Source organism: Dryobates pubescens, chromosome 19 (genome assembly GCF_014839835.1).
Source record: "Dryobates pubescens isolate bDryPub1 chromosome 19, bDryPub1.pri, whole genome shotgun sequence".
NCBI lineage: Eukaryota > Metazoa > Chordata > Aves > Piciformes > Picidae > Dryobates > Dryobates pubescens.
In genome coordinates, this window is record NC_071630.1 from 20,003,611 (window position 1) to 20,147,789 (window position 144,179).

Here is a 144,179-nt window from a genome sequence, read left to right on the forward strand (position 1 = left end):
TGCAGTGGAGCAAATGCATTTCTAAATTGCAAATCTAATGGGCCTGATCTTCTCAGCATAAATCAGAGTAGCTCCACTGAATCAAATACCAAAGCCAACAAAATTTCACTGATTTATACCCAGGTACCTAACTTGGAACATAAATGGATTAAAGGCAGATTTACATGATTGTAAGTGATAAGATCTTGGCCTCATGTATTTTGATACATTATGGGCCAGATTGTGAAACCCTTATGTCAGTGGCACAACTTGCATGAGTAAGTGCTCACCGATGTGGCTGTGGGCTGCACAATCTGGCTCTGTATTACCCAGATGTAAACAAGTAACCAAGAGAAAGTTATTAAGTGGTTTTGATGATCTCATAAATAAACACGTCATGACACCTAAGTAGCTTTAATAGTATCAGAACTGCAAGAAATATGTACAGTCCTATATTACAGATGCCCTGTGTTGTGGTCTTTAAACGTAATGGATGAGAGTTGAATCAACTATATCATGCCTTCATTCTGGATAGTATTTGATTTGCAGAGGAAAAAAATAGCATAAAATAGGACAATGTTGCACTGTGCAATGCAAATAGAGGGGTTTGCACATTCCTCACTACTCATACTGTTGTTATCTACTGATCACTCAAAAGCTTTTTCCTTTGGCTCATAGTCTTGTTTTTCTCCTTATGTTCTTGTCTTGTTCTCCTTCATGTAATTTATGTTCCTAGCAAGACCTTCACAACTTGAGCACTACCTTTATTTGCAGTAGGTAAATTCATCCATTAAAACTGCTAGTAATTGAACACTAGAGCGTTGTATGTTTGCGTGTGTTTGTGTACACACATTTCACAGACAATAATGCACAACCCATATATGAACAAATTTTGATTCTATGTACACAAGACAGCTTAATTCACAAGAAACACAGTCATAAATTTAAGTGGTGACAGCATCCAGAGTCTTGAGGCAGATACACTGTAGCAGACCTCTCAAAATGCATGCCTGCTGCTGGAGCTACTGCTATGTTGTAGCAGGAAAATGCTTCATCACATGATGCTCTACAGCCAACTGGGACCTGTACAAATGTGCTCCCATAACACATCACTTAGTAGGTGAGAGCCCTTGTCTGCAGGTCTTAACTACTAAGTACTAGTTAAGTTATCACAGCTAAATGCACAGGTCATTCTCTACTAACAGTACCATGAATAACAAATACAGAAGAAATGGAGAAAAACAATCTTTTACTTCTAGGCAAATAGTGTTTCATTTTAGAGACGTTTCCTTTAACCCTAGGCTGTTTGGTAATGCTCAAAATTTGGCATAACACTTGAACCTTCAGTTGGGTTGGGAGGGAGGAGTTAGCTATGACACCCAAGCAACTTACCAAAGATTGCAGGAAGCAAGCTTTTTAAAAGGAAGAATCTAGAAACAAATGACAAACTAAGATATTAGCTAACAGAGCCTCCTGGAGAGGCTGTGGGGTTCAAACTCATCCCATCCCAAAGATGCTTGCTGCTTCCAATGTGGTTTTTTGTCAAGGATCAGGAATCACTCACTTCCTGAAGGGTAGAACTTCACTTGTAGCATATTTACCAGCAGTGGAGCTGAAGATAGAATAGCTGAAGATAGATAGAAGGTACATTAAGTGTCAACATTTTGTTTGAAAAATGCAATTCCATTTGGGGGAAAGCACACTCCCAACAAAGTTTAAATAATCTGAACAAACAAAATAGAAAAGGTGGAAATGTGTTGTGCACCTGCACAGCAACGCAATCTGCTCAAAAAATATTAAGAAAAAAATAATAAATGTCTTCAAAAAGTTATTTTTATTTTGTTAAACAAATTTTTCCATGTGTTAGCTTTCATACTCCTTACTATTGCCATTCCTCTCTTTCATCATATGGAATTCATGCAAATTACAAATTCCAGTTTTATAAAATACAGTTAAAATGGCAGTAAATAGTAAAAGTAGGAGCCTTCAAGGGGAGAGTCTGTACCAATAGCTGTGTTCTGACATGATATGATAAATATCGATTCACCTGGCTGTTAGGCCTTTCTACTGGATTATGCCAAGCCTGGTTTTGTTACTGTATGCAGAGACATATAGAGCTGTACTGCACAGTTAGCAAACAGCCGTGATATGGAGTCTCAGACCTGTGAGAGATGCACCAGCATCAACAGACCCATGAGTTATTTCCACCCAGCACAGCTCACGTTGCAGCTTTGCTGGGATTTGCTGCGAAAGGCTTAATGCCCAAATACATAGCACCTGGAATCATCTCATTTACTTACATCAAGTCATATATGTCAGCTGTACAGAAAAGAAGGAAGGGAAGGGTGTTAGGCAGGAGTATTTACTCAGTGGACTTTTCCCTCTAAGGACCAGGGAGAATAACAGATTATTTTAAAGGACAGTCCAGAGTAGGAGTTCTGTAACTGCCTGCTCAGCTGTATGGGCAATTGGGCACTCATCAGGCACCCCAAGTCCTCTGATACTCCTGTTCTTCATCACGCTTTCCTCAGTTTTATCGCTGCTCAAGTGAAGAAATTTGTCTTGCTAACGGCATTCAAGGAAATTTTAAAAAATAATTATATAATTCAGGTTTCTGTGTGAGAACCAGACTTCAGAAAAGCCCTTTGAACTTTGATGGGGCAGCTCTTGTAACAAGGAATAGTACCAAGAAAAAACGTTACAATGGCTAATAAATACAGCTGCAGCCTAACCACTGTCACATCTGCTGTTGGAATGGGAATTTGGAGGGCTGCAACCACTAACTTTGCTGTTGGTAGCAGGAAAAGCTGAAGAACAGGGCCCTCATGGTGATGCAGCAGCACAAGGGCTTTCTTTGCAGCATCCTCTGTGGGTACACAGAGATTCCAAGGCCTCTGACAAGACCATAAACTCTATCCCTGTCATTAAAAATGAGAGGCAAAACAGAAGCAAAGCTCCCTCTTTCCCCTCGAAGCAAAGCTTTCCTGTGAGTGGGATGATCTGTCCTGGAGTGAATAAACCAGCTTTGAAAGGAGACAGCCTGGGTGATGGTTGCTATATGCAGTCCGCTTACAGGAGTGCGAAGTAGCTGCTGTAACAGAACATATGGCACTCTGCGGTCTGTGCCTCCCGGCGCCGCTTCAGAGGCAGCCACGAGATCCTCTCTGTAAGCACTAATATAGCACAAACGGGCTGTGGGAAGTTCTTGCAGTCCCTGGCATGGACACCTCTCCCCTCCTTTCCCTGCTCTCCCCCTTTCTCAATTTGTGATATTTCCCTGATGTTTCTAACCTCTCTCTCATCGTCTCGTCTTAGACAAATGCATGTAATGGCTACATTACGCTCAGGGAGATAAGGGAAATGGTGAATCATGAAAAACAGTAATTAATGCTAAAATGCAACGTGTGGCAGTCTTTTAAAATACATTTCATGAGATTAGGGGGTTATATGGATACCTTTTCCTTTTTTTCCTTTTCTCCAGTGAAAGACTGTGCAAACTGTGAAAGGCCACTGAAGCCACAAGCTTGGTAACCATCCTCAGTAATGTAATTTCAGATCCCACAAAAATTTACTTGTTCTGGCAATCTCAAAATCTGTGGAGCAATTACCACCAGCATAATAAGGGATATCAGCACCGATGTTAATGTGAGCAAAATGGCTTCTGCAGTTTCCTTAGAGGAAAAGTAGACATATTATGGAAAAGGCCTTACATAATAACCTTTTTGTAAGGCTTGGATGGCAAGATGGTTCTGTAAGACACTGAAGTCACATGTCATTAATCAGAAATGACAGTCTTTATTCATGTATATTTGACTGAAACTGCATAATTTTAGCCTCCAATAGCCCTGGATAAATGACCCTAAGTATAGCACTTTTTCAAATTGACAGTGATTGATGATGGACTGAAAAATTATGAACACAGAAGTAAACATGAAAAATAGGCAAACCCTTTAGTATCACAAAGATTTCTTGTTTTATCTTTTCCAACTCTTTCCCTCTCTCCTTTTTTTTTTTTTTTTATCTCTATAACCTTGCTCATCATGTTTTAATCATTTTTTATGCTACTGCATTTGTTACATTTTGCCTGCAGTGCCCCCACACTAAACCCTGAGCTTGCTGAAAGATTCATTCAGATAAATGGAATTGATTTCATATTTTCCCATTCATGAAAAGAGTCTTTAAAGTTAGAAACTCTTTATGCAGTATGAAACTAAAGAAACTGATTACTTCTAGGAAGCATTTATCTACATCTCTTGACAAAACTGCAGAGCACTTATGTGAGCAGCATCTCTTACACAAGGATTTGTTAACCAGCCTCACTGCACCAGCAGCTGCCCTATAGCATCCAAGTCCCTTTTATAAAGAGACTACCTGATTGACCATGGGATAAATAATGGAAATTATGTTCTCTAAGTAATTAAAACCCCACCCTATTGATCTTTTCATAAACCACTATGTGCTCACCCTAATTGATGAAATGGTAAAGAGAAACCTGCACCTAATTAAATTTGTTATGCATAAACTAGTCCTCCTCCGTGACAGTAACTGCTGCTGGAATTAATGACTGACCCCTCCTCAGAACCAGCACAGCTCTCGACACCAGCTGATGCTCTCTGCGTGGAAAGGACGTAGGTCTGAGCCTGGAATTAAAAACATCTGATTTCTATACCTTCCTCGAGGTGTCTGCTTATGTACCAGCTTGAGTTTATGGCAAGACCTCTGTACTGGGGACAGCAGGAAGAAGCACATTGTGGTTGGTTGGGTTCATCTCTCTGCTGACAGGGCTTGTCCATCTCACTGTGACTCACCAGCATGGCACCAGCTAGGAGACTGGAGAAGGGCAAGGGCTGCCCTGCACCTATTCCTTCCACCCCCTGCAGTCAGTCCTACTGTGAGACATGGCTTCTGATTTCAGATGGGCTTTACACAGATTTCATAGCATAAGCAAAATGAGTGAGCAAGAGGAAAGCTTCCAAAATGCATAAACAATTGGCTGTATTTTGTAATTCCTCTCTTTACAAAAAGATCTGAAGATGAATTAGAAGCAGATGGTGGCCCTTTCTTCTTTTGTCTTCAAATCAATTACTGGCCAAGTGTAAGCATAGTCCAGAAATCACCATAGCCTTGCTTATATTGCTACTGAGGCTGATGGTTGAGATGATCTCACACTGATTTCCTCTTGCAGTTAGCAAGGCTGAGGTTGTGGCAGTGGTTAGTTGTGCTGACAACTGAATTGCAGTCCTGGATGCTGGTTTTTATCTCTTCCTATACAACTAAACAACTCCCTTCTCTCTGTCAGGCTTAAATGAAATGTTTTGGGGATTTTGCCTGGTTTTGTGGGTTTTTTGAAACCAAAGGATTCTTGATTTGATCAAGTATTGGCAGTTGTTATGAAGGTAAAAACCAGCCTTTAAAGTTGTTTCCATTGGTATAAACTCATTGTGTTCCAAAGCTGTGAACTGATGCCTGAAAACTAAAATTCAACATGGTTTCATTAAGAACACACTGGTGCAAGGACTGTTAGCCTGTACAAAATGAAAGGCTTTTATTGGCACTTTTCCCTACCATGAGAGTGACTTTCATATTGGATTAATAAGGCTAATATTGCCACTGCATTATCATTTTATGAAAATCTGCTAATGAGATTTGAAAATGCTTAATGAAAATACCTGAGATCTCCCAAACTCTGCCCTGCTGATCACCTGCTGAAAGCTGGACTGTGTGGCCACTGTGGAAATGGGGAGGTACAAACCTTGATTTTTCTCACATCCTGCCTCATGTAATGTCATTCCACATCAAGGTCCCCTGAGTTACACCATGTGTGAAGCCCAGTTTAGGGCTTCACACAGTTTAACAAAAGGGGACATGGTGTAATCTAAAACAATAAGCTCTAAGGAGCATGTTGCTTCATTAAGGCACTTGTGCAACAGGGCTGGGTGCTGCCGTGATTGATGCCCAGGTCTGCTGAGCCCTGCACCCTGCTTCAAGCAGGGACTCTGCACCAGTCTCCTGACAGCTGACCAAACCAGGCTGTGCCCACCTGCCCCTTAACAGGCACAGGCAGGAGTTTGTGGGGATATACCCCAGCACAGACATGCTGATTGTTCCCATATTTCAAATTAGATATTGAGGATTTATCCCAAACCCAACAGCAACAAAAGTTATTCCCTGATATTTACATCAAACAGCTTCCACTTTGGGGCTCAAAGTGAATAGTGCCTTCTTCCCCCCCACACCCCCATCCCTTCCTTTTAAGCTTAGCTTGCCCAGCTTTGCTATTCCTTGCACTGAGGAGGCAGAGTGATGGTTTGGATTCTTGCAGAACATAGCTGCCATTGTGGATGTAAAGTGGGAAGGTCTTGGGGGTATTTCCCATACCAGAGACCCTCAGGACCACTTAGGGGCTAGAAGAACAATAGTGAGAGATACGCAGACCAAGTGCACAGATTTGTGACATATCTATTAAGAGGACCAGTTCTCACTTCTTACAATAATTGTTGAAGGACATCTGACTAGTCTGTAAAGCAATAGAGCTCCATTTTTTAACTCACTTCCAGCTGTCACAATTTTCTGCTGGGCCATGAAGACTATGAGAAGGAAAGCTGGAAAAGCCTCGGACATAATTCTGCATTTCCTGGCACCTTTCTCAGCTGTGGAATTCTACAACAGAAGAATCTGTCCTTCGGTGTCTGCTTTTCTCCTGCCATAAGTCATGGCTTGTAACACTGTATTCAATACCCAATGAAACAAAGAGAGCCCCTCGCTGTAGGAAGCATTTGAGAAGCCATTAGCTGCGCAAAGGGCTCGGTGCAGGGAGCAGTGTGCTGTGCTCCAAGGAGTGCTGAATGCCAGTGTTCATCCGGCAGGAGTCCGGAGCATTTGAATTTCTCTTTTGTTTGTTTTTTTCTTCTTCTTTACTATTTTTTCATCCAAGTGAAAAGCTTATGGGGAAGAGCCACTACACAGTTTGGAAACAGATTAGTGAGCAGATGTTCATCTAAGCCAAGCACCCACCATGAACTTTTGTTTATTATTAGATCATGTTTAGACCACGAGAAAGATGAGGCTGCTACTAGCATGTGCATGGATGTGTTGCTTATCAAGGCCATCCTACTGCAGGTATTAATGTAGAGACACAGATCTTGGTGGCACAACTAAAACATTAATAGGAGGCCCTTAGGTCAGGCAGTTCTACTTTCACAATGAGTTCCTCATGCTAGCCAGATTTGCACCAACTGAGATTCATCAACACTACAGAGACATCCGATGTCCATCTGTGGGCCATTAAGACTCATTACCAAGCTCATAGCCCAGCCCATTTCAGCTTTGCTGTTTCTTTTAACTTCTCCACAGGTTGGTATTATTTCACATCATATGTGGGAAAAGTCTACACCTTGGTTTGAGCACTGTGCCAAAGACAGGTGGATCTGTTGGTTATCTCAACAATTAGTCAGTTCCCCACAGAAAAGACATCAGCAAAGTTACACGAATCAATGTTATTAAAATATTAAAACAAGAACTTCCAAACAGACTTCATATAATGATCAAACAAAGAAAACTACAGAAAAGAGCAATATCCCAGCCCTGAGCCAACTTCCAATGTGGCAACTGAGGGTCTCAGAGCACCTCATTCTCATTCACACAAAGGTTACTGAGGCATCATTCTGGCAAAATAAAGATACCTCAAAGGAGATATAAATATTCAAAACTTAAGGGCCATTTATATTACCAGAGGGGGGTAAAATGGCCTTAGGGTAAATGAAATTTAAGATATCAGATTTTAAGGCCAGAAAAGATCACTATGATTAGCTAGTCTAACCATAGAGTTTTACTCAACAATTCAGGCACTCATAAGCACATGTATTTACTGCACAGTGAGCCATAAGAATATTTTGCAATGCCTATACACAGTGCAGTGAAGCACTCTTGTGGTATCCTGACATCCCCATTGTAAGACCTGGTCCCTTGTGTTTGGCCTAGATGCCACCTGGCTGGGAGTGCTCAAGCTAAGAGTACTGCTTTGAGCACTTTGGCTGTGGTACAGCAACACAAGAGGTCAGGACAGCTATCCAGGGAAGTACTTAAGAGAAACTTGTTCTCCAATTGTTAAGGTAACTGACTTTACACATATGAAGAAGTCACAGACTCAAAGCAGGGACTGTATTTCTATTAGTCCCATCATTCTGCTGCTGGTGGTCACAGTCACTGGTGGAAAGAAACATGACTCTGGCAAAAAGTGAGGTAGAAAGACTTCAGCTTTGAGGTGGATGCAAGAGTTCCAGTTTGAAACATGAGAGAATGCAGTCCTGACCTCGGGGTTCATTTTCCATCCTACTAGGTACAGAAGTTCATATGCACAACGCTAGATCAAGCTCTTTGTGCTCCAGATGATCTACTTGTAAAAAAAAAAAAGGGTTCAAAAGTAGAAAAAACAGATGCTGCAAGTGAAGTGAACAATCTTGGGTAATTAAATTGTTCATTCATTAACTATGGTAATTGACCAAAAAGCAATAGGACACCTGCTAATTTCATTGTAACTGCCCTGATATAATTCAGGGTGCAATCTGCATGTGGAACAGGTCATTTAGACTTAACACAGCTTCAGGTTATTGTATTAACCAGCTCATAAATACCCTTACTTTTTATTTCCAATCACTGCTTTCAACTGAGTTTGACCAACGATGAGTCCTTAGCCCAGGATTTATAACAAACAGCGTGTCACCAAATTCTAAGAGTACTCTCACCTTCTTTCGCCCATTCCTCTAGGCCCTATCTGGCATGAAATGTAGTCTTCATAGATATCTCTAAGTTCAGTGGGTGTTGCCTCCTATTTCCTTTGCTATTTAAATGTGATAATGTACTGCCTGGTTTTTAGTTTTATTTATTATTTACAATGTGCCAATAGAAGGAAGTCTCTCCCTTGTAGAGTACAGTCTACCAGAGAGCTGTACTGCAGATAGAAAAGAGGATTTTTATTCTTCAGTAGAGGGCTTTGCTTTTTTAAATCCTGCACAAGAAGGACTTATTGTCTAACTGTATGGATGTCAATGCTGAGCCAATTCCATGTTCCAGACAGAGTTCTTACTGCAGTAATGTATTTACCCAAATAACAACCATATCAACAACAATTATTTGCAAGGATCCAAGCAAACTAATTTCTCCTTGTTTTAATTGAGGTAGTAATAGGTAACAAGAAAAATAAATTAGATGAATTCATATAAAGCAACAATTTCAGTGGGCTTTGTTCTGTTAAAACTACCCCAGAGCTCCTAAGTTGTGTCTTGAGAATTTTAGCTAAGCTTCTTCTTGGCTGTGCTTTGGAAGGGCTCTGCTTATTTTCAGTTTCAGCTGTACAACTTGTACAGCACACTGAATGATTTAACCAAGCAGATTTAGAGTTCAGTAGACAGTGTTCTTTGTTAGATTTTAGTCACATACCAAATTCAATAGACTTTCTGCTGCAGGCGTACATCAAAATGCCAGGAAGGCATGAGACATTGTTGAATATGTTGGAGTTTATTGTTTGGAAAAAATTAAACTTGGTCTCTCATTCAATCTTTAATTAAATAGTCATACTCTAAAGCTCAAAGGACAAAGGAAAAGAGAGAATAAAGACAGTTGTTCTGTAAAACACAACAGCTATTTCTTTATATCTGTATTGAACAAGTCAGTGCACGTCATCTTCTCTGAAAATAAATACAAGTATTTGGGGGAAATGTGTTCCAAGCATCACTACTGCTAGCTATTACCTACATAAGATCATTAACGAACAGACAGCTTTTCTGCATAAACAGAGCTGTGTTTGTTTCCTAATAAGAACTGCCATCATATTTTCTGCTGGTGAGTTTTGGAAAACAAGACTTAGATCTCCCTGTAAAGACCTCATACACAAACTGAACAGCCATATGTGATAGCTAGCTAAAAAAACAAGTCATTTCTCTGCTCCCTGTCTGCAAATTTGTCCTTAAATATGAACACTGAGCAGACTGTATGTTAGATTCGAGGTGTCAGGAATCAGCATTAAATTGCCTAAGCCCAGAGAACTGCCAGCAGCCTGCCAAGCCTCCCATTTAAAGGAATCCTTTCAAAGGCTACTATTAGTGGTCTGACCACAGACTGGCCCATCTGGTTTCAGAGTGGGAACACTTAAAAAGTTCTCAAAGTGTGGGTGACCACACCACAGAAAACTAGCAGTCCTTAACTATGTCAGCCCCCGCAATGCTGGAAGGATTTGCACTCTGCGGGGGTCACTGTGGGAAGCACACTGCTCTCCAGCAGAGTTCTTGCTTCATTTTGTTAAACCATGGAAGCAAGAATTTACTTTCACACCAACCATGAGGCATGGTACTTACCACTCTACACCACGTTTGCCCAGACATGTCATCAACCTACATGAAAAGTAAAGATGAGTTTGGGTTGCTTAGAATAGAATTAACCAGGTTGGAAAAGCCCTTCGAGATCACCAACTCATCACCCAACACCATCTAATCAACTAAACCATGGCACCAAGTGCCTCCTCCAGTCTCTTCCTAAACACCTCCAGTGATGGTGACTCCACCACCTCCCTGGGCAGCCTATTCCAATGGCCAATCACTCTTTCTGTGAAGAACTTCTTCTTTCTGGTATTAAGATAACTAACAATAGAAAAGATCTCTCTCTCTTACACTAGGAGCTGTTAAATTGTGCAACAAAAGTACTTTATTCCTGCAAATGTCGTGGCAATAGGAAGTGCTATGAATTCTAACCTGTTGAATGTCAGTCTTTAAATTGTAATCTTGTTTTCCTTCTGGCAGACCTTATTCACAGCACCTTGCAGCAGATCAATCAGTAGATCTTTAAACGGTTTCTTAATATTCATAATTATTTAATGTGGGTAGTGAAAGTTCATTATTCCTCTTCACTCCAAGTATTTCCAAATGCAAACTGAAGGTTGACAAGGTTATGACTGAACATTTGCACAATTCTCTTGTACCAAATTGTGAAAGTCAGTAAAGACATCTGATTAGTAGCGATCAAACCACAGACATGGTCTTACAGGCAGAGCCTCCATCTGTCCCCATTGAAACTGAGAGTTACTCAGCCAGGTTGGCAGAGCAGGTAAGGTCAAAGCTGAGAGTGCTCAATTTAGTAATTAATATTACTCAACTTCAGTAATATTTGAAAAATAAAATAAGTAAATACTTGTACTACACTTGGTAAAGAAAGGAAGTTATTAGTTCAGGCTTGGAAGGGACTAACAACACAATACAGCGAATTTCCCCACGTACTTCACCTCCCATTCTCACAGATTTTGCCTACAGAATTTATTCATGACCCTCAGCTTTGCCTTCCCCGTTCCAAAACATCCCAAAGCCACAGTAACCTTTGCAGGGGTTTTTTAATTAGTCCTTTGAAGAGTTAAAAATGGACAGAGAAAATGTTTACCTGGCCCGTTCTCCAGTGCCCAAAACCAGCTGCTCTGGAACGAAGGTAAGCACAAGACATGCACAACATGATATTTTCCCAGATGTGTTCCACTCTCCACCAAATTTTATCTGGGGGGCTTCCTGAACTAGAAAAGGTGGGTTTGTGTTGAACCTGGATGGATTTTCCTTGATGAGTTTGACCAGCCCATTCTCTGAACCCACATAAACTTTCAGCATCCTGCCAGGAGGCACCTGACAGTTTAATTATCTGTTCTGCAAGAGCAATAAGATAGCTGGTACAAGCGTGCAGGCTTGAATCTTTTTCATGAATGTGTTGGCACAGGTCTTTGGCTGAAAGTACAGTAGGTATGTGGCAGGATTTTGTTAAGCAGAAATTCACTTTTTTATTTAGTTGAACAAGCCTGAAGTAAATTCTACCAACTTTCATTTTCAGACTACAATAGCCAATAATCACTTACAATCCAGGGTGTGCAAGAAGCTTTTAAAATGTAAAATAACATGATTCTGTAACAAATGGAAAGGAAATCATTTTCAGTCTAAAAGCAATTGGAGAATTCATGATGTGTACTCATTAAAAGTGCTTTCAAGGTATCGAGACAGGCTTTCTCTGTAAATGCCAGATGAATAAGAATGGTAAGGAGCAGCTATGATGTACAAAACACTTCAATGAACACAGTTTGACTTGGTTTATGCTGCTGGGGGAATCTTTTTAAGCAAACCTGTATTTCTTTAAAGAGCTGTATATGGACCAAAAGTGGGAAAAGGAGTAGGGAAGAGAATATAATCTCATTGCTACACAAAGCCCAGAAAACCCTAGCAACAGCGATTTTGCTTTGTGTCCAACTATCAGGATGGTGGAGGCAGCATCTTTTTGTAATGACTAGCTGCTTAATTGCCTGGGTGTGGAAAGCGAGACACTGCATTCACAAACACATGAATCAAATCATACTTCAAGGGGAAACAATATCAACTCTTTCAGCAACAACTACATCCCCAAATTCTCCCCAAGTCCAGTACTGCAGGCAATTGTTCATGCAGGGCTGCAAAACTAACCAGGCCTGCACTGGGCTCTCAGTCAAAACAATCTTCACATCATTTACAGCAAGCATTTCAGCACAGCTCTGAGTTACAATAATTATTTTACTTAATGAATGTATTGAAGCTGCTCTGCCATGATTTGGTACAGTAGCACTGAAGCCATTGTGAGCTGTATGATTGATTTAAAGAGGGGATGGGAGTCGTGGCAGTCAGGTGAAGTCCCTGGTGAATGGAAAAAGGAAACACGACACCCATTTCTAAAAAGGGTAGAAAAGAGGTCCCTGGGAACTATCGACCTGGCAGCCTGCAAAGACCGTGGAACAGATCTTCCTAGATGACATGCTAAGGCACATGGAGGACAGGGAGTAGTGATTCAAGACAGCCAGCATGGCTTTACTAGGGGCAAATCCTACCTGACCAACCTAGTGGCTTTCTATGATAAAGTGACTACGTCAGTGGACAAGGGACAACCTATGGATGTGATCTATCCGGGCTTCTGCCTTTGACACAGTCCCCACAACATTCTGGGGGATGGAGCGATAGAAAACAGCCTACAGCAAACAATTTGGGGGTGTTGATGGCCATTGGTGGCTCTGGGAGACTTAGGTTTGATTTGGAATTTTGTTACTGTTTATAATTTTTCTGTAACTAAAACCTGTGAAATTTAAGCTGAGTTTTCCATCTAAACACATACTGAATCAGTAGCAGCCAGACATCCATCAGCCTGAACACATGCTTTTGCACTGCACAGTAGAGCTGCAATACAATCAAGCCAGCCTGCAGGGGCTAGTGCCCCATGCTCAATCCCAATCCCAACATCTGTCACAAAATCAGCCATCTGAATGTCCATTTAGTAATACTGCTCTTCTCACTCACCAAACCACAGCAGCAGGGAGGGTGGCAGTGAAGCCCTGGAACTGCTGTATTTATACAGGCATTTCCACTCCAGTATAGCAAATCCCACCTTCCTCCTCACTGCCTTGTGACCAATTATTTTTCTGTACCATACAGAGGCCACTGGACAGATCAGTGCCCCATTACAATATCTACCCTCCCAAGAGCAAACTATCCTTGACCTCAAGACATTGCAATTTGAACAGCTAAAGCTTTGTCACAGAAACAGAAAACCATCAAACAAAAGCACAGGATTACTGCCTGGAAATCATCTCTTTCCTGTCACCCCTTCTCCTCCCCAGGCTTCTCTTCTTACAGGGGACATCTAACATTTTCTGCATGTGGATTAAAGGAGTCCCTTCCAATAAATTTGTACTGGCTGTAGCTCTGGATTCTCCAGCAAAGGTGTTTGTAGCCCAAAAAAAGCTTGCAAAGGGCCTTGTCTGGGGCTCTGGGGCTGCTGGTAGTGTCTTGATTGTGCTGGTGCAGTACAACTCCACATTGAGCCCAGCTCTGCAGCCAGTATGACCAGGGCAGCAGGGACCTCCTCAGCAGCGGTTCCCTGACGGCCAACAGCAGCACTGAGCACCAGCAGAACAGAAACAGCTTTCCAGTTCTGAGTTCTGGGTGCTTGGGTTTTTTTTCCTATAATGACCTGCTCAGGTAGCAGCTACAGAACCACCTTAAATCAGCAGGGCACAGAGCTTGAAATAACCTCCCAGATAAGAGTTCAGAGGAGACTTGCAAAGTGGGTGCATCCCTAAGTGCCTGAAGAAGCAGTCAAAATGCCCTTAGCCCACAGGAGGGCTGGCATGAGCCCACATGCCCCATTTCACTGGGAAGGCTCCCTCATGTCTCAGGAAGTTTCTGTGATGGTTCTGAATGTCACTGTTGGCATCAGAGGCTAATGATATAACCTCAAGCCTGCATAAAAATGGAAGTACTGACCCAAACAAATGGAAAGTAACATTTGCCCTCAAGAACATAGATAGTGCCTGCACCCCAAAGGGCCTCTGCAAGCCTGACATGTTCTCTTTTTTTTTTGGCACTCTCAAATAACCTGAAACCTATTTTATTTATTCTTTGTATGGTTTCTTGACTTTTTCAGATTTTATTGTCTTGTGTTCTCTGTTGAGCCAGGATCATGTGAAATTATTCTAGTTTCTGAACCAGATGACACTCATGTACCCTTGCATTTCCTTGACCCCCAGATGCTGGCTGCCGATCTGTGTAACTATTAACATGCTTCCCCATACAAATGCCTATTTGGAGTCTCTGCTCCAAGTAGGACAACAACTGCTCCTTGTTAGGGTTTCTTAAAGGTCCACATTATTCCATAAGACATAGTATATGCAGTCTTTCCCAAGATACACAGATGAGAAGACACCTAGTTATTTCCTTTTCCCAAAATTACTTTCATTTCATGCCTTTGCCAGCACAAGCAGGGGCTCTGTCAGCCCCTACCCTCTCACCTGGCAGCAGCTGAAACTACCCCACAGGAAGCCATGGTCGGGCTCCCACAAGAATTGCATAACCCTCCAAAGAGGTGACCTTCTCCTGCTGCTTAGGTTTGTGTTATCGCAGTCCTGTTTGTTTGGTCCTCTTGTGCTCCTGGCTCTCTTGGAATGACCCTGGAGAACTGTGAGTTACTACCTGAGATAAAAATGATAAGGCCAGCAGTCTTGCCAGCTGGGGCTGGAAGGACATGGAATCCACCTTTCTACATGTGTATGTTAGCTAAAACTCATTCTCAGTTAGAAATACTAGAAGTATTTTGCATTATTTCACAAATAAGACACTCCATCCTGTTAACAGCTATTACCAAGTATAACTGCACTGTAGTTCTATAAAATGAAATGTAATACAATGCTTGCACTTTCCAATTACACAACAGTAATTGTGAATAATTATACAAAAATCTTAGGCTTTTTTTATGGCTATTTTATACAGTGTACACTATATAAACACCATCTGTAGAGAATGTGAGACACTACTTCTATTTGAGCACATATGTATAAAACCATATCACCAACTTTTCATTGAGCATCCACTTAAAAAGCTTTTGTCTGCATCTTCATCTAAACCACATTAATTCAGCCACTTACCCTTTTTGGACTCCCACTCCTGCTTCACTGCATCCGAGCACACCTACCTCCAGTGCTACTCTTTATTGCAAGAACATTTATGTATATACCCTCATGCCCTAATTTCACCTACACCCTATCCTCCTGGGCTCCACCTGTATCACCCCATCCTGCCTCAAACCCTCCATGCACTGGTATCATATTGCCCCAGCAGCTGACACAGAGCAGGGGCTTCCAAATTCTTGCAATGAAAAGCTTTTGAGGTGTTTCAGTAGAAGGCTGCTAGTTGTGAATACCAAAGCAGGGGCTTTCCCCTCTGCAGAGGCCCCTTCTTAACTATAAAGTACAAACAATGAAAATGAAAAGCAATAAAAAAAAACCCCACACCACAAAGCAGCAAGATCTGGGCTTTGAATGCTTCTTAGGGTCAAGCACTAAACCTTCTTTTGACAGCTACACAACCCACACTTGTTCTCCTCAAGAGAGAATTTGACCTCAAGTATGGAATTTAACAAAGTGCGTATTTTGTCTGCGGTGTTGCTCTAAAGCAACAAACAAACCTCAGATAAAATATACAGATAAGGACAGAGAAAAAACAAACCACCCTGCCAGAAACTGAAACCCCACTATAATTTATGCAAATTTAAAAGAAGAACAAAGTATTTCTGATCTCATTGACTTTGTGTTGCATGGCAAAAGGTTAATCAAACTAAAGGGTAACATTTATTCTCCGTTATTGATTAACCAAAGTCAAATAACATTATCATTTTGCTTAATGCATTTAAAGCACAACTATTTTCCCAGATGCTCTGTACAGTTACTTTGCAGATTTCCATGGAACTTGTTTACATGCTGAAGCATTGTGATAGCAACGCATACCCAACAGTTTTCTTTCTCAGTTCAGAAGGAAAACTGCTGTTCCTCCCTCTCCTTTGGATTCTCTTTCTTTCTGCAAGAATTATTCCTACATCATTTTTAAAACCCCAAACATTACAAGCATGCTCACAAGGGTTGCATTTTTGTGCCCATCTTCAGCTAAGACCTGGCCTAAAGCCTCCAGAAATCACTGGGATTGTTTCTTCTGGCTTCACAATCTCTTATTTAGCCCTGCAAAATTGATTGTAATTTTTAATGGGTTTGGTGCTCAGTGGAATTGTTTATGTGAGGAACTTGGCCTAATGGCATAGAAGTGATCTCCTGCCCCACGAAGGGACTGAAGTTGTGCAGGCAATTGCAACATTGCCAAGGTGATGCAGTGGCCCATGACTGGCTGATCTTAGTATCATAGTATCAGTCAGAGTTGGAAAGGACCACAAGCATCATCTAGTTACAACTCCCCTGCCATGGGCAGGAACACCCCACACTAGATCAGGCTGGCCAGAGCCTCGTCCAGCCTGGTCTCAAACACCCCCAGGGACGGCGCCCCAACCACCTCCCTGGACAACCCATTCCAGGGCTTCACCACTCTCATGGTGAAGAACTTCCTCCTCACTTCCAGCTCCCTTTCAAAATACAAATTATATCTTGCATTGACTTTTAACAGTAGAATGATGTAAAATGGGATGAGAACGGAGCCCATGCTTGAGGGCCTGCCGTGTCCATCAGCTGTGCCGTGGGCACTGGGCCTGGCCCAGGCTCCCAATGGCGATCTGCCTGTTGTGCAGCTGGACTGGCAGAGATGCAGGATCATGTGTCTATCAATTAATTTTTGCTGATCAGCAGCTTTGAAAATGGAAAGAAATAATCAGAACAAACTCAGCCTTGGGTTTAAAGCCAAGTACAGCTTCAGCAATGAATGTGAGAATATCACACTTTTATCACTATTTTTGTTCAAAGATGTTTAATTTGTCCAAGCCTGCTAGCAAGCTTTGGCTGATTTCTGAAGTGAAGGATAAGGATTTAATCTGCATTTGAATAAAGAGCAAGGAAAAAAATGACAAGTTGTTCATACCTTACAGAAAAACAAGTCTTTCTAAATTGATTCTTGGTGTTATGTACATTCCACCAAATATCTGCTGTAATACACTATCTGCTTGTAAATGATCAAAACATTTAAAGATTTAACTACCACAATATTTCATGGGAGAAAGTCTGTTTATATAAGGCTGATAATTATCACCAGCTTCACCTATATTCTGCCAGTGCCACAGTATGCTAAGCAGTAACCAAATCCTTCAGCAGCCCATGCTGCAGAGCACCTAGAACATTTCTCCTCAGGTATATGCCTCATGTTTCAAGGCATTTTAGACATTTTCCACACAAAATTAAACACACATCTGGACATCTCTTTTTACAAACTAATATGTAACATGTATATGATCATACACGTTACATCCTTGTGATCATCAGGATAGGTGGAACAGGAAGGGGGTCTGAAAGAGAAGCTCTTCAAGATGAACTTTCCATCCTTTTCCAGCAGGTAGGGGCAAGGTGCAAGAAACAGCATGGGGCAAGTAAATCCCAGATGCTATTGCAATTAGTAAAGCAGAGAAAAAGGAACAATAGGAAAAGTGAGAAGACGTTGGGAGAAACAGGGATTTGGTAGAACAGCGATTTGGGTGATGCCACAGTGCAGCTCTACAGCTGTCTGATCCTCATCACAGAAGTCAAGAGCAAAAAGCTCAGTACCCCTTGCTAAGGTCACATGGGAAAAAGTGCTTTTCTCTGAGGCTGGAAGACACACCGTGAGTTTACAGTCGTAAGTACACACACACACATCGTGGCAGCAGCGAGAATCCCCTGATCAACAGCTGATATGGCAGATTTTTTCAAAATAAGCTCTGAGTTTCACACATGGAATATTTAGCACTTCCAAAATTAGGAATAGGAAAGAAATTAAGCCATAGCACAGCTACTTATTTTGCAAAATATTCACGCTATATGGTCAGTTCTCAGGATGTGTGGAACACCAAAACCAGTTCAAACATGAAGCACCTAAAGCCACCAGTGAGAAACGTGTAACACGTGGGATTTATTATTCATGTCTTTATGCTAATGCAGTGTATGCGTATCATTATACTATGGTGTACAGCATTAAAAATAAACCAGCCTGTAGTAACTATACTCTTTAGGTTTACACAAATATTGCCAGTAGGCATAATGGTGCTTTGTTTGCCCACGTTGACTTCTCTGTTTTGTAAACACAAATATTTGGTCAAAGCATCTGCTCAGTCAAGAGCTGTGGCTGCTGATCCAGGCACAGGGTTTCGGACCTGTGCATGGTAGAAACCTATATAAGTGACTGGGTATACGAATCACCAGTCAGGTGGTTAATTCTTCACACGTCCATGATGATACACAACCACTGAGTCAGCACAAAGGTTAGATACCTGTACTGGAAAACCAGACCTGTGACTTGTTTAGAACAGAACTTAATACAAGAAAACACACAAAATGTGAGTTAGGTTATGTTACTTTCAGGTGCTGATTAGTCTTAGTATTGCTACTTGGAATTGTTTGGAAAACAAATAGAACATTTTGCAATTAGACCCCTGATCTATGAAAGCACTTGAGCAACTGTATAAGAGAGCATATGAGCAGTCACTTTAATGAAATTACTACTTACATACATGAATTATCCACTCATTTTAAGTGATTTGCTGGATCAAAGCCTTCCTGTTTCAATTAGAGCAGCCAAGTTAAAGTAATGTAACAACTCCAGTTTGGAGGAAATCACAGACCAAAGGTGGCTGTATCAATAAAATCATTCCCAGAGGGGAAAGAAAAGAAATGATACTGGTAGGAAGTGCCTATATAACTATGCCACATCAAGTATAATCAATCATTCCACTTTACTTACCTAGAAGATTTAAATAAATTTAATTTCGAAACTTTTAAGAAAACTCTGCACTACTTTGGTCTGTGTAGGGGCTGGAGCTCCAAGAACTTGGACAAAATCCATGATTTAAAATGCCACTTCTACCTTTTAACTGAGGTAAACAGGGTGAATTATGAATCTCCCACACAGCTTACTGAAGTGTCAGAACAGCTCATTCAGAGCCATACATTCTCTTCTGAAAGATTTCAGTATTATAATCAAAAATTCTCTCCCTCAGATGGCACCTGAGAAGCATTAACTTCTTGGTGACTCTAAGAACCAAATCCTTTAATATAAACCCAGCCTTTCCCATAGGCACTTGAAAATATTTAGCATGTTTTCAGTTGAATGCAGTTTTCGTACTAAAGTAGCTCACTCAGCTACCTGCCACCGCAGACAAAGACTCCACGTAAGCAGCTCCTGCCAAGTTAGGCAGAGCATGATCGCAACCCCCTATTACATACATAAGCAGGCTTTTAAACATCCCATTGCTGGAACAATTCAAGCAATGTATGTATTACGTGCTATTGTTACAGATTTTATTCCTTACTTATAACACATGTATTTTATACTGTAATGCTCAGACACAACTGTCACACACCCCATACCTTTCAGTCAGCCTTAGTGGAGGACAGAACAGATCATGAATTTCTGTAAGGTTTAAATTCTACCTCTACGACCAGTTTTGGGACACCAAAGCAGCCCTTTGCTACTCTAACCCAAATTTGGATGTCTGACTTTTAATTTCTGTGTTTTAGGAGCTGGTAATCAGAATTTACTTAATATAATAGCCCTTCTGATAAGAAGTAGATTGTTCCACATAAACACCCCCCCTGCTTTCTAAACAGCACCAGCTCATCACTACTGATGCTATTCCCTACTTCAGTCAACTGTTCATTTCAGTTCCACTGGCAAACCCTGCAGAGAAGTATGGGAATGAGGTATATTCTGTTATGTGCCAAAACACTCAGTCCAGTCTCTCACATCCAAACTGTTCGTATCTAGCTGTATCTCTGGCAGTTTCAATGACATAATTTTAAAGCTACAGTATATTTTGTTAAATGAAGCCCTACAATGATCCTGTTTTACTTCCATCCACTTAGCCTATTAATGCAGGCTAACACCGCATGTTCTTGTGGCAGCAAAACCTAAAGGGTACCAGACTACAGTGATAGATTACATGTACATGCTGTGTCATATCCAATTAACTCAAATTGACTGTGTACTGCATTATGCTGTTAGTGCATGGAAGATCAATAAATATGGAGAAAATCCAACGAGGCGCTCTCCATTCCCATCCAATTCTAGTAGGTCTGAGACAGATCATGCTTCTATGATGTGTGTGCTGCTGCTGAAGAGGGCAGGTGGTGCATAGACACCATTCAAACTTGGCCTATTCAATCTAAACTCCTCTAACTCGCCATTCATGCATAGCAAAACACCATCTGGTCCTATTTTGCCTCCAGCAATCACAGCTGACCAAAAACGATAATAACAGCTGTTGCAAAACAAAAGCCAAACAAAGGGGGGAGGGAAAGGTTAGAATGAAGTCCAGTGCTGCAAAATACTCCATGAAGTGAGAAATGGAAAAGGAGCCATTCAAATAGCCAATCCCCATTGAAAAGAGCCAGTGCAAGACTTCTGGTTAAACCTGAGATATTTAATCCATCTGTTCTGCAAACCACAATGGTCAGGTGATAATATAAAATTGAGATTATGTTGCATAGAGGTATTTAAAGGCTTTGTTCTCCAAGTTAGAAACTAATGACCCTGTGTCAGCTAAAAATTAAACCTCCTTATGTTCTTTCATCATGTGTCAACCTGGGTTAATGTGAAAGTAGAATGTAGTTAACCGGGGTGATAAAGCATCTGAAACCTTGGGAAAAGAAGGTAGCAGTTAAGTGCTTGTAACTGATAGGAAGAAAAACATTCTTTAAACTGCTAACAAAACGGAAATCATAGAGATACTGCATTTTTTTTTTCCCCTCTATAAAATGCATATTAAGCAATTTAAATTAACAGTTTTATTTATGACCTATGATAGCAAAGTTACTCACTCAGACTTAGGGAATACGAACACCAACTTGCACAGTTTGAAACACAAGATGTTCTGCAATATGCTGTTGTGGGTAATGTAAAATATAATTTTGTAGCAAGCAGCAGGATGCTCCAGTTTTTCAAGATTCACATTTTGATATTTAAAATGTAGAGGCCTGCTTGATGATTAATTATTTTATTCTTTTTTTTTTTTTTTTTTCAGCTGCAGTAATTAAAACTATTTTTCCTGGAATTGACCATCAGTAGTTCAGCAGCTCTTAATCAAATGTGGTAAAACCCAGGATTTATGAAACCATTTAATGAGTGTAATAACACCTGCTTCTCGCTGCAAATAGTTGAAAACAGACTTCAGTTGTAATTAACTCTTATCACTAGTGACATTTTTCCAACGATACTTCATAGGTCTTCAAAATGACAATTATAGAACTAATACACAATTACTGTCACACGCAGTTTAGCAATTATTGCTGAAGACATTTGTCTAAAGGTTTCAAAACAGCTATAAAATGGTTCCCTTTGTTATGTAACATTGGTTAAAACCGACACACACAAGAATCTGTCCCAACCAGCCTCTGCTGTGCCATTTCTAATGCAGGCAGGCTTCCTCGCACTTGGAATAAACATCCTCCATCCCAGACTAAGGCTATTAGGAGCATGGGTAGCTGTCAACTGACACCTATTATGAGAAGCTTCAATTTATACAGGATTTTTTCTGCTCCAAGAAATCTATAAATTTATAATTAGAATCTCTTGCTGTTCAATATTTGTACATAATAAACAGAGTACCTGAGGATGATGAAATATTGAAAGCTAATTCATTATTAATAAACTCACACCGTATAGTACCTCTTCCCTCAAGTCTGGCTGCAACTTTTTTGGGGATCTATATTCCATTATTTTTTGGTTGTGGTCTGAGCACGGTAGCCATGGACACCACCTCAAACAGGATTAGGACTGGGCTCAGGTTTGACACTTGCTGGGTTTAATTTTCATTTTATCATAAGCAGTTTAAGATTGTTGCCAGTGGTAATTTGCAATTTTTATCAAGACCTCTTCATTATAGCTTCTGACAGGACAGATGCTGTAATTAATCATGCAAGACAACTGGGGATAGTGGTCACACTGTACTTGAAGCACAGATATTGCAGGCAAAGAAAAGAAAGGATTTCTCCTCGCTGACCAAAGTAAAAATAAATTAATGGCACTAATATCCTGAAAACACATTGCATGTGATTATTTCCAAATCTTTCATATGAAATAACCTGCCTTCTCCATCCTCCTCTCTATCATGTCCTAGCTTCTAGCATAAACCAAAAGACAGGCAACTCAGGATCACCCCAAGTCAGAGGTGGGGGCTTATAGACAGGAAGCCCATGGCAATAGCTGCGTTTACATCCAAAACTCAAATGTACAAAGAAAGCCACAACTTGTGCTTATTTGCTTCACTGAGCAGTACTGCTGAGAGACAGGTTCACTGTCCTATTTCTGCACATAAATGTAACACAGGGTACCATGAAGGCTGTGTAAATACCACCTGCTTTCTCTCTCTGAAGTTGTAGAAACCCCAGAGAAGCTGTGTGTGAATTCAGCAGCACATCTCAATGGATACAAGAGCTGATGGCATTCACAGTTCCACTTGGCACCTCTTTACCCAGTATGTTTCATGAAAACCCAAAAATACATTTTTCCAGAAAGCACTTGCATAAGGAAACATTTCTATTTTTCTACCAAAGACTTATGGCTCATGAGTTTTACTGAAATGTGTTTATTCTATAGCAAGATAAAAGCATTTATTTTAGATAAGCAAAATACAAACAACTTAATTGCTGCTATCATAACTCATAAAAAAGTATAAAACAGCATAAAAACACAATAAGCAATGTAGCAATTAATAATTCATGTTACCAGTGTTTACATTAAAGCCTCATTTATGAAAACTTTACAACACATGATATGAAAACTTACAACTTTTAAAGAAAATATTTACATTGATTATTCGGTTGTGGAGTTTCATTTAAATATTCTACTGGTTTTACAGCGTATTAAAAACTCTTGCATTTCTCATCTTAGCTTTCTGTAATAACAGTTTTATTTAAGTGCATTTCCCTTTTAAAAATACAGTGTATTAAATCTGAAACTCATCACCTCAACACAGAATATAATATTCACATTTGTTCTGCAGTTGGAATTAACGTAAGAGGGTAAACGTCAAGATATATTTCCTTACAAACTATAGCAGGTTCACTTGGAGAAATGAAGTGAAAGGCTGGGTCAAACATTGAAGTTCAGTTACTTGCATTTGTTTTTCTGAAGACATTTAGAGGAGAGGGGAAAGAAAAACAAACAACTAAAATAAATGAAGAGCTTTGGCAAAAATCTGTGATTTACTCTATTTTTGTCATGACAAAAATTGCCATCCACTCCCGTCATACCGGCATGATTGTGTGAAATCCAATCACCGTTTTACAGGTAGTTACAACTGTGCTTTAAGGGCTTCATGAGTTCGTACTGCCTTGAAGTGCATTATTCACTTTTTAGAGCAAGAAGGGTTGTATCACAACTCTGAAAAGGCCATTTTGCAGTCATAAGGTCCGGGTATTTACTAGGCCATCTGATTCACATATTGTAGGTAAAGCTTAAATAAATTAAAAAGGCATCACATGAAAAAGAGCACAGCTTTTGTGTTTTGTTTTTTTCCTTGTTGGTTTGTTTTTTTTTTAATATTTTTAAACAAAATGATTTATAGTCAGCTAAAAGATGATACACAGCTACATTGTAGTTCTTTACTGCCTATCTAATAGACACTTTAGAGGATCATTTGATCTGTTATGCATCCCTGCATAACTACCATCAACAATTTACAGTTTTCAGCCATATATGGTTTACTCCAACCCCCTCCATCAACACAAAGCCATGTTGCAGCATCTTTTATTTTCAGAAAATACTGACCTGTGATAGTACTTGAGTCTGTGTCTGAGATTGTATTTGTGACTGGTGCTGCTGAGGTGCTGGCTGTGGGCTCCCAATGGAAGGAATGGGAGAAGTTATCTGAGAGGCTACTGGAGAATGCTGCTGAGGAGAAGGCTGTGATTGGTGTTGCATATGCTGCATTTGCTGCTGCTGCATTTGTTGAAGCTGTATCTGCTGCAGTTGCTGCTGCATTTGCTGTTGATTAATTTGCTGTTGATTAATTTGCTGCTGAAGATGCTGCTGCTGCTGCAAATGTTGTTGCATGTGGTGCTGGAAATGCTGCTGTTGCATTTGTTGTTGTATTTGCTGATGCATTTGATGCTGATGTAGTTGCTGCTGTTGCATCTGCTGCATCTGTTGCTGCTGGAGTTGCTGTATCTGGTGCTGCTGGCTTTGCATGGAGGGACTGACTTGAGACGAAGATGGCGTGGCCACCATATTTGTTCCCATAGAGCTTATCAGTGGAGCTGCAATGTTTGATGGCATGTTTGGTGCAACAGTAACAGAAGCTACAATCTGATTCATCGGCAGTCTCATGGTTAAAGGTTTTGGAGCAATTGCTCTGGGAAGGGACTGTTGAAGAGTTTGAGGAGATGCTGATACTGTTGTGTGTTGAGAAAGGGAAGTATTCAGAATGAGGGAGGAAGACAAATTTGTGGATGCCAGTGTTTGCTGAACAGAACGAATTGTCTGGGCCTCAGCAGACTCTGCAGCAGCCTGTGTTTGGAAAAGAAATTAATTGTACTTTTTTTAACAGAAAAAACACTGTTAGTGTTGACTTGGAAATAGAAGTCACAGCTACTCAGGGAGACGTTTTCATCTTTTGGTTTCTATCAGAAAAGATCAACGAGCAGTCTGAAAAAGATCACTGAGATCCACCAACCCATTGCATCACCTCTTCATCTGTTTGTGCATATAGTACCCCCCGTTCTCCCTTCAACAAAAAAATCTAACCCATGCCCCTGTTAAAACACCAGAAAGTCACAGACGCCATGGACATTGTGTGGCCGGAAGAACTAAAACCAGCCCAATGCTTTCTATATTTGTATGTTTTCCAAAACCCTCTGTTCTTCAGGAGACAAATCTGAGCAAAAGCATAGCTACCCACCACCCTGTCCAGTTACTGTGGCACAAGTGGTGTATAAACGATTAAGCTTCTTAAACAACCTTTTTAATTTGCTTGTTCTTTGCATCTAAGGCATCAAGACAGACAAAGGTCTAAGAGAACATTGCCAAGGTATCCAACAGAACACACCAAAAGGGTACAGTTGTATCAGCAGGGTGCCATGCTTAAGGAAATCTGCCTACTTCCAGTGTCCTGGAGGTTTCTAGTTTGACACACTGTCCAAAGAGGCCTACTGCAATAAATGAGCTGTTCTGCTGCCTTGGAAGTCATAGTTTTGTAAGGTATATTTAAAAATACTGTGTATGTGTAAATTAAATGCATTTAAGCACCAAGGGTAGGATTCGTTTCTCATAGTTTTACACATCTGCATTATACACAACATATAGAATTGTTGCCTAGAGTTCCTATATAAAGACAACAGAGAGAAAACATCTCTCCCAGCACAATTAATTCATATGTTTTAGATGTCTACCTTAGAATGTGTTAAATTGTGCTTCAGAGGTGCCTATTCAATCCCTACTCTCAGCAATCACCTTGGATGAAAAAGGTACAGCAAGGATAACTACACTGGAAGAGACTACATGAATATTGCACTTAGAAGCGTAATTTCCACTTGCAGTCTTCCTACAAGTTACTCAGCAGCCCAGGAGTCATGGATTTTTGGAGTAAATATGATTTCTGATGTTTTTAACAAGGGAACAGACAAAATTAATTCCCCCCAAAAGTATATACAATTCCATCTGCCATTGAACTTAGCGTTGTGACACCAAAAGCTCTGAAGTTCTAGAGACAAAACAGCTTCTCAGCGCAAGGTGAAGAAATCTGCCAAGCTAACGTGAGCATGTGTGTAATTTCTGCTGCTGTGTATTTATTCATGAATTAAAATACACAGCACCTGTGGTAGTTTTAGGCTCTGCAGTTGTACAATCAAATATTCTCAGGAGTTAGATATCATAATTTCCTTCTTTTGCTTCCTTGTGACCAAAGGTATTTTTCTAATTGACCTTTATGAAATATTATTAGAGAAATAACCACTTTGATTACTTTTCACCCATATTTTAGATGTCCATAAGCATATTTCTATCTATGGCATTCAGATGCAGTAGCAGATCTACAACCAGTATAGCACTGCTATTTAGAAAAGTAAATTCCCACGTAAGACAGCAGAGCTTTATTTTCTTCACAAGTTTTATTTTAACTCAGGGATCTGCTAAAATACTGCATGTGGCTTACTGCCAGCTAGCCCATTTGTAAGTGCTCTCCAAATTCAGAGCCATCTTCCATTTTTTTCCCCCTCACCTGAAAGAAATACTCAAGCTTTGTCACACAGTAACTGCTCTCCATCTCTACAGAGTCCATCTTTTGAGAAGCAGCACTTAAGGAAAAACCAAACTCAGCAAACAGATTGCAAATGTGAATGTCAAAAGATCAGTATATTTTTTTGAGACTGAATTTTGCTTTTGCAGTGAAGTGCATTATTTTGCCTCCATAGATAAAGGAAGATGCACTTTTACAAAGCTGTTGCTTGGAAATCATTAAGGTGGCATGAGATTATTCTTTTCATTTTATCTTTTTGCAGAGGTAGGTTTCAAGCAGCAGCAGAGTATCTTCTAGAGCTGTATTACAGAATTGTACTTTTACTTGGTGTAATACCACACCTCTACCCCCAGTATGTAAACACCGCAGCTGAGAGCTAACTTGTATTACACTGAAGGCATTACTAGGCTTACCTTAGAAACTAGGCTTGCTCTGTAGGCAGCAAGTGCCTTCAGGTATTCCTTTTTGGCAGCTTCAGTTTTTCTTTTATATACCTGTTTAAAGAGACCACAATTTCACCAACCTCAGTCAAGTTTTTTTTTGCCAGAATGCTCTCAAAATCATTTCCAAAGGGGAGAAAACAAACAAACAAACGATCAAAACCAAAACAAAACCGCACATCACAACCCTCTCAAAACACTCTACCATGTGCTTTTTCTTCCCTGATAGGTCTAAGTATTTTTGTAAGTGCTTACAGACTTTCAAGTCTACTTATTGGTCTTAGACCACAATTTATGTTGTTTTATTGTGGATAAACAAAGCTGCTAGAGCAGCCAACTGTTTGACAAGACTGCCTATACACACCTTACCTCCAAAGGAAATAATATTTTAATTACCCTAAGCAACAGAGATATTAGAACATTTAGTGTTTCAGATGTTAAAACGTACCTCCAGTAGCATAAAATAGCAAAAACCACCCCTATGCTATTATCTTATTTGTAAATAAACACTCAAAAAAGTGTTTCACAGAGCTCGGACAATTCACTTTCCCTAAAGCCAGCATGAGAGAGTCCCACTGAGTTAAACAAGAATAGTTCAGCATTTAAAAAAAACAACCAAAATTAATCTGTATTTCTAGTTATCACTGAAGTTCACCTTTAAATCATGTTCACTATCTGTGAGATCAGGCTAAAAGTTTCCAAATGTAATTCATACAAAATACCAATTCATATCTTGCCTGAAGGTGTCCCTCTCTTCCATCACAGCTTCCATTAACTGCTACTGGGAGCTGCATGGAGCATGAACAGGCAAACAGCCTCAAAAGATTATTTTTCCCCCCTTCAATCAATGTGTAGGAGTTACTCATGTATTCAAAGAAGAGGAACCCTCAAGGAAGAACAAAACATTCTGTACCAAGTTTGAGTTGGAGATAACATTTCATACATGACATTGTAATAAGGCACAGAGGATTGGCTTCAAAGGTTGGAAATCAACACACTTCGTAACAAATTCATAAGGCAGATCAAAGAAAAATGGTAAATGTGCTGTAGCTTCCCCTTTTCTCTCCTAACTTCTGATTAATAGGAAACAAGAGCTTTGAAATAGGAATCATCAAAAGATGGTCTTAACAGGACTCTAGGACAATATCACCTGAGTGTTTTTTCAAACTGCCCTTTAAAATTTAAAGACAAATACAGCCATTTATTACTACTACCTACTGGCTCTTAGAACAAATTGCTTTTTAGATGCCAGGTCTTCAGCAAGTTTGAAAACAAGTATAGCTCTACAGAATAAAGGGTCCACATCGGCAAGCAACCTAGGCCTGTCAGCGCAGATCTAGGAGGATTTTTTTAACAAGGATTAGTATTCTTTTTTCCTTGAGAGACAACCCTGCACTGATTCTTTTTTACCTGTTTTTGTTCTTCTCCTAAACTGTCCCACATCGATGCCACTATTTTTGAAACGTCTCCAAATGTAGCGTTCGGGTTCTGCCCTTTAATTGCAGCTTGTGTATCCCTGAAGAAAAGGGCATATGCTGACACCGGCTTTTGTGGCTCATTGGGATCTTTCTTTTTCTTCTTCTTTGGAGTCTTGGGCTTCTTGCCAGAATCTGGGGCAGCTCTTTTTTCTCCAGAAGCCTAAGAAACAGTCATAACAAGGACAGTCAATGTATGTATGAAATAAGTCGGATTACATCTGAAAAAATATTGACAGTAGTTAATAATATACAGTTAAAGCTACTATGTATGCAACATTTTGGGGATTTGTTTGCAAGGCTTTCTCCCACCAAATAGTACTTAGTCTCATCTTAATCTCATCAGATCTACTGGCACTTAAATGCATGAATACTTACTATTCATTATAAGCATAGCTCAGAGTGTCAAATCTTACAAGCTTGACCTGAAAAAGTACACCCCACAAGGCTAATTTGTATTTAAAAAGTTGACATTTAATCTACAGTATACTTTGAATAGGCAATCTATGTTTTTCCATTAAGATGTAATTTCAGCAGTAGAAACTCCAAAGATGAGCTTGGAGGCATTTCCTGATTCCCAGACTTGGACTGCAACTTAGACATGGGTCAGGGATTACAAAGCCCACTGTTCTGGCACAAAGCGGTAGCAGCTCTGCAGTTTCTATACACCTGCAGCGGGCACCCTCTGTGCCCACCACCTGCCTGCATGGCTGCTCACACAGGGTCAGGTGCACTGCACCATGTCCCTGTTACCTCTGGGATGGGGATTCCCAGGGCAGCACACAGAGGATTACAGGTAACTCTGGTGCCTGTGTGTGCCTTATGCCCTGTACTCTCTTCTACCAAGCTAGGCACAGATTATGGCAACAAGTCATTTTACTTAGATATTTCAGGGATCCTGGATGCTGATCTTTCCATAGGCACAATTTCCATTACCTCAATGAGAAAACTTTTCATGGAACAGTCTACATTAGGCCCTTTCAATATGCTGCTCTACTAACCTCTGTCCTTGGTTGATATTTTCCTTTTATTACAGACTTATTTACAAGTAAATGTAAGTGAACAAAACTTTCATTTAGAAGAAAGCTTAGATTCCTACTTAAATGCATCTACATTTTATATGACTCCAGAGAATATCAAAATGACAAAACTGTCCAAATCTGATGAGTTAAGACAGTCACCAGTTCTATAAAAATTGAAACAAATTATGAACATAATAAACCAAGTATGTATATTCTTACATTGAGTGTTGTGGGGGTACTGGGGAAACACCTTAAGAAGCTAAACAGCTACTGAATAACATTTGATCTGTATTGTATATGACCACATGGCAACTGAGTTGCTACTGCCACAGCCATCGAAATGCAGCAAACAAACATAAAGCTACACACTAGAGTGCATGGAATGACTTACTCTGTTTGATTCATCTGCATCTTCTTCATTTATAGAGCTGGATGGGGAAGGAGTGGCTGATTTACTTGCAGGAGGGGAGGGAGAAGTGTGTGGCAAATTAGTGCCTCCTAAATTTAGCCCCAGCTGCGCACTTAGCTGAGACTGGTTAATGGTGGTTAGCTGAGAAGGAGGCATTATTCCTGAATGAGCAGCATCAGTCATATGGACAATAGATCTCATAATCAGAGAGTGATCCTGGCGATACTGGGAAACTTGTGTGTGACTCTGATCCTGAAAGAGATTGAAACATGATTTAGTCACTAGCCATTACCACATAGCACCATCAGGTAATGTGATTTTCATGGGCTTGCAGAATTGACACTGTCACATTGCAAGTTGTTTCTTTTCAATTCATTAATTGCTTTTTAATAAATTAAATGCAGCAATGGTTACCACATTGCCTCCCAGATTCCAACTCCCCCACATTTGTGGGTGAGGCTTTGTGGTGGAATTCAAATTACATTTCCCCTTTCTAAACATTGTTTGTCTTGATGCAGTGTGCAACCCCCACATAAACAACTGGGAAACAGGCTGAGTGACGAGACAGGGAAAACACTGCAACTGAGAAGACATAAGCAGCTGTCAAACACAGAAAGTAAACAAAACTGGGGCAGGGGAATTTATACAGAGAGAAAAGCCTCTTCCTTTACTGACATTCAGTTATTCTTAGCTTTTACTAGTAGCAGTAGTAGGTATAAAACAATCCTGTCTAAGTGGGATTTTAAAGTTGTTTTAAACAAAGAACACTGCCCTGCCAGGTCTCAAGTGCAGACACTGTAGCACACTGGAGAACCGTTTGAGTAATCCTCATCACTTCTAAAAATCCTTGTTCACAAAACTACACCTTTTTATCTCTAATCCAACAATCAAACACATGTGGAAGCAGCAAGCAATGTACCAATCACTGACTATTTTTCTTGCACTTCATGTCTCAGAAACTCAAGTGGTTGCAAGGCTTTGTTTCTCCTGTTTCTTCAGGGCAAACAATGTCTTCTTCTACATCTGCACAACACTTACCACATTTGTAAATAAAAAGAAGCAAGACCCTGAAGGTAAAGTCAATTGGAATCTGCCTATGAACAACTCAGTTTTCTTATTTTCAACCACACACAGATCAATACACAATGAAGGAACATTTAAACAGAAAAGAAGATTTTTAAAACAGTAACTGAACAAAACAGCTCACAAATTGATTCAGCAACATCATTTGTGTATAGCTGTTGTATGGACAGAAACATAAGAAACAAATTAAGATTTTGAAAACTCTTATTATTGATAAACTACACTGCAATCAGTAGCAGGTGCAATGATCCTTAATGAAGTGACATGAAACAAACCAGCAATGCTCAGAGCCCAGCATACGGTCCACTGCACTTCCAGAGTGGAGTTTGACCGTCCCAGTGCTTTCCTAAATTCAGATAAGCCCAAACCAGTTTCCAAATATCTGTGTCAGCATGTAGGTAATTTAGCCCAGATGAGTTTACTCTTATTGTTAATGACTCTTCCTTCAAAAAAAAAGGCAGTGTTTCTGTGCACCTGAAAGCCTTTTCTTGGATGGGTCAAGAGCAACCATACAAGAAACTGTTAGAGAAGATGCACTCCCTGCCTCATCCATCTTACATACAAGTACTGCAGCACACTGCATCCCTATAGCAATAAATCACATTAATTCTGAATCTGTCTTTCTGCTGAAGCCTATACAGAAAAAAAGAAATCCTTCTTAGGATTAAAGTGCATGTAGTTTTGTATCTGGATCCAGTACAGATGAAGTTAAACCCACCAGCTCATGTTTCCAGATCTTGCGCACTAGGTCTCATCCTCATTTTCCCCATGCTTTCCAAGCCATTGCCAGCTTGGCTTGTCATTCATGCTGCATCACACCGCTTAACCTACTTCTTTTTCTTTAATATTATCAGCAAAGGAGTGCATCTCCTTAGAGATGAATTCATCTGCCAAAAGTGGAGTACTTGATACAGAAAGATCAAAACATCAGATTTATTGGCTGAAATACCCGTTTGATTCAGGGACCTTTCTGTGAAAATGTTTTCCTGTTAACTACAGGGTCATTTTGATTGTGACAAGCATTGGCAGTGGCATCTGGAAGTCATTCAAAGTCTTTTGTAAAAAGCAGATCACCTTCTGCATATTACTCCATTCATTTTAGTTTACAGACATTATTGTATGAAGAAAAATTCTGCTGATAAAGTGAAGGTGGAGAACATCAGAATGACCTCCTCTTACAGAAATTAACTTTCTCCATTATCTTGCAGGCAGAACTTTCTCAGAGGTGGCTCCACACCTAAAAGGCTAGCTTTTGTTCCCTCTTTATTGTCACACAGTGCAGGCCTTCCTGGTCTTTACTCTAAGGCAACAAAATGTGATGAAATGAGTTACAAACCATTTACTCCAAGTCTTGTCATTTCAGTTGCATCTATGATTTTACTGAGACTAAATTCTCTTGACTTGCACTGACCCAGAATCTAATTTTATACACAAGCCCGTGAATTCTTAACTGTCCCTTGTTCTGACACTATTTGATGCTTGCACAGATTTTTCACATCCTCTTATTTAATTCCTTTTTTTTTTACTTTTCCATGTTTCTTCCTATTTTGGTAAGATTTTAATTTTTAAAACCTTAAAAATCTTCAGTAAAAGCTAGCAGAAGAAACAACAATATTCTATAGCTGGCTATCTAGCACCAAACAGATAAGACATAATATATGAAAGGGTTTTTTTTTCCTTTCCAATTTCCAATCTTTTATCAGTACTGACAATGAAAATCATCTTAAAGAAAAACACAGGCAGATTAAAACATTGACATGTCATTCTAATCACATTACTACACAAAAACTGAGACGCTCATGTATTCAAAAGAATCCACTGACAATTTTAGAGAGTATGGTAAGATCTTTTACATAAGCTTAACCAAAAGCAAGGGTGATACACAAGTATTAGGAGCATTCAGGATTTTTCAAACACCGTACAAAAATGACAGATCAGTTCTGACCAAAATTCATTAATTTCTCAAGCAGGCAGAATCAAGTTTTGCTAGAGCCTAATCTGCTTTACAGTCCTGGATTGAAGCTGGGCAAAATTTGGTGATTTTTGTCACAAGCCAGGCAAAATTCAGACACTGATTGATTCAGCATGACAATCAAACAAGGACATAAATGTGTAAAATGGAAAACCACAAAGGAAACAATCAGTGTGATTCCTCTGCAGACTGAAACGACTGTCTCAGATCTCTCTGTTTTCCTACGTGAGTGTTACAGAAAGCCTAAGGTATAGACACGTTTACTGAGGGGAATGCCAACCACCTCTCTGGTCTCTTTAATGAATGTGTCAAATTGAAAAGAAAGACAAAATACAATCCAAAAATGTTTCCCCTTCTTAGAACAACTTTGAGGTGACTGCCTGTATCTATGCACATTGGCTTCCTGTCACCACTCTCTTGCACGCCTCCAAAAACACACATTATAAAGACTTTTCAGCATTTGAAACATAAGAAGGTCTCATCAAAGGAACCACAAGGGTATCTGTCCATGAAGCTATCCCACTCACAACTATTCTCATCTATTTAGACAGTCACGCCAAAGAAGTCACGTTTAGTCATATGGCCAAAGGACACATCTCCTGGCATGTGCCACATATATAGCTCATTTCACATGGACTTGTAAAAGTATAAGTTCTCAAAAACTGATAAAATATCAATTCCTCACCAGCCACGGGAAAGTAAACAACAGAGTAATGAGACTTTAAGAAAGGAATGTGTGAACTCCCATGCCTTAATTTATACAGTATTATCAAAGGTGTTTTTCAACACACACTGTACTGAGCCATCAAAACCAAAACATACCATTGAGACCACTGAGAAAGGGAAAACACAGTAGTATAAAATAATTTATTCTTCTGTTGTTAACTCATTAAGCATCCAATAGGTTCAAACAAGCTAATATTTATTTGGATAGACAAATACATCCAGGCATTATATCGAGGGGTACCCTAATTTCCACTTAACCCTGCATCATGAGAATCCTTTACATATATACGCAGTATTATCCTGCATTTCTACCCTGAATTAATCTCTGAGAAACAGACAACAAGGTATTAAAAAAGAACTAGGAAAATACTTTTGAGAACATTACATGAGTAATATTGAAGTCTTGATTAAAATCGATGTCTACAGCATTCAATCATTTAAATAGGCAACATCTCCAGTGAAACTCTTTCTAATCATGTCAGGACTGAGCCCTTGGAAGTGCCTACAGGAATATGTAGGGCTGGGATCTGACCCTACACTGTATGAGTGTGTTACAAGGAAAGTGAGAAATTCACCAACAAAAATAACTATGTAAAAACCCAACATTTATGGTTATGCTCACTGTGCCCTGGTTTCAGAAGTTGACTTAAAGCATCATATATTCCATTCCTCAGGAATTCGTCACTGTCAATGTAACATAAGCTGATGTAATATTTTAAAGGATGAATTTAAGTTGAAGCAAATACATTGCAGTGCAAAGAGTGAAATCCTCACTTGTCCCTGCCTGTAAATTGCTCCCTTTACTTTTGAGTAAGTCAGCATATCTCTAAAAGAAATCCTCAATATTCTTTTCTCCACAAGTAAAGTATAGATAAAAGAACCCATTAATCTAATTTTTTTTTAGAAGATTGGAATTCACTGCCAATCAAAACAAATCAAACTAGCAGGATGCTTTTCTCAGTCAGAGATTAAATCCTTACTTAATAGAATTCAAAACAGCTGAACTTGGTACTGCCACCACTGAAGAAGTGTCCTTCCTCTCCCCTCCTCAGATACTGCCAGCAGTAATAGATCTGTCAAACTGCAGTTATCAGAAGATCCACTACAAGCAGCAGCTTCTTTTCTCTGGCTGTGAGAAAACTCCCATGTTTTCTTCCCTGTCTCTGTAGAAAATGAAACCTTACCTAATTTAATTCCTAAATAAAGGCTGCAACAAACAGTAAATGTCGGCTCAGAAACAAATTGTGTCTGCAGCTGGATCTAAAAGACCATTTGGTGTCACAAGGCTTACGCACATTCTGCTGCCTGAAGAACATGGAACTTCTTGGTTTGTGTGCTCTCACAGTTCCACTACATCACAAATTACTCTTTTCTGTTCACACAGAGCACATAAACTAGAGAATGGACATGAAGAGAAATGAAAACCAAACCAGAACCAGCAAATGTAAGCGCTCACTGATCCATTCCTCAAAATGAAGCAACTATCTCCTTTTGTTCTGGCAATCTCAGATGTCCCAGAAATTAATTTCCTGCCGTAAGACGAAATTTTCTTACACAGCTTCAAGTTGGTTTCACATGTTTCATTGTAATCTTTTGGTTTTACTGTCCCTTGATTTTTCTGCAGGGTTTCTTTGCAAACACATTTGCAGTGATCCCTCCCTCATGGCTTGTGTTTTTCATACTCTCCTGTGCAGCGCAGACCTTCCTTCAGAACAGACAGCAGTAGAGGGTAGTGGGAGTGCCATGAGCCACCAAACCACAAGTTAAAACCACTTCTTCCATGGAATCACATTTAGGGATTAGGCAGTAGCAGCACACCAACACCAGGCAGTACAGCACTACCTCATATATGTGATGCCAAACAAGAAGGTGCTAAGAGATGTTCCCAACCAGTCTGGGTACTTTGCAGACCAAAACTGTTCTGGGTTCCATGACCAGGCACCTCTGCACACCAGTCTGTGGCCTTTACTGGTACCAGCTCATTCACAGCATGCTTAGCTACCTCTGTCCAAATGATGCATTACATGGTGAAGAAATACTAAAAGCTCACAGCTAGGCCAAAATCACACAACTACCAAACAAATACTTTTCTCTGAAACGCTTATAATTCACACCCAGGACATCTCACCACCCCAGCACGGCAGGTTTGCTGTTCGGGAAGGTTTTTCTTATACATTTACTTTCCTCTGATCCTATAGCTTCCACATGCAGTCCCCAAAATGGGCTGAAGGAGCAATGCTTCTGGCTTGCCTCCATTGCTATTGAATCCTTCTGTGCTGGAAAGGCTCCTGCTCTTGCAGACTGACGATTTAGTTTCACCTATTTCACAACTTTTTTTACAATTTCATTTTTTTACACCATTTTGTAGAAGCATTTAAAAACAGATTTTCCACTCTTTTCTCCCCAAACATCTACCATACTTTAAAGCACTTATTTTGTTGGACAAGCTACACAACAGCGTGATCATAATACATGTGTGACTCAGATCACAGATCTGGACTCCGATCTAACGAGTCTGTTGGCATGAGGAGCTTCTCTCCAAATTAGCAGTACAAGCTTAGGTTTGCTGTATGCAAACAGCAAATGCACATTGCAAACAAACCTCGGATAGTTGAAATTAAGTCCCATAATGTCAGATACATGCTGTAAGCAGTTTTGTTACTACTTCTGCAACTTCAGGTGCTTCAGTACCAAATCAAAGATAGACTTCAAAGGTCCTTATTATGCAGTAAGCGACATGAGGAGAGAGTGGAAAGAAGCATGACAACTAACAAATATTATCAAAGGTAACAAAAATCATGCAAGGAACTGGGGGGGAAGAGACTTGGGGGTTACATGGCATGTGTCTAAAAAGTGCTACACGTGTTGGTAGCTATGTTCTAAGGGTAGGGACTTTTATTGGGGTTTGGATGGTGTTTGGGTTTTCTTTCTTTGTTGTTTTTTAAAGCCAATTAGAAAAGTAGGTCTCATCACCTTTTATATTACCAGTCAGTATTTTTTTTTTGTAGCTACCTGACAACATAGAATGATTTAAAATACTACAGAGACTTAGAATTTCTTTACAGCTTGAGAACTTGAACTGGAAGCCGAGTACTGGATAAGCAGTCCAAGGATAAACACAGATGGCAACAGCAGAGAATAACAGGAATTTCAAAAGAAGTTTTCAGATAACCCAAGAACGAGAGCGGCTGAACACAACAAAGCCTTTGGCCAGGTACAACATATCCAGACTAGGTACAGCATCTGCCTCATTTGGCTGGCTTAAGGAAGCAGCACCTGATTTTCAGAGTTTAAACTCAGGAGACAATAGTTTAAAGCCGTGGCCCAGGCTTAACGTACAGCTGGTGTCCTTGGTCGAACATATTCACGTTCCTTCTGAGCTCTGTTCTCAGGAATATCAGAGATCCAGCTTCCACTCCAAATCCTGACAGCTTTCCCAGTGGGGTGTATCATTTCCCACATACTCATATGGCCCCTCACAATATTTTCTGGAGCTGACGGATCTGAGCTAGACATTATTAATATAGACTAATCAGCATAATTTTTTTCCCCAGGATGTTCTGCCCATCTGACTGTGTTTCTCCTCTTTGATGCAGAAGCCCCTCATGCTTCCTAACAGGCAGTAAGCTAGTTGCATAATTTTTTAATTATTTTTTTTAGCAGCATCAGTACCTGCTATTCTGTCACTGGCAACTGCTGCCACTTTGTGTCCTATGGACAAGTCCTTCCTTGCAGCTACTATGAGTTGTCTGTTTTTGAACAGAACACCAGAATATGTTTTCCTTCTCCAACTATAACAGCTCATTAACAGATGGCCCATTGTGTCTGTATCGATGAGAAAGGAGGGAAGAGCATGTCTCTCAGAAAAATGACTAGATTATCCAAGCTCAGTATTACAATGTCACTGAGGACATGAAAATCTACACACTATTAACACCCTATTATTTAGTACATCATCAGCCTAGCACTGTCTTCATATCATGTTAAAAGCTGTAGCATGTAACTCCTGAGCAGAAGCCACTGCTGTCTGTTGTCTCCAGGGTTTTCAGTCCATTGTCTTCCTCCCCCCAAGGCCCCATGAGCTGTGCACACATGCTCTGAAAGGTAACTAAAAAATGTGCAGCTACATTAGGCATAAAAAACCCCAACATTTATACAGTTATAAAAAAAGAAATAATAATAACTCTGTAAAGACTTGAAAGTTCATCAGCAAAGACAACGGTCCAGATCTGCAGGCAGAAACCAGAGTGTACTGTGCTGAGCTGACAGTGAGCACCCAAGCTGCAAAATCTCAACTGAGTCCTAAAGGTCTAGCTTGACAAAGCTTTTTCCACCATTGGAACAGTTCAGTATGTGGCCAAATGTCACTGATCTGAGCCACCAGAACACTGCTGAATTTGGTGCTACTTAATTTTGAGATTAATTTTTCTTAGTACCACAAATTATTAAAACTAGTGGTGCTCACAGCCACCACTTCTGCTGGGAGAGACCAACACAAACAGGTCAACACTTGCTTTAAAACTTGAGTTTGGTAATCCTCCTTAGCAATCAAATCAAAACTAGAAATAAGAAAACTCTGAATATAATCTCTCTTTCTAGTAAGAGTAGTTGCTGTTCCTATAAATGAACAATTACAGCTGTCAATTAGTTGTATGTTTTGTATTAAAGATGACAATAAACATGTTCATAACAATAACAAGGGCTTGTTTTAATAGACCGTTCCAGGCATTAAACACATTAATGACCCATGAAGTAACTGCTTCATCTGCAACACATTAAACAACGTTGTTATAACATTGTATTAATTGAAAACCTACTCCATTCTCTCCAGATAGGAGATTGCAGGCTGAGCATTAAGAGAGATTTATAAATAAGTTTCTTCTTACAAGAAAATTAAAGATATAAATTAGAAGCATGCAGTCAGGTGAGTAACAAAATAACTGTCTTTTCCTAATTTTAAAGCAATTTTTCTTCAGCTTTCATTCTTGGAATTGTCTGTTCATCTATTAATTTTAAATTAATTAGCAATTTGGGCATTTAAATTACTAAAAAATACTTAGACCTTTAAGTAAAAGGCACCACTGCTCCAAAACATTCATGGCATTTCTGTTGTGTGCAGCCTTGTAGAAGCTCAAATTTTCAACTCAGCTCTATAAAGCCACATCATTGAGCTGTTTATTTTTAAAATCTCTTCTTGAAATAAAAGCAACAGTCACCATCATGCCTTTGATTTAAGCACAGTGCCACTCCTAAGTAGTAATGTAATTAAAGACGAGTGTATTCCGCTATGAATTAGCCTTACCCGTGCAGAATCCTGAATGCACTGACAGCTCTGCAACAATTATAAAATAAAAACAGGCTCAAATCTTCATCAAATAGGAAACACATTTTCCCTAGCAGCATAAGTAATATGGGGAGCAATAGATGTAAAATTATCAGTCTGGGTTTGTAATATCTGTACTTTCTTAAATAAAAGAAAAAAGACTGAAGAGAGACAATTATTTTACTGTCTGTTTCTTAGATATCAGAAAGAGAATTTTGAAATTCATCAAAGCTAACCTTCTGTTATGTACAACAGGCTAAGCTGAAAAGAATGTTAACAAGTTCAATTTTCATTCAATCAGCACTACTGCTCTCTGAAATGTTTCATTGCAGGAAAGAAATAAAAATAATCTATATGGTAATTATGAGGATGAATCCCCCAGTAACTTTCAGCTACATGAAAGGTCAGTTCTATTCAAGATATTTTATCAGTCCCCTGCACATACTCCTGTCCTGTCATTTTAAATCTGAACAGCATTTTATTTTCCCATTTACAGCTACCTGCAGAATTAAGTACTTAAGCCAAATAAGAAAAAAAAAAAAAAAAAGTGGAAAAAAAAAAAAGAAATGTTGAATGCTGGCAAAGGCTATAATAGCATAGAGATAAATCGTTCAGCTGCTCTCTCTCAAGCCTCTGGGGCTGCAGATTTTTCTTCTCCTGGTGCACTGTGGGTATTCAAAACTTGTTCAACATGATTTCATTTCATTTCAGGCACTGCCTGAGAAAACTAAATTACAGAATCAATCATACAGAAGGTCAGAGTGAGACTTCATTACAAGTATTGCATGCTTGCATGAATATCTTTCATTTATGACTGACCCAATATGTCACAATAGCTGTCTAGTAAAAATAATCCACTTTCTGAAATTGATGTACTACTGATGTCAATGCTACTCAGCAGGCTGGGCAGATTATAGAGAGGTGTTAAAAAAAGGAACCCTCAGGAGCACAAGTTGTAGTTTTATAGAATTGCCACAGTTTGCAGATTAAAATAATTTTTCTATGGGCAGCTCAGCAAAACCCCAAAATATTAATATAAAATACTGGGTGTTGGTTTTTAACGAGGATATTGCTATTGATTCCCACTCATTTATATTCAAGTATTTATAGGGATAATATTTGCATCATGGAAATCCATGTGTCCTTTGAAGTTAAATGTACATCAACACTCCATTTATCAGTGACTCATTTTTGAGCATCAGGGGTTTATTTGCATGTTATTTAAATATTAAAATAACTCCAACTGCATCCATTTCATCTCCTTTTTTTTTTTTTGGTGGCCTTTGTCTGTGTGCAAACGCAGAAGGATGATGTTTAGTTATATAAATGCATTGTGTTTATTGCCCATAATAATGTTCACCAGCACGGTGACAAATTATCACTCTTTCCATAGGATATAGACCTCAATAGTATTAACACTTAACTCATCACTACAATCTTTTAAGAATTGCTAGGTCACATTTACGCTGAGAATAAATATCTTCACGGCACTGTGAATCATTTTTTCAATACAACAACACACACAAAAAATATGCTGGGAGAATTTTTTATGGCTTTTTTTGGTCTCCCTGTGAGAAATATGTGAGATACTCGCAAAAGTATTACAAGGTAGCCAGTCAACTCCATACACCCTAAGGGAGACATAGGAAAACCTTGACATAACCTATTTTTAACCATGCCTCTGGCGATTCTGCATTCAAGTTTATAGGTGAACATGTCAGGTAGTACATAGAAAAAAAGCCAAAAGACACACAGTATTAATCATAATTCTGTCCAAGCCCATTTTATTTTTTTTTCAACATTTGTGCTTTAAAATCTCGTGACATTTCTTCAAGGTGAAATCCTTCCACTGGACTTTTCAACAGGCTAGTAGTGCATTTATCTAAATTAAATATTGCCTATAGCAAAGCCTTCTAATGCTTCACAACATAACCAATAAACTCAATGCAGTTCATATTAAAGTAATTTAAGTTTGCATTCAGCTAAAGAAGCTTTAGTGACTAGCAATACACCATTAATACACCTTTTAAATAAGACTATCCCAGTATCGCTGGCTAGGAACATTGTTCTGTAAGTGTATACGAACGTCGTAATTATTTTACAACCCCATCTTTAGTTCTTTCAGATATAGTAAATTCAATTGACCATGAAATGAAATTTCATAGTCAAAATGCCTCCTTTACATTTTTTTATTACTGCCATAAAGTTTTTATAGCTCCAAGGCAAGGTAATTCATGAAATGTCTAATTTAAAGAGGAATTCTAATATTATTAATAAATATTTACCAGTTTAATAAAGTACACATTTTTCACATAAAATATGATATAATGTTTTCATTTTCTATTTTTGAAATACAGATTAACTGCTGGAAAATCTAAGTACTCAAGAGAGCTATGCAAGTTCAGGGGAAACCTAGGCAAGGACCCTCTGTTAATGCTTTTAAACTTCCTGAAGCTACCCCAGCATTTATGAGCAAAAGAGAAAAAGACTATTGACTAAAATACAATGGCAGGGGCCACTCCATCTCACAGGATAAGACAGATCAGGCAGTTGTGAGGAAGTATCTGACACACAAACCTCCCTATGTGACTCATCCATATCAAATCACAAAATTCTTCATCAACTCTCTGCAGCAAAACCACACTCAAGTTCCCAAACCACAGCACTGGCAATCAGCCTTAAAAATACTGGGCTACAGGGGATATGAAGGCATGGGCTTCTCTAGATCTTCTCTTTGACCTATATGGAAACAAATGCTTACCACTGAAATCAATATAAACTATGCTATTAATTTCCACTTTGCATAGCCTTGGAAAAAAACCCCAAAACACATGGAAAAAGAAAAACAAACAAACAAAACAAAACAAAACAACTTCTCATCCAGGGCAAGAAGAGGTGAGAGAAGAGATTTCTAATGAGGAGGCTTCTTCTCATGGGAAATGTTAAGGCAGCCACATTTACTCACAGAAGAATCACACTCAGTGAAAAGACGTAAAACCACATCCTGATAACATTGAGGGGATCCCCCCACACAATATAACACTGACCTAGTCCATGATATTTATTACTTATTTCTGAGCAAATTCCATTGTATTCTGTGTAGACATGCTACATTACCTTAGATTTCAGGCATAACATTCCCAACTCTCAGGTTTTATTCAGCTGATCATTTTTTTAGCAGTCACCCAACATGTCTAGTGTGTACAAAATTCCATTCAAAATGAGATCTGAAAGTAAGTATCATATCCTTCAAGGTCTGTTTCTGTCCCTGCTTTGTTTATATGCAATTACTGAATGCTGTACCTCCTAAACAGTGAACAGTTTGTGCATAATTCTGTATTAATGTTAGCTACTCTTTGTGACCTCCAAGGAAATATTAACATTTGCAATGAAGCCAGCAGCCTGCAAAATTCCAGAGAAATGTTTGCTGTGTGTTGATTTGTAAATCTTTATTTAAATTTTGCTTGCCAGAATAATAAACAAGCAGAAAAGATTTACATGAAATCATAATATGACAACACAATGACCTTTTAACACAGCCCAGCAGTAAACCTGTATTTTCTTTACACTAAGTTTCTAGCAAAAGGTCCTCTCTTCAATATGCAGTGTAGAAAGGAATTCTAATTGTAACCACTGAGTTTAAAATGCTTACCATGACCATGATAAACTGATTTATAGCTGTGTCTCATCACTGCAAGTACAAACGTTACTGCACAAGGCTTAGAGAAATCCAAGCTGGGAGATCCCCCAAAGCTGAAGGGAAATGCCATAAGGAAGTGGAAACTGCCCTACGTACCCTTCTACTGAGACAACAGCCAAACAGTGGGGGTATAGATTCTGGAGATGAATCCATACAGCCTTGGTTTTGATTGTTCTAATTACCAGGATGATGACTGGAATTAGACTAGCAGTCCTGTCACACAGCCTTTCCCCACCCCTAGATTATCCCTCCCCATTCAAAGGCCTTGGAAACAGCCCAAGAACAGGAGAACAGGCCCATCTTGCCTTTGTCTTTATGGTCAAGAGCACTGGACAGAACAAAGATTTTTTTATGGCCCTACATTTCTAAGTATGACCAAGGTTCACTGTTATGGTTTAAAATAAGACAACCCCCCCCAAGCCTTATGGTGATTTAGCCAATGAAGCATATAGAATATAGGGAAATACATAGGGTTTTACTGCTGCCCAGCTCTCTTTCTGAACTACTCTCAATACTGCACTTTCACAGTATCCTGATGGTTATCAGATGTGGGTCCAATGCTTGAAATACAGACACGTAACTCCTTCTAAGAGCTGTAGCTCAACCTGGCCAACACTGGTCTTCCAGCTCTTGATGCCAGTGTCAACTGTAGAACAATTTTTTGTAACTTTCAAAAGCACTTGGGATGCACATGATGGCTATGGATATGGGCTTCCAAGTCCATTATCAAAATCCTGGATTTATAAACCCTGTTTCTTTACAAGAGATCTACGCGCACAGTATAGAAATGCACTGCGCTTTAACAACCGTGTTTATCCTCCCAAATTCTGTAATATTAAGCTGTTAACTATTTGCCAACTGCCTTAGGGAACTGAATAACAACATATTTGCTATTTGCTGTGTAACACTGACAGCACGTGTCACCATTCATACAGAATTTGCATGCCCATGATACACAACATTGGCAAATGCTTGGTCAGGCTACAGTAACAACAAACCATGCAGATCATCTAGGAGGTCAGACTTGAATCTACATCACTATACTTAGGCAATAGTAGACAAAGGAAACAGAGCGAACCAGACCTACCATGTGCAGTCCATTGCTGTGGATGACGCCATCTTGCTCCACAAGATTTCGGGATATTGTAATAGAGGGAAGATCCAAGCTCTGCGGGGGAAACTGAGGCGTAAATTCATTTCCTTGTGCAGGCAGCTGGTCACCAAGACCCTGAAAGGGCAGCAGTATATCTGCCATCCCTAGGGCAGGGTCTGACTCGGGTGGCGGGGTAATGGGTGGGATTTCGAACTCCTCATCCCCAAGACTCGGCGTATGGAAGGTCTGCTAGAAAATGACAGGACACGGTAAACCACGTTAGGGCACGCTTCTCTCAGCAAACACCTCCAGAACCTGCAGCCTAAATCCGGTTTTGTTGTCAAATGCACACGCTATACACAACAAAATTTTCCAGTTTCGTACACTGAAGAGGCTTGTGGATCATTGTGATTAAAAATTTAAGTCTCATTATCATATGGCTTTAATGGAGTATCAGTATTAACAGTTTTTTAATGCGGACTTAATTAGCAACATCTGTCTTTGTTGTTAGTCTGAATATCAGCTACATTGGATTTGGCTGTACAACAAATTGCCACTTTATTGATATGTTAGTAAAATAGCACAAACAGCTTACATCACTCTCATGCTTCATAAAATACTGACAATTTTGTGGCACGCACCCCACATGAACTCAGCACTGACCATTTCACATCTTTTGTTGCCTTTTAATGCACTAACATGAAATGTTATCATTCTGGTCTTTATTTCTTTTCCATCCCCAAAACACAATGCACCCTTTTAAACACGGGTTGTAATTTGAAGGAGAGACACGTATAAAAGCTTCCAATGCTTTCTGAAGCAAGCCAGCTTTGTTTGAACAGTAGGTTTGTTACGAGCTGAACACCTGTTAAGATGCCTTGAGCAAAACATTTACTGCCAGTTATCTTCAGGGTTTGTGCGTGTTTGTACGTGTGCATGTGTCTGTCAAAGATAATCTTTATTCAAGTAGAGTCTGCATCTGGCTTCAACATTGCTGACTTTTATTTGGGAAACAAATGAGCTATGCTTATTCAAATTTCTTGTGAGTTAAATGAACTTTCATATATTATTTCAGGTCCAGTGCTACTTAATAATAGAAATTCAGTGCTTGAAATTAGGCCATTTTAAATGTACCCAAATCAGGACTGTCTTGATCAAATTGGGCAGTTGGCAATCCTAAAATAGGCACTTTTGTCTTGTTCTGGACATGCAAGGCTGCTCTGGGATTTGTTTGTTTGCATTAGTTCAGGATTTGAGTGGGGGAGGTGGGAATTGTTTTATGTATTATTTACATTGTTTGAAAGAGTGACTTAATGCCAGTTAATTTAAAAATGATATGTTCAGTGAAGGATCTCATTAACTGCTGCAAATTGTCATCCTTCAAACTGTTAATGATGATATAAATTAATAACCGCTTGAGAGAAGATGAAAACTGAAACACAAGAAAAACCTTTGCTTGCATATAGAACCTGTCAGCTGTCATTATTGGTCTCACACCAGAAATGATGAGGTCCCAGATTGCTGCAGTCTGCAGTACCGTCAGAGTCTGTTCAGACCCTGCCCATCTTGCTTGAACTGCAGGACTGCAACTTAATTCTGGACGTGAAAGCTGGGCCTGCATTAGGAAGACGTTTGACTTCCCTGCTGCTGTATTACAAAAGGTGTGAATTTTTCTTCCTGTGGACCCCATAGTTCAGAAACACAAAGGATGGATTGGCCAGAAGTGGTTGGCTAATGAACATAACCCTATGGCTGCATTTGCAGTTATTTTGGCACTAATGTGGTCTAGTAACAGATGCAACTGTAATTTGTGACTCATTTGCTACCCCATTACTGCTTAATGAAATCTAACATATCACATTAACAATACGGATAAACACTCATTCTTGATATGTGGCATTTGGCTGTTTTCATTACCACTGTAATTAACACTTGAAATATTATTTCAATAAATATTTAAGGTGCTTTAGAATGGGTTTTGGTAATCATGACATAGAGACAGAAAACATAAAGCAAATGTGTGGCTTCTAAGCCTGAATGTGTTCTAGGATTACACTCTTAAGGCATTATTTACAGGAATAAAATGGGCTTCTAGCTCAGCAGTGCTCAGGCTCAAATTCATAGCGAGAACGCTACCTTCATGCTAATGTAAAAACACTATAATTAAATATATTGTAATGCAGTAATTGCCAAGTTAGGTTCATGTTTTAATGTGAACACTAAAACTTAATCATATTCCTTGTTCAAGCAAGAGGGTTCAGTGCAATCAGTATTATTATAGTACATTCGAACCTCTCTTTACTTGGCATATTTATGAGATAGTAGTAATCATAATAACTGGATCTTTTCTTCCCCATCTAACAGAATAACTCTAGGACAGATGTATAAATAGATAATACAGCTAGATAATAATACAGTATTTTACTTAGAAAAGTAGCATTCATCTTTATACTTGTAGCTCACTACAAATGGGAGAGTAAATTGTTGGATGCCTTAACATTTTTAAAAGTTAATTTAATTCTCGGAATAAAATTTGTCCAAACATGTATATAGCTTTTTTGAGAAATACATACAATGGACCTGAGATTGAGGATAAGACAGAAAGTCCCTTAGTGAAACAGTCTTAAATTCAAATTACTAGGCTATTCAATCTGTAAAAAGAGGCTGAACAGCAGACAATTTGGGGTTGCTGAAAGGTGCTGTTATGACCAAAAGATGGTATATCATTTGTGGGATTTACCTTACCAATCACATTTTTTGAAGTTATTAACTTTCCAAATATTTATATCTTACACATAGAAAAATAAAAATAAAAATATGTGCATGGTTAAATGCCATCTGCACTGAAATGTTCAAAACATTTGTTCCTTTTGATAAAAATGCAAATCTGGAGAACTGTTGTATCAACATATAACAGCCAATGTCTGACACGGTGAATTATCACAGCTGGAATTAAATTGTCTCTGAACAGCTGCTGGCAGCAGAGCTTTCATCAATGTTTGATTCAAATGTAGGAAAGAAATTCTACAGAAAGAAACATCATGTTGTCATTACAGATGGGGTTTGTGTTCATTATCACAAATAACACTGGAGCTAGTGCCAAACAATATTCCCTTATCTAAGCAGTCTTGCTGGGTAAAAAGAGATGGTGACCATTGTATAAATGATTCATAAAATACAACGCTTCCTTCTAACCTTCATATTTATTGTTACACCTTCCAGCTTGTTTTCTCCAAGACTGCTTTTTCAGAAGAGCACAAGGACACCTGCGACCAAATAACCACTGACACTGCGTAAAATCAAGGCTTCCCGGTTACTGAACACTTCCTCATGTTGGGAAGATCACTTATGGCATGCACCGTATAGCAATACTTAGATCTTGCTCTCCATACTGATACGAATGGTACTAGATGGTGCATCTTGTACTTTCCATCCTTCCCTTTGGAGTAAGAGCTGTTGGGTCTCAGTGACAAGCAAAAGGTGTTCCTGTCTGGAGCTGAGGTCAGTATTAGCACGTAGATAGTCTGTTAGCTGGCTGCAAGGCAGCCTCACAGTAGCAAATACATGAAGACTGTAACTGCCACACCTTTCTCCTCTTTCTGTTCTCAAAGGCAGTGATCAAATACAACACCTCACCCAGCCAGCCTCCACCAGCCCAGTCCCTGGGTTTGCTCTTGATCCTGGTCAGAAGTTTCCTTCACGCAGCACATATGATTCAGGCAACAAAGGTGATTTTGCTTTTCTAACTTGTATGAGTGCTAAAAACCCAAATTAAATTATTTGTATCTATAAAAGAAATTAGTATATGAGCTAGTAACAGTTATTACTAAGCTTGCTTTTGAAGTGTACACATGTTCTGCTTTTTATTTGTTTCCTTCTGTTTATAATTTTTTTTCATACATAAAGCAGATCTGTTTCTATTGACATGCTATGTGAGTAACAGCCTTATGGACAGCTAAATTGACTAGTAATGGAGAGCTGTCAGGTTATTTTCTTTCTCATTAAAATCTTTATTTTGTGCTCCATAAAACACACAGAAATTCAGCACTTAACTTTTCATCCATTCAAAGTCTGTTAAATTATCACAGCAACAGCAGAATATGAGCATAGATAAAAAAGGAAAAACATCTACCTCATTTGCAGCAAGAAATGCATTGTTTGCCTCTGCCATGTTCATGTAGCTGTTATTGTTTCCAAACTGAAACAAAAATAAATATTTGGATTTTAATGCATGCCACGATAAACTTTTCTTTACCCCCATCACTAGCATAGAAAACATTGAAAGAACAACAAAAATCAAAACAACGTACAGATAAAATGTAATTTTGCAGATGATCTTTGAAGTCAGAACTACATTGGATTCAACACTGTGATTACATACGGTGCATCCCCAGATCTGTACATGGAAGACATCCATGTGCACATCTCTTCAACCTTCTTTGCCACTGTAGCAAAGCCACCCCACAAACCTAGAACTGATTTTGGAAATGAAGGCATCATTAGAAAGAATTCTCCAGAAAAGACATTTAAACTCTATTGCATCATCATTTGGTTAACTGATACTTGGTGTGCCTTATACTCTTAAATGGCACTTCTTGTAGTATTTCTACATGGGATCCTGGAGCAGGCTGGCATCTAGAGACCTCCCTTCAAGGAGCAACAGCACACCTGTTTTGCAGCCACCACTAAAACACTAAATCACAGACCTTCCTATTTTCACATTTCTATTACCAGCCACACTGCACACTGTAGGGATCAAATGAGAGAAAACTCTGTGCTGTCCGTACAACACCCTGACAACATCACTGCTGCTAAAGCCACACATTTTACCTGTAACTCGCATTTTTGAGTTCTCTACAAGCACATTTGTTCAGGGAGGCTTTATCTTGCCAGATCTTGGTGGACCAGTTCCCCCCAAAAGGGCAACAGCAAATACCACCAGCAGCAGCAGCATAAGCTCTGCAACAAGTGCCTGAAGACTGGTAACCATACACTTGCACAGACTGTTCTTCCCAAGTCATAAACCTTTGCGATTTAAGACCAGCCAGCTGAACCTCTCCTGAAAGGAAAACCACTTTGTTCCAACTTGATTCCCTACTGACGTATCACAGTATCACCAAGGTTGGAAGAGACCTCAAAGATCATCAAGTCCAACCTGTCACCACAGACCTCATGACTAGACCATGGCACCAAGTGCCACATCCAATCCCCCCTTGAACACCTCCAGGGATGGTGACTCCACCACCTCCCTGGGCAGCACATTCCAATGACGAATGACTCTCTCGGTGAACAACTTTCTCCTCACCTCGAGCCTAAACTTCCCCTGGTGCAGCTTGAGACTGTGTCCTCTTGTTCTGGTGCTGGTTGCCTGGGAGAAGAGACCAACCCCTTCCTGGCTACAACCACCTTTCAGGCAGTTGTAGATAGCAATGAGGTCACCCCTGAGCCTCCTCTTCTCCAGGCTGAACAATCCCAGCTCCCTCAGCCTCTTCTCATAGGGCTTGTGCTCAAGGTCTCTCCCCAGCCTCGTTGCCCTTCTCTGGACATGTTCAAGTGTCTCGATGTCCTTCTTAAACTGAGGGGCCCAGAACTGGACACAATACTCAATGTATTTGGTGCCTGAGTGTTTCTGACCTCCAGAAATCTTCTGAGCAGTTCCTCCAGCACCCTAGAGCAGTGGCAGGGCCAGAGTGATCCTTTCAAGAAAAGCTCATTCCCTAAAAACTCCAGAATCCACTTCTGAAAATAAGACTGAAAGTTAAAAGAAGCTAAAAAAAAAAAACCTAAATGAAAAAAGAAAAAGAAAAAAAAAAAAGAGGAGGAAACTGTAAGGCAAGATGATGACAAAAAGGAAGATGAATACAACAAAATGAAGCTTCATGTACCTAACACTCTTATTGATAAAACAGGACCAAGAAAATCAGAAGACAATCAGGATATGCAATGAGATTTCTCATCCTGAAGTGTGAAATTCCATTTGAGTATTTAACATGCTGAATCTCTCAAGCTACAACACGTTAAGTAACAGAGGCCTTAACACAATATGTAGGCTGCCTCATAGCTATTAAAACTCTGTTATCCCCAGCTATGCAGATACTCAAGCAATGTCATCCATTTTTTAAAAGCCCAGATGTCACCCATTTTTTCAGATTTAAAAATTCAAACAAAATTGCACATTCAAATTACTGTTTTGGCACATAAGGATGTGTGTGTGTGGATCTGTTGCACACAACCACAGTACTTCAGCTCAATAGTGAGATCGACAGGATAGATTTTCTTTTTTTCTTGTCAGTCAGTGGTTAACTAAGGACTTAGATGAAAAGCTCAAATGGCTCCAACAGAGATGTCTTTTCTATTGTAACAAGGAAAAAAGAAACAAAACCCAACAAAAACCAACCCCCAAACCTCCAACACTGGATACGTAAGTAGGAACAAACCTATTTTAATGAGCTTGGCATCCTAGAGGCTGCAGTGCCTCAAAATCGAAATGTAGCTGACTTGAAGAGTAAAATTCTACACGGTTTTGACCTGCATGTATTACTCACACCACAGTTACTGCTGTTCTGATTGCCAAGTGTTTTTTATCTCTTTTTTTGTTTCTTTGTTTTATTAAAGTAATACAAAGGGGAAAGTGACATTAGAGCTTTTCAATTTAAGACTGTGGAAGGAAGTGACGTAACGAGGAATGTCAAAGCTAAAAGTTACAAGTGCACATCCTCAGATTCATTCTGTTCTTGGGCTACAATATTTAGGACCCCATTGTGTAGGACTCAGGCACAGATTTCAGAACCTGGCATATTTACTTTTGTGAGTATGGTTCATAATTAACATTATTAAAACATTTTTTGTCTCTGAATTAGCAATCCATTCAAGGCTCACAACAATTATCAGTCAGTATTTCTAAGATTAAACTTCCTTATTATCTAATAGTACCTATAACAACAAAAGAAAATAAAACGGTTATTATCTTAAGGACCTAAACAATTCAAAAAACAAATTAAGCTTGGAGTGAAATAAGAACTGGGTTAGAAATCCTCTTCTGAACAGTTAGTCTGCGAATGTAATTACTGAAGAAACTACAGCTAATCAGCTGTGAATTGTATCCATTAATTAGTATTTGCCCTGGAGAAATGAGAAAAATCAGTAACAATGTTAACACTGCAATGCACTGATGAGTACTGAAACACAGGGCCCTCAGCATTTAGTCAAGCAGGTGGCTCCAATGGTCCAAGTAATTTAAAAAGCTCTCACCTGAAGTGTGGAGCTGGAATTACAAAGCACTTCTTGCATATCTTTGTATCTATATAAGGCTATAATTAATGGCTTTTAATTTAGTAACAGTTTGTGATCAGCTGGGAACAGTTATAAATCATACTAAATAGAACAAGGGGTTCTTGCCTATTTTAGTCAAATAATTTGGAAAAGATGTTTTTTTGTGAAGTGAGTCTTGTTGCAGTCAACACTCTTCTCCATATATTTTCTAAAGGATTTCTTTCTCAGACCCCTCGCAAATGCCTCAGAGCATTGATATAGTTGACAGCAAGCATTCACATGAAAGGCAGAAGCAGCAATTTGGTCTGCCCAGGCATACTCCTGCAGGGTCACACCTATTGGGGTTCACTGGGACAGAACAGGAGTCCACCAATCTTTTTGGGTTTTGTTGGTATTCAAGATGCTTTGCAAATTGCTTACCCGTGGCAACTAGCTGGGTTTTGCATAAGCTTTTGCATTCAAAGATCTCAAGGCACACTACATACAAGGAAATAAAATCCTACCAGCCTCTTTTAGCAACATACCATTGCATTACAAACTACAATTTGTTTCCTTTGATTTCAGGAGTTCAATAAACTCTGTCTTAAGTTTTGATAAATATATTAAGCATAAGTACCACAATTTGCTGCCATGGCTTTTCTCTTAGCTATGAGTACCAACCCTGATGCCCAACATCTAGCTTTATTCATATGTTCTAGAAAATCTGTGTACTTGTAATGCTAAGGAAAAATTCATGCACTCTATTCCTTCCCCAATACGTGCCCTACTGAAGAACAAATCAAGTCCTGCCCAGGAGTGGGGATACAAAACCTGTATCACTGTACAAACAGCATGTTTTCATAGATCAAACCTCCTAAGCCAGACACTATGATACCTGTTAGCACATCAAGGGAATCAGTACAGCACAACGCTGCTTGGGTTTTCAAGCTACCCTTTGCAGTCATCACAGCTTAAAAATTGGTTGGTTATGAAAGCTGAGACCAATGAGCAGCTGTTTTAAGAAAAAAAGTCTGAATGTCACAGAAAGCCTTGACAGTCTGTGATAAAAATCAGTGATTAAATGTTCAGAGTCTGAATTCCTACCAAAAAAAATCCTCAGAAAATCTCAAAAGGTTAAGTAGTGTACTACTGTCTGGGTTCTTCTTTAGCAGCAAGACATGAAACAAACAAAAGAGAAGTTTACACCACAAAACCATATGATTAAAAAAAGCCAAACAACATGAGAAGCAAGTAACTAGTTCCAAAGTTGTTACAGACACACAAAATTTGATCACCTGGAAGTTAATGGAAACTTTGCTACCGATTTTGATGGAGAAATTCTTTTCCTTACAACATTCAGTAGTATTTGTTACAACCTTCTACATTGCTGTGTTTACATCAGCTTAGTTGTGATGCAATTCTAACATGAAAAACATCAGAACTCACACCCACACTGCCTTTCCTAAAAGGTGCAAATACAGAATACATAAATAAATTAAAAGCAGACATAGAGGAGCCTGGAATTTTATCTGAGCATCTCAATGGAATAAAAATTAACTTAAAAAAAAAAAACCACACTAGTATTTTTATGTACAACAGTAAAATTAGGTTTCTCAGGAAAACATACTGGATCTTTTTGCTGCTTAACTCAATGGTGTAACCAAAGGAAGAAGAAACCACTGGAAGGGTTATTGTTCCAGCAGAGAACCAAGGAATCTGAGAAGATGTCTCACATTAAAAAGTCAAACAAAATATATCCAGGATGCGAATGAAACACATTTTACCTTCTCATATCTAATCCAGAGACTTGTAGTTTGCTTAAATGGAATAATTGCAATTCTTTACTCAAAGACTATAGATCATAAATCTGAGACTGTTTATTTATTTAAGATTAAAGAAATCCCTATCCCAACCTTTACTGCAAAACAGAACTCAGGCTTACTTATGACACTAACAGTCCCTTTATAATTATTAATTAATATTTAGTCAAAATACATAAGATTTTCTTGGGATAGTATCCCTAGACAAAATTCTTGCTGGCCTGGTGCTGAACTGCAGAAGTAGCTCTAAACTAGTTCTGCCACAGCTCTACTTATCTGCTTGTGTATGTATTTTAGATAGTTACACACCCAAACTCCCATAATTTCTGCAGCCAGCTTATTGTTTCTTGAAAATGGCAGCCTCAGCTGAGCACACTTTCAGTATCTCTGCAATAACATTAGAACCCCTATTTTAAAAAACCTGGCCACTAATAGAATTATTTTATGGTGTGAGCATGTTCATACTTTTATATAGAATAATATCTACTTATATATACTATGACAAGGATCTCAGTTCTATCTTCATATTTGGCAAATTAATTCCTCTGAGGTTACACTATCCTTATGAGTAAAAAAAGATAACGATCCCAAAAGATGTAATTACACACCAAAACTAAATTACTTTGCAGGTCTAAGTACTGTATCTTAATAACTTCAGCAAAGCACATCTTCACTGCATTTGGGCAGATTTGATTTTGCTGCCTGACCAATAATTACAGCTCTGGCAAATACAATGTCTGATAAGGACATCAATTAAGAATGAGCATTGTGTTATCTAAAAAAAAAAAATATTCATCATGTTCACAGCCTGTCTGATTGAATGAAATGCCAAATTAAATTAATGGAGATTGCTAAGTCTAGCTGGCTGGTGGGGAACCATGCAGAAAGTGGGACAGCATAGACAATAAACTGTCTGTAATTAAAAGATGAGAAGCTGGACTAATGCTACTTCAGCCTGATTACTCCAAACAAAACAATATACACTAAAATTATTCTGGCAACAGAAGTAGATGGAGTGGGAGGAGGGTTGGGAGATGCAGCTTTCTTCTTCTTTTTTTTTTCCTTTTTTCTTTCAATTCTACCAACAATCACCGTCTAAGAACATCAGTGTCCTCATCAGATGTACTAAATTAAAGATTTTTTTTTCTCACCAGGAAACACCATTTATTTTCTCAGTGAAAGCAAAAAGAACAGATGAGAATTCTCCAATCATTTCTTTTCCAGATGTATATCCAGCTAATCTCTATAGAGGCTTTACTTTTAAAGTATGATGTGCTCATAGCAGGAGCAGAGTGTTGCTTTCTGGAAGAGCATGTCCTTCATGACAGTTTCAATACTTCAGAAGCAGCAGGTGGTATTCATATTATTTTATAAAAATACAAGCATTCTATTTGATTTTTGCTACTAGAAACAATGAGGCAGATGATATAGTAACTGCTTCATCGCTAAATGTGTTAGGGATTTGCATTGTTGTAAGTGAAGGAAGCATCTTCTAAACCCTGAAATTTAAACTTAGTAATTAAATAATTTCATTAGTAATGAATTAGTAATTTCATTAGTAATGAAATAATTTCACCTCAGAACTAATGCAAAACGGGATCTTTGACTTTGCTGTGACACAGCTACCCACAGAAATTCCTGTACTCCTCTGGCAACATGTTAACTTTATGGAAGAACCAATACACACTGCCAGACACAAGATGTGTTATTTACCACAGACAACATGCAGCTGCTGTTGGTTCCGGAGTGAGTCACAGAGTATAAGGAGACAGACAGTTGAACTTGATGCAGTCAAAAGGCTGTCCACTTGGGTTAGCCATTGCCCAAATGTCAGTAAGCAGATAACGCATCCCAGTTACATCAAAGATCGAACCGCTACGTGCATGTGTGAACAAGGGTATGGATACGTGCACCGAGACAATGCTTTTCTCAGCCAAAGATACAATTTTTGAAGAATTTAGTTTAGCACAGCACCACTAAGTAACACACACCAAATATGCCAAGTTTCTACGCGAGCCTTGCCAAATGATACTCTTACAGCAAATTTAATTACTGGTTACCGCAGGACAGTACAACAGCGATCTCTTTCTGAGACAGATTAGTCTTATCTTCTGGAAGTAGGTTCACTTCCTGCTAGGTCCCTTTTATAAAATTTTCAGGAAAGTTCTCAATCTGTGTGTGAAAAACTACCCGGGAAGCATTAGCCTTGGTGACTGTCCACTAGAACTTACTACGTGATAGTTGTTTCTCTCCCTATCTTCCACATCAGGATTCTCCCACCCAGTATCAGGATCCTGCAATCATCAGGAGGAAATGCAGTCCCCCTTGAAAACAAAAGGGGTTCCTATAAGGGATTTCCCACCAGAAAGCTTAATTTTCTTAAGAACACATGGCTAGTTAGCAACTAGCCAACAAGAGAGTGGAGTACAAACTGTTCTCTTAAATGTATCTAAGTATCCAGTTTTGTAGTCACATCCCCAATGCTGAATTTTAGTCAAACGAATAACCTAATTAGTGGTTCATTAATTATCGAATCTGCAGGAAAGTATCTGTATAACCACACACTTGACAGTCTTCTGATACTTAAAACCTTTAAAGCCTTTAATTCAAGGGACAATCTAGACTCCAATTTTTCAGTCTTAAACATCTGCCACATGAACTGTTTCATATATGTTGACATACATGTGGCTATGCGTGTGTGTGTGTCTATATATATATAAACACACACACACACACAATTCTCTATTCTTTGCTTAGAGCCAAAAAAAAATAATCTCAGTGAGAGAAAATACTTGAGCATGATCCTAAAGAAAAACAGACATTTATATTTTATTCATATATCCTCAAATCTCCATCAGACACACTCTTTGCAGATAGTACAGATTTAAAAGTTTTAGAAAAGCAATTAGAATGAAAACATTTGAAGTTACTTTAAGAAAGCTTTCAGCCAGCAAATAAAAACTTCAGCACTAACAATAAAAAGCACTGACTTAATCTCTCTAATTCCAGCCAAACTCTTTAATATGAGCTCCTTCAGTGAATTCCATGGCCAAAAGCAGTAACTGAGTGATATTTTTCAAAGTGTGATATTGTGCAAGTCTTAGGAACAGTAATGAAAGGAATATTTAATGATCTCATGTTAGACATTTTCAGATTTCTTAAGAAGGACACAGTCTATAGAAGTTTTATATGCAAGAAATAACTCTGTTTGAATATGCAGAGTGTTATAATTTTGTTGACTGACAGTCAAGGCAATTCAACACATGCCAGATTTTTAATGCTACTTATTCCACATTCAAATATATAAATATTAAAAGGTGGTCCAAAGTGCAGTCCTAGTTCTAACATTTATACAAGATTAAGGCATTATAAAATTAGTCTGAATCTCGAAACTTCTTTCCAAGACATACATACCAAATATTTTGCTGTCACGTGTTCAAAAAGTTTCAATTTAGCATTTTGGCACTTTGTTGACAAGAATAGATTCTCCATCCTGCCCACACTGCCTTCAAAGGTAGTAAAATGGACAATCAAACATGGATGCTGGGCATATCTCTGCATTCTCTTACATATACTACTTTTCTCCTATACAGGGCTAATACAAATAACAAACTTAGACCACGCCACTAAGTTTCACAATAAAAAAGACTCCACAAAACCAACAGATGTTACTTCAAAGGGTCCTGAAGTACCTTTAGAACAGAACAGATTAGAATAGAATTAACAGGTTGGAAAAGACCTTTGAGATCATTGAGTCCAACCTATCATCCAATATTATCAACTAATCAACTAAGCCATGGCACCAAGCACCCCATCCAGTCTCTTGTTAAACACCTCTAGTGATGGTGACTCCTCCACCTCCCTGGGCAGCACATTCCAATGGCCAGTCACTCTTTCTGTATAGAACTTCTTCCTAACATCCCTCCTAAATCTCCCCTGGTGGAGCTTGAGACATGTCCTCTCATTTTGGTGCTGGTTGCCTGGGAGAACCCCCACCTGGCTACAACCTCCTTTCAGGTAGTTGTAGACAGCAAGAAGGTCTCTTCTAAGCCTCCTCTTCTCCAGGCTAATCAACCCCAGCTCCCTCAGCCTCTCATAGGGCTTGTGCTCCAAACCCCTCCTCAGCTTTGTTGCCCTTCTCTGGACACGTTCCAGCAACTCAACATCCTTCTTAAAGTGAACTGGACACAGGTCTCAAGGTGTGACCTAACCAGTTTACTATTATTACACCCTGTTGCTGCCTGAAACTTAAAATAGAGGAAAAGACCAAATGTTATGATACACATATTCATTAACAAATCCATGGAGAGGCCACTAGCCACTATAGTTTCAGTATTTGTTACAAAAGAGACCATTTAAAGAATGTATTTTCTTTCTTTGTTTTCTAACCTAGAGATGTTTGTGGTAATGAACTACAAAATTATTCTCATGATCACTCTCATGAGCACGTACTTGTTGCTGGAGTAAACCAGATTAGACATAAATGTCATGGAGGGAATATATTGCTAACATACAAACAGAACTCGTTTAAATGGCTAGGTCTCCTGTTTATATGCATTCTGCTACAACTCTAGCAATTTGTATTCCACACAAGAACAGTCTTCTCAATGCAGTTTGATAGCACCCATTCAACATACGCATGTTACAAGTTACTTTTTTCTAAGCAGCTCAAATTATACAGAAGACCTTATTTCTGATGACATCAGAGGGCAGGTGTTGATTAAATTATGTTTTCTTCCACAACTGCTCTAAAGAACTGAAGCAAAGGTAAAGTGCTCTTGTTGTCTTTCTACTTTCAGCCTTGCAAGAGCATAGAAACGTTTCCATTCTCCATCACATTTACCAAATGGGAAAAGATCAAGAGCCTCTCAGAACAGCCTCAACACATACATGTGATATCGCAAGACAACTTGCAAGACTCAGGCCAAGTATGTAAGCCTGATTCTGGGGCTGCCCCTCCAGGTGGTGACAGGAGAACTGATGCTGGCATCTGGTGCCATGAATAAAGGCTGCAGCTTGTGCTTTGCTGGGGTACTAGAGTCCTCCAGCATCTATTGAACATGGAAGTCAGTGAGATCCTGAGGGTCCTTCTTTAACACCTCCTCAACGGGGAAATAAGACACCTACACCTCTGAGTATCCTTTTACACCCAGTGGTTTAACTGCTTTAAAGCATACTTCTATAGGCTTTTTTTAGGGGGAAACACATAAATACAGAACTGTTTTCACCACATGATCATTTCTGTTTGACCTTTGTCTTCAAAGCATAAGTTCATAGAGCCAAGGTGTCAATCATATCAATGCCCACCCCCCAATTATTTTATCTAAACTTAATCATTGACTCCAAGCATTTCTTAACATAATGACAGCACTTGATTCTTAGAATCCCAAGAAATAGTTTCATCTCACTATATTCAAGGTTACTGGAACATTTTCTCACACAAATTTACAGTGATGTGATTATACAGCAACTGGGCTGTAAGTAGCTTTTCTTACAATCTTACATCAAATTTAACTCACTCCAGCAAAAATTGTAAATTCCATTACAGACTGTGATTCAGCTCTACTACACTAGGAAATTACAGCAAGTTTTAAATATAAAATAGATAAAGAAATGGTGAAGCAAATGCAGGCATTTTGTAATAACTATAATGGAGGATCAGTCAAGATACTTTCAGGCTAAAAGCGGTACATGTATAAAATTCTTAAGTATCTCAGTTCTTAGTCAAGTTGATACCATGGGTTCCTGCAATTTTTGTCTGAAATTAAGTATGTTCCACTTTAGAAATACTAAGCAAAATAAAATTGAAAAATAGCATTTTTTCTAAGTCTGTTTTAACTCTATTTCATTATATGCAAGGCTGTTGTACAAGGCAAGTCCAAGACAGTTTGTAGGATGTAGCTCTGCTCTCATTACACACATATTGAATGAGAAGCAGAGACAACCCACCCAGAAATACATTAACTCAAGTGCTAGAGTCAGCGATGGTTACTCTCAACCACAGCATAGGGAATGCCCTTCTGCTTTGGGAAGCACAGATGAGGCACAAGGATTTCATATGGTAAACCTGTAAGAACAGGGGCTGTAGAAGAAAGTGACTGACAGGCACAAGATCCAGGAGTATTCCTCAGGTGAAAATGTTCTCCAACCTGGAACAATTATGTTTGTCAATATAATATAGATTATATGATTACAGATGCATTGTGGTCACAGGCATGTAACATCACTTCATCATGTTTCTTTATCTTGAATCAACCTTAAACCTGGAGGATTTCTCCCCTATCTTTAGCTGAGGCTGAATTACAAATCCCACAGCAGGGAGGCCTCTGGAGAGTCTTCAGCAACAACTAACTTTATTTAAACATGCAAGATTGAATTGGATGCAATGCTCTGCAATAACAGTAGAGGAGAATTAAATTTTAGAGTGGAATAATCCCTCATGTTATCTTGTATTCCTAATTTATACCACTGAGACTAATCAGGTTTAATTTATCTATCTTTAGCTTCCCACTGCTTCATTCCAACCTAAGGGCAACATTTTGGGCAGGAGAAACTTTATTTTGTAGGTGAGTAACCTACTTTAATTGCATTTTCATCCATTACTACAGTCTAGCATTTTCTTCTCTTAATTGGGTCACTGTATTTCTTCTTGTAAGTGGGCACAGAAATTACTTCTGATATTGATTGCGGCCCCTGAGGTTCTGCTGAGAGTTGAGGACACACAAAGGTACACAGCAGATTCCATTTATGACAAGTGAAATGAATAAAAGTCTCACTCAAGCCCTTCACTGACAGTAATAAAAAGACCACAAAAATCCTAATGTTAAAATGTTGACATTTCCTATTAAGCAAACTAATGCCAATTACGAAAAATCAGGCAGCTCTGTGTATAATCTTATTTCAAATGCAACCTGACCAATAGCTTCACACATGCAGAGCTGTGCAAATGTCTAGCACCATATAAAAGCCAAGCCTCTTGAGTCTGCAGGTGATCTTGAGCACTAGTGTTTTTAAATACTAATAACTAATCAGAGTTAGAATTAAAAAAGCATACCAGGCATCTCAGTAACGTAATTTATTCTCACAATTATTAGATGACATAGAAGAAACAGGGATAAAACAAGGGAAACAGGGGTAATATAAACTCCCTTGACTAGTCAAGTATTGCCCTTCTTGTCTTGATGTAAGCAAGCCTGAGATCTGATTCATGCAAATTCTTAAGTTTCTTTCCTTCAAGTATAGGAGACATCAGCTTCTGGTGGCATTTCAGTTGCCAAGCTGTTCCACAACTCTGAAAATATTCTCCTCATTTAGTGGACTGAGACAATTCAGTGTCTTATGCTATTCACACCAAAAATATGCCAGAAGCTTAATACTTCTTAAATTTAAAACAATCAGATTTAGTCTCAGTATGAATTCAAACTTTATGTATGAATTAACAGTAATTTCTTAATTCTTTGTCTGAATGTTCAGAAACCATGCAAGATATTCCTAGGAATACCTGTTAATTACAAGCCAATTTAATAACTGGAGATCAAATGGGAGAAGTCATAAGCTTATATACATGTAGCAAGCACTCTTCAAGTTATCGGCTGAGGGCATGATGGTGATCTGAGCTCCACCAAAACACTTTTTTCATGTGTCTCCAAGACAGTGTTTTTGATAGAGAAACTATTCGGTCAGAACCAAATATTCTTTTGTACCATAACTGTGTGCTTCTGGCAAGGCTTCTAGAACGAGCTGCAAACTGCTGGGAGTTCTCTCATTTTTATTTTGTATCTTGAACCTTTTTATCATTACATCCCACATTTAGCATAGAAAGTTTCCCAGATCAGGAATCTTTCCATAGTAGAGGTGAGGCCTGGACTCAGCGCGCTCTCAGTCATTCCTATACATTTGGGAGTTTTGTCCAAGTACCCATGGCTACAGCTGCCTCATTATTATATTTTGCTTTACATATCATAGAGATGAAACTCCCCCAAAGGGTGGAAAGTCCCCAGAAGGAGGCCCCAGGACTGTAGTATGTTATGCCATTCCTTTACCTGTATTATTCCTATATAAGGAGCAGACATTCTGGTCTGCTTTCTGCTCTGGGCGCATGGCTTTTGCTTTCGCTTACAGCATGGGGTAGGCTTTGCTGGCTGGAAGATATGTTTTACTGCCTAGATGAAGACTAGTTCAGGGCCCAGCCAGGGGGCTAGGCTGTAGCCAACTCTGATTGTGTATATCCTTAATACCTTTTGTACTTCATTTACTTTTGTCAATATTATTTCTAATTATCTTCCAATTCTGTGCGAGTGTTTTTAACTTACTTCGTTTGGGGTAAATACTACATTATGTCCTAAGACAGAGGCTCGACCCAGGACAACGCAAGACCTTTAGACAAGTTTTATGGCACAGACAGAGGAAGTTTCTGTGACAGCAAAGTGGCATACCAGTTAAGAACTACTAATTCCATGACCAGTTCTGGTGAGCAAGTGAAATGATGCAAAACCACGCAAGGGAGCAAGAAACATGAAAATTGCTTTATATGGTTGCAGTAAGAACAGATCACAGGAAAACCACATTCATTGTTTGCAGAACTGGCAAGATTCTGCTCTGAGCTGGCTCAGTAACCTGTCTCCTTCAAAGATACAGAATGGTGTTCACTTTGTATCACAATGCACCAACCTCATAATGGATTTTTTATTATCAGAATCTAAAATTGGCAATTTCACATATTCCCCTCATGTCAGAAGTCCCAGGGTCATCTAAATAGGGTCATCAACATTTAGAATGCTCATCAACAACAATTAAGGAGATGTAGAGCATCTCCAGGTTCCATAAAATGGTTACACGAAGGATTCAATTCCAGCTATTAGCAGTCTGAATCAAAGCAAAGGACATTCGGGCAACTCAAAGTCATGAGGTCAGCGCTGCCACTTGCAGCAATGTCATTAAGTGACCTCAAATTCTAGAGAAGATCTTAGTGTGCACATTTCAAACCTCCACCCACTTGGTTTGGTTGGTTATTTGCTCTATAACTCAATCTAGCTTTGCTTATGCTGATACAACAGGTTTTGAGGACCGACAGCAAAAATGAAACACTGAACTTGTAAGGATTTGGAGAGGTAGATACAATTAAAATGTTCTTCTTCGTCTGGGGCAGGAATGAGAAGTGGAGAAAGGAGCTCCTTAAGCTAGCTATAACTTCAAATCTGGCACATCATGAAAACACACACTTATTTACCAACAGAAATGGCCAAATTTTCAGTGATCATCTTACTGGCTCCAGGGGACTTTTTTGGAAAGTAGGCTTTTACACCAGGCTGGGTTATTACAAAACTGCCCTGAAAGGGACAGGCTGAACATTTACAAATCTTATTTACTTATGAAAGTAAGTCAGGTGTTTTGTACACAATTCACTTGTGAGTAAGAAATACAATGCACATAACCTCTTGGCAGCAGCGATGATGAAGATTTGTATAACCAGCAGATGAACTTCGCTTTGCTGTTGTGTGCTACTGAGGAGCTCACAGGACAGAAGCGGGATCAGTTCAGAGCAAGGGAAATTACACATGCATGAGTTAAAGCTTAAAAGAAGAGATCTGGCTTCTATCAAGTTGATGCTTCAGATAAGAGACTGCATTATAACAGGTTATAGTTGCAAAAATAATTTTGATTGGCATATCATTTATACTAACTACTGCTTGGAGCATACCCAGAACATGCAGCGTACTATAAACTGTTAGGAAGTATATCTGTACATTGTTCAATATTTACAGTGTGCTTTATTTTGTAAACTTAAGACCTGGCAGAAAAAAAAGTAGAGCAATATAGAATAGTTCTGCTTAGAAAGAATCCCCTTTTCTTTACAAAAAAGAAGTATTTCACTAACGGCAGCTTATAATTTTGTTCAGAAATGCTCACAGTGAAGCTAAATAAACTTTCAATGGGAAAAATCTGATTGCTTTGTTCAGCTGCTCAAACAGATTTCTATCTCTGCTTATTTGCATATTTCTGAATATTCTCTTTCAGGCCCACACCATTTTCGTTAGCAAAATCAATTTTCTGTTGGACAAAAAGTGAGATTTGGTCTAATGATTTTAAGCTTTTAAATAAACATGAACTGAATGCTATAAAGAGCTCTCCCTTTAAGAAAAGATCCTTGCTGTTTGAAAAGAAAAGAATTCTTTGCATTCACAGATATCAATTGACAGCAACAGATTTTAACACGAAGAGAGAAAAAAAATATACAAGGGCAAAATAAAAAGAGCTGCAACCTAATTATGTAGCTACAATACAGACTGATGCCAAGCTTAATTTTTAAGGAATGCCATTCACACACATCCGTATATAAAATGCAAGAAACATTAAACTGCAATATAAGAGCTTTATTATTGATTTTCCAAAGCTCAAGCAATACTCATGTTTCTGAATCAGTTTCCTCTGCACCTGAAGAGAAGGATGGTTCCACAATCCGACATTTCTGCAGAGTCCTTAGCAATCACCAACCAAATGCAATTTTTTTCTAGGTCTGTTCGGCTCTGCTAATAGTTATTGTTTGCACAACTGTAACTAAGTACATTACCAACTAGTTGTTCAATCTATATAAATTTAAGAAACACACATTGCCAGGGAGTGACTCATATATCAGTCTATTATATGCTACAGAGCTGACTGTATTAAACAAATCATTTTCCCTACAGCTGAAGAATAGAAGCTATATACAGAGCAGAGGTTATTGTCTAATTTAAATCTTGGCTCCCTTCCCAGAGCTGTACAAGATTCCAATTTGTGGAAATGTTACTCTCTGCTACTGCCAGAAAGGCTACAGAAAATGGTATTGGGTGCCTTCCAGAAATATGTCTGCAAAATGCCAATCAACAAGTCACTAAAGATTAACAGTATGACTGTACCAAATTAATTTAAATTATAGAAACATATGGCTAGGATGTTTGCACTGCACTTAACACAACACCTGCTTCACAAACAGCTAAGTTTCCTTCCACAGTATAAAATAATACCTGTCAAACACCTTGAACCTGGTCCCTATAAATGGGGGGAAAAATGTTAAAAAAAAAAAAAATAGAAAATCAGTTAATAAACTGTAACCAGGTCTAGCACTACTAGCTACAGGCCACCATTTTGTAATGGCTGAATTCCTTATTCACTTAAAGTTTTCCATCAACCCAGATTAAGTGGTAACTAGCAATAACAGAGATGAACAACAAAAAATAAAGAAATACAGAAACCAACATCTTCACATTCCATTTCAGAAACACAGATGTGCAAGTTGATTTTGCTAAACTGCTTCCAGTCTTCTAACAGTCTTTCAATACAGTGTTATTTTGTCTTATTTTACTATAAATAAAGCTGACATTTTTAAGCAAAAGGCACTCTGGAAAGGCACAGTAAGCTCATGAAAAGTTGAAAGATAAACAATCACGCACCGAAAGTCAAATATTTTATACTTCCTTCATGGTTTTTTTTTCCATTATTTTATAAAACTCCTTAATATATATGAACATGTCATCAAATAAAAAAAAAAATAAAATGTATAAATCAGTGACAGTCTTAGAAATATTTACACATCAGTGTACGCCATATTTCAGCTAAAGAGGAAGGGAGCTGTTTTATGTTTCTCTCCACTGCTTTTCTATTATTGCCTAGCTAATGGAAATACATCAAACAAATGTTCTACAAGAGCAATAAATATTAAAGTTGACCTATCCATCTGGAAGAAATGCGAACAATACTGCTCACTTTTAGCCCAAATATGACACTGATAAATGAAGCTGTGAGATTCCATCACACTTTCACCAACCTGGGCTAAGCGCCCATCACGTGATCTTTGTACCAGCAATTTTCTCCATTCATCTTCATTAGGCAGTCACTTGACCTGCCTCCTAACATCCCTGTCAGATTTGAACCTTGAGGGGGCTTGTTGTACTTCTAACAGCGTACTCTAAATGCTCTATTCCCTTTTGGAGGAAAATAAAAGAATATACAAGCCATTTCTTCTGGAGAGAGAAGCATCAGATGCTAGTCATGATTAAAAAAGGAGATGGCAGCACGGCACACGTAACAGCAGTAACAGTAGTGTTCTTACAGTCCAGAACCAACAACGCAGCCTGGCAGAAAGCTCAAGTGGGTAAAGCAATCACCCTTTCGGCCATCAAAAGACAATTACACATTCAAATGAGAGTGTGTGTAACCTCTTTCCACAAATGAAACGCCCTCCATTTCCTCCCTCAATCACTGCTTGCAGCACGCCGGAACAAGCAGCCATAGCATTCTTCACCTAATATAATAAGAGCGCTTCATCACATTAGCAGTTTCACATTACACCCCCATTATTTTCCTTTTCAACAGTATAGTAACAGCAGCACTGATTTGATGATTCTGTAACAGTGAAAATGAAAAAGCCAAGCAAACAACAATTCAATATAAATTTGCCAGTATAATGAAAAGCTCCTAACAGGATTCTTAGACATCTCCTAAAAAGTCTGTTTATAAGTTTATGCTCGCTTAGGGAAATCAGAAAGGCTAAATGCACCAAAAGGCGTTAAGCTTTTGACACTAAAACTACCTCAGACACTCATCCAATAGCAGTACCTTTGTCAGGGTTTATCTGACAAACATCTGATGTATTGACTCTCTTTTTTCTATTGCACACAAGCTGCTTATCTGTCTTTTTTTCAAAGAACTCTTTAGAATTATAAATATTGTAGACTGTCATGGTAATGTAGCAATTAAAATACACCCACATAGATTTCTTTTAGGCAGTAAGTTTTTCAAGCCTTTTTCATGCTGATCAGGTCTTACATGAGTGCTTCCATACAGCTGCTAAGCACACCAGGGACTTACTCATCCAGGAAAACATTGCTGAATGCAAGTAAAGACTGCAGAATCAAACAGAAAATACGTACGTATGATGCAGAGTTAAGATGGATTTCACTGTGATGGAGCGAAAATGACCAGTCTTCTTTTATAGAAACAAAATTGAGTCTTTTCATGAACAGATACTTCAGTCATGCTAAGCTGGATTTATAGCACTACAAATTTTACTTTTCTTTATAAAGCATTCAACCTGTATCTGACTTCAAGGGGAAACAGAACCTTTTCTCTTCTGTCATCATTTTACAGGGTTCTACAAGTGACAGAAACAATGCTGACAAAACTGAGAACATTTCTGACAAGAAAACCTTTAGCAGATGTGTAATTTATAATTAAGAGCTGGCATAGGTCTTATTTATGGGAGAAATATTAATTTGACTATAGAATTGTGGGTAACTAAGAAATCACTCATAAGGTGATCTACTTCCCAGCACAACATACAGAATGCTTGTCTATGAGCTAGAATGCTCATCTGAGCTTCTTTCTAATCATATGTCCTTACACCAGCATTAGAGCAATTACACAACAAGCCCTCACAACATTTTCATTGGGCTTTTGCAAGACAAGGGACAATTCACAAGAAAGCCAATGGAAGCATTAGGTTTCACCTGAGTCAATCCAGTATTACACTCCATTAGATTAACTACATTAGTATCTGTATACCTGAATTAGCATCTGAGACTCCAAATGCCTTTACCAGTACACACTGAGCCTCATTTCAAAAACTATAAATGGATTCTCTCTTACTTGCTTGTCTGAGATGCTGAAGGTTTCAGGGCCTCTGCACTGATTCTAAGTTAAAATTTAGTCACATTCCTTCACTGATGACATAAGCCTTAGCCATTTTCTTTGTATGAAAGATTCTTCTCAATGAATGTCTCCACAATGGTTCAGTCTACAGCTGCTGCAGACAGTTGGTTCTCAACATCAAGCAACTTGGAATGATCAGCTTGTACATCCAGAAGTTGTCAGAACCGGCCCCATGTCCATTACCTACAAATTCTTCTTGTCTGAAATGACTTCTTCCGAAAGATTAATATCATATTCACAATGAAGCAAACTGCTCTAAACTGAGTCTCTAGGTACAGCACGACAATGATTTTTACTGTTTCAATGAATTCAGTTCCTGAATGAAGCCTGATTGCAACGAGATTTAAACAGTTGTTTTGCCAAGCTTGGGAGCAAGAAAAATCAAAACACTAAACAACGAATAAAAGAGGCCCAAGGCAGTTTTCCAGGAATTTGCTGGGAAAAAATACACACCAACCAACCAACAACAAAGAGAAAACAAACAAAACCCAAAACAACAACAACAAAAATAAATAAATAAAACAAAAGTGAGAGATTCCAGCACAGGCCCAAAGATCATCTTCTGTATAGCGAGAGGTATAAGGCTACATGCCAATCTTGTGTGTTGAGAAACTACCCTCAGGTCTCAGAAGGCCTGATTAAAAAACACAACAAAACAATAACTTCATCTGATTCCAAGAAGTTTTTTATATATATATATATATCCCTACAGATACAATCTCTATATGCTAGAGTTAAGACAGGGAAAAAAACCAAGCAAACAACAGATTTTTCAAGAAGAGGAATCGAACAAGAAATGAAGCAGATTTTCACCTCAGCTAGCTGATGTTTGCTGTGGAACGTTCCATCAAAAGTGATGACGATGTGTTACAATAATGTCATCTTTACCATCACCATCATCTGTCACGCCAGAATTATTCTATGGCTCTTAATGATGAAGTGGCTCTTCAGTTCTTTGAGACTGAGTGATACAAAAGCGACCTGTAAATGTATTTGCTAAACATCTTCAGGAAGAAAAGCAAAAATATTCTGCTTTGCCTAAGTTAGGCTATGCATACATTAGTGCAATATTCTAGTCAGAATTGGCCTATCTCTGAGTAGAAACTTCAGTAAGCAGTTGTACCCTGACAGCAGGCAACTCATCTTAAATTTGATTAACTTTTCTTCCCTAACTTTATTCAGAATGCCCTTTCAAATGCAGTTCAGCCATGAACTCTATCATTTATAGTGCAGCATTGTTTGTGTCGAGTCTTAGCAGCAGGGTTATCGCTACAGGTTAATGGATTTGTGTTCTGAGAAGCCATGATTAGAATAGGTTTACCAATAGTGACCTGTGTTCTGCATTATACAGTGAAAAACATATCTAGCAGCATGATTGTTATCAACCGTCAAAAGAGATACCGAGAGCTGTGTGTACAGATAGCACTAAACTCAGATGGTTTTATTACTCTATATAAGCATTGTGCAGTGGCTAAATTTGACATGTACAAATTGCTGAAGCAAAGATTTGCAAAATAACAGGATCTATCAATGCTAATGGCTTAGTTTAGAAAATGATGTGCAGGCTTTTCAAGCACAACGTGAATATGTATTTTAAACATTCGTGACACTTTAGTGGACATTTTCATTAGAAGAGGTTAGAATGATGGCAAAAATCTGAAATTTTACACAGGACATGAAGCTATTACAATAAGTCTACAAAATTCCAAGAGATATGCTCTTCCTTGTGGAAGACATTGCAAATTAAGACCCTTGAACTCCCCTCCCAACACAGCTACTCCAGTAGGAAAAAAAATCAAGCGCAAATAAAGGAGTAAGTTTTCATAAAGGCCTTGTTAAGTTTTCTTGTCCCTTCCATAAAACTTTTAAAGTACTGTTCAATATAAACTAGTAGAAGACTGAAGCTGCTATAGCTTTTCTCTTCCTCTTTTTTCACGGTATCACAGTATCGCCAAGGTTGGAAGAGACCTTGAGGATCATTGAGTCCAACCCGACACCACAAACCCCATGACTAGACCATGGCACCAAGTGCCATGTCCAATCTCCTCTTGAAGACCTCAAGGGATGGTGATTCCGCCACCTCCCCGGGCAGCCCATTCCAATGACTAATGACTCTCTCGGTGAAGAACTTTCTCCTCACCTTGAGCCTAAACTTCCCCTGGCACAGCTTGAGCTTTCATTATAATAGAGGAGCTGACATCAAGGAGAATTAAAAAAGCAGAAAACTCATATTTTAAGTGGACTATAGAGCTGTTTGCTGTACTAGTAGGGACCAAAAATAGTGATTAGGAGAGCATTTAATAGTAACTACAACATTTAAAAGAGTAAGTGGTACATTCAGGGTAGAAGGCCAACTAATCACCGAGGGAACTATAAAGCTTGCTATCAGAACAGACTGCATGTACAATTCAGGCTTGAACTTTCAAACCATTACACAGGCACAAACATTGCCTTCCTCTGTTCGAAACTGGACTTTTACACATAGATTCTTTTAACAAATGCAGTGATGCTGCATTGTAATACTGAACTCATTCAGTTATGAAATGTGCGTCAATACAATAAATAGGTTGCAAAGAAAGACTTCAGTGCACAGTTTCAAACTTTAAGCGCTTCATAGCATCATGCCTAGAAAGTCATTGACTTTCATGAGAGCTTTATTTAGCATGTTTCCAGTTCCTGCAAAGGAAAGAATGCTTTCCAAGTTAAATTCAGAAAGCTTCAAACAACTTGGGCTACGATGAAGAGCAATTTTAGCTAGTCTGCATTGGTCTCACTCACAGGCATGACTTAGAGAAGCCCAGGTTTTGACAACTGTTTGTCTGCTCTTTCAACTACTTGCAGGCAGGCACTGCTGCGCTCCCCAGCAGTAGCAATGACTACATATTCCACATCCACAGCTCCTCTGGTCTACACAGCTGAGTTCTAACTAGGACACTTTAAAATTCAAGTTCCCTTTTTATCCTCCCCAGTACTGAAGCCTGTATCGTCAAACCAGTTAGTTATGCCAACTGTTTATTACACTTAAAAGAAATCAAGCAACCCACACTGCTTTTCTTCAGCAGCAGTAACATATTTGCATCTGACACATGCTGTCCTCAGGATATAATTTCATTGAGCATCTTTTTGTATAGTAGCTTAATCTGCCTTAATTCTTGTTACAGCTTGTTTAAACCGTTCTCAGATGTTTTATTTTGTTTCCCTCCCTAACACCTACTATGCTAGCTATAATACTTCTAACATAACTGGCTGTGCTAGGAGTTGCTGATGATCATTTCCAGGACAGTACCACTGACTTATTTCCAGTAACTCTTGTAGCAGCATTTCTCTTTAGTCGGAGCCGAGTGAAAGGTGCTAGAAAAGGTTCTTTGTCCTTTGAATATTCTGTTCACATGGAATTTGACTGGTGTCCTCACACAGCAAACTCACCAGCTTCGACCCAAAACATCTGTCGGTAACTTGCCAAGACAGTAACTCCGTGAAGCACCACCTTCCAGTTTTTCTGATATGAACCGCTGTTATAATGAAGTAATGATCTCTGGGATAATAATGACTCAAAATAATAACCTCAGTAAAACAGTATACAACTGAGCTTTTCGATAACTATCCTAAATTTGCATATTAACAGAGTTAAACAAACTGCCCTATTCTATGGTAAAGGCTGTGATTTTAAAGCCCAAAAGCTGTCATATCACTAGGCAATGTACTAACCATCACTCGCTCAATGTAATAAGCCCATTTTACTCAAGGAAGTGCTTTCAGATCCCTGTTTCAAAGAGCATTAAACTTACTCTGTAGTGAACATGGAAAGCACTGTCTACAGAAAAGCATCTTCTTACATGGAACCAGACTATGTTAAAAACCACAAATTAATGGAGAATTCTGACATGCACTGAACTGAAGCACCAACCATACCAAGTTTTTGTTACCCAGACATGTACAGGCTGGAAAGGCATGAGATGTCATTGACTACAAAACATGGATTCGTTATGTTTGAAAACACAGATGCTACAAATAAGCTGCCTTAAAGAAAAGAAAAAGGCCAATAGCAGAATTTAATGTAATGTGATGAAGAACATGCAGTTCAGTATTTTTTCAGAAAAAAACATTATTTTTTTTTTAATAGGGCTTAGTATATTCTGAAGTCTACATAACAAAAAAACATACAGAGGCAGTTTGATTTTCATAGGGTAATGTGTTTGTCTTTTACTGCTTCAGCAAAGAGCTGGTAGATTACACTTTTTTTTTTAATTATTATTTAGGAAATCAGTTTGCCCCTTAGTGGATGGTAAAATCTGTTCTTAAAAGCTGAAAAGAAAAGGAAATCAAGAACACCAAACAATGTTCCAGTTCACTCAAAACCACTTTACCAGAAATCAAAACATGAAAAAGTCTATGCAACTTTGCTAACAAATCTGTATGCTCAGAGCTTTTTTTAAACAATGATATGTATCATTTCAGTTAGAATCAAATCTGTAAGTGTTTCTCTCCCTGAGCAATAACCAACAGGAACATATTCCTGTGATTTCTTTATTTTTCTGGCACAAGAACTTATTCTCACATCTGTTAAGGCCGATTTGGAATCACTGCTCTTGGAAGACAGATTCTTTTATTCATTGCATTAACATGATCCCCAGAAGACTAAAAGAGGCTTCAGACACACCAATGGGGTAACCCAGGAAAACCCAACTCATGCCATGGGGAAGCAGAAAATAGTTTTAATGCTACAGTTCAATCTCCTGAGAGCAGGGAACTGTAACCATCCTGGAGACTTATACTGATTACAGTCCAATACAGCTTTCAGATTTCTTCCCTGGAAGCCACATGTAATGGTCTCAAGGGAGTTACCTATAAGGTTTCTGTATCTTACAAGAAAACAGTCCCCAGGAGATTACAGGACTTACAGCTAAGAAAAGAACTGTACAATTCCTAGCTCTGTCATCCGAGCCTGCGTGACCTCAGTCAAGTTACTTAATTTCTGTGTAACTCTTGGCCCTGAGTATCTAACGAAAACTCTCTAACATCACAGAGTATAGCATTTGGGTAACAGTAAAATGTAAGGTGGAAAACCTAAGGGACTGTTGTTCCAAAGGCTAAGAAAATAAGCCAAAAGCCAGAAAAAAAGGGAAAAAAAGGATAAATCAGTCTCCAAAATGTGAGTATCAGCTGAGTATCGAATCAATAAGATTAAAAATGTAGCAATATTCATACAGCCTCTATTTAGAGAAAAAAGCTAATTAGAAAACTAGTTCCTTATATTTTCTTCCACTCCTGTTATACAATGACTGTTAGATACCCTAAAACAACAACAGAAAGACACATACTTAACAGGTTAAGATGTAGTAGCCTCTTTGGAGATACCCTGGCATTTGTCTGCTCCTTAAGTAACAGTGCCACATCTAAAATACAATGTCCCCTCTCATTGGCTAGATCTCCAAAACACTGTCCTTTGATTCCTGCCAGCACATAACTTGTAGGCATCTGAGTTTCACAGCAGAGGCTACAGCCCAGAAAGAAAGCAAGATTCGCAACTGCCAAGTTTCTCTCTGATTTAGGTCTTACCGCCCTGTGGTCTCCTCTTTACCAGGCTTTGGCACTGTTGGCCACTTGCAGAAACTGCAACTTCTTTATGTATAAGCACTTATTAGAGAATTCCTCAGTTCCTACAGGCTTTAAGGAAAAGCACTCTGAAGCAGAGATTTTTAAAGCTCATACTTCTAGATTTAGAAACCTTCTGTTTAGGCCTCAGCCTAGGGTATAAGCTTCTAACCCATTCAGGTTTCTAAAGGACAGACATACTGCCTGGTGAATTAGTTCTTGGCACTACAGAATCACAGAATTAATCACTCATAAGAAGCACTGATGAATTTTATTCTGGTAAGTCATTTGGCTGACTCAAATTGTTTAAGACCTCTTTTCCCCCCCTTAGTATAAGGATGACTGCACTATACAGAATATTAGTGATAGGAAGCTATTTCAGATGTACACGTGATATTGACATGCAACTCTAGACCTCCCCTACACACGCATCGAAGTGCACAGAGCAGCACCTGCTGCTGCTGCCTACAGTTCCACTGGAGAAAGCCAAGACTGAAGATTTAGGTTCTCTACATGATAATCTTGATAATCTTGCAGAGACTTTTTCCATGACTCACCTTGATGATTTAAAATAGAAGTGATATTGCCTCTGCACGTTGAGTTACAGAATTATGTAAGCAGTTCATAGAGCTCAAGGATGGCTGCTCTCTCCCAGCCAACAAATAATGAATGTTAACAGTAGCATGAGATCATACTCAATGTCCAGAGCCATTTCTTCATAAAGATAAGAATTTTGAACCCACTTCACTACCATTTAATCTAGTTTTACTCTGACATGAAGCTGCTGTTTTCATTTTTGTCCACGAAGTGCGTAAAAATGTCTTTCCACTTCACAACCCTGCATAGGTAGCACATAAAAAGTCATGGAAGTTCAATGCGAGATAATCTTTGTACATTAAGCTATGACACCTGCATTATATATGCTATTTATTTATATTGCTCATGACACAAGTGGCACCTGATCTCGTTGAGCCTGAAGCCAGCACTGACATGCTGTTTTCATGTAGATGAAAGCCAAGGCTTTCCAGACCTAGAAGCTTTTGCTTCACTCCTGTGAGCTAAATAAGGTGACACTGAAAGTTCCAAAAGGTTGCTGAGGACAGAGGAAGGAGTGGTAGAGACTGCTGTGCTAGAAAATTGCACTGCAATAGAATAAATCAGAGGAAAGCCACAAGAGTTACATTTTTCTCATTTCCATTTTACTAGGAGAATGAGATAGAGGTTGGCCCAGGAGGCAGACTCCAAGCCTCCACATATGATACAGGCGCTAATATTTAAGACTTTTATCAATTATCTTGCTTTTACTCTGCATCATTCCTCTATCTACAAATGAAACAACATCCTTAAAGATGTGAGAAGTTCGCATTGTTTTTCCTCTGAACTGTGACTTCAAATTTATTTGTTTTGACACAATCTTTGTAACTGCATTTGGAGCTAATACTCAAGGCAGAACTATTTACACTGCTCTAAATCACTGGCTTACAATACCTGTTTTCTTATCAAACTACCTTCACTGTTAAAGGAATACTGCATAAAGAATTCTCCTCCGGCAAAACAAAATAAGAAAGCACAAAAGATGCTACCTTTGCAAAAATACAGCATTCAGATACTGGATTATAACTAGGTTCTATTCCAAGTATTTCAATGCACACTGTTAACCTTAGACAACTGTGCTTGAACCTTTTAATTAGCACGTTATCTTTGCAGCAATTAATATCTTGTACTTCATATGTTATCTTCAAATTAAAACTTTTACTATCTGAGCATTATTAATTAACCAGTGTGATTCTACAAGGAAATAGACATCATTCAAGAGAAAGTCAGTGTTTTTAGCACGTCACAGCCACTGACATTTTAGAACAACTGCTCATCTGTCTTCAAATACAAGGCTACTACTTCTAGCTTACGTTGCCTTTGTAAAACATGCACAAGAGTCATGCCGTAATTATTACATCTACAAACAAATTTCATCGCTGCATATGAAACATCCACCTACTGAAGTCAAGAGAAAATTTTAGTTAAGAGAAAAAAGTAGGTGTTGAAAAAATCCTTAATACAGTCAAGAACCTTCCTCTCTGTAGTAAAGTATATAGATAAGAGCACCAATTGCAAGCAAGAAGAAATGTGATTGTTTGACCCTGAAGATACCAATATAGACGATGATCTTTCATACGCCACTGCGCCGACTTGATTTACTGTGATGAATGAATAAATTCATAGCCTAATAGCTTGTCACAATATGTTTGATTTGAGACAGTAGAAGAGGAAATAATTTCAAAAGCTGATTCTCCTTATGAAATACTTATAAATCCTGGAAGAGTTACTTTTTTTTCTATCGCATATCAGATTTAATAAAAGTAAACACAAACCAGCATAAGATGCCTAGTCTCTATCAACAAATAAAGCTATCTATCTTAACAATAAATTTCCTGTGCTTAAACTAGAAACTGTCTTGTGTCTGTTTATAAGCAAAGGACTCCTTAATCTACATTGCACCAAAGGAAATTAGTATATTCCCAAGAAAACACACAAGAAATCAGCTGTGAAAGATTGTGTTTTCTTTAACTGGCTAAGAAATTAAAAGCATGTCCTAGAAATATTTAACAGATGACAAAAGGTTTTCATGTAACTGCAGCAGATAATGAGTTGTCTTCCACAGCCACTTGATAGCCCTCAACACAAGAATTTAGGACAACTGGGCAGCTACATACCATATGGTATTGTTACCTGCATCACAATGTAAGCAGACTGCTGGTTTAGGGATTTAACTTTGCATTGCCTCTTTTTAGCCTAATTATGCAGTTTTTATACACCTTATATAAATTTCAATCCACATATATAGAGTTACAGTACACTTGATTTTAAAAAGATGATCCTGACACCCACAAAAATAGTCATTCTCAATCAAAACACCTGTGGATCGATGGACAAGAATTTACTCCTACTTTTTACATCTTTACTATAATATTAAATGGAAATGAAAATGCCAGTAGCATCACAAGATGACTTATTAATATCAGCTCTAAGGACGGTAGTCAAACATGCTGATACGCATTATATGTAACAACACACATTAGTCATAAGATGCATGAATGGCTAGAAATGCCCTCAGTGGTACCTAAGCAGGTCTCCCTGTGCTTCAGAGCACTACAAAGAGGTCCCTATATATTATCATCTCTATTTTCATAAAAAATGTCAGTGAGGGACAGGCACAATAAAATGCTTGCCCAAGGTCATAGAGCAATGTAATAACTGAAATGGAATTGGAATCCAAATGCTCTGACTTTTATTTTAACAAACACACAGTGTTTCTCCTGTTACAATACAGGGTGGAAACAGAACATATGTTATTTTAAGAGAATACACTTGCTAGCTTGAAGTAATCAGGTTTCATTAGCCCATTTAGAAAAATCTTGATCTATGTTTGGAGCCATACGACAAAAGAAGAAGAACAGGACAAAAGAACTGCCACCAGCATGATAAGGAGTGAAGTAGATTTGTATCACATCCACACCCATGTGAATCAGCTAATTTTTTGAAAAGGAGACAACTGTTCAAACACAAAGACCTTTACCAAAATTATTATCTTTTACATTTCTTGCCAAGAAACTCGACAGCTTTCACTAGATGTGCATAATAAAATGCAGTGGAATTCTGATGGCGTGAGTTTTAAATCAAATATAATATCTATCCAAATGCATTTTCTTTTACAAGCCCCAAGGAATATATTTCCTGCTGAAATTACTCCATTCATTTCATGCCACAGGGAGAAACCCAAGCAGAATAGTCTGAATGAAAACCCGCTCACTTAGATGATCTCTAGGAAAGGCCAGAGTCCGAAGGTCATGTTAATATTGACTTGTGCTCATACACATATGTAACAGCCTGTTCAGATACTGACAGCTCTCAAACATCCCTAACCCATAACAATTATAGAGACCTAATACAAATTGCTACAACACAAAACCAAAATGTTTAACTACTCCTTCAAAACCAAGTCTATTTCAGACTGAAATACCAGTAGCAAAAGCTGATGGAAAACAAGGTAATGAACTCCATGTGTAACTGAAGGAACCAGTGGGGTATCTGAAGACATCCATTTCTTTGGCCTTCCAAAAGAAAATCTGCTTGGAAGATCCAAACCATGAAAGCTTCAGAACCACCCAACTGTCTCTATGCCCCTTGAAAACACAGGGTTTCCTGATTCATACACTTGAATGCATTTCTCCAAATCCTCGTGAATCTTTTTACCAGGAGCAGCGAAGACTTGGATAAGATGAATGACGTAACCTTCCCACCTACCCACTGACGATTTGTCTGTCTTTTTTCATAGTTTAGTGAAAAAAATAACCATTTTTACATCTCAGGCTTTAAAATTCTAGAGAATTGTATCACAAAGTACAGACTCTTCATCGGAATAACCAACCATGCCAAATGTTACTGCTTTTGCAGACCTACCTATTAATTTTTCTACACTTACACTAGTGAGTACACACGATAAAGTACCTTAGACAGACCGCTGCTGAACTCCAGATGAGTGATGGACATTATACAATATATTTTTAACTTGGGAAATTCCTTGGTTCATCTGCAATAATTGTTTTGGATTTTGCTTTCCAAGAATACACCGATTAAGACATTTACAAAACTTTTAAACAAACACAGTTTTCAATTACATTCACTAAATCTTGGGTAGAAAAGTGAATAGCTGCTTAGGCAGATGAAGAGCACTAAATAATTAATTTAATGGTCTTGAGCAAAAGTCATTAACATTGTTTGAAGGCTGGGTGAATACTAGCCTTGTTGGTAAATGACATTTTGAATATTTAGTGTTCCATAAGGATGGTTCATTTCTTTATACAGCAACAAATCTTCAGACAGTACTTCTGTCTGGCTGTAGAAAACTACAATTGATATCTTTTCCATATATACTTAACCTCCTACAGATTTATTTGATTCTCAATAATTACTATTCTCTGGTAAGAGGCATATGTTATTACAGCACACTGCACTCCCACAAGCTGTCCACTAAGTGTATTTTAATAAATCTCTGCCAAAGCTGTATAAATTTGATCCTGTTTAAATTTAATAAGGATCAGAATATATCAAAGCACAGATTCCCAAGGGAGAAATAGATATTTTGCATAGTTATTGAGTGCCCTATTCATAAATACAATGTGTAAGACCTAGACCATCAACCTTGAGTTAAAAAGAAAAAGAGATTAATGTGTGCAAAGCCAGCTACTTTTTAAATAACTAGTGAAATTAGTGTTTAATAAAACATTTTTTCCCAATACTACTGTTGAAGAGAGCAGCACTGCTACAGTTTCAGTATTAACATGCCAAAAAGTAACTACTGAATACCTGCAGTACTGAAATACCTTTTCAGGTACCTTCTGGAATTCTTTCTTTAAAGATTTACCTACATAAAGACACAGATTGCTAAACATGTTACCAAGTGTTTCTCTTCTGGTTATGCCTTATCCTGTCCCTTTTAGTGGAACCACTGCCTCAAGCAGAAAGCACATCAGCAACCGAGAGCCATGACTATTGCAGAACCTGAAGTAGTTTAGGACAATGAACAGCATGCTCATGTATTTGACATCCCTTTTCTTCTTTATATTTTGTTTTGTGTAGAAAATGAAAAAAAAATTCTTCAATGCTCCATTAATTTTAGGAAAATTTTGGTAATTTTACTTAATATCCTACAGAATTTTATGTGGCTCGCTTCAGTGCTTTCCATGGCAAACTACCAGGAGACATAAATATGCAAATAGACTCTGATCCAGCCTCTGATAAAGAATTTTGAGGATCGTTACCACAAACGCAACTGCTGCATGACTTCCAAACACAAATACATTTATACAACTAATTCTTCAGCAAGTATCTCCAATGCTGTGGGGTTTTTGCTGCTGTTTTAAAGAAAAACTGTTTGCATATGGGGGGGAAAAACCCAAACATCTAAACCACATTTCCAACAATGTATACAGAGACCACACCTGATAGCTGCTAGCTACAGAAATGATTTGCTAGCCCTCCATAGGAAAGCTGCATTCCTCAACACTGGTTTCTATCATTAAGTGTATATATAACTGTGTATGCAACCTACCACTTCAAAAATAGCTCAACTTTCTTCTATCACCTTTGATCTTTACACAGTAATAGGTATCGGAAAGAATCAGACTGTATTTATGTTGAATTAAAATTCATATTTTCAGAGTAGGAGCATGAAAAAATTGGGGGGAGGGGAAGACAAATCATTTTATATGGAGTAGAGATCTTTCCCAAGGGGAGGAGGAAAAAAAAAAGTGTACTAAATCACATTGCCATTGTTTTACAAGTCAGCCAGTGAGAATGAAATCACAGACTGAAAGCTGAAATTAATGGGAATTTTGCCATTGACTTCGACAGGCCAAAGAAGTCATCCTTAGTATATTACTAGACACAGAAGCCTGATGTCAGAATTAGTACAGCTTTTTGAAGTACAGTACAACGTAATTCAATCCATCAAAGTGAAGCCAATCATATCATCACTCAATCATTGTTCCCACTCACATCTATGTAAAGATTCATTCTTCTTTTTCCTTTGCCCTCATATTAGTGTTGGAGCTGGAGAAAATCTGAGGTGTGTTTTTCAGCAATTCCTTCATCCACTGTCAATATTATGCTGGTATGGAAAAGGTGCAGATGCAAAAATGAAGTTGAAAATTCAAATTGTATCAATGGGAATATGTGGAAGTCAAAACACAGGCAACAAAGCTTTGCCAGAATATTGCCACTAAAATCACAGCCCTAAAACACAATTACTTTGAACTAAGATCAAACAGATCATGAAATAACTATCCATCCTGGCTCTTCAAGAATTTTAGAACATATTGCACAAGAATGGTGATAATATTAGATCCATTCAGCGAAGAGATTCAGTGCTTAAACACAGAGGCTCCGGCAAGAGAGCAGCAACTTCATTTCCTTGCTTTTAGGGTTTGTGTCTTTCAACTTCAATGTTATTTCAGCAAAGTGTTTTGTGTTTATTACACAGTTACTCTCCTGTATTTCCCTTTCCTCAGTTCATGAAATTTTCAATATAACAGCAAAAAAATCAGCTCAAATTCCTATTTTGAAAATCATACTGCCATTTTTATTCAGCCTGTATTTTAATATAGCATCAATATTTAACTACTTCATTAAATGAAGTGTGACTTTTATAGTGAAAATGTCAGTCTTTGCAGTTCATTAAATTCATTTAAAGTATAGCTGTTTGATTTTTTTTTTCCTGAAGGAATAAAGGACTATTAACTGAAGGCATACACTGAGCATTAGCATGTACTTTTTTCTTCAAATTAACATTCAAGATTTGTAACAGTCTCTACAAATATATGGGATTGTTTGTATTGTTTTGCATTATCCCTATTTTTATTCTAGAGATCACTTTTATAGCACATACAACTGTTTATCACAGTTGAACATGACCAGTAGGGTGTCACAGAGGATATGAATGTGTCACGTGCTGCTATGACTCTATAGATTTCTACACGTAGTATTAAAATACATTATTTTCAACTGTGGCATCTGGAAAAATAAACTGTGTATGAGGTAAAATGTAATAACTCTTGGAATCTAACAGGGTTTATGAGATCTGTTTTTCTGTTTCATAAATATTTCTTTGATAAGGATCCTTTTTCAAGGAGGGTTTCTATTAACCAATACAAAAGAACACAGGGAAAGCTCCATTTCCAGGAAGACAGCAGCATGTTTTTGCCAGATGTAAGAAATCCTGGTCCATAATCTCCAGGGCTTCTCTGACTAAGGTCTTTAAAGCTGGAAAAGCTAATTATGTCCAATTAAAAAATTGGTGAGATTATAAAATAAGAGTTAAAAAGCTGCTTTGAACTTCACTAAGATGTAAAAGTGATGTTTCTTACTTTCCTTTCAACATTTTGAGTACTACTACGTATTACAAAGACTTAGGTTGGAAACAGGACTCTTAAAAACATTAAATCATTTAATCTATATTTTTGAAGTTCACCATATTCCCCATTCCTCTCACACATGGGCACTTCAGCCTCCACACAACCAGAAACTGGCATCTCTAGGGAGAAAGAAGAAATGAAGAATGCAGTAATTAATGCCTACTTGAAGTTTCCTTCAAGAACCACTGCTCTATGTGTCAGAAATAACAAATCTTATCGGAAATTTCAGTGCTTTAAATTACCTTCCTCTGAATGATTTTTTTTTTTAGGAAAGTACCAGTAGAGAACACAAACTGAATTATCATGTGAATATAATTCTGAAGGAAAAATACTAAAACTTAATTACACAAGCCACAGCCCAGTATCATATATAAAAAGCTAACACATACCAGTGACACATACTCCAGATTGGAGCTTGAAAGAAACAATCTTTGCACAGGGTTGTTTTCTACGCTGTTACATCTGCCAAACCAAACTGATGGGCTCTAACTAGCAATCCCTTACAGTAAGATTACATGGGGCTAAACAAAAATAGTATCTTTCAGGTTGTCATGAATTACCATACAGCAACAAAGGGAAAGGTAACCAGCCAGCTATATTAAATCCATATGCTCGAGACAGGTCACAACTATCAGCTTGCTCACACCAATATATAAATATACACCCTGCAGGACTGGGAATCCCATCCTAGACTTTCTTTTTGAAAGCAAACTCTTCACCAAAAAAGTTAATTATCCTGAATGTGAAACAAGTGTTTAGTTCTCCCTGATTAGTGTTTAGTTAACCCTGGAGCAAGCACAGAGGAGGGCAACGAAGCTGGTGAAGGGCCTGGACAACAAATCTTATGAAGAGGGACTGAAGGAGCTGGAGCTGTTTAGTTCAAAAAAAGAGTAGGCTTGAGGTGAGACCTCATTGGGGTCTACAACTACCTGAAAGGACATCATAGAGAGGCTGGTGCTGGTTTCTTCTCCCAGGTGATTAATGATAGAATGAGAGGGAATGGCCTCAAGCTGTAACTGGGTAGATTTAGACTGGACATTAGGAAAAAAAATTTCACAGAGAGTGGTCAAGCACTGGCATGTGCTGCCCAGGGAGGTGGTGGAGTAGACAACCCTGGATGTGTTTAAGGGTCATTTGAATGTGGTGCTTGGGGATATGGTTTAGGGGTGAACCTTGTAGAGTAGGGTTATCTGTTGGGCTCAGTGATCCTGAGGGTCTTTTTCAACCTGAATGTTTGTGATATCTTTAATTTCCCCCCCTGCTGGCACCTTCCAGGCAAAGGGTGAAACAATGCCACTCTTTCTTCCATGGTTTTCTGAAATAGTACAGAGAGGATCACACTAGTCTTTGCTACCTATTCACCTCATGCAGTCATAGGATCATTCCGGTTGGGAAGGACATCAGGAGATCTCTAATCCAGCCTCTGCTCAAAGTACAGACCGCACAATTCAGTAACTGCTTGCCTAGGGCTTTTTTTCAGGCAGGTCTTAAAAACCATCAAGTGTAGAGACAGCAGCCTGTTCCAATACCCTGCAATCCTCAAAGTGATTTCCTCCCCCCTCACCCTCCTTATATGCAGCTGAATCTCTCATTTCAACTTGTGCCTGTTACTTATCCTTCCATCAGGTACCCTCTATGAAGATCCTGGCTCCAGCTCCTTGCAGGTACTGGGGCTGCAGTCAAGCCCCTGAAGTCTTCCCTCTCCAGGCTGCAGAAGCTCCACTCCCGGAACCTACTCACAGGGCAAGGGTGCCAGGGACTGACTAACTTGCTGGTCCTTCATGAACTCACTCCAGGTTGTTGAGTTATGCTACTGTGCACCAGGACGTGATGGTCCTCTTCAACAGATTCCAGCCCCTATCTCTCAAACCCATAGACCATGAAAGGTTTTCGATACATTAAGCCAAGGATAAATACACTGACAATGAGCTTCAGGGCTTTGTGATGCCCCTCGTTTGAAGTCCACTTCACAAGAGAAAAAATAATAAAATAAAATAACAGAATAAAAACTCCACTTTTATCATAAAGCCAACTGGTACTGTCAACAATCCTGCTTAGATTTAAAAAGAAAGAGGCTATATTCTGCCATGGCATAAACTATCAGCTGTACCAGGGAATCAGATTTCCCTTTGCCACACAAATGAATCCAATCAGGCTATAAGTAATTAAGCATCCAGACATGGGATGGAAGAGTTCTCTATGCAAAAAAAAACCACATAGTTGTAGTATCTGCTTCTTCCTAGGCTGAAATATTTACAGTGGTGATGGCAGATGGAACTTCTTACACAAACAAGACTACACACTCTCTCTTCATGGATTAAAGGCAAAATAAAGATATCCACTATCATCACTTTCTATTTTCATGACTTCTAGAGAAGCAAACCAGACTTGCATTGCTCAAGAACACTAATGGATACTAAGATGGGCTGCAAATCTCTGCAAGTTTTTTGCGCACCACTCTGCAGAGCTGCCTAATTCCACTGTCCAAAAGCTTTCTGAAAATTAAGTTCTCATTCAGATCTGAGACCAGAATATTTTCAGAAACTTGGAACTGAGGCAGCAGTTAGTGGAGCACAGAATTAAGGAATCAGACGACTACCTGATGTGCACTCTCAGAACACACACATCAAGACAAGGCATCTAATAAGTTGATATTCTGCTTCTACAGATAGTCAGACTTCTAGATGTGGATTTTTCCATCACTTCTTTCAGACACTTAAAGGCCTTTCTGTTCCCACCACCACTAAGGAAGAGCACACCACTCCTAAAGGAAGAATCTCCCTATGTTCACAGATACTTGGTTACTCCCCAGCATCAATCACTCTCTCTTAATTAGTTTTCCACTATAAAATTAGACCTCAGAGATTAATTTTCTTTACTAGCTGCTACACATAACCCCAAAATTGTTGTTGAGTCTGTAACTATCACATCTATGGCTGCCTTGCCCAAATCAGAGGCTTACTTGGGATCACAGCAAAATACAATTTCAGTATCATGTTTAGGGATGTAAACATGAGGTCTAAAAGAACCACATCAAACAAGATTATAAGTGGTCCTTGTTTCAGTCAACCACATTATATGATATTCTTCTTCTCATTCCCAGTTTAATCTCATAGCCAGTATCTGACTTGTAACGACAATGCTCTCTCTCACCCTGCTGTTTCCAGCATTGCTGTTAGAGCATGTATACTTCAGGTCCCTTCTGTCTTCTTTTCTTTAAAAAGACTAAATTCTCCAACTTTGCTGCCAGACCTGCAATTTTACATCTCCTTTTTTCCCACTAGATGAAGATTATCTAGACCATCCCAACTTGAAGCAGCTGAACGTAGCATTTTGCTTCGTTTTAATTTGGTGTCTAAGCTAGAGAAAACATAATGATTCATATATTTAGTAAAAATGCAGACAAAACCAATTGGAAACTATTTTCATGATTTCCAGCGAGGCAGATGTATTGCCTCTCATAAGGATGAGAGGCCAAATAGAGACGATGCTGTTCAGCAGCCAGATTAACGGTTACCAACATTACAGCCTGTCCCCATGTAACATATTATCAGCACTGATTCCTTTGTTTTGTCAGCAGGTGCAAAGAAGTGACTTTATCCTTTCAGGAAATGAATGGTTCAGTGCTCAAGAAAGTACTACTTGAAAATACACCCTCTGCATTGAATTTTTTCCAGCAAGTTTATGAAGCTCAATTCAAAAGCAGAAACATCTCTCTTCTTCAAAGAGGGTACATTCCTATGTGCAAGAGCAGGATTACACCCATTTCTTTTGAATCCATAGAAGATTTTAGAAACAAAGTGTTGAGCATGTTTTAAATGAGTTCTTACATGAAATTCTGTTTATCTCATTGATAGTTGGGCTTTTGGTTTTAGGGGTTGGTTTTTTTAGATAAACATAAATCATCTTCACAGAGAAAACTTCAGCAGCTGGGGTCTGTAAAGCAGCCTGATTTGCTCCAGCATACAGACTAGAATTCATCACCTAAAACCTTGGTATTTCTCATTTGTACATTCAAAGATCCATGACAATTAGAGTTTCAGAAAAATGACTGCAGAGCTCCTTGGGTGCCACAAGCTAAGCAAATGAAAAAGCCAAGATGCACTTGCCTCTTTCTTTTGATCAAATGAGAAGCAAAGATCTGCTCTCCGAAACGTATGGGAAAACTTTAAATGTGAATAACAAGTATTTAAAACCTCTTTTTTTCCCTCTCCCCCTTAAAACAACAACAAAAAAATCAACCTATACTAGAAAATAAAACAATCAACACGTAACAGAAAATAAACAACACCTAGAACTGCAGGAAGTCTAGGAACTCAGGCACACTGAAAATACTTGATCCTCAAATTGTGAATATTTAGCAGCATTCCCTGGCTATCATTCCCTCCTTCTGATTAAGGTGCTTTACAACCCTCTCTCTATTCTTTTTCTAATTCAACAAATGGCCATTTCCTTTGGAAAGAGAGAATGCTATGACAGCTAGCTACCATAGCTGTATGGAAGACAAAGTAAAGCAGCAGGGCTCAACAAAATAGGAAGAAATGGGGAAAATGTAGTTTAAAAGAAGGAGGAGATGAAAGATTTCTCACTGTCAAAATTCTGTGCCAGACTTGCAGTGCATTGCTTGTACTCACTGTAGCTGCAAAGTATCAATCTGAGTTCATGTTTCTGAACGACCAGAATTGATTTTCCTCCATGGAAATTGTTCCTTCCTGTTTACTTTCACATTTATTTTAAAAGAAAAAGGTTACATCTGGGCAGCAGAAAGCAATGTTTTTGTTTGGTATCAGTTTTCACTCATGCAGAGAATAAATGAAACTCAAAAGATCTACAAATACTTATTACAGTCTAAATTTATATGGATAGCTATTATATTCTCATGATTTTTAGACTTTATCCTTTTATATGCAATTTTAAATACTCCCTTGATGTCATGGTATTTTAATAGAGTTTGTTACCATTTCTGAGTCACAGAAATACTAAGAATGAGGCATAACAACATAATGATCATCTGCATTTAGTCATAATATGAATCAAGCTCTTCACCATCACTGTCTGTTACTTCTGCCTCACCATGGCATAACCTTAAAAACTTGTACTCAGAAATAATTCTGCGTGCACACACAAAAACAAGGAACATAATGCAGAGAGCACTTAGTGGAATTCAGTTAATTAACAAACCCTAAGTTACAATCAATGACTTATTATTCCCCTATGATCTCCAAAACAGATGTACACACCCCGATGTATGTAACCTGCACAGCAGCAAATACTCTCTGTCCACATTTTCCAATCTGTGGAATATTGTTACAACTGATGCAGCCCAGTATATGTTGTCTGTGTTTTAACAACATGTGACTGTACAAGAGTTATGTTTTTGATTCAACATTTACTAGCTACATGTATTACAAATAACAGCCACCAATTTTCTGTACAAAAAAACCCAACACAAAGCTCAAAAAACCCCCAACCCTTTAATACACTATCAACTGAAGAATCAGAATTCTTTTCCAGCATATAAACTCTCAGTCAGTCTATTAACTAAAGGGCAAATTCTGAGACCTTCCTTGTAAAACTGCTATTTACTAGAGACAAGAATACAGGCAGATAGGCAGCATACTCATATGGTATCTTATCACCAGCAATGTATTTGTGCTGATAGAAGTTAAAGCAAATCTTTGCCATCCTTACTCAAACACTTTCTAACACTGAAGACAGAATTTGTTTGCTACTTAAACTGGGCAAGCTATAGTTGCAGGCTGAGGCAAAAGGAACATAAAAGTTCTCAATACAGTATGATAGCTGGGTTTTGAGAAGAATTGAAGGTTAAAGAGCAAGATTGAGCCCTAAGATGTACACTGGACACATCACAAATCTGCCAAATACTGAAGTGCTATTGGTTTGCCTATTTGAGGAGGTACTTAACGAACGTATCTACTATTTTACTTTTGTAGGACTTTGATCTCCGAGTTATATTTAACCCTAGATTACACTGCCTGCCTTTCACCTTGTTCAGTCAGAGCTGCACAACTGAAATTCAGTCCCAGTTGTGTGTGACTCCAAGAATTTTAGGGTTTTGTTGTGTGCTATCAGCCAGCAAGCCCATGCCAAGGCAGGCAGCAAAGCGAAGAGGACATGAGAAAGCTACCCAAGGAATGTGCTGATGCAGAGCATGCTCAAGTGTCCTCTCACAGAAAAGGCACCCACGAAGCTGGTAGCACAAAGGCAAAACCTCATCACCCCATAAGGCAGGGCAACTGGGAGAGCACGAGGTACTGAAACACTTCACTGAAGCCACCGATGCACGTTTCTGATTCAAACATGACTTTAAAAAGACCAAGTTAAGACAACCATCAGAATGCACATGTGTATGGCTTGTCAAACCCTTGAAACAACAAGTACGTACTTATGACAAAGCACCTTACAAACATCATCCAGGATTCCAGCACAAAATTACTGTATTTAAAAACATTCAGACGAAGGTATGAGAACAAAACAACGATGTCTTTCTTTACCAGCACTTCTGCTGCTGTAACAGGTAGATCTCCATCACAGAAGCAATGATGCAAGCCCCTCTTTAGGAAACTGGCCTGCCTTATATGACATCACATCTGATCTACAGCTCCACATGTGCTCCTTGGGTCTCAGCTGCACCATCACAGGAGCACAATGGTAACTTGAAATAGGTTTTTAAAATGTCAGAAGGAAAGGACAGCAGAAGCATCTGTTAAATTCCTTTATTTAATAATGTCTTGCACTTGTGAATTACTTAGTAGGACAGAATCAATGGATACAAATTACCTCATTCCATCATTCCAAATACAGTTACTGACACTCTTAGAAAGCCACAAATAGAAAGTCATGCAGGTATAAATATTTGTATTGCATTTGCATTTGTGGTATGTTCAGTGTACACTCTTGAGATTAGTCATGCTATTACTTAGAGTTCTGATGTGACAATGAGCAGCAAATGCATCCTCAAATTGTGTTTATTTTGATACATGTATAATGTAGACTTTTTTTTAAATGCACGGTCAGTTTATTTCAAACTGCATCAAGAAAAGCAACAGCAGGAAAAAAATAACCCTGTTGGGTTGTGGTAGGAAACCACAGCTATCAGGTTTTTCACTAGAACAAATCATTAACATCATAGCCCCATATTTGCAAGACCGCCTATTACCATCATCATTTCCTCCACATGCTTACCAAGAACCCAATGTGGTAACAGGATTAACATACTAAAACAAGTATAATGACTATTTACCCATGCCTAATCAAATATTTATCTAAAAAGCAAATTGCTTTAAAAATAGAGGCCTGCTAATTCTCTCAGTAAAAGTTTACTGATAAAAGTACAGTTTAGTGAAGCACTTTTATTAATAACAAAGTAATACTGAAATAGTTTCCTAAACCATTTAAAATCCAACTATTTGAATAAGCCATATGACTGTGAAGACAGTAGCGTGGAAACAACACCACATAAATATGATCTGCTCTGAAAATAAGCTACTCCACTATGCAGCCATTGATTTTTGCATGGTTTTAACATTGCATGGTTTTAACACAGCTTGTCATCTAAAAATTAGACAGTTAATCAATATTGAGGTGTTTAAATATGTCCTGAAACTACAAACCTTTATTTAATTCAGTGACTTTAAATCTAGGAGTGGTCCCATTGGGATAGAAAAGATGATTCATACAAGTCAGGCTGTTTCCATGCACAGACTCCTTTAAAAAAACAAAACAAAACAAACCACCACCAAAACAAACCAACCAAAACAACTCCACCATAAATACAACACCAAAACAATCCAAAACCCAACCAAAAACCCACTTCGAAACCCCAAAATAATACTTTATTAATTTGCATATCTAAAACTATTTCACTTTTAGATTCCTATCTAATTCTCCCATATTAACTCTTGACAGAATTGCAACATGAACTTAATGCACTTTGACTGCTAAACACAAATATTTTCCCCTGACAGGCTTTCCTTAGACAACCAGAGAGATGAAGACAACTCGCTTCAGGTGACCAAAACATTTATATATAGACTTCATTTTCCACAAATCTTACTGGCAATTTTACATATTTGCAACCTGTTGTCAGGTTGCCCAGTCAATCAGAATTCTTCAGAATATTAAACAGAGGAAAGAAAATCCAAATGTAAATATGTCTGTTCAAGCATTACTCTGCTTCAACATAATGATTTTACATAATCAACTACACACATCGTAAAGGGGATGAGAAAAATGAGGAGATACCCATACTATTGTCTCTGCAGTTCTCATCTCAGCCAGTAGCAGGTAAGGTCATGCCAGCAACAACCCAACAACGTAATTCAAAACAGATCCTGTGCTCCAGAGATTGCCAGTCGAAATCCTGGCATTTCATCCCAACACACGCTTCAACTTAATTATGTCACAATCTACTCTCTTCTGCAATATTTAGCTTTAATACATGGTCATTGTAACCCAGCCAGTAAGGAGGACTATAACTTCACAATAGCAGAGATAAAACATTGACTTGATAACAATTTCACCCATGAAATGACAAGGGAAGGCCTGATCTAACGCTCATATTAAGTGAAAGATAACCACATTCAATCGGTCTTCACAAAGCTAAGGCACAATTGCCGGGGGGAGGGGGAAGTCTCTTTCTAGCCATAATTTTTTTTTTTTTTTTTTTTTTTAAACCAACCTTTAAGGGATTATTCCAACTTCCAGCTTTTGAGAATGGACTGAATTTGTTTTCCCTTCCGGTACTTACACAGAGCTTTTCAACATAACATGGACTTCTAGGCAAACTGGCCGTGCAAGAGTAAACAGAGAACACTAACGCCAATAGCTGGCATCTGCACTGTACAAACAAACTGAAAACTAGATGAACTGTTTGCTTAAAACATTTTTCATTTTCAATAATAAACTAATATTGCCCAGTTTTAGTAGTGCACCTTTCCCAGTATAATTGAGTTGGCAATACATTCATGGCTGCAGCACACAGTCACTTTGATTGGAAAAGACCTTCAAGATCATTGAGTCCAACCATTATCTAACTCTAGCAAGCCTGGTACTACACCATGTCCTTCAGCACTACATCTCTGCATCTTTTACAGACTTCAAGGGACAGAGATTCAACCACCTCCCTGGGGACCCTATTTCAGTGTGAGAATCCTTTCAGTGAAGAAGTTTCCTTTAACATCCAACCTAATCCTCCCCTGGTGCAACTTGAGGCCATAATCTCTTCTTTCATAAACCCAGTTATTTTTAATGTGATGAAAACAGTATTTTCAGCCTGTCTGCCCCTTCCCATGAAGTGTATGAAGAAGTTCATGAAAACATATGTTTGGATACCCAAGGTATCTGTGGCAGAAGCAGTTGTGCAAACAGATTCCACTTTTGTCTTTGCTAGTTCAGCAGCCTTGTAAGGCCTGTATTGTTCAAGATATTGTTTCAGGTACAGAGAGAATACATTCAAACTCAAATTTGGATTGGTTTGACAGGTGCTAACATCCAGTTGAAAAGATACGAAATAGAAACCTTGTTAGAAAAATAAATAATGAATAGCCCAGCAGCAAGCACGATCTCATCAAAGTCTTCATCTGAACAGAGGATAGTGGCAAAGACCAGAAGGCTCTTGTGTGACATTGTTATCTGAAGTCCTGATTAGATTTTCACCTCAGAGTTCTCAATTTTGGTAGCAATCATTGCACAGATACTATGGTGACTGGCACTCTATAAATACATCACACAGACAGGTAACAGTATAGAGGACGGCTATCAGATAGGAGTTTGAAGCATTTGAAAATTCAACCCTGCGTTAGGTCTGTGTAACTACTCAGTTTTACAGCAGTTGATATGTGATTACAGATATAAAGGTGGGATTAGTGCTGTACAAACTTTTCTCCTCTTAAATTTGATTATCATCATTCAATAGCGTCAGTTAGGTTTTCAGGGAGTGTCAGAATGTAACAAAAGTATGGGCATGTATTAACTGTAAATTGACTAAAAGCCTGCAGCACAACCCAAAGGTCACAGTTTGGTTGGCCTTGCTTTGCCAGGTGCTGCTCAAAACTGCAACAAATGAGTCACAAAACCTAACAGTCGACGCAAGCTACCCTCATCTGAAGTACCTGACAATGAATGTATAATAATTCTGTGCTCTATTTTAGTTTGTACTTAAAATACGTAACAATTCATTATAGAGTTAGGCTGGAGTTGGTACTTCTGTACAAAGGACAACATTTGTTGCAGGTGATGCTATGGGAATGAAACGTGAATGGCATCCCAGTGGATTTAGTCAGCATTTTTGGAACAGGCTGCCCGGGGAGGTGGTGGAGGGCCCCATCCCCAGAGACATTCAAGGTGAGGCTTGATGGGGGTCTGAGCAATGGGATATAGTTGGGGATGTCCCTGCAGGCGGGATTGAACTAGATGACCCTTAAAGGTCCCTTCCAACCCAGTGCATTCTATGATAATTCCTCACTCTAGAGCCAGACATGTGAATCAGTGTCCATAGCCAAGGCCTGCACTCATCAGAATTGTGACCATTATTTTAAGACATACCCACCAGTCATTTCCACACATACCTTAAGTACTCCTAAGCATGAAAGCCAAACACTTCGTTTATCAGTGTACATTATTACAAGGATCTTACTAATACAGCTGTAACTCATTGCAATGAAAACACCTTAAAGTTTTTTAAATTAACTTCTACTGAGCACACTTTGCCTACAGCCAGCTCCTTGTGTCTTGATAACAAATGGTACATTCAGTACGGGAGCTGCATTATTTGAGCAACAGAAAAACTGTACACTGCACAATTCAATTATTATCACAACTATCTAAGTTCATTCTGAGCAATACAGGTTCTCACACAGTTGCTGCCTTGGGCACACAGGGGTTTCCTTTCGCAGCTCTTCAAGTATGTCATAAGGCCTGAGGGATCATTGCTCCTGAAAACCAGCATAATGCAAGCCATGGCGGTGATACGAATCAGTATTCTTGTGGCCACACTCACCCAATCATTGCACATGCTCTTCCAAGCACTGGGAATCATACATCCAACATTTTTAGGGCTGAACAGCCAAATATTTTCGGAACTTTTTTGTATCCCAAGAGGTAGCTGCCTGCATTGTCCTGCGATTTTTGAGAGATCAGAGGCAGGGGAGGGCTGTTCTAGGAAAACAGCAGCTCAGCATAATTGCCACATGCCAGAAGAGCAATGGGAAATACTGAAGATGAAATCACATTTACTGAGTTGATACTGCAACAGAAAGCTCCCAAGCCCTTATTTAACTTGTCTCTGGCAAGGCCCATATTAGTGCCTCTGCCTGTGCACTGCTTTTCTCTACCCTGTGGGAGATCCTTGGTGCCTTCTGGCACTTTCCCATCACCTGGGACCACCTCTGTCATGGTCAGACTGTAGGTACACACATGACCACAGCACATATCAGCTTCCAGCCACCAGAGACTACCTCCTCTACATGAGAGCAGAGTCCAAATGTAAAATAGCATATTTGCAGGGCACATGATGAGCGAGCATAGAGCTTCACGTCTTACCAGTATACATGCACCCATTATCTCTCATGAAAGAAAAAGCTACACTAAATTTGCAAGAAGAATAATTTTCAGTCATTTCCCTAACTGTAATACATTTTTTCCTAACAACACCCACCAAAAGGGATGACTTATAGTCCCAGTTTAGCATGCTGCTGAACTGCTGCTAAACTACTGCTGTCTTTGCTTTACCTCTGGAAGAAGATAACCCTCCTGAGCTTCCCTCGTCAAACCAAAGTATTTCAGCCAAAACCATCAAGCTGACATTCACGTGTGTATGCCGGTGCCTACATTAAGGAATGTATGTTTGGAATTTGTATCCTTCAAGGACAATCTGTGTAGAAGAAATAACATTATAAAATATAGACAGCTAAATAATGAAGTAAGGACTCTGGAATTTGATATAATGATAACTCAAGCATTGAGCCATACATGTTTAGGTTTTGGAGTTTTCCCTTTTCCAAACTGCATTCTAAGAATTACAGTTCCTCTAATAAAAAAGTATATTTGCTATGATGAATAGTTAGTTCTCTACATATTTTTAGTACAAGACATATAATTTACTCAGTAAGTGAAAAAGTTTGTTTAGGAAAAACTACTCAACTGTTGTGAATGTCCAAAATCACTCTCCATCTGCAGAACAATAAAAGGGCTCCTAACAGAAGCAGAATGTTTTAGCACAGCTGGTCTCTCTCAGCTTTCTGTAATTTTTATAGCTACTTTTTGGTGTGTGTTTGTGGGTTTTGGTTTTGTTTGGTTTGGGGTTGTTTTGGTTTTTCTGTAGTACACCACAGCAGCACTCTTCTAGAAACAGGCAGACCATGATGTCACTTGTGCAACTGCCTGAAGCAGAGGTGGATCACTGTTATCCCAAACCACCACCAGCCAGACACATGCAGGGTCAAGTTATGTACTCTCACACCAGCACTGAAAACTTATCAAATATGGCCCTGATCCAGCAAAGCACTTAAGCACATGCTTTACTTTAAACATGTAAGTAATCCTATTAGAGTAAATGAGATTCAGCACAAACCACTGGACTGAATCTCAGAATACCTTGGTTGTGGCCTTGATTATGCCAGTGACCAACTGCACAACCTTGGACAAATCCAGGTATTTTTGTGTCTTTATTTCCTCTTTTGCCATTTAGATGCATTGACCATGTTGCCCACCAGCTCCATAAAAATAATCTTAATCTGGAACCTTCTAGAAAATGTTGTAATACAAACAATGGCAGGGATACTTCTGTGTGGTAGTCGATTATCATATGTCTGTCATACTCAAAACTAAGACTCCCCCATCAAAAAAAAATCAAGATGACCTCCCTTGCAGCTAGGTCTACTTACTGACAACAAATTTCAAAACCATGACACTGCTCTTGAAAAGCAGTTGGGGAAAGGAATCCAACTGAAGGGTACCTACAGGTATGAGCCAGGACAGGTTCTAAGCCTGTGTGGTTACAAGCCCAGGACTCAGGCGGCAGTTCTTCCCTCACTCTTAGTCCTTTGCTGACAGGGCAGTGAGATCCCAAGTTCTGCTGGGGGATTCAAGGGGCAGTCTGCCACATTCCTGCTACCACTGCACCCACAAAAAAGGGAAACTGTACACTCCTTGGCGGAAGGCAGCACCGTCTCAGAAGGTGCAATGTATTTACACCAACAGACTTCACGTTGAGTACTTTCAGCCGCTGACACAAGATACAGTTTTCCACAGGTAGGCTGTACACCATCAACACTATGTCTTCGTGATCCTGAGAGTATTTTCACATAAATAATTCTGCTTTTGCACATACATACAACCATGCAGTGTGTTTACCCCAGCCATCACACTTCCTGCTTCCTAGCAGTTGTCACAGGCAATGTCACTGTCATGCAGAGAATATGGATTCAGCTCCAAACAATGAAGCAGGCATGGATGAGTGGGTAGGATACTCAAATGAGCTGCAGAAAGACTTGAGGTGAAATACTGTCCCTAGTGAAATCAATATCAGTTTTCCCATTTACTTCAGCAGAGTAAATATTTCAGCTCTTTTTCTATGCCTTGTGGTCATCCCAGTGCCTAACAGAGTAATCACTTATTTTCCTTAGGAACACAGGGAAAAGGACAGAATGGACTGAAAGCAAGCAAGAGAGGGATTTTTTTTTTTTTTAAAGAAATGTACTTTTTACAGAGTAATTGCTTTTAAAAACACACGTTATAACGATTTCTTTAATTATAAACACTGTGGAAAATGAGATTGGATTAATGCAGTTCCTTTCTAGGAATTCATTCACAAATTCCTCTTCTGTCCTTGAAACACCTGTACACCACGTTGCTGCTTTCCCAGCTGAGCCAGAGAAGAGCATGCAGCAACACAGTTTTGCCAATGCCAGCCTGCTCTGGATCAGGCCTTCTGCATACAAAGATACCTATTATAAGATGCACACATCATAAACTGCACTCTGTTAATTGAAATATTTTCTGCTGCAGATTGGAAGCCTGGCCTACAAGACATTTGCCAAAACTATGTTCAGGAGCAGAGCAACTGAAATGCATTTTTGAATAGGTCAAAAGTTAGTTCTGACTTTTTCTGAATGCATGCTCTGTTCTCATTGTGTGGTGAAGGGAAATACAGTCTAAAGGTTACATATAACTCTACATTTGCAGCAAGTTAATGGACAATAAACTACTAGTTTTCAGAAGACATCCAAGACATTAGACATAAAAAAATAAAACAGAACCTGTAACAGAGCCTGAAAAAAATGCATACCATGCATAACACCATAAAGTCACTGAAGTAAGTGAAATTTACAGTAAGAGTGCTGTTTGTCAACAAGTGCTGCAAGTTTCCAAAATTAGCTAGCAGATCAGATAACAGTGAACATTTACTATGCATTTTAGAGCTCTCGAAGTCTTTAGCAGCATTCAAAGTCAAGGTTGACATTTCATCTTTAATTCATGCTCCTGTGTCTTTCTATATTAACTACTAACAAAGCAGCATGCTAATAGCCTCAGCACAGAGAGCATGCGCCAGGCAGGGGCTTGTCCGCACTCCACGAATACTGGTCTGCATCTCCAGTGGAAGCAGATCTGCGCCTTCTGACAAGGGAGGTGGCCACCACTAACAAACCTGAACATCGCAGTACCTGATGATGGAGACGATCACAACGAGCCACAGAAAAGCATGCGCTATTTTGCAGCAATTTCTGTAAGAGAAACTTTTCTTTGGCTACTGCATCTCGATATGTGAGCCCATGCTATTTCTCTCTCAAAACTGATCTCTGTATTTCATCTAACTTTATCTACTCCTCTGGAAAATATTCTAGAAAAACACAGGTTTTAGCATAAGTTTAGACTTTGTGCAGCACCCTTCTTTTCCCCAGCATCTCATACAGCGCCTCACAAAAGGCCCCAGAGGTTGGGCAAACATAGCACCAGGAAAAACACAGTGTGAAAGGGAGCTTTATGTGCATGTGTAAGGGCCCAGTGCTAATAGCTCAATGTGCTATTGACACATCACAGTGCAAACAGCTAAGTCTTTTTCAAAATAGTATGAGTCACAGTGTCATTCTTAACTTTGCCTTTCCCAGATCTGGGTAATTTGTGAAACAAATCATCCCCATACTATTAAAACATATTTCAATACGTTAAGATAGCCGCTGGAAAATGACTCTTGCTCCTGACTGCATCGTTTACTCCACGAGCTACACAAGCCGCAAAGATGTGAATGGTGTAAGTGGTCCTGTAACTTCTCTGACAAACCTAGTCAAAGCAAAACGTTTATCCTCCTGTGCTGGTAGCTTATGTACTTTCAGACACTGTTCGTCTTTGGTTCGACACTGGCCAGAACAGAGCCGGGATCCCCAGAAAGACCGAAGTAGGGGGAAGCGCCCCTTCCCCTTCCGTCCCCGGCAGGGACGCCCGAGCTCCATCAGGCTCCGCTCGACCCGCCAGGGAGCCGCGGCGGCTCCAGCCCGGGGCGGTCCAGCCGGTGCCGGGTCGAACCGCGAAGAGCTGCGCTCGGCACAGCCCTCTTTTGTTCCCTGCCCGCGGGACAGAGCCACTCGCGTCCCTAAGTTACTGGCGAGTCTGCCAGGGCTTTCGAACTCGGCTGAAACGCCCCAGCGCCGGGCCGAGGCAGCGGCCGGCTGCGGCCTGGCGGGCGGGACCCCCGGGGCCGGGACCCCCGGAGCGAGCCCCACCGCGGCCGCCGTGGGGAGGAGGGTGCGGTGCGGGGACACTCGGCGCCTCCAACTTTCCGGGGATGGGCGTCCCACGGCCCCGCGGAGCCCTGCGGGCGCACCCCACCGCTTCGGACTTTCGGGCGTCCCCTAGCCCCAAGCCTCCCCGCCCCGACGGAGCCCAGCCTCCGGCTCTCGGGAAACCGACCTGGGCAGGAGCACGGAGAATTAATAGACGCGGGAATAATCACCTTGTTGTAGTTGTAGTAACCCAAACACTGGGCAAAGTCCAGGTTGGAGGGGTCTCCGGGAAGCGAGCTGCCCGCCGCAGCCGGGTAAAATCTTACATCCATGCCGGTGCTTTGGTCCAAGTGCACTTGGAGAGACAGCCGGGAGAGTTAATAGATCCACCTTCAGGTGCCTTCCCCGGGGCTGGGGCGCGGGCAAACCGCCGAGGGACCGAAGCTGCGGGGCACAGAGCCTTCCCGAGGAGCGGGGACGGATGACGGTCGGGAGGCGACGGGGGACAGGGAGAGAAAGAGGCGGTGGAAAAGTGCAGGTAAACAAGAAGGAGAGCAGAGGAGGAGTGGAGAGATGGGCGACGGAGCCCAGGTGGGTGCCCGTCCGCCTCGGCGGGAGGAGGGGAGGGAAAGAGGGAGGGCAGGAGACAGAGGGAGGGCTGTTGTTTTTTAAAAGCTCAGTGCCAAGCCAAGGGCTTTGCCTCCGCATTCAGGAGCAGCTGCTGTACACAAAGGAGCCACGCGCCCGCCGCGGACGGACGAACGAACGGAGGGACTGACCGACCGCCGCTGCCCGCCGCAGCCTACCCGCGCCGCCGACAAAGACGGGGGGGGAGGGGGAACCGCCGGTTCCTGCCCGCACGCCGGGGCAGCCGGGCACCGCGATGTCACCGCCTCCCCACGGCTGCCGGCGAGGGATGGGGCAGCTGCCCCGGAGTTGGTGCAACAGGGCTGCACCGGGGCGGGCTGAGTGGCGCGGGGCGAAGTGCCGAAAGAACCGGCGCCGCGCTGGCACGCTCCCCGGGAGGAGCGACCGGGGCCCGCGCCCCTCCCCGCCCCTCCCGTCGCCCGCCCGCTGCCGCCCCCCGCGGCCGGTGCGGGGGCCGCGCCGCCGCTCGCCCTCCCGGCTCCGGGACCGGGAGCGGCAACGGGCGGGCAGTAGCGGGCCTTTCTTGGGGCCGTCCTCTTCCTAGGAAGGTTCTAGGTGAGTAACTTTCACCGCTGCCACCAGATTTCTGCCTTTGAGGGTTTTTTCCCGTAATTCACTTTAGGGACTGATGCCGCTACCTTGCTTCTTAAGGTTAGTGGCAGAAGGCATACTGCTAAGAGACTTTAAAATACAGTAGCCTGCCTCGCTGAAACCTTCTTGAACTTTCAAAGTCAATGGATGCTGCTACAAAGAAATGCACTAATAATCCAAATTTGTGGAGTCAGTCACAGGTGCTGCACAGCTGTATCGGCTGCTACCCTGCATAGAGCTTTCCTAACCCACAATCTTGGTCGAGAACTTGTGGAGGAACGATTAAAGCAGTACAAAGGCCATTTAACCTCATGACTTGTGCCCTGCAGACAAGGTACAAGGAAGAAGGATGAAAATACGTCCTTGACTCAAGGCTTCTATGCAGGGAGAGAATTATCTTTCAGGCCAAGGGATGACTCCTGTGCCATTATAACACGATTGGAAATACATCCCAGACTGTCTCTAAGTTTACTCCATTCAGTTGCAAAGTATACAGAGTTTAACTGTATAACAGCACCAAGACCTCTGCTGTACACCCTGCTGTGGCTGCTGAGGACAGATAGATCTCCTGGACCTGTGCTGCCATTCCACTTCTGACCCTAGCCTGCCTCAGGAGCTTAATGCTCCCTATTTCATGTTCTGGCATGATTTTGTACTGTCTGTGTAGATTGGAAGCGAACTGTAAAACAACCAAGAAAGACAACATCGTTCCAACTCTGTTCCTAGAAATCTTATTTTCAGCACTCATGGTGGAACAAGTAGCTCCTGCTAGCACAGGAGACAGCACATCACTGTTATTTAGGGTACCGATCCTGAAGTGTCACAGTTTGAAGCAAAGAAAGGTCTCTGAAGTGACATTTTGCACTAAGAGCAGAATTAAACAGCATAGAGAGACATGGGTATTTATAGGGAGTATTTAGAATTTAACTTTTTAGAAAAATATATGAGCTGGTAAATGCCTCAGTAGAAAAGAAAGCAGACATATTCTGTCAAATACCTAATCCAATTTCATATTCATTGTGTCAACCATTTGCAGGGGAAAAACCTGCAAAATCTACTCTTGCTAGACGAGAAATGGTTGAGGAACAGAGTGCAGAGTGCTTCACAATCACACCCCACACCTGTGGCAAAAATTATTTCTGCTCCCGAGAGAAACAAATTGTTCAGAAATAAAAAGGCTTTGAATATATTTCAGAATGCAGCATTCCTCCAAAGCAGTGACAGAAAAGTGGTAGTGCACAGGCAGAGCAAACTCACCTCAACATTTCAGCCAAGGTTCAGCTTTGTTTCATTCATTGGGTGACAAACATCTGTACACCTAAGTCTACAAGTGATCATCACGCACAGGAACAGGTCATTGGCACCAAGTTCTGAGATGCTCTGCTGAGCAAACACAGGTATCTCCAGACTGTCGTTCTCTGTGCTTTCAGTGAAATTGGAAAGCGTATTCCCATTGAATTCTAAGGGAAATTGCTTCATTGAGGAACAACCAGCAAATTATTCCAAGTTTAGGATTTGGTCCCATTGTCATATTGAAGGGAGCCTCTGAACAGCTGGGGACCTGTATAATGTGGGGTGGGCAGTATGTACCCTGTAAAGCACTTTGGCTGCTGAGCACCTCTTGCCTTTGTGGGCGAGAGGCCAGCTGATAGGGCACAGCCACAGCTGACAAGCCCAGCTCACCTCTTCTGTCCCATGGCTACAGCAGTGGCCTTCACTCAAGAGCCAGAAACATCAGCCTGCAGAGCAAGAGGTGCCACATGGTGCTGCGGGAGGCATGCAACTATTACCTCTACCTTGGGAGTCCTAACTTCAGAAAGTAAATAAATAATTATGTAAATCATCATCATTTTAAGTATTCTGAGGGAATATATTGGTTCCAACACAGTTTCTTCTGAAAATAATGAGCACAAACCCCAAAATATTCCATCTTGATATTACTGGCACGGGAAGTTAATTTAAAATTGAAACTAAATACGTCAGAATAAATAAATAAATTCCATCTAGGCAAAACATCCCCAAAACATCTGGTGAAAAGTTTTGAACTGCCATCTAGTTAAACAGTTATGACAATAAAAATACCGAAAATGTGCTGATATTTTCAACAATAAAAAATCCAATTCCAGACTATGCCAAGGGTCCAAATAAATTCTTTTGCAGAACTATTAAGACTCCAGTGAAATTAATGAGTGGTTTAAAGAAAAACAGAAGATAAACTGGTGTATATATATATATATGTTAATTTATTTTTCTTTTAAAATGAAACTTTAGGTTTTATGTGCTATTGGGCCAGAGAGAATTCCACAAACTGAAAAATTAAGCAACTGTGTGTTTTCCTCTCTCAGCATCTAGTCAGTGTAGCTTATTAAATAAGTAAACTTGAGTAATCCCTGCTGCACTTTAAATCCATGTATGTGATGTCAAATCTGTTTGTTAGTAACAATGAATTTACCTCAGGAGTACATTAAAGATGGAATATGAGCCAAGCTATTTCTATCTTTCTGTACATATCTCTTGAATGGAATCCAACAATTTCTTCTCTCAAGCTATTCTCTTTAAGGTTCTTCAGTAAAAGCATGGCTTTGTAATTCTATTGTGATCATCTTTATTTTTTATCCCTCTTTTAGAGCAGTTATAAGTATTTGCAATTTTGTTTAAGTATTCCCTTCTTTTCTGCTGATTCAATAAAAGTAAGCATCTATCTACAGTAAGTGGATCACTCCGGTACTTTCCCTGGTCCTGGGTAGCCTTGATTTCAAAGAAACTTTCTGAAACTTTCATTTCACGAAGATTTGAATGTGTGCCTACTGATGCCAATGATTATGATTCAGGCAGCAACATATAAACTGTGACTTCATTCCATCTCCAGCTATACTTTCTTCTGACTCATCATGACAATTGAATTTTAAAAGCTATTAAGAACACTCAAAACTGATTTTCTGATGCAAGAGCAGAAATTGTATTGGAGTGAATCAGTCATATACAGACCTAAAAGTGTGCATGCATAGATTCTCACCAATGTGCTGAGACCTTTAAACTTGCACATGTCAATGATAATGTTCCAGGCCTAGCTGAGTCTCCCACAAGCCTGGTGAGTCCTTTTCTTTGTACTAGGACATAGCAAAGGAATGCATCTTAATCACCTTAGATGGTACCTTTAGAGCCTCAGCAGTCTCCCAGTCTGCAACATGGACACAGTACCAGAGGCTCAGTAACATTTTCTTTCTTTTCACTACACAGAAGTCAGAGGTACTGAGAGGAATTTTACTTGAACAAATAGCAAAGTCAGAAAGAAACACCAGAGATAACAGCAAAACACAACAGCTCCCTAATATCCAAATGTTCAAACAGCCAAGTCTTCCCCAAGTACAACATCACAAGGAACAAGAAGTTCCACAAACCCAGCTCGGCAGCACCCATATCTCTGGCCTGAGAGTGAGAAGGGAGCAAACCAAGGCAGGACTGAGACTCTTTGCTCCAGTTTCACAATGCAGAATCAAACATTTAGAAATACCTGAAATCCATTTTCACAGTGCATGGTCCACATCTATTGACATATTATAAGAACTGGGAAGAACAAGAGGAGATGGAGATACACAACATGCCCATGGTCACCTGCTAAGGAATGGTGTCTTACTCCCTTCCCTTCAGAGCACATGTGGAAGATGAAAGGGCACAAAACAAGAAAAAAAGGATGAAATGTAAGAGGAGAAAAGACAGGCAGAGCACCAACTAGGCCTGGTTTAGAAAATAATCTAAAGTCTCCTTGAATCAATAAGTCCCTTCAATTGATTGCAATGGGCTTTGAATTAAGACGTGTATTTTACTTATCAACTACAGCTGCTGAGAATCAATAATATTTTGAGTTACCCCTTGAAGCAACAACTACACTGGTAACTTCCAGCTGAGAAAAAGTACAAATTTACAGCATATTAATTCTTTAGACTTTATCTCACTGAAGTCCCCTTCTCATCAAATTGTAGAGTCAGCTAGCATTTATAAGTGACCATGCAGACATGAATATCCTATACAAATCAGGCAGTAAAGAGAAGACTTTTGTTCTTAGCATCAATTCAGATCAAATATTCATTGATATATACATTTCTCAGCAAGTATCTCAAGCAGAGATCAATAAACACTTATTAGTCACTGACCATGTTTCCTGCAGTAAAGGAGGGAATATCAGCCAGCAGATGGGAGCAGCCAAATAATCGAGGGAGCCGGAGTCTAGTGCTTGTCTGCCAGATGATCATTTACCTTCTCTTTGTCTCAGTTACTGTATCTTGAGAGCTGTAGATCAAAGAATTAGAACAGAACCAAAACAAACAAACAAACAAACAAACAAACAAACCCCACACCAAAACAAGTAATTGTTTGAAAATACCGGTATGGAGTGTTGCAGAGGGTGAGGGGGGAAATCACAAATGAAAGCTTTTGCTTTGTGAAATTTTTTTCAGGCCCAATGCATTATGTTATGCAACTGGGAAAAACAACATTATGAAACTTTTCAAACATTTACATATGCCTGCTTTGATGTTTCTGTGGATTGCTGAAGTCTCTTCTGTTACCTGAAGTATTTTACCACCTTAACTCACATACAACAATTTTACCCATATTCTAACCAAAAAAAAAAAACCAACTACTGCTACTGTTGAGCTGTGTTACAAAAAGGTTTCTGCCACTTCAAAGAAAGTATTCCACAACCTTCCAAAATAACCTGTGTGTAATGGACAATATAGGATTACTTTTTGGTAGAGTGAATATCCTGTTGCTATTGACTGCAGTGTTACAGTATCCTGACATACTAGTGTAGAGTTATTGTGAGATAAAGACCACGTTGAAAAACAAAGTGATTGCAGTAGTGAAAACAGAAAAGGAACTGTCCAGCAATAAAAAAATGGCTTCTTTAAGAGAACAATGACTGGAACAGTGCTTTGGGTTTTTTTCTCTCCTAGATTAGCATTAAAGAATAAAAGGTTTAACTGAAGCTGAGAAATTGTTGCAATATTCCTTTCTTCTAGGGATGCCATTTTAAAGCAAAACAGGAAAACTTGGTTGGACTTGATGCTATGTGTGCATATATACATGCATATATGTGTATATAATCTGTGTCATCTGTTGATATAAATCTGTGGAAGCTGTGTGTTATGTTTCTCTTAATTTGTTTCTGCCTTGTTTCGTCTTGTTTGCTTCCCCCCCTCTAGATCTCTCCACGGTCATGCATTTGTTGAATTGAAAAGAGTTATTAAAAGAAAGGGAGGAAAGGGTGCTGGCACCTGCTTTATAAATGGAATTTACAAGAACAGTATCTACAAAAACATGCTCATCATGACCAATCCAAATTTTTCTTCCAGTTTGTGTTAGTCTAGAGGAATTTGTGAGGCACAAACTTTCTATTTACAATGAACCAAATCTAATTAGTGAAATAATTATTTTAATGAAATGCATCTGCAAAGTCTTAGTTTGATATAGTGAAGATTATTTCCAGGTGAGAAAGGTTACATTTAGTCCCTGTATCTGCACCAGATTCACTCATACATGTTTTTCAGTTTTAATTTCATCCTATGTTCTATTAGGTAATTATTTGAAATACAGAGCATAGAGCTAGATGATCTCTGATACATTTTAGGTGGTCATTTTTCATTATAAAGGATCTAAATGAGGATGTTCTTGGAATGGTCAAGAAAATAGCTTTCTGTGATTTAGTGGGTTCAATGCAATAATAATGCACTTCCCCAAAGAGAGGGCACACTTACCCTTGAGAGCCTGCATGGTACCCTGGGGAGATGTGAGCAGCAGTGCCCTGGCTGTCCCTGGAAGCCATGGAAGTGATTGTATGTAATCTTAGTGACCACAATGCATATCTTTTGTTGGTGAGTATGGAAGGGATGGGCTTTTGATTATCGCTGGGAAGACACTGAAGGATTTGACAAGACACTGCCAAGATTTAAGCCATGTGTATTTCTACAGCCATGCCTTAAAAGTCACTGTTTAAGAATGCTGCTGTTCTCATGTTATTTTCAAATGTTACAATGACTTACTGTGATTATGTTACCTTTACCAGTGCAGGTTATAACATAGAATTATCAGTGACCAAAGCTAGAGAATATGTCAAAATACAGAACAGCTTGTCCTTATTTGAAAGGACTGTAGACATACAGCTCTATTTGGATGGATCAGAGCCATACAGTAACTGGGAGTAGTCTTCCAAAGGACTCATTACTTATCCTTTAGGTCTCCTAATTAATGATGTAGTCTTCTGAGAGCATATTAATAACTCTGTTATTAATAGCAGCATGATTCTAGCCAAGATTTAAAAAAAATAAGTCACAATTTTATAAGTACTTGTACAATAGAGTTTAAGGCTTAGTAACAGAAAAATACATAAATTCATCAGACTAGAAATTAACAAACAGATTTCCAGAAGTGCAATTTAGGGACTGCAATAACATCCCCAAAATGCACTGCTATACTTTCATTCAGAAGACTTACCTTTAGTTTATAGAGCTGAGCTCTCTTTTTTGATGCTTCAAGGGGCCTGGTTTTCTACACTGAAAAACTGAAAACAAATTTCATCCAGTTCTCTAGACTATTTCCCCAAGCTCATAAAGAGTATCTGCCAAGCTGTTCTTAAAGAATCAGCCCTCATTTCCATGAATGGCTAATATTTCATGAAACATCTGATCACACAAAAAAAAACCAAGCTAAAAAAAAAATCAGTACTAAAATAACACTCGGGCTTGCTGCTCAATGCAATGTTCTTGGATATAAGTCCATTTCAACTCCATTTATTCTAGGGTTCTAAAGCAGTCAAAAGAATCAATGCAGAGTTTTCCATGTGATTTACACATTGCTTTTTAAAATGAATTGAGTGAAACAAAACAAAACAAACCAAAGATTGCGTATTTCTGCTGCCTGGCTTGTTTTCTAAAACATATTCTCTTTCTTTTAAAGTGAGAGAACGACCTCTGCTTCAGGAACAATTTTCTGAGACAGTGTGTTTATCGAATGGCTTCTCTGCTTTCATGAAAACAATTTATTTTCACTGAACTCTTCAAGATAACAATTGAAGTCAGAAAGAATGTACAATGACATTTATAATTACATTGAAGAAACAAACATTTTGCTAAAGGAAGGTTTAGGATTTTTATCTTTTTTTCGAGCTATAAAATATATTTTCTCTCCTCAACATACCATTTAAAGATATTTTCTCCCCCCAAAATTACAAAGTGTATTTTCATATGCATGGAAAGAGCAGCCCAGGATAGTAATCTTCTCATAGAAAGGCTACTGTATGCATCTTAAACAATGAAAGCTGGAGCGTAATCCTTGCAACCAAATTGCCTTCCCTACCCCACTCTTAGGAAATAATCTGCAGACAAATGATAGGGAGAGCAGGGGGATACGTGACCTTGCAGAGCCTCCTGCAAACACCACCCCCCCCCCCCAATCTTAGAAAATGGACAAAACAATTGTCCCTTGGAATGGCATGTCCTCTCTCCAGCAGTCCTCCCACATTTTCCCCTTGCTCAAAAACAGTTTCTTAAGCCCCAGAGCTCGCCACAGAGCCCATGGACATAGGGCATGGTGCCTCCCATTCTTTAGGAAAATAGAAGATCTTGCTAAAAGAGCTCCCTCTGTTTCCCTTGTGGATTCAGCTCTGAACCCATTCTCAACTATCAGCAACAAAAACTCAGTCATGCCAGACAATTACTGGTTTCTGCCATATTGGGAATTGCTCCTAAAATCAAGGTAGTCCGTGGTGTATCTCATCATTCAAGGCAAAACAGTGACAGATTTAGCCATGCAGTTCCTGTAATTTCAAATGCAAATGTAATAACTACCTATGCAAAAGCTGCCTAGGAATATATTTAGGAGTTCTGTTTGGGCTGCCTGGAAACTTGGGTCCTACTGGATTAAAAAGTCATATTACTATCACTCCAATAAATGCCCTTTAATTTGTGGGAATTCATTTCCAAACTAAAATGTTGAGATCTGGTTTATTCCTTGTCAGTCACAGATCTTAGCTTTTCCTCATTCCAGTTTTTCAGCGCATGGAGGTAGTGCTCATCATAAATATTCTCTGTCCAGAGGCACTCTTTTTGTGGACTCAGCTAGTGAAGAAATATCACTCACTTGTAATACTCATCAAAGTGGGGGAAAAAATCAAAAGCAGCTGAAAAGGGATAGTATTTCACTAATACAAACCCAGGCTTTATTTCAAATATACAACGTTAAATTTTATCAAATATCAACCCACCATTCAGAGTGAAATAATCTCTTAATTTGCATGTATCTGTGTGTGCCAAAGAGAAGTGAGCTTGCTTTCAAGCAGGTGCACATCCTGCTATGACTAAATCTCTAACTCATCAAATTGCTTTACCAGTGTGGGACATGCCTTTTTTTCTGGAACTGCTTCAAGCATTTTCCCCCAGCATTTCAGCCACCTGTTTACTGAGTTCATACTCCAAAGGAGATGCATGCAATTAGAAACAAGGAAATGAAAATAAATGACCTTGTTTGTTATAAATAACAAAGAGACTCAGCAAAATTAATGCAGTGAAGCCTGACCTTCTGACCTGAAAGAAAGAATCACCTCATTCCTTTGTAGCAGGCTCACAATGCTCCAGCACCAGGCATTGTTATGCAGCTTTGCCTCTTTTGATGAATCTTAAAGGAGTATATTCTAAATATTAAATGTTTTACAAGTTAGATTAGGAAATTTGCATTAAAAAGCATGTTGAAACAAAGTCAAGAGAGCAAGGATGAAGATTATCATAGCTTTATTTAAAGAGCACAGGTAGCCTGTGTGTATGTTAGTTTGCTACAATACAGTTTTTCAACTGTAACAAAAAAGAAAAGAAATCATTAACTGGCATCCCAGGTACTAAAGAGCCATGGAATGTCTCCTTCGATGTTTAGTGAATTGATCAGGGAGAAAGTTTTTAATTGCCCAACTCCAGGAAAAGGAAATCTTTTTCTCTTGTAAATGCTTTGTGCTATGATCTGACTTTTGAGGAAAAAAGCAACGTACTTCTACAACTCGTGCCAAAAACACACATTATTTTTTTCATTTTCCTGTAATTAGGCAACTAGAAATGTCTCCTTTTGTACAAAGTCTACTGAATACAGTTTCTATGGGTTACATGTTCACTTTTGAATGATTCATGTGATTCTGGAACAATGTCCAGCTGTAACAGAGGGCAAGGTGTTAGAAATTTGTTTTGCTGCTAGTCTTTGGAGGTAATGAGAGCACACAGATGGTTTTATGCAGTCCCCACAAGAACAACAGCAACAAAAAAGCAGTGTGTAATACTACAGTGCCGGTTCCCATCTTTTCCCTCTCTGAAACAAGTCCATTAATGAAGCAACTCAGAACCATTGCAGAAATGAAAAGATAATGTGTGCTGAAAGCAGTTCCTACATCACGTACTGTTTCACAAGGATTTTCTCAACATTTGTTTTGTGGTTGTTTGGGTTTTTTTCCCCTTCTCTCAGTTTCAATGACATCCATCCAGCTGCTGAGGTAACTGGAAGGCCTGACACAGCAGTCAAGTCCTCAGCTCTGCAAGTTTCTTTTCCATCTGCATCGAATTGTGTGGGGGACAGGAGACAGAGGGAGCGGCTCTACCTGCAGTTCCCACAGGGTGGAGGCCACTTTCCCAGTGACACTGGAGACCACCAATGCCAGGGAACTGTTAGAGGGAAGACAGGCAAAATGGTGACAGAGAGGTACTGTGAAATCAGACTCTTACACAGGAGGAGGCAATGGGGCCAGGCCAGCAACAGGAGGACATGAATGCAGCCCCGGTGCCACACACAGCATGGAGGACGTGTGACTGACGCAGCACTTTAGGGACCAGGAGCGTGATGCTGCAGCAGCTCTTTTACTCCCAGTCCTCTCAATCATTCTTCCATGCTCTGTATGCGATGGAGCAACTCCACCCCCTTAAGGACTCAGCAGGACTCACTCCTGCTCCCATGCTTTTCCAATAGAATAGTAACCTGAAGGAATAACTCCCAGCAGGTAAAAAAGTGGCTGAACATAGACTCCCTTTCTGTTCATGAAGTGTCATGATCAGCTTGTCTTTTTTCCAGTAGAACCATAGAATTATTTTGGATGGAAAAGAACTCTAAGATCATCAAGTCCAACCCGTATGTATCATTCAAAACTAAATGGCCCACATGGCTGAAGGTAGGGATAGGCTTAAGTATTTGGTTGAATCAGAACTCATAAGAGTATTGTCTTATCCATACACCTGCATTTGCTCACAGAGATTGAAACCAGACCATTCACATTTCCACATACTGGTCTGTTCAGCCCTGTATGACAAAGCCACATTTGAGTAAGACCTGCAGAGCAAACAGCCTTCTAAAAGCTGAGCCTAACACGAAGAAATTCTGCTTTTGTGGAGCATGATCTCTGTCCTGCTTGGGAGCTCCACACACCATGGGTGGGTCAGCAAATACCCAGGCTGGAGAGGATGCTGAGCATGACATGCAAGGGCTGGAACAAGGAGAGCTAATCTGAGTATCCATTAACACTTCTCATGCTCCAAGCATGAGACCTTACTGGCCTATAAATTATGAGTATTTGTGTCAATAGTTATTGTGAAATGCCTAGACTAGGTTTCTTTTGTTGGCTTTCACTGGCTTCAGCAGCCAGTATGGGTAGTTCCTCATATTTGTGAGGGATAAGTGGAAATAATTGATCATCTTCTGCAAAATCTCATTTTTATCCATTCAGAATAAATTCTAGATGAATATACTCCAACAAGTAACTTAAAAATCACATGTTTAATATTTGTCCTGAAACTCTCTCATTGAAGGATTTGTAGTAATTCACCTTAAAAAGCATATCATTCCAGGCAGAGCAAATTCAGGCCTCTCAGGAAAAGTCTATTAGCTCCTCCACATTTGCTATATTACATCCTTAATATATGATGTATTAGGTGGGGAAAATAGTATTGCAAATATTCTGTTGTTATGTATTTATTCAATACAAAGCTTCCAGGCACCTGTGAGCTGCCTGAACAATCAGTAAGTGGAAATATAAGCAAAATGGGAATAGACAATTTTACCTTTAAAAAAATGAAATAAATTGGTAATAAAATAATTACTGATACTGAAGAAAGGAACTCATTAGAATTAACATTAATCAACCTGGTTAATTCCAACCTGGTTAATTCTATTCTATTCTAGGTTGGAAAAGACCTTCAAGATCATAGAGTCCAACTTACCATCCAACACTACCTAATCAACTAAACCATGGCACCAAGCACCCCATCCAGTCTCTTCCTAAACACATCCAGTGACGGTAACTCCACCATCTCCCTGGGCAGCACATTCCAATGGCAAATCACTCTTTGAAGAGCTTCCTCCTAACATCCAGCCTAAATCTCCCCTGGCACAGCTTGAGACTGTGTCCTCTTGTTCTGGTGCTAGTTGCCTGGGAGAAGAGACCAACCCCCACCTGGCTACATCCTCCTATCAGGTAGTTGTAGACAGCAATAAGGTCTCCTCTGAGCCTCCTCTTCCCCCGGCTAAGCAACCCTAGCTCCCTCAGGCCAATGTGTAGAATCCAGCACTTCGATTAATAACACCCGAAGACCCCATCAGCTCCCAAGCACTTACTCTTGGTAGCTAGTGACTTCTATAAACTCAGCTGTCCCTTGAGGAATCATCCATTCAGGCATTCACAATTTTTTTGCATTTTGCCATCATAGTCCAGTCATTTCTGCCCATGGTGCCATGGCACCTTGTTGTCCTGCCAGCTGCATATTGCCAGTACCTGCATAGTATATCATGCAGGTGACAAAAACAAGTCAGACTCTCATAAAGAGTGGGCATCAGCCACTGCTGAGAGCTGCATACTGAAAAAAAAATGCAGAGCATTCTGGAAAGAAACTCTGCCTACAGATATGTCCATCACAAAGCAAACAATTACCTGCCTAGAGCATGCTGCTACCATGATGCCAAGGTGGCCAGACATGGGCAGAGACACTTCTGGAGTTCTGCCTCATTTGCCACAGCACTAAACTCCGGCTCCACTTGCAGTTCAGAGATGAGCCACACTGCCTGCAACATCCAAGGCTATGCATCTGCTCATCAAGCTTTGATAGGCTTTGTTTAACCCACGCTGTGGTTCAGGTTCCCAGAGTATTACAGGAAGTATACTATGTGCTGCAGACTGTCACTGATGACAAAAGTGATTTCCATTGTTTTGGGCTATAAAGATCTCAAAGGTTAAAAGCTGCAGTTTCGGTGCTACCTTGCTATAATCTATGGACGAAAGAATAATGGTATTAAGTCTAACTAAATTAGTTTCCCCCATTAAGGGAAACCTTGCAGGGGCTATTTAGAGGTGGCAGGCAGTAGAATGGAGCAAAATAATTTTCTATGTCACAGGAGCAGTGTGATCTTCTGGCTGAGCAGCTTTAACCCCTTTTGGACTGGTCTATGCTCTACCATGTGCTTTGTAACCGAGATTCACATAAGACAACTGAATACATGCATTTTTTCCCTTCTACTGCAAGCTTCCTAGACTTATGCTGCCCTTCACTGATCACCTCTATTTTAGAGCAATTACTCTCATCCTACACTTCCATCCAACCTTACTGCAAATTGTGCAAGCATCAAAACCACACTACTGTGCAAGCTTGTTGTGCAAGCACAGCTGTTTGCTCTGCATCACATGCTTAAATGTCCATGCATTACAGGGTGAGACACACCTCATTGCTGGGAAAAGTGGTCTTGCTTTTCTGTAATGATAACCTAAACCAAATATTTAAAAAGGCAAAGAAGGTAGCAATGTTACATCTAAGAAACTGTGCTAAAGATACGCAAATTAAAACAGTGTTCCAAAAGGCTGGAAGTGAGCAGTGTCCAAAATGGGTGATATTACAACCCGGGTTTCAAAAGCAATAGTTTTCAGGAGCATTAGTTTACATGAATTAGATGCATAAATGGCTTTCAAATTCAGCTGAAGTCAAGTTCCCCTGGAAAGCAAATGGTGTACTTTCACTCCTTGGCCGTTTCAGCTGTTCAGGAAGGGTAGCTGCCCATGCTGGGACAGGAGAGCACGTATTTGTTTCACAAGAACAAGAAGCACATGCTGCCCAAGGAAATTCCTATACACAAACTAGGGCTCGCTCAATCGCGGCGCTTGCAATTAACTAGTAGAGGTGCCACACGGTCAAAGTTATTGTCACTATTATTGGAGAAATGCTAAGAATTAACAAAAGTTGCCTTCTTTCTTCCTCTGGTTCCCATCCAAGGAGAGGGTAAGCAATACCACAAACAGTTTCAAGAGGACAAAGACAGTGTCAGGGCCACTGTCCCCTGTCTCAGCATGACAGCCCTTACTGGCCACAGCCCTGTGAGCTACTGCTGAGCACATAATGATTTTGTATTGAAACCATGCTCTGGACTGAGCAACCACGACTCTAACTCATTTGTTCATTAAATGCTTTGCCATTCCTTGAGAAAGCGAGGTTCTGTAGAAAATCACATTGTCTTGCATTCCATCGGTAAACAATATCTTATATATATTAAACTGCTTTATAGTAGTCATCTGTTCTTTTCAGGCTGTGACAGGACTTTGAATTATTTGCTCTATCAGCAACTGCTGTAGTAAATTCTCCAGTTATGCTGTGCATGGCAGGCTTGTGGAAACACCCGTGACAATGAAGTGAGCAGAGAACTCATACATGACGGAATCCACTCAGCAGACCGGTTTTTGGGGACAGTTGGGCCTCAACAAACAATCCTTTCTTCTTGCTCTATAGAGAAGCTGCACTGGGGCCTACTTTGGCCATTAGTCTAAGGAAAGCCTTTGTTGAACATATAGCTGCTTCTCACGTTGAAAGAATAAATCACATTCTTATTCTGGGTATGTCTCTACTGCATTCACTGATGTGAATGTTCCATGGCTGAAAAACTGGGTAAACAGCTTGCCCTGTGCTGGCTCTGTGCTGCTGGGGCTATGTTACTAGCTGAGCAACCTAATTGAAAGCCAGCTTGGATGTGCCTGTATGAGCAGCAGCCCCAGCATAGATCTGCACTGCAGACAGCACACTCCCCTTTTCAGGAATATTTTGTTCTTCAGGCTAGATTACTGGGATTTGAACCCGTTTGGGATGCATTTTGCCTGAGAAGGGAGAATCCTGTCTTTTTCTACAAGCTTAGTGAAGCAAAACCTAATCTAGGTAGTCCACAGGAATGGTTCTGAGTCTACAGGTCTTTTTTAGGGTTATATACATATATTTCAGTTTCTCAAGGACATGCCTTAGGATAGTGGATGCCACCCCTAATATTTTAAACCCACATTTACCAATGTTCCTAACTGTTTCCATGTACAGCAGTTCAATGTTCAATCCTATTTACAATCGTATCCCACTTCACACTCTTCTATCTGCTTCATCATTTATTGTTAACTTACATTTTTGTGCATCTTCATATCCTTGAAGGAACATGGAAGACCCAGATTTCAGCAGACCAGAGGGACCTCTGCCGAGAGCTTCTATACAGATGGTCATCTTTGGATGAGTAGCAGTGGTCTTGAATGATACCTGGGCTCCAGTTATTCAAGATTAAAACTGCTATCTGACAGAGTGAATCTGATGATCCATCATCACTCTGGCAGAAAGGCTCCCATTTCCAGGCAGGATGCTGCAGCCTCATCCAAGCTTTTGAGTGACTCCTAAGTATAACAAATATAGCAGACGTTAATCTGTGGCACTTACAGACAGAATTCTCTGTTTTGCCATTTAAACAAGGGTTTGTTTGGTAAAAAATTTCACATGTCCTACTTATTTCACAGTACAGTTGGCACTTTCTCCTTAAGGGTTGTGCTATAGAAGGGGACGATGGCTGAAGCATAAGGGGAGCTTTGGGTTAAGCAGGGAGTCTTGGGAAGCACCCATCCCAGAAGTGCTCTCACAATTTTTCTTCAGAGCTACAACAGGCAAAATCTTGAGTCATGTTTCAGTTGGTGTGTGCATCTGTAAGCTCTGTACAGATGTAAAAATAAAAGAAATTACTGCTCTGATAACACAATCCCCTCTGCTGTACATGCTTTCAAGCAGGACAAATGGTAAAAACAAAAATATACTTAGTGAAGTAGTTTTTGCTCCCTCTTTCCACACAACACACTTATGTTGCTGGGGAGTCACTGCAGAAAAAATCCTGATAACCAGAATTATAGCCAGCTCTAAATTAAAATGTCTGTTTCAAAGTTTTTCTGCTTTAACTATTTGTTAAAGCTGCCTCATAAAAATACCATGCATAATTATTTCCAAACAGCTCACTGTAAATGCTGTATATTTTAGACCTTAGACACATTAGCCCTTTAAATTACTGTACCTGCTGAGTATTAAGTCTTTAACTGTACTTGGAGTCATCAGCCATTTCCAGTCAGTCATTCTTTCCCATGCCATGGTCTGCATCTTCATTTTTTCTCCTGAATGTTTTAACTTCTCTCAGAAAACTGGGTTGATTTTGTAAAGTCCTGGATTTTTTCAGTATTGTCTGTATTAATTTCCTGTTCTTTTTTTCTGTTTCAGTGCCTCTCTTATTTGTATTATCCTTACCTTCATTGAGAAAACTGAGTCAAAACTTAACATCTGAAAAAAATACTTCTCTCAACCAATGGCAGGTTACCACTGCAGTGTCTCAAACTCTACTGCTTTCTCCAGTGACCTCATTTCCTTTGTATTCAGAAAATCTCTTATTTATCTCATCCCTTCACACAAAGTTCTTTTATTTTGCTCTTTTTGCTTACACTCTTCCCTTTGTTCTGTAAACTTTCAATCTTCCTCACCAGCTTTATCTTACAGATGATTGCTGTATGCATTTTAGCAATCTCAAATGGTTTTTTAGGGTTTTTTTAATCCCAAATAAATATCCACTTTGGTGGCAGCTATAATTCTCTAGCTACAAAACCCCAGCTTTGAAAATCTATTTTATTTTTTGTCCATACCTTTCCACAATCCTCTGGCTTTTTAGAGCCTTCCTTTCTTCATGTTTTGTTGTTTGGTTGGTTTTTATTTAATTATAATCCTAGCTGTGTTAGAATACCTCATATTAAGATATGCTGCCATTCTTACATCTCCAGTCATACTATGTTTATTAGACACACTTTATGACAAGGATTGTTCCCTTTTTAATCCAATCTTTTAAATTGTGTAAGGAAATATATGCTGTGTGTTTAAAAGTCTCTGTGTGAAAGAGAAAGAAATCTATGTTACCCTCAGGATTTTGGGCAATGATATTCCAAAGTTGAAAGACAAGGAATAAAGAGACTGAAATAGCATGGTAAATGGAAAACAGAAACCTCTCTGGATTTGCCTTGTGGGCTGATAGCAGTAGCTTTGTACAAGAAGGAAAGCACTTATCATCCACTTTCTACCTGAGATGTATAAATTAGTTTTTCTGAAGATGTAACCCTCTGTAACAAATTTTAAGGTGGTGTGAAAAAAACCCCACCACTCCACAAGCTGAAGACTAGATGAAGTCTTCCACGGACCCCATGTCTCCTTGTTCTAGCAAAGCCTGTCTCTGGAAAACTCAAAAGCTGCTGAAATTCATCAGACTATCACAGCACAGAGTCACACTGAGGACGATTGCAACCCTTGTTAAGACTCAGGAGAACTTTTTGCTTGGCCCTGAGAGCAGACAAGTGATAAAAGTCTCCTGTGCTCTGTGCTATTAAAAAAAAATATTTTTTTTTCTAAGTTGAGCCTGTCAGCCAGGCCTCCTGCCTCCTTCAAAAACTTCCTTTGGAAGCGTGGTACAGAACAAGAGAAGACTACGCAGGCAACCTGGACCATTCCACACTGACTAGCAGTGCTCTTCAACTGGACCAACAGTACATTTGAACTCATTTTGACTTATTTAAGGTACTAATCATGATTATTCTTCAGCAGGACTCTTTGCATAAGAAAGATTGGAAGCTTTGTGAGCTCAGTTCTCAAAGACAGTAAGTGAAAGACTCTACACTTTTCTCAAACAAGTTGAATTTATTTTGCAAACCCACAACTCACCTTTTTAGTACAGGGACACTTCAGGCTGAAAAAGTAAACAGGCAAATAATAAGTGAGGTGACTCAAACATTTACGCAAGCAAAGCCACTCTTATTTTGTCAGAAAAAATAAAGTTCAGTGTTGGCAGAGCTTTATAAGCAATCACACTTCACTTTGTTTTTCCACTTCTGTTTCACAGCCCAAACTTGAAAGGCAAGGTAACCTTGGTGACTGGTGAGGTTGCACACAACTGCTCAGGATTGTTCCATCATTCTTAGGGCTTCAGTTGGTCAAAACATACAGAAGCTAACTCCTCAGCAGATATTGGGGCAACAGGAAGCAACACACTAAAAGCGATCGTTGGGCATGTGATTAGGATACAGAAAAGGTCAAACAGAACCCCAGCCTTTCCTTTCATTCTTGTACAACATGCACAAGTAATACTGTTTCTCAAGGTGAATATGTATGAAAGTGTAAAAAAGAGAGCCTGAGATTGCTGTTTGTATTACAGACATTGGAAAGTCCAACCTTGATTATCTGAGTTATATCATGGTTTTGCTATTCAAGTCAAATTGCTACCAAGTTTCTCAAAGCTGGAAAGAAACAATGGAAAGATAAATTGTAATGGACTGGATAAAGTTCTTCCTTTGAAACAATGCAAGAATTGTGCAGAGGCTAAAACCTACTTAACTTTAAAGACAGATCTATGCTGGAACAAATCAGGTTTCACTGAAATATTTAGGTTACATTTTAGTTTATGACTTGCTCTAGTTGTGTACAACTTAAGTGATATAACTTGCTAGAGAAGACTCTGAATGGAGACTTGAAGCAGACAGCTCTATTCCAAAATGAGGTACGTAAAGGTTTTACAAATGTTTGGTGGCTAGTGCCCTAATTCATTACAGAACGGGATTCATATACTTACACGGTGAAAAGCTCGGATTAGGCACACAACATAATTTCCATTATGTTAATGTTGCTTTAAAATATATTGCACAGAGTGCTGCAACAATCAAATTATCAATTATAATGTCTACTCAGAGTAGGAAACTGTTGCAAACAGAGGGCTGATTACTGCTTCAGTACTTCAAATCTGCATACTCATTGTTTAGTACAGGGAAAACAAATTATCTTGTGTTGGCCCTAGTTCAAATTTAATTAAATGAGTGCAAAGCAATTATAATAAAGTACAATAGTATAGTAATGAAAGGAAAATAACTCATTAACCTATTAATCTTTATTTATGTTCCTCTCAAGTAAGTATGTAATTTCTTTATCACTGCATCCCATAAGAAATAGCAGGCTCTCACTGCTCATGGCCTGCTTTAGCGGGGCTTATTTTGCTAAAGATCATTGTGTGACTTCATTGTTGCTATTTATATAGATTTTATTTAATGTGCCTGATTTTTCTTCTCTCCCTTACACAGTATATTTTAAAATCTTTTCCCACATATGTGTGGTGTAGATTATAAACCTGTTCTCACCCCTCTTTTCTTTTAGCACTTGTCAGTTCTGAAAGGTAAACCTCTCTAGGAGCATTGGTATGCTTCTGTCATTGCATAAGGGAGGGAGCACTCCCAGAACATCTGCTATAAAAGACGATCTTACATTAAGACATAAGATGAAAGCATACTTTTTTTTTTTAAGAGGACCTAACACAGCTACTGCTTTACAATCTTTATGGGTATAACAACATACTCCATATTTTCAAATGTGCTTTTCTGGTTCTTCATTCCAAGTTTTATCTGGGTTGCTGGGTGTTGTTTTTCTGATAAATCTCAAGTTTAAGGAAAAGCAGTATTTTTAGACAATTAATCAAATATTATACTGTGGTGTATTTTAATTGAGCTTGCTGCATACTAGCTATGGTTATTATCTTATGTCTCCAGAACTGGTTTCATTTTCGTTGACATCTTAACATTCTAGTGTGTACACTTAATGTCACACACCAGTGCTTAGCTTATTGCAGCCAGTCAGGGTTGACTCTGTCCTTTCACTAAGCTGAGCCACTCACAACAAAAACCACTCCAACCATGAAAAAAAAAAAAAATAATAAAAAGGAAGAAAAGAAAAAAAGAAAACAAACCACAACCCCCCACCAAAACTAAGCTGTGAGGAAGTGGAAAGATTATGAACAAAACCACATTACCACAGTTCAAACATTTTACTAAATAGCATGTTCTCCTTTTCAGGCTGAGAAAACTAATAACATTCAAATTTATACCTTTCAATTAAATAAAATTAAATAGAGGTGGTACCTCTGCTGTACCACAAGCAGTGACCAAACATCATCCTGGAGAGCAGTCAAAATTGACAACTGCTATGTAAAGCATTACAATTAAATTAGAAGAACTATAGTTTGAAAGTGCGGCAACCACTTCTCCACGCACAAGTGTAATTACCAGCAGTCACAGAAGAGCAGAAGTACCTGTGAGAAATATAGAACCAACAGAAATATAATTCTAGATATGCATAAGGATGAATGAAGACTCCTTCTGAAAAGTGGGAGTTAAAACCCTCACAAAAGAGTCTGCAAAGTCAGATGTCCCTAGGCTTTTTCATTTCTGTGCGTGGACCCTGTACAGGCAGGGTCCAATCTCACTGCTTTATGAGATTTGAGCAGAATAGCTTCCAAAAAGTTATTAACAGATTTTCTGAGAGGATTGTAGAGGTGCAAATTTGCAGCTCAGATGGCTGAGAAACATACAAGTTCACCATATCTTTCCTCTTCACACATAGCAAAAAAACTTCTGCCTTGTAGAGTATATTTCTGGTTTCACAATCTGCTGCTGAGAACTTGTGTTAACAAGAAATGGAACTCTTTAATCTTAATGACACTTAATGAGTCACTCCATTCTTTGCACATTTTTAACGCTCAGTTCTTTATTTCACACTTATTGCTCAATTCTTGCTTTTATATTATTTCAGCACTAGCACTGCATTAATACAACTGTGCAGGGAGTTGTGTGTGGCTTTATGGTGTTGTGTGGGACAAATGACATTGTTTGTCGTGCCACTGCTGCAGACCCGTGGGAGAGCGTGCAAGAAGCGCAAAGCCATCACCAATAGGTGGCACGTTCACATTTTGCAGAGTACAGTGTCATCGTTCTTTGTGTTTGTGTGTTTTTGTTTGTTTTCTTTGACAATAATTCCTGTTTTAATCACAGTATTTCAACATGTGAAGTAACTAAATCATTAAAAGACAACAAAAAACTAAATTTTGCTGTGTACAATCATCAGAATCTCACATGAATTCTCATCTTTTTTAGTCCAGAGTTAAATACTTATCATCAAGCTAAATCAATGTTTATTCTCTGTTTATAGCAACCACTAGAGGGGAGTTTGACACTCACATTGCAAGTTCAGAAGTATATGCTAAATTGCAGGGAAATGCAGATGATCAGAAATCCACAGTAATTAAAAGAGACCGTCGTGCCAAACCCACAAATTCTCACTCTCTTTCCAGATTACCAAGTGAATGCTTTTTATCTGACTTAATAAAAGCCTAAATTCTGCTTCCAGTTTGTCTGGCTTTGTCCAGCTTCCTGGTACATAAAATGAAGAAATGAAACTGCAGTGAGATGAGGAAGAGAATATGAAGCATGCTCAACAATGAAGGCAAATATAAAATAGAATTGCCTGAGATGAGACTGGAGTTCATAGACACTGCACTTTGCAAAGCCTAGAACGGTTACATAGACACACAAAAAAAGTCTTTACCCTTTCTCCTATATGCAAATCACTGGCCTAATGTGGTATTCAGTGAAAATATACAACTTGAAAACATACAACAAAGTCTGCTGCAGCACCTAAAAGGTATACCCAGGTGTCCTTAGTGTGTCCTCCTGTGTGTATCTTGGTTTTATTTAATCTGAATTCCTAATCTAACTGAGCACCACGGGGAGTGACAAGATTTTCAAAGAGCATGAGTCTCCTGTGCAATGGGCATAATACACCTCATGGGTTAAGTTTTCCTCTATTGTAAACAAAGGAAGTCTCACTCAAGTTAACTTATACCTGCAAAAGGTTTGGCCATATCCATATAATTAATAAATATACCTGCCAGAACATCAGACATGTTGCTTGGCTGCAGAGAGAATTAGGACACAACTCCTCAAGTGCCTGGCAATCACAGAATGTTAGGAATAGGAAGGGACCTCAAAAGATCATAATTCCCCTGCCAGAGCAGGATGGTCTAGAGTAGGTTACACAGGAACGCATCCAGGCAGGTTTTGAGTGTCTCCAGAGGAGGGGATAACCCCTGTGGGCAGCCTGTTACAGTGTTTTGTGACCCTCACAGTGATTTTTTTTTCCTTATGTTCACGTGGAACCTTCTGTGCTCCAGCTTGCACCCATTGCCGCTTGTCCTATCATTGGACATAACTGAGAAGAACCTGGCTCCGTCCTCCTGACACACACCCTTCCCATATTTACAACCAATGGCCTTTCCAATTTTGATCTTTTGTATACCTAACTCTTTAGCCAGAAGGAATGCCTAAAATCTATCTGATTTATCCTACTAATGATATGCATAAGCATAACACAAGATCTTGTACCACAGCATTATCTAGAACCCCTCTAGTAAATAAAAACAACAGAGTCTGCAACCTCCTTAAAATTCTTCTTTGTGTGGCTACAATTTTGTAGTTTTTCAAGTGCAAGCACATATCTGTGACAAGCAGAATATATCTAAGTGTGTGTGTATGTATATACATACACACAGAGAGGCATTTTTTCATAACTGTGTCTCAGATGTACTTCTACTGATCTTCAGAATAATGGAAGAGTGCAGATTCAAAATAATAAAAAAGATAATACATCTTCTAGAAGAAAGAAACGAATACACTGCCTGTCACAAAGAATGTATTTAGTCCATGTTCTTATTTGTAGCATCAAAATGTTTTTGACAGTAGTAAGGAGAATTAGAAGTCAACAAGCATGACACAAAGAAAAGAAACAAAACTGTACTCAATTTAACTTGAACAGTATTTAAAGGGGCATTGATCAAATAAGAATACGCGAGGTATATGTCTAAAAGTTGAAGCTGTCACCTATTACAAGGAGACTCCTGTTGTGTGCCATAACACACTATTCACCTAATTTACTCTAACGCCTACCAGTAAACCAGTAGTTATTCCACTGTCAACAATGAAATTTTTCTAGCATACAGTTGATGCAAGTGGAGAATTTGACCTTATATCTGAAAACCTTCCATTAAAGAAATAATTAGTGTACACAGGTGTTGTTTTTCCCTAGTAATTGATGTGCAAGTCTAACCACTTCTAAAGGCTGGCCATTTGCGTGACAGACAAGAATTTATTTCCCTCAGTAATGAGCACAATTTCATACAGATGGGCTTTTTTTCTCTCCACAAAATAGAAAGGCAATCTATATTTCAGCATTCAATCCTTCTCATGCCAAAATCTCAAATGGCCCCTAAAGATCCAAAACTCCACTGAGTTTATACAATGCACTGAAACTAGCCCTACTGCAAAGCACCTCCATGGGCTCTGGAATGTACTAATTCCTGAAGATTAGGAAATGTGTCGAGAATGTCAAATGTGAGAGACTACTGCCCTTGGTATTCAGACTGCAAAGCTTCCAGGAAACCACAGCTAGTTCAAGGCAGGCACCAAAACCAGAAAGGACAATTGACCAAAAAGCATTTCTTCATGTTTACAACTGAATAGTGATACTATTTTTCATGCCAGTTCTCCTTCCACAGTCGTGGTGCAGTTTAGCACAGTGAAAGCAGAGACAAAACCTGGTGAAGGGACCAACCTTACAGAAGTGATTATGCTTTGGCCTGCAGCTAGTGATCACAGCAGAGAATCAGTACTTTTGTCAGTCATAAGAATGATCCTTTGTAGACTAATTCCCAGCATGAAAATTAAGAATCTGTACTCTAAAATGAGATTTCAAGATCACAGTGAATTAATTGATCATGAAATGCTCTGTGAGTCTGAGATGTAACACTGTCACCCCCTTCACTCCCCAAAGGCTTAAAATGATCCTAAAATATTTCATGGAAATAATTAGATTGCCATGTCAATGCTTCTCTAAGTGTGCTGCAAATGCTGCCTCTGGAATATTCCACAGGTTATACTCTATACTACATATCAAAGAGTATCATATGCATGATAATAGGATGAACGTGGACACCAAGATCTAACCTTACAAGGACTGCTTAAGAATTTGCCAGCCTCAAAACAAGTAGCTCTTGCAAAAATCCCTTGAAGTCACTATTTACAAAGTGTGAGTCATCTGTTTAATGGTGACAGAAAATTCAGTATGTAGTCCAGATGGCCACACAGATAACAAATCTAGCTTGGCTTTTTGATGCTATGGACAGACTGTCTGACTGGCTCACACTAAGACAGACAGATAGATTGATAGATAGAGACAGACAGACGGACAATGACCTTCGCTTCTTGAAACAGTTTTGCTGTTAAAACACCTTCTGGAATTAAAAAAAATCCAACTATGCATAGTCCTCACTAACCTACAGAACTGGCACAGAAGAGACCTGAAAACATAGACAGACTTTTAAGTTTACAAGCTCAGATGTTTCTGTTGTCCCCTTAGGAAAGAAAAGGCCAAGGACTGAGTTTGAAAACCTATTCAATAATAGATCTTAAGCTCTTAGCTAGAACAGGACAATTCTGGGCCAGCACAGTGATTCCCCAACATCTGCTATATGTACTTTGTAGTACTACTAGCTTTTGGCAAAGAAACTCAACTGACTGGATTCTATTCCCAGTGCTGTCTTTCCCCAACTTTTAACCCAGGGCAATTTACCTAACTTCTGTCTGTTCCTGGTTAGCCATCTGGTAAATAGATAATATAATTGCATCCTTTATAGGCTCATTGTGGGGCTTAATTATTGAATGACTTTAAGACATATCAAGGTTCTTAGTGAAGAGTTGTGCAATCCATTAATAAATAATAATAGGAGGGAGTGCTAAGAGGAGGGGGAGCAGAAAAATGAATTGTGGCATAGGAGAAATGTTAGCCAGAATATAGGTAAGTGGTTAGCTGACATGATGTGAAAAGGAAGGGAGCACCATCACTAAATTAATTGCACTAGAAAATGGAGAAAAGGAAAAGGAGCTAAATTGAAACGACAAAAAAGTAAACTTGAACAAATGGGAAAGGACGGACCTGGCAAAACAGAGTAGGTTATGTGTCACTGGAGAGGTGTCGAGATCCGACTGAGCCGGGAAGCTTAAGCTTACTGGAAGGAGAACCTCTCCATGCTTTACAATTCATGTTTCATTCTGTTCCAGTTTGCTCATTTCTTTACAGTGCAGCTTACACAGATTGTTCTAATGGATGGCAGTGCCACAGGGCATATGCCCTCTTCTATCTCATCTGAAGTGGGTAGTACCTCAGGGAGTCGACAGTTTCTCCTGAATGTGTGGCATTTCTGGGACAGACATCTGCACAGACATCTCCGCAACAGCCTAAGGGAAGTAGCACTGACTCCCTTCACCAGGCTGATCATCTGCAAATTACATCATATGAGCTACTTTCACTTCCTAAGCATAATTGCCATAAGTGATCCATTGATTGCTATCTGACACTTAGCTTCTCTCTTTTCATTTCCCAGATGTTTCTGGTTTTGTCATCCCTCTCAACTCCATTTCATCAGAGCTGTGACAACATGTATTGAAAAGATACAGCTACACTGAAAAGTAAGAATTCTACCAGGTAAGTGCAGTAGATAATCACAATGTTTAAACAGGGTTATTACAAATTGAATAGTTTGCAAATGAAACTAAATTAGCTCACTGTTTATTCACCTCTCATCAGAAAAGTGGCTTTTTATAGCGAATTTCTTTATTACAAATGCCCTGAACTTAAATAGCATGGCAGCAAATAAAGCCTTTTTTAAAATGCCTTTTTTTTTAATAACCTATTTAAACTATTATTTTTTTTCCCAAAAGTCCCTGTTTCAATTCAAAAATCTTTGGATAAAATTAGATTTATAAGACAACCAACTTTATTTTCTGTTTGTTCACACAGTTTTAACTTACTGCCTCTTCCTAATATAAACACAGTGAGTACCCATCGAAGCTATCACTGGATTCAGTTCTTCCATTCATATCTAGTATTATAAAACAAATGGCACTAATGTGAACAAGGAGATGAGTTAATCTTCATAGCAGGAATGTAATGCAATTTAATTCAACCTTTTTCTGTAATCAAAGCAAGTAACCAAAGTCCACCAAAACTATCCTTATAATAACAGTTTACTATGGTGTTCCTCCTGTACATAAAAGGTACAGTCTTAACTGGGTGGGAGGGGAAGCACGTGGACCCAAAGATCTTTTCTACCAAGTGGATGGGCTTTTTTTCTAATGCACCAAGACAACCTGTTGCTTTCAAAAATATTTTAACCATACTAAGGAATATCCCTCAAAACCCCTGCAGAGTCATGAGGTATGCTGTAAAAAAAAATACCAGGCAGCAAAAAGGAGAAAAGATGGTAGAAGGAGGACCTCATGGTTGTTTTCCATATACTGACATATACTGAACAGTTAAATGAGTTTGTTCCCTGCAGTGAATTTTGAGAAATCATTTTGCCTCATCTCTTGGTACTGAATACTGAATCTTGTTCAATCTTGCTCTTCGAAGTATGAATGACTCAGAAGAATTCCATGCCTTTAGCAATAAAATATTAAATATTAACATTGAGCTTACCTTCTGTCACACTCATTTGCCTGCTACTGACAAGGAGAGTGCATCACTTGCAATAAAACTTCATTTCAGCTTCCATGTTTTTCTTAGGGGGAAAAAAAAAAAGGGCAGGTGAATCCTCAATCTGTAAAGATAAATGTTATTTTCTTCTAGTCTGTCTGACCACTCTGTCAATGACAGTTATTTGTCTGTTGTAGGTAAGTGAACAGTACACTATGAATTTGCTAACACTGCATCTGCTGGTACATTTTTCTTTGATAGTAAGTGAGGCATAATAAACCTTGATCTTTTTTGTACACTGGGTTTTGTTTAGAACATATGATTCATTGGCTATTTGCTACTACACATTGTTCCCCTACAGAATCACATTCTACAGTCACAACAAGTTCCTTCCTCCAACAAAACCCACTATTTATTATTCTGTAAAAAAAATATTGTAACAGAGAATACTCCATGTAAAAATGTCAGGCCTGCATTTTCAGCACTGTTGCCTGCTGAGTGATGCAGCAGAAAAAGAGAGCCTATTATCACCATAAGAACTCAAGAAAATTCTTTCTAAATTCCAGTATCTTTCCTTTTCAACACCTTATTCAAGATATATGAATGCGATGAAATTGTGTGTCCTGTGTGAGCGAAAGCATTTTCATTTTCATTCAGCAAATAATAATCTGTACCCCCAATGACATCAGAAAAGAGTATTTATCTTTGCAGTGACCATGGAAGTTGTTTGAACACTTCTGTCAAAACTTTTCAGCCTAAAAGCTACATTGGTGATCATTTACATACACACATGATGGATCATTTAGGGGCTGGAAAAGTATTCTTAGACCATTCACTGCCTATGCAATGGTATTTTTCTAGCAGCACACATTTCAGTGAATCTGCTTCACAAACAGAGCTTGCTACTGAGCTCCATTTTCCTGAAATGCACTAATGACATACCTTCAATTACACTGCTTCCAGAGAACAAATAAACCAAAGAGAGCAGCAGTCAGTTCATGCCTTTCACACAACATACATGGAAAACTGTTAACTAATAAGATTTCTTTCTTTTCAGATAACTGTTTCTTTACATACTATTTAGCAGCTTTCAACTATGATTTGGGTAAGCTTCCCCACTTGTTTTTTAATGAAAAGACAGAGGAAAGAGGAGAGGATCCAAACTAACACAAACATAAGTAAGTCTACCTACAAGAGGGTGTAATCTGATTGAAAGAACAGGTTTCAGCCTGTGCACCCTGCTGTATCTCACCTGAAGTGATAGGATTCACAGTAACAGACACATTATGAACCCAACCCAGTATATCTTCTGTACCCAGATTAAAAAACATAAATTAAATAAAATCAAACCAGAAAACAGAATCATAGAATCAATAAGGTTGGAAAAGACCTCAAAGATCATCAAGTCCAAACTGTCACCCAAGACCTCGTGACTATTAGACCACGGCAGCAAGTGCCATGTCCAATCCCCTCTTTAACACCTCCAGGGATGGTGATTCCACTACCTCCCTGGGCAGCACATTCTAATGCCTAACAATTCTTTCTGTGAAAAACTTTCTCCTCACCTCAAGTCTAAACTTCCCCTGGCGCAGCTTGAGACTGTGTCCTCTCATTCTGGTGCTGGTTGCCTGGGAGAGGAGACCAACCCCCAGCTGGCAGTAATGCTCCCCGTTAAACATATTTTGCCCGTATATAAGAGAGCCAATATGAAGATGACTGACCCTATTGTTCTTTCCAACACTGAGATACATGTAAAGATTTTAACATAATATAAGAGGTTTCTCTGACTCCAACACTGAGATTTCTTTTAAAAATAGTGATTTGAAGCATTCTTGTATGAGTAAATATTGCCTTTGTTTAACATTTATTATACTCCTTTTTTCCATCTTGAGCTATAGAAAATAATCTACAGAAACAGAATTTCTGATAAGGAAATAAGACAAGAAGGTACATGACATGCTGAGTAATGCAATGTATAATTGCTGGATATAATACAAATTAATATACTTTGTGCCATGTAGGAAACACTTTTCCAACGCTGTGCTAGTCTTTTCTTGCCCTCCAGGTCTCTTTTGTCTATTCCTTCAAGGAAAAAAAATGTATCTTTTAATGCATACACTCTCTAGAGAGAGACTGAAACTGTATTTATGAATACACAGACAATAATATTCACTGATAGACTATATTCTTAATAGATTTGAGTCAGGAACAGCCTAAATCACACAGTAGATACATTGTGAAGCAACTTCCACTTATTAAAACTCTGAAACATAATGATCACTTAAACAGTAACAGATGCTCATACCCATGAGGTTTGTTTGCTCAGTTAATAATGAAATTTTTTCATGGATTCATGTCAAGATATCTCTGGTTTTCCTTCTATCTATCAAACACTGGTGATTTTTTTTTTCTCCAATAGGCACAGTAGCAGCAAAAAAACAAGACAGAAAATCACCTTTAGAAACTGAAGTCATCACCTGACTTGCATTTACAAATAATTAATATTTTAATTAGCTTTCATTTTCTGGGAGCACCAAGGAAATCAAACTCTGCAGCAGTACTCCCTTCAACAATGACAAGTACAAACAGCATTCAAGCAATCCATGCTCCAAAGCCATCAGATATAATCAAGCTATTAAATACAGCAATAGTGATCATTTTGATCTGTAAGACTGCATATAAATTAATCAGCAGATGACACATCAAGAACTACATAATCATAAATTGTTACATAACCTGCTCAAGGACACAAGACCAACACTCCTGATCCACAGCTGAGCTGAACGCTGAACAGTACTTGAGAAAACTGAAGTCACAAAATGCTTTGGCCTGTGCCTAACTCCTCTTTTGTTGGAGTAAAGGCAAAACAAATAACCTCTTGTGAGAACAGGCAGAAGAGACACACTTTAATTCCAAGGTAAACAAACCTGAACTACCTTACACTATTATCAAGTCCCTAGAAAGGGTTGAATCCATTTAGGGTATTAATTGAAGTTCACACATTTCCTAAATTCCAGCAGGTCTGCAAAGTTTAATTGCAATAATATTATTATCATCAAACTTCTCTTCAAAAAAGGGAAACAAAAGAATATTTATGTTCTTAACATGAATCTTGCTACCTGAGTTCCTGAATTATCTGCATGCATTTCATACAGAAATATCTGCAATTTTGTTTACAGTCATCTCAACTGCACAGCCAAGCACAGTATGGGTACTAGGTAGACTCCATAATAATTATGTAAAATTGCAAATTCTATGTGTGCCCATGCAGTTCTAAGGCTTTTACTCACAGCTTCAATATGGGGTTTTGTGTAGAGATTTATACTAACTTCTCACCACCAATAAACAGTATTTCTTTAAGCAACAGCTTTCCTTAATTTGCCAGTCTTTTTACATATAAAGGCTCGGCCATTAGCCATTCTTACTTCAGTAACCGCAAGGTAAATGTCATGGGTTAATAAAAACCTATCATCCATACTAGCAATAGTACACTCTAACAGATTGAGTAGCCATCAGTTTTGAAAATGCTACCTTACAAATGGTTTGCTATAGATTTAAAAGTTGAACTAGATTGAGCACCTTTTTTTAAGATTAAGGGGAAATGTGGTCATAAAACTGAGGCAGAAGCTTTATGGCGGCAGGCTATATTGATATCTGTACTTATGTCCTTATCATGAACAGGTCAAATAATCCTTTCTTGGAATTACATGTTGATGAGTTCAGATAAATAAACCAGACTGTGTAATTCATAATCCTAAACAGTAACAATTAATTTTCAGAGCCTGTCTCCTGTGAAAGCAAGCACTGATGTTTCCAAGCCATGATTATTTTAGCTCTGATTTACTCATACCATAGTGTGTAGTGGCCTTCTTCAGAACAAATCTGGAAAGCAATGTAACTCGGCCTGTAAAACTGTACTCTGTGGATTTCATGTGAGCCTAAATGTAAACAACAGAACTTACAACTAATTGCCTTTTAGATAAAGCTGACTTAAGCAACTGAGATAACAGAATCCTACAATACTCTGGACAAAACCTACTAAAAACGTGAATTAATAAGTTAGCTGGTATTGAGCTCCAGATGTTTCTTACTCTGGCAATGTTCCTTAAGTGATGATAAGCAGATTTACATACCTAACTAATATGTTTATTTAAAGACAATTTCAAAATCCAGACTAACATCCAGATTTGTTATTTGGCTTCAGATCAAAAGACATACTATCAATAAGGATGGTATCCAGGAAAACTTTTTCAACATCTGCTTAGAACTAAACAACAGATATTGGATTTTCTGCGAATTTGATTTCAGGCAGAATTTTACTTCAGCCAATATTTTTTTTTTTTTTATATCCTCAAGACAGCCTGACCTAGTCATTTTGCATATTCAAATCACAGAATACAGCTTGTACACTGGCAGAGACTGCAGTTGCTAAGGAGAAACTCTATTAGTTTGTGGTTCACATTTAAGATGTTATGAGCAATTTCACTTAAAGTGAGAACAAAAGCAGAGCCTTTTTGGGAAGCAGAGCCTTCCCCTCACCAATAACACCAGTGATTTAAAGGAGCAAGTTCAAAAATGTTTCATATGTTCTTTGTTATCTAAGGGAACTTACATCGTTAATAACAAAATTTGAAGCTCTACTGTTTCCTAAGAGTGAGGAATGAAAAATAAAGTTAATATTACCGAGTCAGTCAGTACTCTTTAAAAAAAAAATCTCTCTTATGAGAAGTGGTTATTATTACATTTAAGGCAAACTAAGAATAGACCAAGTCAGCACTAATACTTCAAGGAAAATACTCGGAGAAATGGATGCCATTCCAAATTTCTTCCCAGGCTACAGAAAGGAAAAGTCAAACATACTACTGACTGTAAGGGAAATTGTATATTCCAGGTATGAGCAAAAAACACAGACCAAAAAATAATTATTCTAAAAGACAAACTAAATGAAACCAAGAAAAATGTTTCCAAACAAATTGAGCACTCACATAGACTTCTACTGAAAGCCAAGATAATGATTACATATACATGAAAGGGGGCAATATTAGAATCATAGAATCAGTCAGGGTTGGAGAGGACCACAAGGATCATCTAGTTACAACCCCCCTGCCAGGGGCAGGGACACCCCACACTAGATCAGGATGGCCAGAGCCTCATCCAGCCTGGTCTTAAACACCTCCAGGGATGGGGCCTCAACCACCTCCCTGGACAACCTATTCCAGGGCCTCACCACTCTCATGGTGAAGAACTTCTTCCTCACGTCCAGCCTGAATCTCCCCACCTCCAGCTTCATTCCATTCCCCCTAGTCCTATCACTACCTGATATCCTAAGAAGTCCCTCCCCAGCCTTCTTGTAGGCCCCCTTCAGATACTGGAAGGCCACAATAAGGTCACCTCGGAGCCTTCTTTTCTCCAGACTGAACAGCCCCAACTCTTTCAGTCTGTTCTCATTGGAAAGGTGCTCCAGCTCTCTGATCATCCTCGTCCCTTAAACCATGCATTATACCAGTAGAGATACAAACTGTCTAAGGAATGATGCCAAGGATTAGGAGAGATGAGACAAAATTTAGCCAGTGTTTCTTGTGGTTTCTTGGTGTACATTCCTACCAGGAATTTGAAACAGAAGAAATGCTTCAGGATCCGGATAACCCCATAACGTGATTGGTCTTTAATACCACACATGCACTGCTTTCAAGCTACTTTCCAAAGCTTGGTAGTACAGGAAAACTGCTAATGCACATTACCCTGAGAGGCCATGGAAGATCAGAAATAGAACATAAGAAACAAGAGTGTACTACCCACTGAACTCACTGATTTCCTTAGCCAGGAAAAAAAAGGCTGAAAAATGAGGAATGTTCCCTAAATTGTACTTAGAAATCAAAGATAAGGAAATGGAAGCTAGCATTTAGTTATTCACTAAGAATATGTGATTTTTTCTAAAGCTGGCATGGAGACTCTAGAATATCTGGGGTTAACAACACTGCCATCAGAGGGAGTCAGACTTCCCCATTGGTTTGCCTTTGTAGCTAAGTGACAACAACCACAAAACTGTACCGTATTAGTTTCTTAGCGAAAACAGGGACATGCTAAGGCTTTGGAGATGGAATTCTCTACCATGCAAGTCAGCTTAGCACAGGTGACAACAATCAAACCTAGCTGAATCAAGCTGAGACATTTCAGTGTTTATACATAAACTGTAAATAGGCTCAAAATGGTAAGAATATTAGTCGCTAATGATCACTAAGGTGTTTTCATCTTACATTATCATGGGTCTCTGCAGCTCCTAACACTCACAATGTTGACTTAGGAAGATATACTCGTTTTCAAACTAGCTGAGACTCTAATTTCATGATTTGTCTTCAAGACGTGATGCTTTATAGTTGACACAGCAAAATATTTTCACACTGCTTTTAGAGGCAAAAAGGCTTCTTTTGGATCCCATAGGGCTAAGCCCTGCTCACTGCTGTTCCAACCAAGGAAAGAATATGGAAAGAGCCCATGGATGCAGGAGGAAAAAGAAGCAGCAGCTGTAAGGTGCTATGGTGAATGCTGGGGAGTGAATCAGCTACACAGAGCATTTTTTACTGCTCAGACTACATTAGGAAGCACTGATACACTAGGCAATACATGACCTCCTTTAGCTTCAGCTAGCCCCTAATATAACAACCATGTCTTACAACATCTCTTCCTCTATACACTTTCCCAACTCCTGCATTTACTACATATCTTTTGGCATTATCAGGTCATTCTATTCTATTCTTTTATTCATTATATTCCACATGTAAATATATTTGTCCCCAGTTCTTCCATAATGATCTTTTTCTAGCAGTGAGTCACATCCCCAATTACCTGTATTTGCCACAAGTACAACATGTCTTGTAGTATCAATGCTTTCTGTTCCTTCAAGAAACAGAAATACACCAGTAGAGTCACCTTCTACTTTCTTCTTCCACAAATTCAGTTTTCCTGATTTCCCTTTCTGTAATTAAGTTCCACAAATCCCTGAACCATTCCAGACTGCTCTTTTTATACCCATTTCCCAGCTCTTCAATATTGGTTTTTTATGTGTAGAAGAACCAAATGCACAAGTTCTGCTTTTGATTTATCCTAACTGCTAGTCTTTTTGCCTTATTGCTTTAATTCCTCTTTGTTTAACAGTAGAATTAATGATACAACAAGCTGCCCATAGTATATTCAGCCCAGTGTGCCTGAGTGTAACAGCAAACATAAATCAGTAAGGAAGTTTGCAAACTGTTCAATTATTACACGTACATTAAAAAAGCAGCTTCTGTTAAGATTAGTTTCCCAAATGTGCTCCATGCAATGTAACTGAGAAGGCACTGGCATGGAGTCCATGGAGCAATCTGAGCTACAGACTGCACTGCTAGTGCAGGCATAAACAGAATGAGACAAATCTGTGCCTCCTCTCTTCCAAAGACCTGTTCTGCTCCAGGATCAGCTCTTGTGCCCAAAGACCCTTGCAAGGCTTCATAGAAGCTTGGACTACCCAGTTTATGAGAACATCCTGCTCCAATTCGTGCCCCATACCTCAGCTACACTCTGCCATTCAGGATGGCACCAGCCTTCAATCCCAGGGGCGAACAGAAGGCAAATGCTGCCTGGGCTTTGCCATTTCATAGGAGACTCTGCCTGCTTTACCTACTGTTTGCACTAACCTCCTTGGAATTACACCCTTGCAGGGCAATCAGGCAATAATGCAATTTTGTATCTCAAACCCCATACCAAATCAAAAGTAAAAAGTACATTAGTACACCATTGGAAAAATGCCCCTGTGAGGAAAACTCCCACCCCCACCCCTCCATCCCCCCGACACAAATAAAGCTGTATATTTCAAAAGGTTTATGTATTTGAGTGCACCCCAGGACATGATGCTGCCCTTTACAGTTTGCAAGCTCAGTCAGAATTCAAAGATGTGTAAAGCCACATATAATGAACCTGATTAAATGTACTATGGTACCAGAGACAGTTATCTTCTCATATCCAGGCCTCACTCCTGCAAGCAAACAGAACCTGTTCATTGTAAATCAAAAAATATTTCTCTCTAATTATCCTGACATCTCTAGATACACTTAGTCTCTCATAAATTAACGTAAATCATGTCAGTATCGTTTACCATAAAATTTACATATGTGAAGCACTGTAAAACCTTTTCTCCTTTCTCAGGCAAAGACACACATTTCAGTTGGTCCAGTTTAACGTTGGCCTAGTATTTAACAGTCCAGCACTGTGTTAGACTGCACTGTTACAGACAGCTACACACAAACTACTAAACATGAAGACATAAAACAGATTCAGTGAAATAAATGAGAACTGGTGTATAATATTGTCAAAAATATTTAAGTGACATAGTAACTGCATTCCCACTTTCAAAAGTGGCATAGATACATGCAGATTTTGAAATCTGTAATAATCTAACAATAATTAGGCATTTGTGTAAATTATATATTTTTTAGCTCCACTTAATTACTCACTTCTGTGATTAATTAGATTTTGGGTTGAAGCAGTAGTGTGTTATTCCTAACAGCTTATTATAAATGATATACTAACTACTTGCAGTGCAAGGAGGTTTATTTAAGCCCATTGATGTGGCTCAAAAGAAATCCAGCCTGTAACAATTGCCTGAGGAGTCACAGCAGGCACAGGTGCTTACAGGGGTTCTCTTCCACCCTTGAGGAAGGACAGCTGTGAGTCTGTAATGGGAAACCCATAAAAAACACAGGCAACAAGAAAAAAAAACCAACTTTTATTTTCAGATTTCTGTAAAGGAGGACTGGGTGTGCTGTTTCATTCTAGAGAAGAAAAGCTATGAGGGAGCTAGAAAGAATAATTTTTGTTGTCAATAAAAGAAGCTTTGTCAGCTACCTGCTGTGGGAAATGGGTGCTATGAAGGTACTTAGGCTATCTGATGAAAGAATCGTATAATCTAAAAAGGAATTCCTGTCACAAGTGACAGAGAAATTGAAGTGAGAAAGAGTTACTATCTTGCCCTAAAAAAAATAATAGAAAGAAGATTATAAAGCAGAAGATGGAGGAGTACAGGGGATGGGGAAGTGTTCCCCTTCCAGAGCAGGGCAGGGAGATTTCCTACAAGGTCACAGCCATCTACAGCAAACAAACATGAAAACAGCAGAATGCTGAAGCAATTGTGCTGAACTTCAGAGAGAATGCTGCACCAGCAATAGATGTGTGCTCTGTCTGCCTCCATTTTTGAGTGAATTTGTGACCTCACAAAGCTGCTATGCATTTACAGAACTGACTATAGCATGGGAACCCATGTCTCTCTTACCTCTCTATGGAATTAACAGACTTCTGCTCCTCCCCTGCCTTGAAAAGAATTCTCTTGTTCTTTCCATTATTTGGTTTCTGTTGCTGTGAGTGCTTAATTGCTGACAAACTCAGAAAATCTGAAGTGTCAAAATGGAAATAAAGATAAGAATTTAACAAACCAAAGTGATTTTTGTATCAATCTGGTAGTTTTCCCAGCCTGACATTCTAATAAATGAGCGTTCCTTTGGTATTATGAAAGTCATCAAACCATTGATAAGGGAGACAAAATCGCTTCCAAACTCACCTGGGGACTTGCAGCTACAGCACAATTACACCTGATACTGTGCCAGAAAATACTAAAGCAAATATTAGGAAGGGAGTTATTTACATGCATTCTGTCTATGCAGCAGTGCCAGGATTGACAGCTCAAAAGACTGCATTTTCCCAAACTCTTACTTTTAATAATCTGCAAACATGATTGAAGGAAGCAGTGAGAAATCTAATAAAATGAATGCAGAAAGGATTAAGGAGACAGCTTCATGACAATTTAGAGTTCTATATCGCAGTCTCTTGCTCTGAGTTGTGATAAGATAAATCTTGTTTACAGTCTGTTAATCCCATGTCCCACTAATGCTAGTATGCAATGGATTCCAGTCTTCCTTAGAAGAATGGAGCTGCTTTTGCATTACATGAGAAGACTGAATGAAAGTGCAGGTCAAGGGTTATTCTAGATTACACTTTCTAAGGAGTTACTCGCATCTCTCTTCTTCAGCAAACGTTTGATGTGGATTGTTTGGATGTAAATTATAAGTAGAGCTTTATTTGAGCTTTTCTTTTTTGTGAAACACAAGTTTGTCTTTTTTTTTTTACATATATAACAGAGATTTTATGCATTTTCTGTGACTAAAGAGGACTCTTAAATTGTGAAATATCTTTAGGCACAGACAGTGTGTTTATATAACATCAGATACTATGCTAGATCAATTTCAACTCTGAATGTAAAACTCTATTTCTCTTTGCAGGGCCAGTAAGAGTTCATGAGCTATTACCTTTTTATCTCTGTATGGGTGTTAGGTCCTATCACTACTTACCCATGTCCAATCACATCAAAATATTAGTGAATTAGGCATTATCCAACCTACTGGCCTCAAAAGGTAATGGTTTGACTGAGACAGACCCAATGAATGGAACTCAGAAGCCAAATTATATTTCTGATACCAGCTCATTTCACCTTCTGTAACTGTTTAACCTTCAGCCTTTCTTACGGTCTGTGTCCACTGTAAGAGTTCAAATATTCACTTTTTCCAGATAGATGCCTGTCATGCTTTGGTCTGAAGCATCACTGTTCCACTAGAAAAGAAATAACCACCAAAACAGAAGTTGCAAGAACCCTGGTTTCTTCAGTTGCTGCTTATTAGTAACAACAATCATTTTTCAGTTGCAATATTTTACTCATATTTTAAGAACCTGAACACACATTTCTCTATGGGCTGCACTATACATCATTAGTGAAAAGAGAGTCACCCTTTAGTCAGCTTTTATTATCTTTCTCCTCACCTGTTTTTTAGCAACAATAATCCAAGTTACTTCTCTGTATCAACTGCTAACCGATCTGAAAGCTATGAAGCTGTATTCTTTTTAATCATTTCTGTCATTATAGGAGATGGTCACCTTAGCAGAAAGATCACTGTAATGGGTTGCTAATGGGCTATTAAGGGGCTTTCAAGTTTCAAGATGATCATTGTAAGTAAGAACTGAGAACCATTCTTTATTTCTGTGTAAGATTAATATTTCCCTAGTAATTCTGTGGATTAATAATGCAGGGTTTGTGCACTTCAGGAACCGCTTCATGGCTTCTTACCATATGCTGCACAAATGCAATAATTAGCTCTTGACTTCACAAATTAAAAATAAGATACTACTACCTCCAGTTAGGGATAGGGAAAGTACTAAGTTGAGCAAGCTTTCTGAAGGAAACAATTGGATGACACATTCAAAAAGGGTCTTGATTTGATCAGAGTTTTTGGCATTACCTTAACTCATATTCACTTACAGCTTATAAGCATTTTAAAATTACACAAATGCACAAAACATTTGTGACCTCAAGACTTGTTCTATCATTGCTTTGTTCTCTTCTGAATTTCTGGATGGTAATACCATTGAGAATTTTCTAGACTATAGAAGCGTTCCACATAATTCCTAAGACAATGCTCTCAGACTTGATATCCTTTCAAAAGAAGACAGAAACCATGGAAAGTGGCACCAGACATTGAGATGTGAAATATTTAACTCATTTTTGCTTATAGAACAAAAGGAAACAAAGAAAATGTTTTTTGGGGTTTTTTTCCTTCCAGTTCTATTTGGTTATACATCTTATAACAAATGGTCAGACCATTTGACTCATGTTAGATTTTGCTTAGGTGTAGTTCTCAGTTTCCTCCAAACTGAACAGGTACCTTTCAGTGCAAAGCAATAAAGAGGTTTACCTGCTCTTGGACCTTTCATGTGTATAGGTTACTGTTCCAAAGTCACGCATCTAAGTAACACACAAAGCACTTCCCCCCCACCAAGCTATACACTTACTTTAAATAGTCCTTTCTGCCTTCTTTTGGATCTGCATCCCAGTCAACGTGGTCAACATGCCCAATGTTTAAAACAGCTTTCTGAAGTTGCTCTTGTGATTCATCTGCATTTTCTGACCATCCAGAGTCACCCCATGTTGCATCTCTTCTTCTCCTTTACTATTCTAACACAGTCTTGGAGGATAAGTGTCAGCAGGTGTAAACAGGCAAAAGAAGACAAGTGGCACCATTATAGTGCTGCTTTCACTTGAGAGGGGCTACTTTTAGAAAAGAAAGCACTTGCTGCAACTCTGATTTGATTGGCATCATTGTCTAGTGAAGCTGGCACACCATCTTGTCAGCAGGCACAATGCCATCATAACAGATGGGCATGTGGATAGGAAGCCAAAAGATAATGTATGAGTACCAAATGTGTGTATTGGAGGGCAAGTTTCCTAGCCAGGAACATCAGAATGGCAGTTTATAAGCTTCTGCACCTATGTTTAAGGGACACATTGCGTCTTTACAATAGTTGTGTGGGTAACACTGCTCTAATACAGCAGAAAGGGACCTGCAAGTATGGAACCCAGCAACAGCAGAAGGAATTACCAAATTTGTAACTTTCTGAAAGAAAAAGAGCCATGTAAACCCCAAAGACTGTCTCCTCATAGTTACAAACTAGGATACTGGAGCTTCCAGCTATGACACCGACCAAGAATGAATAACTGAAGCCCAGGATCCCTGGACTCTCAGGAGGGGTCATCTTTCAAGTTTAAGTCCCAAGTAAAACTTTCTGAGCTGGTTTTCATGTGCTCCATTACAGTTAATAACAGCTAGACTTAATTCCATGAATTCATGTTACATCTTTATGACTCCATTTGTACTTTTGGCTTCTACGTTATCTTATCTTAATGAGTTCTGCAAGTGGATTATTCAGCATAATATGAGCGACCACTACCTTTGATTTCCATTACACTTATCACTTGATCACTTCTACAGGGTAGCAGCACAGTTATGTTGTCAGAAACAACTGCTCCTTATTCCCCTTCTCTACACTGTTTGTGAATATATGGATTTCTACAATAGTTCTCTGCTGCACTAAGCTATGTTTGTGTTCCAGAGCCATGATTTCAGCCTTTCCAGATTTCCCACAATGGAAACAAGTACAGTCAGTTTTTAAGATCTGGTCTGAAGTCTTGTTTTGGCTGGAATTTGGTCTTTATTTACTTTTGTCCTCCCAACACCACCATCGCCATAGCTAATCTAGTCAGCAGCAATATTATGTGGAATACAACAGAAAAAAAACAAATCAGTGGCATGGTAAATATTCATGAGTAATTCCATGCAATTCAAGCTTGGCAACATCACATTTCTTCTTTAAATGGGCTTGAATCACAAGAAAAAACAGTTCACATCAAATAATGCCATCCTGCACCTCAGTATGAAACTCTGTTCGTTGGTCCCTTACAACTCGTGCTTCATGAAGCTCCAAAGTGTAAGGGTAAATTCTAAATATAGCAATGGACAAAGGAGATAGAAGTTATACCAACACCTGAGAATGTGTATTTCTCAGCAGACACTGCACCTTTCCCTGCCGGTCTGTCTCATACCAACATGACTTAAAATTATTCATTCATACTCCTAACTCATTGCTAAATACTCTCTTAACCACAGCCTTATTTTTTCCTATTAGTAACCAAAGGATTAAAAAAAAGGACATGTGTATAATCTATCTGTTTTCATACCACCATAAGGATTTTTAATACTTCTAACTAACCTAACCTAAGGTGGGACACAGCAATATTCCCCTTTATTGCCAACAAGAAGAAATGGGTAACTGCTCTAAATCTAAATGCTCAATATTTGATACCAATAAAAATTCAACCACCTCACACAGCATAACAATTTTTGAACTACAGACAGCCTGTACAAAAAGGACCTCCCTTTGTCAGTGTAGAGTCACTGTTGGACATTGCCACACAACAGATCATACTGAAAAGCTAAACTTGCTTTAATTCCACAATAATTTCTCCACTAATGCCACTGAATTTAAAGACTCATAATATACTCCCATTATTACTTCCATACTGTTGAATTCACACCTATGAAAACTCTCTGTTCCAACACCTCTGACTTTTTTCAAACCCTCTTTATTATACCTTAAGATATTTTAAGAGATATTATTAGGTTTCATATCTCCTAAGCTCTCCCCCCGACACCCCTTTCCATACAAACACACTGAAGCACATTTTATTCCCAGCAACAAAAACATGAAAAAGAAAACCTATGATTCTTTTTGGTATATGCTGGAGCATTTTGCTATCTCCTTTAGTACCCACAGTAGAGTAAGTGATAATCAATAATGATATCTGCTTGAATCTAGGTGGTTTGATGGAAGTGCTTTTGAAACACATCATGGTGCCTGATCTGCTGTAACTTGGTCAGTTTTTCTTACCTCTGTAGCAGCACTGTATCTAAATTATACCATTTTTTTACTTGAAAACAATTACAGTTGGTTATTAGCATTTCAAAATACAGTAGTACCTAGCTAGTTTCTCTCTTGTTAAAACTGGCCAGTTGGTTTAGCTCTATTAGCTTCAGATCTGAAACAAACCATTCACAGAGGCCAGATTTATGCATAGATATCAACACATTTAGCCACTCTTATGTTTTGTTTCTGGGTTTTCATTGTGGGGAGACTTTCTCTCTGCTTACAGAATCTTCCAAATAGCCTTGTGAGCCAGACAAGTAAAACTATGCTACATTAAATATTGCAGAACATGCAGAGTACTCTTCCAAGCCAGCAATAGGACCCAAGCCTTGCATCTACTCAGCTTCTTTGGATAGGATGCTTCTGAGACTGTGACTTGTCATATACAGTCCATTAGTCTTCAGCCTCTATGTTGGGAGGTCACTCTGATTACCATTTAAAGATACAAGATCTCATAAACTGACTAGGACTGTAATTCACTCTCTAGCTTGAAGATACTAACAACCTTCTGACCATTTAGTACACCAACACATTAATCTGCCACTAATTCTACCAAAGCAATTTAAGAGTTCCTGAAAAATAAGACCAGAAGTGCTCACATAATGCTCTTCAAAACATGCCAGATATTGGCACCCTTTAAAGCTCAGTGGATCTAGTATAGGATTAAAAATACAGTGTCCTCCTCTTCTGTGATAGGTTCCATTTTGCTGGAACATAAGAGCACTAATTAAAAATATTTTTGCCTATATTCTTTTTCCACAAAAAAATGCTTATGTGGAATATTAACCACGCTATTTTTAGGGTTCTCATTTTGTTTGAAATTTATCAGAGAGCATTCTATTGGAATAATTCTACTTCTACTGTTTTTATAGGGAACCATTTTTGGTTCAATGTGGATTTGGATCTAGGTAAAATGCTGTTTACAGAGTGTATTTGCCAGAGTAGAAATTGTTCAATAGTAAAATGCCCACTCTCCAGAGAACAACTTCGGCAGGTACTTCATAAACAACTGCTGAGGTTACTCATCCTGTTAATTACCATTGAAAATTCAGTCTGGTATCCAAATTATGTATGTTACAAAGAATGTTTATGCCAGAGTTGTCAGCAGCAAGCTGCCTTCTATATCCCACCCCCACTGCCATTCTGAAATGCCCTTGAAACTAAGCAGATACAGTGTCAGTGAAGAATAAAATGAAGAATTCATGGGAACACTCATATACTGTAGGTACACACTCTGTAACGACATACTCCTGCTCTGTAAGCAATTCTTATACATCAGATGCTCCCAACCTAAGTTGCACACCTAAAAATAACTGCTTATGTCAGGAGGTTGTAAAGCAGGAGGAACAAGTACTACTTGCACCCAAGACCCTAAAACCAAATGGATAAATACTCTAGCTTTAATAATTGCAACAAGGACCATTTCAGAGCACAATTACAATTGATCTACTGATGAGATTGGGTTCAGAAAAGGCTACTGATAAAAATCCACACCTCAGGATAAAGTTAATGAGGCTGTCGAGGGAGCAGCAGGGCCAGATTTAGTGCCAAAAATGCAGCAGTCAGGCTAGAAAGCAGTGCTAAGTGATAAGGAACATTGCAGCTCAGTGACAGATAGATTTAGAGCCCTTAAGTCCAATAAACAGATGACAAAGATTGTTAAATCAATTCATAAGAATTATGCTGAATCCTGACTAAGATGCACATCAGACAAATAGCACTGCATTTAAAGTTAGAAATAAAAGAAGGTAATCCATGTGTCACATGAAATATGAACAAGCAAAAGGCTTTCTCTGTCTTCTTGTAAGCAGTTTAGTGCCTTCTTGCTGAGCTATAGTGAATTTCTACCATCATGATGATGAAGACACCCTGGCATCCTTTCCCTGGTATTTCAAAGGCAGATTATAGAAACAACTGCAAAGCATCTTGAACTTGGAAAAGACCTTGAAGCAGGAGACACTCAAAGCTCAACACAGATTTTTCCAGTTCTGTTTCCTAGAGTTTTTGAATAAAACTTGCCAGCCAGTTGGTGGAGGGGGACAAATAAATAAATATGTCAGAATGTACAGTAAATTGCCACATTATTATGGCTGTGTCTAGTTCAGAAGTCCATTCTAAGGTCATTTCAGTGAAATCCTGATACAAGATACCATGGCAGGGGATGGCTGCTTACAAACATTGAGTCAGTGTAACGCCAGAGCGAGTTCTTTCATGCAGTCCCAGAATGCATGTGTCCAAACACCACAGACAGATTTCCTTCTGTGTTTTACTTATGACAGAATGGAGCTTCAAATCTTTAGACTTCTTATTTTGCCATAATACTAATGGTGCCCGAGGATGACAAAATAGGGTTTTTGGTATTTGATGAACTAAAAATACACAAGGCAGTAAAACTTGCAGAGAATAAAGTTATTATGGTTTCTTGAGTCCAGAAATTACTGTCAGAATCTTTCAAATGCCTTAATAATCTAGGTCAAAGCCACTGCATAAAAAATTCAATGTTGATAAAAGAAAACTTATGTGCATTGTGGAGACAATGGGAATTAGTCATTCATCTTAGCAAGTTCTGACCCGATATACTATGGGAAAGGTACCTAACCAACATTGTAGAAGGAACAAGAGCTCATAAAAAGAAAAGAAGTTTAGCTATATAAGGAAAAGAGTAAAATAATGTGGATTTAAAAAACCTACAGATCTTCAGCCTCTCATAAGGGATACTGAAGAGTGTCTACAGCAGCAGACAAATACGATGGAAGCAAAGAAAAGCTCCTAGACAAGGATGAATTGCTTTTTAAACTCTTATTTTGTTTATTTTCTTGAAAAGAAGACAAATAGGAACAGGCATGACAAAAAGTGTATTAAGAAGTAATGAAAGCTATAAAAAGAAGGTCAACTGGGAGCTTTTCTTCTTCTTCTCCATAATACAATAAAATGAAGTAGTTATTAAATTGAAATGGGGCAAATTAGGAACTGATAAAAGGAAAATAATTTTTCTCACACAACACATAATTAGATTTTGGAACTCCTTGCCACGGCATTATGCTAAGGCCATAAATTTAACAAGATTCACAGAGGGATTAGATTTCACATAGATAAATTCTTGAGATACACAGTAGCTGAAACTAGAAATTTTACTTCATGTTGACAAAGAATTACTTGAAGTGATTTAAATCTCCATATTTCAGATGCTAAGACAAACTTAATGAGTGCTTCACAGATGACCCTTATTAGTCAGAATGTTGGACTAAGCCATATCAGAGCTCTCCTTCAGTATAGTGACTCCCAGGTACATCACTTTTCATGGCTATAAAGCTGGAGGAATGAGTCCACACTGCCAGGCAGATCACTAGTTTGGCATCAGGGAGTTGAAGAGAAAGGAGTAAATAAGGAAGCAAACTAAAGGGCTTTCCAGTTACTCGTGTTTGAGGTTTACAGCCACATATGCCACAGCTGAGGAGAGATTCCACATGGAAGAAACTTGCAGAGATGTGTTGGGCCTCCTCCATCTTCACTAGTTACTCATATGGTCAGAAGATAATTTTTTAAATGTTGATTGTGATACCTTGCAATATGGCAATTGTCATACTGATAATACAGTAATTGGTTAGTTTAAAATGTGGGGAAATGTCATCCTGTGCATAAAGAGCAAAAGTATGCTACATTTCTTTCCTAAGTGTTGAAGTCACAAGGCCCAGGAAGGTAAGTGCATATCTCCCTTTTTCAGTGGCAGTGGTGCACAAGAATGAAGCTTGGCTGCTTTAACCAAAACCTAATTCACAAAGAAAAGGTGGGAAGTAGCTGCTTGACCAATTTATCATGAAATATAAAGATATTTAGATCAGAGTATTTCAGGTACCGAAAATAATTCAGACATTTATGGAGGCAATGGCGAGAGAATGGCATGAGAGCTAAAGGGAACAGAATCATGGGAAGAAGAAAAAGGAAAAGAGGTGACAATTGCAAGAACAGACCCAAAACTATCAAGAAGATCCTCTGATCAATGGTTTGGCCTAGCAGGAATACAGAACTTTTACAAAATAAAAGAAACACTGCCCCACAAGTGTACAGAAGCTGCATATTAGACAGCCTTTTTTGGGCTATGGTCTGTGATAAGATGTCAGGAGTTTAGGTACACAGAATTTCATTCCTGTTAGCTCTTCTAACTTACAATTGTTTATTGAATTTCACTATTGATTTACTTCCAAATCACATGCTGTACCTTCTTGGACTATTGCTTTTTAGGTAAACACTAACAACACTACAAGATGGAGCTCATCCAGAGTGTTCCCTAATTCATCAGTAGTGGGAAACCTATGTGTTTTCAAGCAATGCAAATTGGTTTGGCTTCTGCACAGCTCCTACTTTTTTTCAAACACTGATGGCACAGAACCTTTCCCAGGATTCATATCAAGTATTCATTTTAACAGCATTAATTTATTATGTGCTTTATTCCATTCTACTCTGTGCAACATGACTTATTCAAAAAGCAAGCAATTTTCCAAAGCAAATACTCATTTTCCATTCTACCAGTGAGGTTCTTGGTGGATTTTGAGAAAGGGGCATAGTCTGGAGAATATCTTCTATGCTTTTTGGTTGGGTATCATTCATGGCAGTACTAGGATATTTTAAATATCTATCCTTTCCTGCAGCATTTTAAACTGTATCACTGTATCCATTGTAAAATAAGAACTACCAAGTAAAATTGTGACTTCCCAAATTAAATCTTTTCATTTAGCTTTCCTGCTATTATTTTGGTCGGCTTCTTTGGCCTCAAAACACTGTAGATCATTATATGATCACTCAGCTTAAAAAGAAGAGCATTGTTCAATACAATGTTGGAGCAACTGTCAGCAGGTCACTTAGCCCCCTTAATGATCCAGAGAAGATGTCAATGTGACTGTGCCCTTGGTGCCAGAGCGAACTTGTGTCCCCAGTAATTGTACTGAAGTATGGGCTAACTACACATCCTGCATTCGTACAGCTGCTGGGACTCTATTTTTCAGTCTAGGTACACTCTTCACAGTATGAACAGGAAGGGTTGCCAAAAGCCAACACTGGCTGTTAGAACTGGGAAATAAAACAAAACAGAAGTTTGAGCTGCTGCGAAGGTGGTGGAGCACAGAAACATGTTGCACAGGGAGAGCCCATCCCTGGAGACATTCGAGGTCAGGCTTCATGGGGCTCTCGGCAATCTGACCTACTTAAAGATGTCCTTGCTCACTGCAGGGGGGGTTGGACTAGAAGACCTCTAGAGGTCCCCCTCCAACCCAGGCTAGCATTAACACTGCAAGACATCTTTCCATTGTCATTACAATATATAATACAGGGAGCGGGATTTCTGGAGAAACTTGAAGTTCCAGATTTAAGCTTTGTCACATGAAAGATCATTTAATTAAAATATTTAAAATAATACTGGACTAAGATCACTAACTTGGACAAGCTCTCAAAGCCATTGTGGATTTTGAATCTAACACAGCAAACTTGAGAATTGCACAACCAACTGAAGCTGGTCAACTGAAAATGATGCGGTGGCAAAACAAGAGTGTCTGAGGAAAAAAAGGTTGTGCTTAAGAACAAAACACAATCTGTGAACATTAAAGAATAAATAAGTTTATATGTCATTCCTCAAAAATCCTGTCACAAATGTCTTTTATTCCTAAACTGACTTATCTTAAAATTATTAATAAACTGACAATGTAGGATACAATAATTCTGTAGTCATTAATACTTATATTATACTCTCTCTGTTTTGATAACTAATTAAGTATGATTGGCTAATTAAACATCATCTTCACAATTGGAATTGAGATTTGCATGAGTTTTTAATTCATTCATGTTTCTCAACAGGCCAGTGCTCTGTAGTTTATAGCTAAAAGTAGTGTTCAGAAACTAAGCCAAAATGCCCTCCATCAGCTAACAGGCAAAAATGTATTGGTGTAACCATGTATGTCAGTGTAAGGGAAAGGGAGCTCAGTATCGTGTTGGTAGTTGCATCACATCTTGAAAAGAAGGCATTAATTCTATAAAGTTAACAATTTTTAGCACAAGACAATATGAGTGTTTCTACTTGATATGTTACACCTAAGAACTTCAAATACTAGGCAAGATAATTATACACATGAGCAGTGGAAAGGCATTGTCACGACATAAGAGAAGCAAATCATGTAGCTGTGAAAAAGCATATGCTAGGATATATCTACACATAAGAGAAGCCAAGCAGGTGACGTCAAGCTCTACTATCACACAGGCTATAGCATGTCATACTGCGATATCTGGCATTATGTGATAGTTCTTCACATGAATGATGCCTTAAAATTGGAACACTTCAACCTCCACTGCAGTTGGGACTTAAAAGAATATCTAATTTAGTACCTTATTAACAGAAATAGCATGTTAATAGAAACTGGTAAAGAAAAAACTTGGTATTATTCACATTTTGTGCATTAACACACTGTGATGAAAGACATACTCAGTACAAGAAGGGGTAAATATGTAACATAGGCATAAAGAATGTGTATATTTTTGCCACCATTCTAATGAATCCAAAACTGAGTGATCATCTATGATGTTTTCACAAAACTTATGCCATTTACCGTTTCTCTAACCACATCAGTGAGGTCAGAGCTATTAACACTCCTGTATTAGTAGTGTATGTCCATTAGGACTGAACATTCAGAAACAATCCTGCTGCACTGCTGCTACAAGCTCTGCAATCCTGCAAGCTAACTACAGGCATCAATCAGCAATGTAATCTGAAAACCTGAACCCCCAAACTGACAGCCTCAGTTTGAATGACATTGACCAAAACCAACCCCAAAACCCAAACAGAACAGAAAGAAACAAACAAAAAAACCTAAATGCATTT

The 144,179-nt window shown here is 39.0% G+C and overlaps 1 protein-coding gene across 2 annotated transcripts; it reads right to left on the bottom strand.

Moving 5' to 3' along the window:
• Nucleotides 1-24,002: 24,002 nt before the first annotated feature.
• On the bottom strand, nt 24,003-96,983 carry TOX3 (TOX high mobility group box family member 3). Of its 2 annotated transcripts, none has more exons than XM_054170197.1 (7): nt 96,248-96,983; nt 48,085-48,150; nt 43,947-44,198; nt 30,038-30,307; nt 28,560-28,787; nt 27,123-27,203; nt 24,003-24,983 (listed from the first exon to the last, which is right to left on the bottom strand). In XM_054170197.1, exons 1-7 carry the CDS (start codon nt 96,347-96,349, stop codon nt 24,231-24,233), a joined length of 1,752 nt encoding a protein of 583 aa, XP_054026172.1. In that variant the 5' UTR covers nt 96,350-96,983; the 3' UTR covers nt 24,003-24,230. The 2 variants fall into 2 exon arrangements, with proteins under 2 accessions (XP_054026172.1, XP_009902047.2); XM_009903745.2 differs by having other exon boundaries at nt 43,947-44,201; nt 96,248-96,982.
• Nucleotides 96,984-144,179: the final 47,196 nt, after the last annotated feature.

What these genes read in the sequence shown, in the direction of transcription:
- TOX3 (XM_009903745.2), bottom strand. Translation starts at nt 96,349, where the DNA reads ATGGATGTAAGATTTTACCCGGCTGCGGCGGGCAGCTCGCTTCCCGGA. An exon ending in ATGCAGATGAATCAAACAGA is followed by an intron (nt 28,788 to 30,037) that starts GTAAGTCATTCC and finishes ACTGTTTCTTAG; the next exon opens with GCTTCTGGAGAAAAAAGAGC. An exon ending in TAGGAGAAGAACAAAAACAG is followed by an intron (nt 27,204 to 28,559) that starts GTAAAAAAGAAT and finishes CTCTTTAAACAG; the next exon opens with GTATATAAAAGAAAAACTGA.